The following is a 124,575-nucleotide window of genomic DNA, read 5'->3' on the forward strand; positions in this document are numbered from 1 at the left end:
CTGAATTGTCTTGTTATTGACAGAAAAGAAGTTCAAGATGTCTTGAGATGCCGGTACCGGATTCTCAGGCATCAGATCAGGGAGGAATGTGGGATGATACCCATAATTGGAAAAGAACGGGGATTGACCCGTGGCTGAGTGACTCGAGTTGTATGAGAATTCCACGGAAGGCAGCAACGACAGCCAGTCATCCTGAAGGTAGGATGTGTAGCACCGTAAGTACTGTTCCAGCGTCTGGTTTGTCCTCTCAGTTTGGCCGTTGGTCTGTGGATGGTAGGCGGATGAAAGCGACAGCTTGATTCCCAGCGATTTACATAAGGCGTTCCAGAACCTGGAGGTGAATTGGACCCCCCGATCTGACACTATATCTTCGGGAACACCATGAAGCCTAACCACTTCCTTGATGAAGATCCGTGCCGTTTCCGGTGCTGATGGGGTCTTCTCCAGGGGCACGAAATGTGCCATCTTTGAGAAGCGGTCGACGATCACCATTATTGCAGTGTAGCCCTGGGATGGTGGAAGTTCGACCACGAAATCCATGGCTATCATTTTCCAGGCCCGCTTGGGTATGGGTAATGGACGTAACAATCCCCATGCCCTGCTCCTGGAGGGCTTGTTCCTTTGACAGGTGGGACAAGTTCGGACGTAATGCTCACAATCCTTGATCATGTCTGGCCACCAGAACGAGCGCCGTAGTAGATCCAGAGTTTTCGTTACCCCGAAGTGGCCCGCCATTGGATGGTCGTGGCAGTGCCCTAGGACCAAGGTTCGCACTTCTTCTGGGACCATGATCCGGTCTTCCTTCCAAAATAGCCCACCATGGCTCTGGAGGGGTGACCCAGACGGAACTGGTAGTCCTACAGAAGCATCGAGAAGCCGGGAGCGAAGTTCCGTTTGTAGAGCGAGGAAACTCCCAGAAGGTAAGATGGTGTCAGGTACCACAGCGTCATCGGGGTCCTCAAACATGCGGGACAGAGCATCTGGTTTAGTGTTCTTAGTACCGGGTCGGTACGTTATATGGAATGAGAATCGAGAGAAGAAAAGAGCCCATCTCGCTTGGCGAGGTCTCAGTCGTTTTGCCGTTCTTAAATATTCAAGGTTTTTGTGATCTGTGAATATTAGGATTGGGTGTGTGGCTCCTTCCAGTAAATACCTCCATTCTTCAAGAGCAGTTTTAATGGCCAGGAGCTCCCGATCTCCAATGTCGTAGTTACGCTCCGCCGGTGTCAACTTCCTGGAGAAGAACGCCACAGGGTGCAGTAGTTCCTTGGTACCATTCCTTTGGGACAAAACCGCTCCTACCGCATTTTCGGAGGCGTCCACTTCCAAAACATATGGGAGAGAAGCGTCTGGATGGCAGAGAATGGGAGCAGAGGTGAACAATTCTTTGAGCTTTTCGAATGCTGTCTGCGCTTCGGGAGTCCACTTAAAGCGGACCCCTTGTTTCGTCAGTTGCGTGATCGGGGAGACCAGACCGGAGAAGTTCCTAATAAACTTCCTGTAAAAGTTGGAAAAACCGATGAAACGCTGTACCCCCTTTTTATCGGCGGGTATTGGCCAATCTAAGATCACCGTGACTTTCTGGGGATCCATCGCGACCCCCGCGGAAGAGAGAACCAGTCCCAAGAACGTGATTTCGTGCTGTTCGAAACAGCACTTTTCTGCCTTTGCGTATAGCCCGTGTTGACGCAACCGTTCTAATACCCGTATCACGTGACCCCGATGAACCTCCAGTGAGGGGGAAAAAATTAGGATGTCATCCAAATAAACCACCACGAAAATATCGAGAAAGTCACGAAAAACATCGTTGATAAAGTGCTGAAAGGTCGCCGGAGCATTACAGAGCCCGAACGACATCACCAAATACTCGTAGTGACCGAATCTCATACGGAACGCCGTCTTCCACTCATCCCCCTCCCTGATACGGACAAGGTTATAGGCCCCCCGCAGGTCTAATTTAGTAAATATCGTTGCCGATCTCAATCTCTGGAGGAGCTCGGGGACTAGGGGTAAGGGATAACGATTCTTTACCGTTATTTTATTCAGGTCACGGTAGTCTATGCAGGGCCGTAACGATTTGTCCTTCTTCTCTACGAAGAATAACCCGGCCCCGGCTGGGGATGTGGATGGACGAATAAATCCCTTCCGAAGGTTTTCGTCAATGTATTCCCTCAGTACTCCCGATTCTGTTTCGGACAAGGAAAAGATACGGCCGAATGAGATTTCAGATCCGGGTAGGAGGTCTATGGGGCAGTCGTAGGAACGGTGCGGAGGGAGAACATCAGCTCCTCGCTTACTAAAGACGTCTAAGAAGTCATGGTAGGCCGGAGGAATAACCTGGGATAGATCGGTGTCGCCATCCAAGCACAGGAGGAACCGGGGAACCACGGATCCTGTGACGTGGCAGTGACTCAAACAATAGGGTGAGCGAAATTGAATTGTTCCCTTTTCCCAGTCAATCTGGGGGTTATGGGCCCTCAGCCAAGGGAGCCCCAGAATGACTGGAAAAAGGGGGGATGCGATGGCATCCAAACGGAGGAACTCCTGGTGATGGTCTGCCATTGTGGTGAAAATGGGTGGTGTCTCCTGGTCCACCACCCCTGATTTTATACGGGACCCATCTGCCAAGAAGATGTTGAACCCCCTTTCTTTGGTCTGGAGAGGGATTTTTTACCGGTGGGCAAAAGTCAGATCGATGAAGCAACTACAGGCTCCTGAGTCAACGATTGCGGTCACCGACAATGTTCCTCCGGGGAGCTGTAATGACACAGGAATGGCCAGGTAACTCGACTGATCATCCCTTCCTGCAGGTAAAGTAAAAGAAACGGGCGTGGACTTACTCATTTTAGCAGGACAGGAGCGCACCTGATGACCAGCTTCCCCGCAGTACAGACATAGGTTCTGTGATAGTCTCCTCTGACGTTCCTCGACCGATAAGTGGGAACGGGCCAATCCCAGCTGCATGGGTTCCGGGTTGTCCCCTGTTTCCGTGCTTCGCGGATGGGGCTGGAGCTGTATCTCTGGATGGAATCCATGCCACCCTTTGACCCTGGCTGCTCCTTTCCAGCCGACGTTCCCTTAGTCTACGGTCAATTTGAATGGCCAACTCAATCAGTTTTTCCAGGGAGTCAGGTAGACCTACTCGTGCTAGTTCGTCTTTGAGAGACTCAGACAGCCCGATGCGGAACTGGTGACATAAGGCCGCATCGTTCCATCTGGTGTCTCCCATGCAACGCCTAAAATCGGACGCGTATTCTTCGGCTGTCCGGCGGCCCTGCCGCAGAGAGTATAGAGTAGCCTCTGCGGAAGCAGCCCGCTGAGGGTCGTCATACAAGACGGCCATGGCCCGAAAGAACTCGGTCACGGAGTCAAGATGGGGGTCGTGCTTCTCCATCAGACGGTGAGCCCAATCCTGGGGCTCATCCTGAAGGAGGGAGACTATAAACCCCACCTTGACGGTCTCGGTGGTGAACGTGCGGGGCTGTAAGTCAAAGTACAGGGTGCAAGCGTTCTGGAAGGCTCGGAAGCGGCTCCGGTCACCACGGAATCGTTCCGGCAGAGGAACGCGGGGTTCAGGAGCTCGGGGTGTGGCAACCGCTCCGGATACCGGGTTAGCGGGAGGTTCTGCAGGTGGAGGACTCTGAGCAGGGGGAGTCAGAGGAGCTAATGACTCCATGCGGTCCTCCAGTCGGGCGCAGCGACTGTGGAAGTTCTGGAAAGCCTGGGTCAAGGTTGCCAGGTGCTGACAAATATCCTCTAGGGACGCCGGTCCACTTCCTGGCTCTGTCATGGCCGCAAGGTACTGTTATGATCCGCCAGGTGGTGCCTCAGGCTGCCAACTGACAGACCTACTCAGAGCGTGGGGTCTAAGCCCGGGCTGTGCTTTCACCAGAGCCCCTGATGGTGGGGATGGACTTGAAACAGTCCCGGGCCAGGTCACGGCCTCCGAGCAGGCCCACCAGTGGCTGAGGAGACCTTTGGGGACAGGTACCGGGAGAGCCAGATATGAAGAGGATGGCGGCCCCAGCAGGGTAGTAACGGATCGTGGGCCCGTGAGGGTAAGCGGGGTACAGAATCGGTAGGCGAAGAGTAGTCGGGTCACACGCAGGGTCAGCAGGGAAGTCAATCCGTAGAATGGTCAGGGCAATCCGGGTCAAACGCAGGAGCAGGCAGAGTAGTCAGGACAATCCGGGTCAATCACAGGAGCAGGCAGAATAGTCAGGGCAATCCGGGTCAATCACAGGGGCAGGCAGCGTAGTCAGGGTCAATCAGGGTCACTAGACAGGTGCAGGAACTCGGGATCACAGGAAGACCTTGCGGCAATCTGTGACAGTGCAGGGCATCTTTAAATAGTGCGCCCTGCACTGTCATTGGCCGGCTAGGACGCGCCCCCGGCTGTCATTGGGCGCCTGAGGCGCGCCCCCGGCACCTACTGCGCATGCGCGGCGTCCTGTCAGCCACGGCTCGCCGGGACCTAGTGCCTGTGTCCCGGCGCGATCTGCCGCCAATGCGCATGCGCGGGGGACAGAGCCGCGATCGAGGAGCACGGAGCCGCGATCCCTGACAGGTGCTAAAATACCAGGACAGTACAAACACCCCCAAATGACCCCTTTTCATAAAGTAGACACCCTAAGCTATCTGCTGAGAGCCATATTGAGTCCATGGAAGATTTATTTTTTTTCTACAAGTTTCTGGAAAATGACAAAGCCTGAAATCCAATGACCACTTTGAAAGCCTGAAGGTGCGTAACTTCCCCATTTCACTTCCTCACTACCTATCACAGTTTTGAAGGCCCTGAAATGCCAGAATAGCACCAAACCCCCCAAAATGACCCCTTTTTGGAAAATAGACACCCCAAGGAATTTAAAAAGAGGCATAGTGAGTATTTTGCAGATCTCATTTTTTCTCACAAGGCTTTGAAATATAAAAAAAGAAAAGAAAAAATGTTTTTTTTTTCTTCATTTTCCAAAAACTTGGGGCAACAAATGAGATCTGCAAAATACTCACCATGCTTCTTATCCTTGGGATGCCTACTTTCCAAAAAGTGGTCATTTGGGGGGGTTTGGTGCTATCCTGGCATTTCAGGGCTTCCGAAACTGTGATAGGTAGTCAGGAAGTGTAATGAGGAAATAAAGCCCTTTAAAAGCCTGAAGGTGCTTATTGGATTTTGGGGTCCTGTACTTGGCTAGACTGCCAAAACATCTCTCACATGTGATACCCCCATACTCGTTAGAAGTAGCAGAATGTATTTTGGGGAGTAATTCCACATATACCCATGGCATGTGGGAGCAGTAAATCATTTAAGTGACAATTTTGTGTAAAAAAATAAAAAAACATTTTTTGTCATTTTCCAAAAGCTTGTGGTAAAAAAATAAATTCTTCTATTGATTCAACATGCCTCTCAGCAAATAGTTTGGGGTGTCTACTTTCCAAAAAGGGGTCATTTTGGGGGTGGGGGCATTTTCTGCCCAGCATTAGAAGTTTATGCCACACATCCAGGGGCGGACTGACAACTCATGGGGCCCCCGGGCAATAGGGGATCATGGGGCCCCTGTGTCCTTGCCCAAACTCAAAAAAGCCTATGAAAAAGGTACCAGGGGCATCTCATGGGGCCCCCTACTGACCCCGGGCCCTCGAGCAGTGCCCAAGTTTTCCAAATGGTCAGTCCGCCCCTGCACACATCATTCACTCTTCTGAACACCTGAATACTAAGCCTTTTCTGACACTTTTTGTTCACATGTAAAAAATCTGTATTTTTTGCTAGGAAATTAATTTAAACCCCAAACATTATATATATTTTTAAAGCAAACACCCTAGTGAATAAAATGGTGGGTGCTTCAATTTTTTGTCACATAGTACTCGCGCACGATTTTTCAAACGCAATTTTTAATTTAAAAAAAATACACTTTTTTTACTTTTAATGCACAAAAACACAATATGCAGTCAGGTCCATAAATATTGGGATATGGAACACAATTCTAACATTTTTGGCTCTATGCACCACCACAATGGATTTGAAATGAAACAAACAATATGTGCTTTAACTGCAGACTGTCAGCTTTAATTTGAGGGTATTTACATCCAAATCAGGTAAGCGGTGTAGGAATTACAACAGTTTGCATATGTGCCTCCCACTTGCTAAGGGACCAAAAGTAATGGGACAAAATAATAATCATAAATCAAACTTTCACTTTTTAATACTTGGTTGCAAATCCTTTGCAGTTAATTACAGCCTGAAGTCTGGAATGCATAGACATCACCAGACGTTGCGTTTCATCCTTGGTGATGCTCTGCCAGGCCTCTATTGCAACTGTCTTCAGTTCCTGCTAGTTCTTGGGTCATTTTCCCTTCAGTTTTGTCTTCAGCAAATGAAATGCATGTTCAATCGGATTCAGGTCAGGTGATTGACTTGGCCATTGCATAACATTCCACTTCTTTCCCTTAAAAAACTCTTTGGTTGCTTTTGCAGTATGCTTTGGGTCATTGTCCATCTGCACTGTGAAGCGGCGTCCAATCAGTTCTGAAGCATTTGGCTGAATATGAGCAGATAATATTGCCCGAAACACTTCAGAATTCATCCTGCTGCTTTTGTCAGTAGTCAAATCATCAATAAATACAAGAGAACCAGTTCCATTGGCAGCCATATATGCCCACGCCATGACCACCACCATGCTTCACTGATGAGGTGGTATGCTTAGGATCATGAGCAGTTCCTTTCCTTCTCCATACTCTTCTCTTCCCATCACTCTGGTACAAGTTGATCTTGGTCTCATCTGTCCATAGGATGTTGTTCCAGAACTGTGAAGGCTTTTTTAGATGTCGTTTGGCAAACTCTAATCTGGCCTTCCTGTTTTTGAGGCTCACCAATGGTTTACATCTTGTGGTGAACCCTCTGTATTTACTCTGGTGAAGTCTTCTCTTGATTGTTGACTTTGACACACATACACCTACCTCCTGGAGAGTGTTCTTGATCTGGCCAACTGTTGTGAAGGGTGTTTTCTTCACCAGGGAAAGAATTCTTCGGTCATCCACTACAGTTGTTTTCCGTGGTCTTCCGGGTCTTTTGGTGTTGCTGAGCTCACCGGTGCGTTCCTTCTTTTTAAGAATGTTCCAAACAGTTGTTTTGGCCACGCCTAATGTTTTTGCTATCTCTCTGATGGGTTTGTTTTGTTTTTTCAGCCTAATGATGGCTTGCTTCACTGATAGTGACAACTCTTTGGATCTCATCTTGAGAGTTGACAGCAACAGATTCCAAATGCAAATAGCACACTTGAAATGAACTCTGGACCTTTTATCTGCGCATTGTAATTGGGATAATGAGGGAATAACACACACCTGGCCATGGAACAGCTGAGAAGCCAATTGTCCCATTACTTTTGGTCCCTTAATAAGTGGGAGGCACATATGCAAACTGTTGTAATTCCTACACCGTTCACCTGATTTGGATGTAAATACCAATACTCAAATTATAGCTGACAGTCTGCAGTTAAAGCACATCTTGTTCGTTTCATTTCAAATCCATTGTGGTGGTGTATAGAGCCAAAAATGTTAGAATTGTGTCGATGTCCCAATATTTATAGACCTGACTGTATTGCTCAATTATTTGGTAAAGTATAAAAGATGATGGTATGCTGAGTAGATACCAAACATGACATGCTTTAAAACTGTGCATGCCCTGTGCAATGGCGACAAACTGCATACGTTTTTAATATCCATAGGCAATGTTTTAAAAGTCTTTACAAGCTACCATTTTAGAGTTACAGAGGAGGTCTAGTGTTAGAATTACTGCCCTTGATCTGACGTTCGTGGCAATACCTCACATGCATGGAGCAACTGCTGTTTCCATACTGGCACAGGGTCAAGGCTCACGAATGCAGGTGCACGCGTGGAGGGTATTTTGATTTTTTAAAATTATTATTACACTGTCCCTTTTATTTTTATTTATTTTTTTGATCACTTTTAATGCTATCACACGGAATGCAAATATCCCCTATAACTGCAATGGGCATTGTCATATATTCTTTTTCCAGAAATCTGGGTTATATCAGACTCAAGATATCTCCTCTGCCCTTACATTATCTAATAAAACCAAGATCGGTGTGATCAGATGCTTTCCCAATTTACAAATGGCGCTGTTTATATCCTGCAAAACTGAAGTGATGAAATGCTCGTAGTTTCTGATTTCTTAGGCAATAGAGATGATTAGCACCATTCTGGTCTCCAATCAGCTCTATGGTCAGCTGGCAGAAACTCCGGCTGCATTCTCAGGTTCCCTTGATGGCACGGGACTGCCTGAGAAGGCCGTGGAAGACAGCAGGTGAGGGGGAGCATTGTCTCCTGATGCTTGTAAAAGCAATCCTGCAACTAAATAGCCACTAGGATTGCTTTTACATGAAAGCCGATTGCCAGCTGAAAAAAATGACACCAGGATGATGCCTGCAGCTGTAGGCATCATCCTGGTATAACCATTCAAAGTCCAGTGATGTACCAGTACGTCACTGGTCCTTGTTGGGTATATATGCTATGTTCTATTTTTTTTTTTATGTATGCAGCATGTGGACTGAATGAAAAAAAGAGAAGAAATCTCTGCCAAAAAAAAAAGTGTGGTATGCCCACCATTAAAATAATCACCCTGCATCCTCCCACTTCTAATGGTGGGCACACATTAGGTCACACTTTGCCACATTCGCCAATTCCAAGATTGTACAAATGTCTAAATAGTGGCATGCTTCAATAAAAATTGTCCACATATAAGTGGTACCTCATATGGAAAAAGGATGACACCAAGTCCCAAACTATCTTGCCACTACTCCCCATGTAGTCTGGGCATCCGGGGGGCTCCATGTGACTATCTTTTCCCTCATAAATCCGAAACTTCTAAGCAGGGGCGGACTGACAATTCATGGGGCCCCCGGGCAATAGGGGATCATGTCCTCGCCCACACTCAAAAAAGGCCTATAAAAAAGGTACCAGGGGCATTTCATGGGGCCCCCTACGGACCCCGGGCCCTCGGGCACTGCCCGAGTGCTTGAATGGTCAGTCTGCCCCTGCTTCTAAGTATAGCCTGTTGTCCTCTCACAGGTCTTCTACATCTTGACCCCATATCTGGCATGCTTGCTGGGGAGAAATTGTTTGAATGCATAGTGGCCAGAAAAATTAATGATGGACTCATCAACGCAGATTTTTTACTGGGGAGTATAGACATCTGCAAATTTTTGGTTAAGTGATTTGCGAGGGGCTGAATTTTGTGGAGCCAGTCAAATTCAGGGTCACCCCGAGGCTGACAGAGTGTATTGTCGTTGAAATGCAGAAAACACATTATACTCCCATATCTATGCCTGGCGATGGCAGCAGAGAACACGGCATATGATGAATCGGGTCTGTGGACCAATACAACCGCAATTCATTTTTTTTTAGTAATGCCCATGTTGAGGGCTAGGCCCCAAAAAAATATAAATTCGAAAACCGTAATGGGTTTCCATGCGAATGGTCTGGCAAGGTTTGAATTTTGGTTGGCGGCGATACATTGTTGTGCATATAAAATGCTTTGATCCACAATCAATGCATACAGATCTTCCGTGAAAAACAGCTCCAAACAATCAAGGGGAGTAGTTAAATTTGCTATTTCCACCTGAATTCCGGGTTGGGCAGTGAATGGGGGAAGTACAAGTGCTGCAAAATTTGTGGGCTGCCAATCAGGATTTGCAAGCACATCCGGAAGGATACTAGGGGCTCTATGGGCCTGTGTGCGAACTCTTGGTGGTTGTGGGATAATACTTGTGCTCGCCACCGCACCAGCTTGTACTGCACTTATGGGACTCACCACGTCGCCAAATGATACTGCACTGCTGGTATTATTATTATTATACAGGATTTATATAGCGCCAACAGTTTGCGCAGCACTTTACAATATAACGGGAGACAATACAGCAACTATACAGTTCAATACAAGAGGGTTAGGAGGGCCCTGATCCTGGGAGCTTACAATCTAAGAGGTATGTGAAAGACCAGGATGTACTAGACCGCTGGTGCTCGCCAGTTCACCAAAAGGTAGTGCGGCACAAGTACTGGCACTCTGCTGCATATGAGAGTCATCAAAATTTACCAGCAAGTGTTAACAGAATCAGGCCTGATTCTGCGAACACTGCGGTTTTGTGTGCAATGTATCAAGTGACAGGGAATGGATTTGCTGGGGGAAAAGGGGGGGTAAGAGTAGGGGCTAAACACAGGTGCTGGCAGGTGCCTGGGCTGATCCCACTAACGCTGCCTTTTTGGGGACGCTATACTAATGTGAACGCTGGTATAGTGCTGATCTGATCAAACATATTGATCCGTTCAGACACTATACTAGCAATGGAGGTTTACTGTGTATAAGCATCTTCCTGGCAATCAAGGGGTTAAATGTGATGACTGGTGTACTGACAGGCAATCTGACGCTATCTGGGAGGGGCGTGAAAACCACAGGAGCACGAATCACGTGTATATATATGTGATATTGTGCACCTGTGCCGCCCTGTAGCAGTATTTCTGCTATAGATCGGTCAGGAAGCGGTTACAGAAGCAGTTTGTGTTATGGCGCTGCGTCACTTTAACTGGCAATTGGTCATGCAACGCTGCACCAAAATTAAATTTACATCCTTTTTTCCCCACGAATTGGGCTTTCTTTTGGTAGTATTTGATCACCTGTGCGGTTTTTATTTTTTTGCGCTATAAAAAAAAAAGGCCGACAATTTTGATTAAAAAAACAATATTTTGGACTTTTTGCTATAAAACATGTCCAGTAAAAGAATTTCATAAATTTCGCCCAAAATGTATTCTGCGACATGTCTTTGCTAAAAAATATCCCAATACATGTAAATTAATTGGTTTACGTGAATGTTATAGCGTTTATAAATGGCGGTATACATGCTGTGTTTTTAATTTTTTTTATACTAATAATAGTGGCGATCAGCGACTTATGGCGGGACTGCAGCGGACATTCTGACACTGGGGGGGAATTGACTTGGGGTCATTGACATCCCCAGTGACACCAATACAGTGATCAGTGCAAAAAAAAAAACACTGACACTGTAATAATAGTACTGGGGAAGAACGAGTTAACTTCTGGAGACAATCAAAGGGTTAACTGTGTGAGGGGAGTGTTTTACTAGGGGGCAGGGGTGTGTACCTCTCTGTTACACACTGTTCCTGGAGGCTGTGTCCCGGAACAGTGAATTGAAAGCTGACAGGGAGGAAAGCTCCATTGAAAACAATGCAGCCTTCCTCTCTGTCTGTGATTGCCGGCAATCGCCGGGCTTCGGAGGGTAATCACCTGTCGGGACCTGGTGATTGACACCTGCGGCCGCAATAGGTGCCGCGGGTACGGCGGTCACGCACTTCGTACACGCCCCCTACCCCGGAAAGCAGGATCACATTTATATATGTGATCCTGCACACAGGGGCCGCCTTGTAGCAGTATATGTACTGGGGGCGGTCCCCTAGTGGTTAAAGTGACAATAAACTCTGGTTAAGAAATATATACAGTCAGGTCCATAAATATTGGGACATCGACACAATTCTAACATTTTTGGCTCTATACACCACCACAATGGATTTGAATTAAAACGAACAAGATGTGCTTTAACTGCAGACTGTCAGCTTTAATTTGAGGGTATTTACAACCAAATCAGGTGAACGGTGTAGGAATTACAACAGTTTGCATATGTGCCTCCCACTTGTTAAGAGACCAAAAGTAATGGGACAGAATAATAATCATAAATCAAACTTTCACTTTTTAATACTTGGTTGCAAATCCTTTGAAGTCAATTACAGCCTGAAGTCTGGAACGCATAGACATCACCAGACGCTGGGTTTCATCCCTGGTGATGCTCTGCCAGGCCTCTACTGCAACTGTCTTCAGTTCCTGCTTGTACTTGGGGCATTTTCCCTTCAGTTTTGTCTTCAGCAAGTGAAATGCATGCTCAATCTGATTCAGGTCAGGTGATTGACTTGGCCATTGCATAACATTCCACTTCTTTCCCTTAAAAAACTATTTGGTTGCTTTTGCAGTATGCTTTGGGTCATTGTACATCTGCACTGTGAAGCGGCGTCCAATGAGTTCTGAAGCATTATGAGCTTATGAGCAGATAATATTGCCCGAAACACTTCAGAATTCATCTTACTGCTTTTGTCAGCAGTCACATCATCAATAAATACAAGAGAACCAGTTCCATTGGCAGCCATACATGACCACGCCATGACACTACCACCACCATGCTTCACTGATGAGGTGGTATGCTTAGGATCATGAGCAGTTCCTTTCCTTCTCCATACTCTTCTCTTCCCATCATTCTGGTACAAGTTGATCTTGGTCTCATCTGTCCATAGGATGTTGTTCCAGAACTGTGAAGGCCTTTTTAGATGTCGTTTGGCAAACTCTAATCTGGCCTTCCTGTTTTTGAGGCTCACCAATGGTTTCCATCTTGTGGTGAACCCTCTGTATTCACTCTGGTGAAGTCTTCTCTTGATTATTGACTTTGACACACATACACCTACCTCCTGGAGAGTGTTCTTGATCTGGCCAACTGTTGTGAAGGGTGTTTTCTTCACCAGGGAAAGAATTCTTCGGTCATCCACTACAGTTGTTTTCCGTGGTCTTCCGGGTCTTTTGGTGTTGCTGAGCTCACCGGTGCGTTCCTTCTTTTTAAGAATGTTCCAAACAGTTGTTTTGGCCACGCCTAATGTTTTTGCTATCTCTCTGATGGGTTTGTTTTGTTTTTTCAGCCTAATGATGGCTTGCTTCACTGATAGTGACAGCTCTTTGGATCTCATCTTGAGAGTTGACAGCAACAGATTCCAAATGCAAATAGCACACTTGAAATGAACTCTGGACCTTTTATTTGCTCATTGTAATTGGGATAATGAGGGAATAACACACACCTGGCCATGGAACAGCTGAGAAGCCAATTGTCCCATTACTTTTGGTCCCATAACAAGTGGGAGGCACATATGCAAACTGTTGTAATTCCTACACCGTTCACCTGATTTGGATGGAAATACCCTCAAATTAAAGCTGACAGTCTGCAGTTAAAGCACACTGTGTTCATTTAATTTCAAATCCATTGTGGTGGTGTATAGAGCCAAAAATGTTAGAATTGTGTCGATGTCCCAATATTTATGGACCTGACTGTATATATATATATATATATATATATATATATATATATTCCTTTTGCATGTGTATTCTTAACTCAAAAATGTCTCTCCTATTGCTCTCAGCCTCTTCCAAATCTCCAAATTTTTTTCCTTCCTGTTAGAGGGTGACTACATTCATTGTTCATGTTCCCACTGTATGTATCCTCTTGTTCCCAGGATGGACTACGGACTATGGGATTGGTCGTGCACATACCATACCTTCAACATGCACTGCTCGTTCCAAACAAATGGATGTGTGGATGTGAAGAGGGAAAAGGAGAGGTTCACGGAGGACGTTACAAGGAGGTAGAAAAACACAATAAAAATAATTTACTGAAAAATAGATTACAAGGCCATTAAATCACATGTTCACCCCCCCCCCCCCCCCAAGTTAATTGTTTGTATCTGGCCCCAGCCCCCTCCCTTTCCCACAATTTAGTATATATTTTTTTAATTCACATCCACTTTTCTCACCTAGGTGAGAATTATGTTGTGCTTGATCCACATGTGTGCAGATGTGGTGAAGGGCTCTGCCCAGCCTTCAGTACCCCAAGAATTGGACTGTGAACACACCCAACATAATTTCCTGTGCTTTCTTCAATTGATTATTACTACAGACAACTGGCTGCAACTCTGATCTGTGTATTCTGATGGCAGAAAAGTCTCCCCTCTGTTAGAATACAATAGTTCAGTGGGTAGGATTCCCCCATACATATCGAATGTGTGGATGGGGGAATTGGGGTCAGTTTTTTCCATTTAACTCAGTGACTGAATGTAAAACAATTGTCCCATGTATGGGCAGCTTATGATGGCAGCTTTCTTGTCTATAAAAGATAGGAAGGTACAGTTCTGCTTTATGTAGTGACTTTTGGGGGACTATTTATCAAAAACATAATTTCATTCCAACAGCAACAAGCCCAGCCGTCTGTTAAGGGTTAACCTTTCTTGGTGAGAAGTCAAGTGACCTTCTAGTGAAATCACACACACAATGAGTGGAAGGGACTCTTTCCAGAGACAATAGACTATTTGAATCTCTACAGGTGGTCCCAGGAGAGACAATCGTGAGAGCTGATGTTGGTGACTTTAAGACTAGCAAAGTATATTTTCTCAATAAATTGCCATTTGTCTCTTGGAGTTGAGGAGATTTCACCTACAAAAAGCTAATTAGAAAGTCAAATACAACGTTGGACTTCCAAACAGTGAGTCACCACACCTGACCAAATTACAAGAAGTAAGACCATACTTATAAGTCTGAGAAGATTAAACAAAACCTTGGAGAGAGTGATAAGCCAACAGACTTCTCAAACGAAGGCTACAAGGATAACTGGTTTTTTACCCTATTATCTTAACAATGGACAAGTAAACAGAGGGTTCCTGTGTCATTCCTAAGACCAAAAGGTGAAACTTAGAACTTATATTTCTACCCACAAAGACATTAAAGAAGAGACACATTATTCACACTCTTTTTCAAACAAAAATATATTCAGCAGAGTTGGGGATTGCATACCACTAAATTAAGTATGAAATGGTGAAAAGTATGATATTTTGTGAATTGGTATCAGTTGTATGTTTCCATCAGAAAGCAAATGTTTCACACAAGTTTGAACCTCAGGGAAATGAATAACTGAATACACATATATCTTCTATGGTTCCTATCCAGGACATTATAGGTAGAATCAAATATATTTGGATGAGACGTATATATAATATCTAAAATCACCTTGGTTTCCACCGGAGGTATGAGTCATCATAAATACTCAAATTGTTTTGTGATCCCTGACTGCCCCCCAGTGGACAGGTGAGAGATATCTTAGGTACATACACCTCTCGACCGGCCAATCAAAAAGCCTGTTGGGAGGGTCTTTTAGAAAAATGGTTTGGATGGTATAAAAAAGCCATGCACCTCATTTAAAAAAGACAAGCTAAAAAAAACAAGCTGAGAGAAAACAAGCTGAGAGAAAACAAGCTAAAAACAACACAGAAAAAACCCAAGGAAACCGACAAGCTGAAGAAATCTGACAAGGCTGAAATCTATCCTATCTGAAGAACTACTACGTAATCCTTTCAAACTTTTAAAAACTTTTACTAAACTTCTAAATCTCTGAACTTCTACCATCCTACATTTTTCCAACATTACCACCTATTGCACTATCTCTCACTTGCTCCCTGCGGCCATTCCTGAAGGCGTTTCAATTGCCAGGTGAATCCACTGGGGAGGCGTCATAATCCAGGTTCTGGGTGTGGTGAGACTGTTTAAAATTAATATTGCATTGTATATCTCCTCTCTTGCTTAGAGTGATAATAAGTGCATTGGGTGTTCATATATAGTAGAGAGATCCATATTATTACTGCTAAAAATTGTTTGGTGTCATATTGCATAAATAATTAATTTTTATTGGTTATAGTACAATTTATCAGGGAATATTTTCTCCCATTCCTATGGCCACGTTTTGGGAGAAAATGACCTCTGAAGTACTCTAAATTACCATTCATTACTAAATCTGATTTTAATCTTTATTATCATTATTAGAATTGTTTGGTGTATAGTATTGGTATATTATATTTTTGATCGTGTGTACCAGTATCCATTTATTACCAATCTTTTGCGTTTTGTGTTAATATATATATAATTTTTGTACATAAATAAATTTATCTATTTATTTATTATAAGACAATTTTTGTGTATATGGTAGGAAATCATACTGGCTAAAAGGACTCAAGGTATATTAATAAGTGGTGATCAAATTATTAAGGTGTCCAAATTATTGGTTTATTAAATATTTGCCGTATTTTAACGGCTGGAGGCACTGTAATATTTTATTTAAAGGAAAAGGACATCGCCCTTCATAAGTAGAATAAATTCTTACATAAATCACCACATTTAGGCTGGCCATACACTGATCATAATTTGGTCAGTTCAGAATTTCTATCATTGTGTGGCTGTCCCTACTCAACAGAATTTGACTTCCCTGGAAAGGACACGCTGGAAAATTTTGTTTGATCAGTGGCTGCAGCACCAGCTCAATATATTCTGACAGCTGCAGGTGTTGCTGTCAAAATATAATGTCCTAGCTAGGAAAGTGAGGGAATTCCTCCTGTCAGCCAGGAGCCCTCTGGCTGAATGGTAAAAAAAAAAAAAAAAAACTAAGGCTGGCCATACACTATACAATTTTCTTTAGAAAATTGGTTTAGATTTACCAAGAACCATATAATAGGAGGTCAAACCTAAACAACACTTTTAATTGTATCCAATTAGGTGGGCCCTTGCACTACACAGTTGAAGGTAAATCTAAAGAAAATTGGACAGAAAATTGTATGGTGTATGGCCAGCCTTATGCAGGCCATAGATGGGGAGAAAAACGGCAGATTTTCGGCCGATTAACGAACTATCGGTCGGTCTAAAAAACTTACCTGACCACCAATTATTACGAAAATCGGCCGATTAATGAGTAACCTATAACGGGAAATGATGTCATTTTGTGGCCTTTGTGATCCTTTTTCGGAAAACGATCATTCGTTTTTGACCATCAATGAGGATAAAGTCGGGCGTTTTTCGAACATTTCCAACATCACCGATAATCTGAAAGTCCAAAAACGGCCGACAAAATCGTCCACTAACGATAAGATAATCGGCCGGTTTTATTTTCGGACGAAAAATCGGCCGTTTTTCTCCCCATCTATGGCCTGCATTACTGTGCATGGCCAGCTTTATCCAGGGGAATCTCCTGTTGGGCTGCTGACTTGGGTCAGAAATGAGTGATCTGTTGCCATGATGTTGTCGGTTGCAGAGCTGAACATCATCCTAACTAGCAAGGTGCTGAACATACACGGAGGACGGAGTGTATGGTATGAGTTCCTGTGTGTTCCTGACAGGTACATGAATCTGTCACCAGGACTGACATTTGTTGTATGGAGGAATAACAGAATTCTACCATAAAGAGTGCCTATGGATGTCTTCTTCAATAGACTGGAAATACATCCTCTGTACTGAGATCATCAGAAGGTGGATTGTGTTCTAGTCAGCTTCTGTGTTTTATTGTAGAGTCAAACCTCCTTGTGGGTTCTGCTGAGTCAGCAGGTGATCATCATTGCATTAACAACTTCGGCCTTCTCGATGTACATTGCAATCGCATCGCGTTCATGCGATCTGGTGTGTGTGTCAATGATAAATTAATGACACCTGAAACAGATCGCAAAACGCAATGAGATTGCCAGAAATCGCATTGCATGTGTGTTCTCATCCATGCAATGCGATTCAGGTGCAGATTTAAAAAAAGTCCTGCATCTTTTTGGTGCAAAGTGTATGGCTTAAATCACACCTCACAGACATTTGTATGTAATTTACACAGGAATGCAGTGCAATTCCTGTGCGAATTACATGCAGTGTCCTGCCCCGCATAGTGTGAACTCCTTGCTTAAGGTTAGAGGAGAGATCTGGGGTCTAAAAGACCCCAGATCTCTTCATAAAGAGGACCTGTCACTGCCCATGCTATCGCAGTGGATGTTGTTTATCCCTGGTGATAACCATAAAAGTGATGAAAACATAATTAGACAGTGTAAAAATACAATCATTAAAAACAAAAGAAATGTAAAACTACCGCGTCCCACCGTGCTCACGCACAAAGGCGAACACACACATCTCATGCGCATACATAAATGACACGTGAGGTATCACCGCAAACATCGGATCGAGAGTAATACTTCTAGGACCAGACCTTCTGTGTAACTCTAAACTGGTAACCTGTAAAGGCTTTTAAAGCTTTGCTTATGGAGATTTTTAGGTACTGCAGTTTGTTGCCATTCCATGAGCATGCACATTTTTAAAGCATGACATGTTTGGTATCTATTTTCTCAGCGTAACATCATATGTTATATTTTACCGAACAATTGGGTATCATATTGTGTTTTTGCGCATTAAAATTCATTAGATTCTATTTTTCCCAAAAAATTGCGTTTAAAAATAGCTGCGCAGATATCGCGTGACATAAAAAATTGCAACACCCACCATTTTATTCTCTAGGGCCTCTACTAAAAAAACATAATGTTTGGGGGTTCTTCATAATTTTCTAGCAAAAAAAAAAAACAAAAACGCTGATTTTTACTTGTAGGAGAGGAATGTCAAAATAGGCCTGGGGCTGAAGAGGTTACACTTGAAACAGAACACTAAGTGGTGGTGTGGAAGTGTCAGTATACAGCGGTCATAGAATGTCAGTATACAGGGGTCATGGAGTGTCAGTATAGAAGTGTCAGTATACAGGTGGTCATTGAGTGTCAGCATAGAAGTGTCAGCATACGAGTGTCATTGAGTGTCAGTATAGAAGTGTCAGGATACAGGTGTCAGTACAGAAGTGTCAGTATACAGGTGTCATTGAGTGTCAGCATAGAAGTGTCAGCATACGAGTGTCAATGAGTGGCAGTGTGGAAGTGTCAGTGTACAAGTGTCATTGAGTGTCAAAATAGAAGTCTCAGTATACAGGTGTCATTGAGTGTCAATATAGGAGTGTCATTGAGTGTCAGTATAGAAGTGTCAGTATACAGATGTCATTGAGTGTCAGTATCAGGGGTGGACTGACAACTCATGGGACCCCCGGGCAATAGGGGATTATGGGGCCCCTGTGTCCTTGCCCAAACTCAAAAAAGCCTATGAAAAAGGTACCAGGGGCATCTCATGGGGCCCCCTACTGACCCCGGGCCCTCGGGCAGTGCCGAGTTTCCAAATGGTCAGTCCGCCCCTGGTCAGTATAGAAATGTCAGTATACAGGTGTCATTGATTGTCAGTATAGAAGTGTCAGTATACAGGCGGCCACAGCTGTCAGTATAGAAATGTCAGTATACAGGTGTCATTGAGCGTCAGTATACAGGTGTCATTGACTGTCAGTATAGAAGTGTCAGTATACAGGCGGCCACAGCTGTCAGTATAGAAATGTCAGTATACAGGTGTCATTGAGCGTCAGTATACAGGCGGTCACGGCTGTCAGTCACCGGGTCCTGGCCGGTGATTACCCGCTGGCACCGGTGATTACCCAGCATCTCCGACAGGGAGGAGGAATCGTTTGTTTACTAACAGTCCTCCTCCCTGTTGGCTTGGGCACACTGCTCTGGATGGCTGTGCATAGCCAACCACCCAGAGCAGTGTGTTTACAGTGAAGCACCAACACCCCCCCCCCTACTAAAACATAAAACACGCCCTGCACACAGTTAACCCTTTGATCGCCCCTCATGTTAACCCCTTCCTGCCCAGTGTCATTAGTACAGTGTCGGTGCTTTTTATTAGCACTGATCACTGTATTGGTGTCACTGGGGATGTCAGTGACACCAAGTCAGTTCCCCCCAGTGTCAGAATGTCCACTGCAGTACCGCTATAAGTCGCTGATCGCTGCCATTACTAGTAGAAAAAAAAATTCCAATATCTATACCGCCATTTCTAAACACTATAACTTTCACGTAAACCAATTAATTTACACGTATTGGAATTTTTTTTTTTTTTAGCAAAGACATGTAGCAGAATACATTTTGGTATAAATTTGACGAAATTTGATTTTTTATTTTTTTTTTACTGGACATGTTTAATAGCAAAATGTCCAAAATATTGTTTTTTTTCCTCAAAATTGTAACTTTTTTTTTTTTTTACAGCACTAAAAATTAAAAACTGCATAGGCGATCAAATACTACCAAAAGAAAGCTCAATTTGTAGGGAAAAAAAGGATGTAAATTTCATTTGGGTGCAGCGATGCATGACCGCGCAATTGTCAGTTAAAGTAATGCAGCGCCGTAACACAAAAAGTGGCCTGGTCAGGAAGGGGGGAAATCCTCTGGAGGGCAAGTGGTTAATGCAAAAGTATAAAAAACAAATAATTAAAAAAAATTAAAGCACCCCATCCCCCTGTTCTTCCGTACAAAGGTGAACACACGCAATGGTCCCGCACGCTCACAAACAGAAATTGTTCCACACATGTGAGTTATTGCTGTGAAAGTCAGATCATGGGCAGATCTAGCACCAGACCTCCTCTGTTAATCACTTGCCCTCCAGAGAATTTACCCCCCTTCCTGACCAGGCTATTTTTTTGCGTTACAGCGCTGCATTATTTTAACTGACAATTGCACAGTCATGCAACGCTGCACCCAAATGAAATTTGCGTCCTTTTTTCCCACAAAGAAAGCTTTTTTTCAGTGGTATTTGATTACCTGTGCAGTTTTTAATTTTCTACACTATAATCAAAAAAAGACAGACAATTTTGAGAAAAAAAACTATATTTTTGACTCTTTGCTATTAAACATATCCAATAAAAAATTAAAAAAATCAAATTTTGTCATAAATTTAGGCCAAAATGTATTCTGCTCCATGTCTTTGCTAAAAAAAATTCCAATACGTGTAAATTAATTGGTTTACGTGAAAGTTATAGTGTCTACAAATGGAGGTATATATATTAGAATTTTTGTTTTTTTGATTTTTACTAGAAATGGTGGCGATCAGCGACTTATTGCGGGACTGTGGAGGGCATTCTGACACTGAGGGGGAACTGACTTGGTGTCACTGACATCCCCAGTGACACCAATACAGTGATCAGTGCTAATAAAAAGCACCGACACTCTACTAATGACACTGAGCAGGAAGGGGTTAACATGAGTAGCGATCAAAGGGTGAAGTGTGTGCTGTTTCACATTATGTGCTGTGTGTGTGCTTCACTGTAAGCACACTGCTTTTGTATGGCTCTGCTATGCAGAGCCATACAAAGCAGTGTGCAGGAGCTGACGGGAGAGAACTGTATTGACAATATGATTGACAGCCGAGGCCGTGAACGGCGGCACAGGTAGGGCTCGCGCATGCCCCCTACCCGGAACTGCAAAATCACGTATGTATACGTGATTTTGCGCACCCTGCAGCAGTACTTCTGCTACAGTACAGTACAGTACTAGTAGCAGTACTTCTGCTACAGGGCAGACTAGAAGCGGTTAATCTAAAGTATTAACCTGTAAAGTGTCACCTATGAATAGTAAAATTTACGATGTTTGTTGCCATTGCACAGGCTTGCGCAATTTTGTAAGCATGACGTTTGGTATCTATTTACTCGGCCTAACACCGTATTTTATATTTTTACCAAACAATTGGGTATTATATTGTTTTTTGCATTAATCTTCCTTAAAGTGTATTTTTTCCCAAAAAGAATGCGTTTGAAAAACTGCTATGCAAACACCGTGTAACAAAAAATTACAATACCCACAATTTTACTCTTTAGGGACTCTGCTTAACCACTTTATTACCGTGCTATAGCTGAATGACAGGTACAGCGCAGTAGTCCAGTTCTGGGAGGGCATCATATGACCTCCTCCCAGAACATGCGCACCCGGCGCTGTCTATGATCGCTGTGTCCTTTGACCACCGGTGATCACATGACAAGGTAAAAGGCCAATCACAGTGGCCTTTTGCCACGTGATCAGCTGTGTCAAATCACAGCTGACCACTATGTAAATACACTTGCCAGTTATTGGCAGTACTTTCCTTACACTGTTACAGTGTGAAGAAAGTACTGCCGGTAATTGGCAACTGTCAAAGCAGATATCTGCACTGATAATCAAGGCACTGGTTATCAGTGCCCTGATGATCAGTGCAGCCTCAAACGTTCTGTTAGTCTGTGCCTATCAGTGCCGCCTATCAATGCAGCATTATCAGTGCAGCATCATCAGTGCTGCCTATCAGTGCAGCATCATCAGTGCCGCCTATCAGTTCAGTCTTATCAACGCATATCAGTGAAGGATAAAAACTACCTGTTTGCAAAATTTTATAATAGAAACAAAGAAAACCTTTTTTTTTTTCAAAATTTTCACTCTTTTTTCATTTATAGTGCAAACAATAAAACATCCAGTGGTAATTAAATACCACCAAAAGAAAGCGCTATTTGTGGGGAAAAATGATAAAAATTTCATATGGATACAATGTTGCATGACCGCGCAATTGTCATTCAAAGTGTGACAGTGCTGAAAGCTGAAATACACTGCTTGGGCATGAAGGGGGTATAAGTGCCCGGTTGGCAAGGGGTTAAAAAAAATACATAATGTTTGCGGGTTCTAAGTAATTTTCTAGCACAAAATGCTAATTTGTACTTGTACACTGCTCAAAAAAATTAAAGGAACACTTTTTAATCAGAGTATAGCATCAAGTCAATTAAACTCCTGGCATATTGATCTGGTCAGTTAAGTAGCAGAGGGGTTGTTAATCAGTTTCAGCTGCTTTGGTGTTAATGAAATTAACAACAGGTGCACTAGATGGGCAACAATGAGACAACCCCCAAAACAGGAATAGTTTTACAGCTGGAGGCCACTGACATTTTTTTCCCTACTCATCATTTCTGTTTTTCACTAGTTTTGCATTTGGCTAGGGTAACGTGCCATTGCCAGAAGGTTTGCTGTGTCTCCCAGCACAGTCTCAAGAGCATGGAGGAGATTCCAGGAGACAGGCAGATACTCTAGGAGATGTTGGACAGGGCCGTATAAGATCCTTAACCCATCAGCAGGACCGGTATTTGCTCCTTTGTGCAAGGTAGAACAGGATGAGCACTGCCAGAGCCCTACAAAATGACCTCCAAAAGGCCACTGGTGTGAATGTCTCTGACCAAAAAATCAGAAACAGACATTATGAGGGTGGCCTGAGGGCCCGAGGACCTCTAGTGGGCCCTGTGCTCACTGCCCGGCACCATAGAGCTCGATTAGCATTTGCCATTGAACACCAGAATTGTCAGGTCCACCACTGGTGCCCTGTGCGTTTCACAGATGAGAGCAGGTTCACCCTGAGCACATGTGACAGACCTGAAAGGGTCTGGAGAAGCTGTGAAGAACGTTATGCTACCTGTGACATTGTTCAGCATGACCGTTTTGGTGGTGGGTCAGTGATGGTCTGGGGAGGCATCTCTCCACACAGACCTCTACAGGCTAGACAATGGCACCCCGACTGCCATTAGGTATCGGGATGAAATCCTTGGACCCATTGTCAGACCCTACGCTGGTGCAACGGGTCCTGAGTTCCTCCTGGTGCACGACAATGCCCTCATGAGAGTATGCAGGCAGTTCCCGGAGCATGAAGGAATGATACCATTGAATGGCCCCCACGCTCGCCTGACCTAAATCCAATAGAACACCTCTGGGATATCATGTTTCGGTCTATCTGACGCCACCAGGTTGCACCTTAGACTGTCCAGGAGCTCAGAGATGCCCTGGTCCAGATCTGAGAAGAAATACCCCAGGACACCGTCTCATTAGGAGCATGCCCCGACGTTGTCAGGCATGCATACAAACACGTAGGGCCCATACAAACTACTGAGGACCATTTTGAGTTGCTGCAATGAAATTTTAGCAAAATGGACTAGCCTGCTGCATAATTTTTTCACTTTGATTTTCGGGATATCTTTGAATTCAGTCCTCTGTAGGTTGATAATTTTCATTTTCATCAAACGGTGGGGCATCCTTACATTCCTAACACATTACCCAGTCCATATCAGTATAGATATCCAGCAGGAGATTTTTCCCCATTGAGATCCGATGTGTTTATAAAGCGTTCCTTTAACCCCTTCACGCTGATGTAACACAAATATGCGGCCTGACAGAACTGGGCTTTTTTCCGTGGGGCCACATATTTGTGTACTTGTCTTTGTTGTGGGAGCACGGTGCACTCCCAGCACAAAGACCAGGGTGTCACTGAGAGCACTGGGCCCCGTTCTAACAATCGGGACCAGGGACTCTCCATTCCGGGTCACATGATTGCTCTGATAGCCTTTGATTGGCTATCACAGTGGTCAGTCACTGTAGAGGCGGCCCCCCCCCCCTTGTTTTTTTTTCTCTATGAATGGAGGAGAGAGATACATTGTATTTCTATCCTTGCATAGAGGGGGAAACCTGTTTGTTAAAAAAAAAAAGATAAATAAATATTACAAAGTAAAAGAAAAAATACCTAGATCAAGGTTTGATCTAGTTCAGTGTCAGGGTTAGTGATTGGGTCAAGGTCAAAGGTTAGGCTTTTATATTTTTTTTTTCATTGGTGTCAGTGTGTATTAGATAAAAAAAAAATTAAACATGTGCACTATTGTTTCTGGGCTGTACTATGGGTACAAACAAAAAGGAATATACACATATCACTGCGATTGTCAAGAGCTGGAAAATGTATTTTGGGTTGTTCTTTGGTGGTAAGTTACAGAAGTAACAAAAAACAGACGGCTAACTTTAAAAAGAATATTTTTTTTTTTACTTTTTTTGGGACAGTTTTCCTTTGATAATAAAAAAAATCAGGAGATATCCATTACCATTTACCACCAAATGAAAGCCCAATTTGTCCTGAAAATAAAACGCAGTATATTCCACCTGGATGTACAAAGTTGTTGTGATGATAGGTACAGTTTTACTAACACATGTCAGCGTTGCGAGATTGTGCTTAGGTCTTAAGATTTGTTTTACCCTTAAGCTCAAAGGGGTTAATGTGTAAGCAGCTTAGGAGAGGAATGCCAGAATAGGCCTGGGGCTGAAGTGGTTAAGTGACACTTGAAAGAGAACACTAAGTGGTGGTGTGGAAGTGTCAGTATACAGGAGTCATTGGGTGTCAGCATACAGGGGTCATTGGGTGTCAGTATACAGGGGTCATTGGGTGTCAGCATACAGGGGTCATTGAGCGTCAGTATACAGGGGTCATTGGGTGTCAGCATACAGGGGTCATTAAACGTCAGTATACAGGGGTCATTGAGCGACAGTATACAGGGGTCATTGAGCGACAGTATACAGGGGTCATTGTCAGTATACAGGGGTCAATGAGTGTCATTATATAGGGGTCAGTGTTGGTATACAGGGGTCATTGAGTGTCATTATATAGGGGTCAGTGTTGGTATACAGGGGTCATTGAGTGTCGGGATATAGGGGTCAGTGCCGGTATACAGGGATCATTGAGTGTCAGTATACAGGGGTCAGTGTCGGTATACAGGGGCCATTGAGTGTCAGTATACCGGGGTCAGTGTCGGTATATAGGGATCATTGAGTGTCAGTATACAGGGGTCAGTGCCAATATAAGGGGATCATTGAGTGTCAGTATACAGGGGTCAGTGAGTGTCGATATACAGGAGTCAGTGTCAGTATACAGGGGCCAGTATTGGTATACAGGGGTCATTGAGTGTCAGTAAACAGGGGCCAGTGTCAGTATACAGGGGTCATTGAGTGTCAGTATACAGGGGTCAGTGTCAGTATACAGGGGTCATTGAGTGTCAGCGTACAGGGGTCAGGACGTATGGAGGGTCAGTGTTGATATACAGGGATCATTGACTGTCAGTATACAAGGGTGAGTGTTGGTATACAGGGATCATTGAGTGTCAATATACAGGCATCATCGAGTGTCAGTATACAGGGGTCATTGAGTGTCGGTATACAGGGGTGAGTGTCGGTATACAAGGATCATTGAGTGTCAGTATACAGGGGTCATTGAGTGTCTGTATACCGGCGTGAGTGTCGGTATATAGGGGTGAGTGTCGGTATACAGGGGGTCATTGAGTGTCGGTATACAGGGGTCAGTGTTGGTATACAGGGATCATTGAGTGTCGGTATACAGGGGTCAGTGTTGGTATATAGGGGTGAGTGTCGGTATACAGGGGTCATTGTTGGTATACAGGGATCATTGAGTGTCTGTATACAGGGGTGAGTGTCGGTATATAGGGGTGAGTGTCGGTATATAGGTGTCAGTGTTGGTATACAGGGATCATTGAGTGTCAGTACACAGGGGTCAGTGTTGGTATACGGGGTCATTGAGTGTCGGTATACAGGGGTCAGTGTTGGTATACAGGGATCATTGAGTGTCGGTATACAGGGGTGAGTGTCGGTACACAGGGATCATTGAGTGTCGGTATACAGGGGTCAGTGTTGGTATACAGGGATCATTGAGTGTCGGTATACGGGGTACTTGAGTGTCAGTATACAGGGGTGAGTGTCGGTATACGGGGTCATTGAGTGTCAGTATACAGGGGTGAGTGTCGGTACACAGGGATCATTGAGTGTCGGTATACAGGGGTGAGTGTCGGTACACAGGGATCATTGAGTGTCGGTATACAGGGGTGAGTGTCGGTACACAGGGGTGAGTGTCGGTACACAGGGGTCATTGAGTGCCAGTACACAGGGGTCAGTATTGGTATACGGGGTCATTGAGTGTCAGTATACAGGAGTCAGTGTCGTTACACAAGGATCATTGAGTGTCGGTATACGGGGTCACTGAGTGTCGGTATACAGGGGTCAGTGTCGGTACACAGGGATCATTGAGTGTCGGTATACAGGGGTCATTGAGTGTCAGTACACAGGGGTCAGTGTTGGTATACGGTGTCATTGTCAGTATACAGGGTTCAGTGTCGGTACACAGGGGTCATTGAGTGTCGGTATACAGGGGTCAGTGTCGGTACACAGGGATCATTGAGTGTCGGTACACAGGGGTCAGTGTCGGTACACAGGGGTCAGTGTCGGTACACAGGGGTGAGTGTCGGTACACAGGGGTCAATGAGTGTCGGTACACAGGGGTGAGTGTCGGTACACAGGGGTCAGTGTCGGTACACAGGGGCCAATGAGTGTCAGTACACAGGGGTGAGTGTCAGTACACAGGGGTCATTGAGTGTCAGTACACAGGTGTCAGTGTCGGTACACAGGGGTCAGTGTCGGTACACAGGGGTCATTGAGTGTCAGTACACAGGGGTCAGTGTCGGTACACAGGGGTCAGTGTCGGTACACAGGGGTCATTGAGTGTCAGTACACAGGGGTCAGTCTTGGTACACAGGGGTCATTGAGTGTCAGTACACAGGAGTCAGTGTCGGTACACAGGGGTGAGTGTCGGTACACGGGGGTCATTGAGTGTCGGTACACGGGGGTCAATCTCGGTACACAAGGGTCATTGAGTGTCAATACACAGGGGTCAGTGTCGGTACACAGGGGTCAGTGTCGGTGCACAGGGGTCAGTGTCGGTGCACAGGGGTCATTGAGTGTCGGTACACAGGGGTCAGTCTTGGTACACAGGGGTCATTGAGTGTCAGTACACAGGAGTCAGTGTCGGTACACAGGGGTCAGTCTTGGTACACAGGGGTCATTGAGTGTCAGTACACAGGAGTCAGTGTCGGTACACAGGGGTGAGTGTCGGTACACGGGGGTCAGTGAGTGTCGGTACACAGGGGTCATTGAGTGTCGGTACACAGGGGTCAATCTCGGTACACAGGGGTCATTGAGTGTCAATACACAGGGGTCAGTGTCAATACACAGGGGTCAGTGTCGGTACACAGGGGTCATTGAGTGTCGGTACACAGGGGTCAGTCTCGGTACACAGGGGTCAGTGCCGGTACACAGGGGCAGTGTCGGTACACAGGGGTCATTGAGTGTCGGTATACAGGGGTGAGTGTTGGTATACAGGGGTCATTGAGTGTCAGTACACAGGGGTCAGTGTTGGTATACGGGGTCATTGTCAGTATACAGGGTTCAGTGTCGGTACACAGGGGTCATTGAGTGTCGGTATACAGGGGTCAGTGTCGGTACACAGGGATCATTGAGTGTCGGTACACAGGGGTCAATGAGTGTCAGTACACAGGGGTGAGTGTCGGTACACAGGGGTCATTGAGTGTCAGTACACAGGGGTCAGTGAGTGTCAGTACACAGGGGTCATTGAGTGTCAGTACACAGGGGTCAGTGTCGGTACACAGGGGTCAGTGTCGGTACACAGGGGTCATTGAGTGTCAGTACACAGGGGTCAGTCTTGGTACACAGGGGTCATTGAGTGTCAGTACACAGGAGTCAGTGTCGGTACACAGGGGTGAGTGTCGGTACACGGGGGTCAGTGTCGGTACACAGGAGTCATTGAGTGTCGGTACACAGGGGTCATTGAGTGTCGGTACACAGGGGTCAATCTCGGTACACAGGGGTCAGTGTCGGTACACAGGGGTCAGTGTCGGTACACAGGGGTCATTGAGTGTCAGTACACAGGGGTCAGTGTCAATACACAGGGGTCAGTGTCGGTACACAGGGGTCATTGAGTGTTGGTACACAGGGGTCATTGTCGGTACACAGGGGTCATTGTCGGTACACAGGGGTCAGTGTCGGTATACAGGGGTCAGTCTCGGTACACAGGGGTCATTGAGTGTCGGTACACAGGGATCATTGAGTGTCGGTACACAGGGGTCATTGAGTGTCGGTACACAGGGATCATTGAGTGTCGGTACACAGGGATCATTGAGTGTCGGTACACAGGGGTCATTGAGTGTCGGTACACAGGGGTCATTGAGTGTCAGTACACATGGGTCAGTCTCGGTACACAGGTGTCAGTGTCGGTACACAGGAGTCATTGAGTGTCAGTACACATGGGTCAGTGTCGGTACACAGGGGTCAGTGTCGGTACACAGGGGTCATTGAGTGTCGGTACACAGGGGTCAGTGTAGTAGTAATGTCAGGAGGGGTCAATTAACAGTGTGACCCTATCAGTTGGTCCTGAATGTGATGTCGGCACTCCTCCCCTCTCTGAGCACCGCCCACACAGGTTACCAGGACAAAGCTGCTATTACAATACCCCCCTTCATCATATGACACCTCCTCCATCTTCCTGACCAATCACAGAAGACCCGACTCCAGCAGCCATCAGCGCTGAGCACGGCTGTCACATCGCCCGGTAACAGCGTAGGTCAGAGTGTTAGTTTTCCTCTCCGTGTATTAACTCATAGGCCTGTCCGTCAACCCATCCGGCCAATCCGCCTCATTCACTGCTGAAACTTCCGCGTTGTCGGCTAATCAGTGGCGAGGTAATATGAGAGAGAAGGCGGGGCGGTGTTTGGCCAATGGCAGGAGGCGTGTGGTGGGCGGCGCCGGGCACGGAAGAAGAGAATAGTGCGGTGTGTTTGGGGTCCGGCTCGAGGCGGGAGGAGAGGTATGTGTGTGAGTGAGAGGAGAAGTCGGGGGGGGGGCGCTCTATTGTTTGTGTTACCCGGAGCACGTAGGCCGTGCGGTCCTGGGGGAGGTCAGCCATGGGTGATCCGGGGAACACAAATAAGGACTGTTCCTTTAAGTGTTTACATGTACACTATATTGTCAAACGTATTGACCTCCCCTCCAAATCATGTGATTCCGGTGTTCCAATCCCCTCCATGGCCTCAGGTGTATACAGTCAAGCCCCTAGGCATGCAGACTGCTTCTACAAACATTGGTGAATGGGTCGCTCTCAGGAGCTCAGTGACTCCAAGCGTGGTACCGTGATAGGTTGTCACCTGTGTAATATGTTGATCTGTGACATTTCCTGGCTACTAAATATTCCACGGTCAACTATTAGTGGGATTATAACAAAGTGGAAGCAGCTGGGAACAACAGCGACTCAGCCACCAAGTGGTAGGCCACGTCACATGACAGTGCACCGAAGTCACCAACTGTCTGCAGAGTCAATGGCTAAAGACCTCCAAACTTCATGTTGCCTTCAGATTATCACAACAGTGCATAGAGAGCTTCATGGAATGGGTTTCCATGGCCGAGCCTTACATCACCAAGTGCAATGCAAAGCGTCGGATGCAGTGGTGTAAAGCACGCCGCCACTGGACTCTAGAGCAGTGGAGACGTGTTCTCTGGAGTGACCGATCACGCTTTTCTGTCTGGCAATCCGATGGACATGTCTGGGTTTGGTGGTTGCCAGGAGAACGGTACTTGCCTGACTTCATTGTGCCCAGTGTAAAGTTTGGTGGAGCGGGATTATGGTGTGAGGTTGTTTTTCAGGGGTTGGGCTTGGCCCCCTAGTTCCAGTGAAGGGAACTCTTAAGGCTTCATCATACCAAGACAATTTCATGCTCCCAACTTTGTGGGAAGAGTTGTGGGAACAGTTTGGGGATGGCCCCTTCCTGTTCCAACATGACTGAGCACCAGTGCACAAAGCAGGTCCATAAAGACATGGATGAGCGAGTTTGGAGTGAAGGAACTTGACTGGCCTGCACAGAGTCCTGACCTCAACCCGATAGAACACCTTTGGGATGAATTAGAGCGGAGACTGCGAGCCAGGACTTCTCGTCTGACATCAGTGCCTGACCTCACAAATGTGCTTCTGGAAGAATGGTTAACCGCCTCCTGCCATGTAAGTAATGACGGGATCAAGGCGGTTCTCTTGTTCTGGGAGGATGTCATATGACGTCCTCCCACTCTAACCGCACATGCGCAGCTCCTGGGGCGCGTGGCGATTGGTGGTGCGCTGTGTCCCTCAGACACAACAGATCACCTATCAACGGAAAGAGCTGAAAATTTTGGCTCGGTCATGTGATCAGCTGTGTCCAATCGCAGCTGATCGCATGTAATTAGGGAAATGCCATTTATCTGCATTTCTCTCCTCACGAGCTGTCACGCTGCGAGCTCGTGAGAAGTGGAGAGCCGGTAATCAGCATTACTCAGAGGGAGCATCTACACTGATCATCAGGGCAGCCCCAGCAGTGCCACCTGTCAGTGCTTATCAATGCCACCTGCCAGTGCCCATCAGTACCACATCAATGCCACATATCAGTGCCTATCAATGCCACCTGCCAGTGCCCATCAGTACCACATCAATGCCACATATCAGTGCCTATCAATGCCACCTGCCAGTGCCCATCAGTACCACATCAATGCCACATATCAGTGCCCATCTGACCTACCTGTCAGTGTCACCTATTAGTGCTGCCAATCACTGCCACCTACCAATGCCCCCTCATCAGTGCAGCCTATCAATGCCCATCACTGCAGCCTAATTAGTGCACATCAGTGAAGGAGGAAAATCATTTGTTTACAAAATTTTATAACAAAAACAGAATTTTTTTTTCAAAATTTTCAGTTTTTTGTTTGTTTAGCAAAAAATAAAAAAACTCGGGTGATTAAATACCACCAAAATAAAGCTCTGTTTGTCTCAAAAAATGATAAAAATTTCATATGGGTACAGTGTTGCATGACTGCGCAATTGTCATTCAAAGTGTGACGGCGCTGAAAGCTGAAAATTGGCCTGGGTAGGAAGGGGGTGAAAGTGCCCTGTAGGCAAGGGGTTAAATCTTCCCATAGACACTCCTAAACCTTGTGGACAGCTTTCCCAGAAGAGTTGAAGCTGTTATAGCTGCAAAGGGCGGGGCCAACTCAATATTGAACCCTACAGACCAAGCCTGGGGGCCATTAAAGTTCATGTGCGTGTAAAGGCAGGAGTCCTATTACTATAGGCAATATAGTGTATATGTCCATCCTGTATACAACCACCTGCTGGGGACTGCAAGTCACATGATGTCATGCCACAGCTGGAGGATCACATGGTGTAAGATGACATATAATAACAAGGTCCTGTTTAGTACAAGCTCCTAGCTGGACTCTGGGGATGATGGAAGTTGTCCCCCTGTAGTGCCCATCCCCCCGCCTCCTGCACTGGGAGGGTTAAATGGTCCTCAGGTTTGGGTGTGCCGGGATCAGGAGTAATACTTTTTTCTAGTGGTGTGCTGAAACTGAAAATTCAGGATGCATTTGGCCAAAAACCAAAATGGATAATTTAAAAAAAAAACCAAAAAAAACAACATTTTTAATATACAATTGTATTATATTCAACTTTTTAATATGAATTTAAATTAATATGAATTAATTTTCTGCACCTTTTTGGCCAATAGGCTGCTTTCACACTGAGCAGTTTTTTCAGCACTTTTGCATTTAAGAAAAGCGCATCCCTTTAAATTCAATGTATGTCTTCACGTTGGTCTGTTGTGCCTCCCTTGTGGTGTTACAAATCCTGCTTGCCGCATTTTTGGTGCATTTTTGGTCAGCTAAAAAATAAAATGCACCTCCCCATCGAGGCCTGGCTCACACCAATGCGTGTTTTAGCGCTTTTGCAGAAATGCACTACAGTCCATTTATCATGGTTTCCTATGAATATGTTCACATCCATCCTTTTTTGAGGTGCTGCTTTTTTGGAAAGGGTCAGGGACTTTTTACTTTTTTGGTTCAGTAGACTTCAACAGAGATGCTGCAGGCAGCGCATATAGTGCAGTTTTGACTAGTTCTTCACACGTTTTTGATGCATTTTGTGTTTTTATTCTGCCCGGCAACAAGTTAACCCCAAAAAAAAAATTAAGAATGCAAAATTGGTCAAACGCACCACAGAACAGAAAGTGCAAACTGCATCGGTGTGAGTCAAGCCTTAAATGGTATGAAAATGCAGCAAAATCGTTTCAAATACGCACACGTGTTGCATTTTTTATTCTTTTTTTGTCACATAACCTTTGAAAAATGCACCGTAAATGTGTTAAAATTGCATTTTTCAGCTGCATTATCAGCACCTTTTTTACCTATCGGCAACTCCACCTCAATACCCCACTCCACCTCTCTGAGCTGTCATTGCTGTCCCCTCCTCTGTGTACATTGCAGGGTCCATAGCCTCGCACTGGATGTGATGACACCAAGGTGCCGCACAGAGCACTGTAGGTTGGAGCCGGGGTATGGTATGTTGTACTGTCTGTTATCTCCCCCAGACCTAAAGCGGAACCCAACCCATCACACCAACAGCAGTGTGGGAATGTGTGCAGAATCATATGTTTTCCCACACCATATGGAAACATGCTGCAGACGCAGGCAGGTGCCATTCATTTTTAACCACTTCCTGTCCGGACCATGTAGGTAAACAGCCGGACGGGAGCGCTGCCGAACTGTGATCACGTGAACAGTAGTAAACAAGATGTCACTTTCTGACATTATAGCTTACTACGTGTGAAATCTGTGAATGATCAGAGGTCACAGGGTACAAGGCTATTCACAACAACCTTGTACCATGTGACAAGCTGTGACCAATCACAGCTCTCACAGTATTTCTCAATGGCTGCAAGAATGCTGCCAGAGAGCAGAAACGATTGCTTTTACAGCCTTTATGGGTGTAAAAGCAATCAGTGTAAAAAAAGGGAAAAAAAATCTTCATCACCCCACACAAGTAGTACATTCACTATGGTGACTGTTCTACTAGGGTGACAGTATGTTAAAAAGAAAAAACACATAGATAATAAAATAAAATGTTGAAAAAAAGTTTGGGGTTTTTTTTTTTTTACTAAAAAGATAGCTGAATACATTTTGGTCAAAATTTATGAAGAAAGATTATTTATTTGCAAAATTTTATAAGAAAAACACTTTTTTTTCAAAATTTTTGGACTTTTTCATTTATATAGCGAAAAAATAAAAATCCCAGTGGTGAATAAATACCACCAAAACAAAGTTTTATGTCTAAAAAAAAATTCTAAACAAATTCATATGGGTACAGTGTTGCATAACCGCGCAATTGTTATTCAAAGTGTGATAGCACTGAAAACTGAAAATTGGTCTGGACAGGAAGGGGGTGAAAGTGTCCGGACTGGAAGTGGTTAATGGTGCCCCCACACATCTCAAAAATGCAGGTGCATTTGCAACCACCAAAATTTGCTACCATGTAGTTTGGTGCGGCGTAATTTTAATAGTCAAGTTTGCTGTACTTTTTTGGAACATTTTCATGTTTTTGGCAGCATAATAAAATTAATAGGCTTTCCAAAACGTACAAAGGCATGATTTATGGTGTGAACCGGCCCTTAAAGTGACAATGAATGATATCCTCCAAAAATAACCCAGACACACCTACTTCTTCATGGCCCTGTGATCTATTATTCATAAAATTGTTAAGCCCCTTTCACACTGCGGGTCTGATCTGGCCCACCTGTCGTTTTTTGGGGGTTTTTTTCTTGGCAGACCTGATTGAACCATGTATCCCTGGGTGTGTAAATAGACGTGTCCATTTACACCCACATAGGCCGTTTACACCCACCTACCTTCAATCTGACCCGGTTCACTAAAACGGAAGCAAATCCATCCCATTCTGTCTAGGCGTATCTGATCGGAGGGGAGTTGAGTGTAAACAGACTGCGGAGTCTGACCACCCATAGAGCAGAGTGGGCTCTATCCATGTCTGTTCTGCATGAACTGAGCGGACACAGATCTGTGAGCTGATCCCTCGCTGATCTTGGAACAGTCAGTCCCGTGTGAATGGGGCCTAAGGGCTCATGTACACTGCAGCTGCTAAACTCACGTTTAAGAGCTGTTCAGCGTTTTTTTTTCAGCAGCCCCTGAACTCACCCTAATGTTTTCCTATGTGTCCATGTACACATCTTCGTTTGCAGGCAGTTGAGTTTACAGTAGGTTTTTTGAACGCAACAAACTTGCATTCAGACGTTGATTTTATCTGCGTTTCAAACGCAAAAAGCCTGTAAACACGTCTAAACGCGGCAAATCACATTTATAAGTGTTTGCGCTTGAAATTTTTTGTTTAACTCTTCCAGGTCCCAATGCTGTCCAGAGCCTTTTTTCATCATTAAAAATGCATGCAAACAGTTTTCAAGGTGCTCAGATGGACAAAACACTAAGCTTGTCACACATTGTAATGACCGATTCACACCTCAGACCTCTCCCACCCTTGGAAACAAAAGATATGTTAATGCCCATTCACACCTCAAATTCCTCCTGAAGACCCTCTGCCAGGTGGCCTTAATGACTCCCTCCAGCAGACACCTTCCCACCCTTGGAAACCAAATAAATGTTAATGAGCAACTCACACCTAATTATCTCAACACATACTGCCGTCTCTGCTTCTACTCTCTGTATTTCTCTGAAACTGTTAATAATGTACCACTTTTCATTGCATTCTGGTCATTTGGGAGGTTCTCCTGTGCTTATCTTTAAAAAAAGCTTCTAAACGCAAACGCACATAAACGTGTTATGCAAATACGGCTGAACAGACATTTTTTAACCTATGTTTTCCAGCAGTCAGTTTCCATCGTTCAGAAGTGTCCCGTGTACTTGGGGCCTTATAGTATTTTTCTGCTGTCTTGTAATGTCCTCTGTGAGCTCCCAAACCTATCCTTTTCCCATTAACTTCTTGGTGTTTGCAACGAGCATGTTAGTTGTGGTCATATATACTGCTCTATGCGCACTACACATCCCATGGTCCATCCCAAGAGTGATCAAGAGAGAGTGACTACATTCCTACATATAGTGGGACCATGGAGAATTAATGTAGTCACCCTCTAAAAGGTGGTTGGATCACAGTTAAGAAAAAAAAAAGGAATTTGAAAATCTGGAGGAGGCTGAGTACAAGAGAAGGGACTTTACTGAGTTAAAAGAGAAGTAGGGCTTTTTTCTTACCTATTAATACTTGCCTACATGGATGCAGCATTTGTCTGATGCTGCATCTGTCCCCCACCAGCTCTAAGGGTGAGAACTCAGCAATCACATGACCACTGATCTCACCTCTCTACTCTGAAAAGAAAGAGGGACTGTCAATCACTGCTGTCTGCTTTTAAAAAATGAGTTACACCCAAGCACATACCACCCCCCCTCCAAAAAAACACTGGGGCCCCCCACATATATGCACGTACAAACGTAAAAGTGCATGCTGAGGCACCTACACATGAAAACGTCGATTGGGATACACATGTCACATATCGGCGCGCACGGCAGAATGAGAGCAATAATTCTAGCATCAGTCCTCCTCCGTAATGCTAAACTGATGGCCTATAAGGAGCTTTAAAAGTGTCACCTATAGAAAATATAGGGTACTGAAGTTCGTCACCATTTCACGAGCGGTCACAAATTTATGTTTTGACAAGTTGGATATCTGTTTAGTCGGTGCAACCTCATTTTTTATATTTTACAAAAAAATAGGGTAATTTATTGCTTTTTTGTGGCCAAAATTAACTCACTTGTATAATTTACTGAAATTTTGTAGTAATATCGTGCGACTTAAAAAACTGGAACTACCACTATTTTATTCTCTAGTCTCTGCTTTCAAAAAATGATTTTTTTAAACTTGTGCAAAAAAATGCAAAAACGGCTCTGGCAGCGAAAGGGATAAAGAATAAGCCCTGATCCACCCTTTCCTGACGAGCAGCCAATCGGTGCTCATTACTGCAAGGTCTCTGCCCTCCCTGCTAGTCCCCGGGTGCTGTACTGGAGATAGGGAGGGGAGGAGGAGATAAACAGAGCAATGTTAAAAATATCAAACGTTTAAATCGCCATAAAGCTTCTTTTTGTTTTTAAAATCCCCAGACATTCCTAATATCACTTCCAATTTAAATACAGTTTTGGTAAAATCTATTTATTTTCTATCTGGACAAGTAGATTATCATGAGGGACAAGTAGATTGGGACACCTATTTAGTCCCTGGACAAGTATTTTTTTTTTTTTTTTTCAAAAATTTCCACACCCCTGACATTCTTGTTGTTTTTTTGTTTTTATCCTACCAAAAGCTAATTTAAAAAAATGTTTAACAAAAAACACCCAAAATATACTGGCCCTTGACTCTGATCTTGACCCAAACACTAACCCTGGCATTGAGATAGATCTAGTGATTTTTTTTTCCATATATTTTTTTATTTTATTTTTTTTTTTACAAACTGTTGTTTACATCTTTCTCCCTGTGAGGAGAGAAAGATACAATGTCTTTTTCTCTTCAGAAGAGAAGGAAAACACAGGGGGCGGGCTGTACAGTGACTGCTAACTGTGATAGCCAGTCAGAAGCTATCACAGCGATCAGGTGACCAGGAATCGGGAGTCCCAGAACCCAATCGTTAGTATGTGGCCCCCCAGAAAAAAGACCTGTATATCCACTCTGAGCGGGAAGGAGTTTAAAGTTTACCAATCCCTGGTCTCCTTCTGCACACTGTGGTCCTATCAACCGGACCCTATGGTAATTGAGGACACTCAGATGGGGACCAGGTATCCAACACACTGTAATTGTGTCCAACACGACAAATACCTTTGCCTCTGTAGCCTGGTGAATAAAGCTGGTTGAACAGTTGGGAAAGATGGCAGTGCACAATAGTGCAAAGTCACTATTCTAGGAAAATTTGGGAGAACGGTTTTCTGTGACAGAAAAAAATCACGGTGCCCTCACTTGCTGCCTGCCTGGGTCATTTACATTGGGGTCTCTTTGCAAAATGGAGGGACTGTCCTGGGAAAGAGGTCACACATTTACTATAAATGGTGTGTTGTAGATCTGATTCCCCTGGATAATCAGTATTCAAAGTAGCCACACACCACTTCTGGTTTGCTGTGTCCACCTCAGGGGCGGACTGACCATTTGGAAACTCGGGCACTGCCCGAGGGCCGGGGGTCAGTAGGGGGCCCCATGAGATGCCCCTGGTACCTTTTTCATAGGCTTTTCTGAGTTTGGGCAAGGACACAGGGGCCCCATGATCCCCTATTGCCTGGGGGCCCCATGATTTGTCAGTCCACCCCTGGGCGCAGGTGCATGCTACCTCCAGGATTTGTCACTCTTTTACCACTTGCCCTCCAGAGGATTTACCCCCCTTCCTGATCAGGCCATTTCTTTCGATACAGCGCTGCGTTATTTTAATTGACAATTGTGTGGTCATGCAATGCTTTACATAAATGAAATTTGTCCTTTTTTCCCACAAATAGAGCTTTCTTTCGGTGGTATTTGATCACCTGTGCGTTTCTTATTTTTTCTGCTATAAACAAAAAAGACCAACAATTTTGGAAAAATAAAACAATATTTGACTTTTTGCTATTAAACATATCCAATAAAAAAAATGTAGAAAAGATTTATAGCGGAACTGCGGCGGACGTACTGACACTGGAAACTGACTAACTGCCATTGACATCCCCAGTGACACTAATTCAGTGATCAGTGCTAATAAAAAGCACTGACACTGTACTAATGACACTGGGCAGGAAGGGGTTAACATTTGGGCTATCAAAGGGTTAACCGTGTGCTGTTTTACTAGGGAGGCGTACTGTTTTTATCTCTCTGCTGTACCGGGTGCTTGCCGCTGGGGGTGCTCATCTATGTCTTTATGGACCCTGCTTTGTGCACTGGTGTGCAGTCATGTTAGAACAGGAAGGGGTCATCCCCAAACTCTTCCCACAAAGTTGGGAGCATGAAATTGTCCAAAATGTCTTGGTATGCCGCCACCTTAAGTGTTCCCTTCACTGGAACTAAGGGGCCAAGCCCAACCCCTCAACAACAACCCCACACCATAATCCCCCCTCCACCATACTTTACATTTGGCACAATGCAGTCAGGCAAGCACAGTTCTCCTGGCAACCATCAAACCCAGACACGTCCATCGAATTGCCAGACATAAAAAGCGTGATTGGCCGCTCCAGAGAACACGTCTGCACTGCTCCAGTCCAGTGGTGGCATGCTTTACACCACTGCATCCAGCTTGGTGATGTAAGGCTTGGATGCAGCTGCTCACCCATGGAAACCCATTCCATGAAGCTCTCTACGCACTGTTGTGATAATCTGAAGGCCACATGAAGTTTGGAGGGCTTTAGCTATTGACTCTGCAGACAGTTGGAGACTTCTGCGTACTGTGCGCATAGGCATGCGCTGACCCCACTTTGTCATTTGACTTGGCCTACCACTTCGTGACTGAGTTGCTGTTGATTCCACTTTGTTACCCCCAACACAGATAAACTTATTACACAGGTGACAACCTATCACGGTACCATGCTTGGAGTCACTGAGCTCCTGAGAGCGACCCATTCTTTCACAAATGTTTGTAGAGTAGTCTGCATGCCTAGGTGCTTGATTTTATATGTAGAGGAAGATGAAAGAAAGAGCGCACAAACCTTGCGCATTACCTCAATAAATAGTGACTAATTTTATTAATAAGGAAATATACTCACAAAATGATTGTATAACAGGCATAAGTAACCATAATCCAAACAGGGTTACAGATAAATCAAAAAAGGGGGGGTATGAAGGCTAACGCGTTTCGAAGGGTGCTCCCTTCATCAGAGCTGGGTTTGGCAGATAGAAACTTCAGTATGGCATGAGTTCCCATGGCAAGGAGAAATTCAGCCACTGAGTGTCAGTATTACAGCAGTTCAGGCTGGGCATAGAGATAAGTGAAGGAATGACGGCCTCAACTCATCTCTATGCTCTTGGAGGTCCAGAGCGACGTCTCTTCCGCTAATTATTTCTATCACAAGGAATGCATGTATTCCTTGTGAAAGGAATAAAACTGGTAACATTTTTTTATTAAAGGGACAGTGTAAATAAATAAATATATATATAAAAAAAAAAGTGCCCCTGTCCCCACTCGCATGTAGTGGTGAATGCATACGTAGGCCACGCCCACATATGTAAACGGTGTTCAAAACATACATGTGAGGTATCGCCACGAACGTCAGAGCAAGAACAACAATTCTAGCACTAGACCTCCTCTGTAACTTTACACTGGTAACCTGTAGAAATTTTTAAAGCGTCAGCTGTGGAGATTTTTAAATACCATAGTTTGACGCCATTCCACGAGCATGCGCAATTTAAATCATGACATGTTGGGTATCTATTTACTTGCCATAACATCATCTTTCATATTGTACAAAAAATTGGGGTATATATTGTGGGTTTTTAATGATAAAAGTGTATTTTTTCCCCAAAAAATATATATTAATTTTTAAAAATCGTCCGTTTCGGTTTTCAGCCAAATGCATCCGGAATTTTAGTTTTCGGCACCAGAATTTTCATTTCGGTGCACCGCTAGAAAGAATCTAAAACAGAAAACTAATGCAGTCACCACATTGAATGACTGGTAAGCTGCAATGTATTACATTTTTGGTTTTGGGTTTAATACCATTTTAATTAATCAATTACAAAAAAAAAAATAGGAAGAAAAATCTCTGCCTTCAATACCCCCCATCGTCAGACACTTGTATTATCGTTCTTTAGAGAGCTCACAAAGGTTCCTCATTATTGTATGAAATGTAAATTTCTCTGTTCATGGCCACACATCCAGGATGTTCACTCTCAGATGATGGGCCTCGTTGACACAGAAAGGAAATTAAATACATTCATAGGACATTTGTAAATGGAAATTAATATAATGATTTTAAATTGTATAGGGCATGCTGCGTTCATCTGCATTCAGTATAGCTTTGTTTAGGAAAAATAGAAGTCTGCGTTCAGGGGCAGATGCGTTACTCATTTAAATGCACACATTCATAACTACAGGAGAAATTGATTTTGGAAATCCAGCAATTTTTTGTTTCCCATCAATTACGCAAGTGAATGTGGTGTAATGTCGAATTATTGCAGGATCAAGGTATAATTATTTTTAATTTTCCCTCTTTTTATTTTTTAAGGTAAAAGAAATTATTCAGGAGAACTCACAATAAAATGGCCTCTGTGAGTAATTTTAATTCTGATATTGTTGATTTAATAATGGTACTCGTTTTGTTGATTTTAAAGAAAATGTGGTATAAATGGTATTTATAAGAAAATGTCATGATGTATTTTTTGTTCCACTGTTATGTGTTGGCAGCACATTTGAAAGGTTTTCTTCAGCTTACATAAGAGCACAGTGTGTACAGCAAGATTATGCAAAGCATTTTCAGAGCGTTTGGCAAGCTTTGTTAAAGCCTATAAAGTCAAGGTTCAATGTATGCATGTAATACCTTCCCTTGTTCCTTCCTCTGATCAACCTGCAGATTTACTTTGCCTTTGTCTCTGCACGCTGTCAGATCTTTTAAAGAGGAGCTCCAGGCCCCCCCCCTTTCAAAATTAAGTCAACAGCTACAAATCCTGTAGCTGCTGACTTTAATATAAGAACACTTTCCTCTCCAGGGATCCAGTGTGTCCTCACCCGAGCCGATTCTTCAGTCAGCTTCAGGTACAGGGGCCAGCATCTTAAGTAAGGGAAAGCAGCAGTGAAGCCTTGTGGCTTCACAGCCGGTTTCCCACTGTGCCATGTGCACTATGCTTTTGTGAATGGCACTACTGTTTTCTTAGACTTGTGAAGTGTCCCAGAAGGTTGCTGGGGTAAGGAGGGGGGTCCGAACTTCTAGATCAGAGCGTGTACCTGTTAAAACCAAATACCATTCTGATCCAGTTTGGAGGGGATAAACGGAGATCTTAATTGAAACAAGTGACAAGCAGACTTCAGCTCTACCTGAAGCTTATTGAAATCCTGTTTGAAGCCTGCTGGCATCTTGTTTGAAGTTAGTCAGCCCTTCCATTAAAAGAGAAGTTCCAAATTTAAAAAAAACAACAAACATACATACATATTCACCCACCTGGATGCAGCATCTGTCCCCCGCTGGCTCTAAAACTGAGAACTGAACGATTAAAGACCGCTGATCGCACAGTTCTCGGTCTTCAATGAGCAGTGACTCGTCAGTCACTGGCTCTCTGCTCTGCCCCTCCAGAGCTGGAGCACTGGGCTGTGGAGGGGTCCCTGCTGACTCAGACTCTCAGCAGTGCACTGAGCGGCTGAGCCAGCTGCTGGTCAAGAATCTGGGTGGATCTCGACTTTAAAGTTGGGATCCCTCCAGAGTCTGGATCAGCTGAGTGAAGTTGGCTCACTGTCGACTTTAGCCTGGTGTGGGCTGAGTACAGGTCACAGGAACTAAGTGCACTCCTGTGCCCCGCAGAAGTAGGGCCAAAAGAGCTTTGGCCCTACTTCTCATTTAAGACCTGTGTTATAAGTATAACTAAAGGCATTTTTTTTTTGTTTTTGGATAGAGTGGAGAGGGATTAGAATATCTGTTTTTACCCTTATCGACTGTAAAAGCAAATCAAAAATTTAGGGTTGTCCCCAGATTTGTAATAAAAAGGAAGTCTTCCAATGGGGATACTAGTTAAGACGACAACCAGGGGTTCATCCACTCTGCAGGGATTTCATCTCGCTTCCTGTATAGACTATGGGACAGTAAGTGAAGGGAAATTTCAATGGTACACAGATGGCAAGAAAAACCTGACAGGGGTTATAACCCATCCATACTCCATTCAAAATGGAAAAGAAAAGTTTTGCTTTTTGTTCTAATTTAAACTCCCCAAACTGAGGCAAGAGTTCTTTAATGGCTTTAACAAAACTGATCTTAGCTTGCAGAAAGCTTTGCAAAAGCACACTGTACACACTGCATTTATAGAAGCTGAAGCCTGTGTAAACATGGCCTAATTTAATGGGCTTCCTTAAAGCCCAACTCCATGAAAATGAAAACAATCCACTTGTTTTGCTCATCTAGTCTTGGGGCAGAGGATTAATGAGAAAATACTAACCTTACTCCTCACGCCAGGAAGCTCCCTTCAGCACGTCAGTCAGTCCCCCTGCAGCTTTTGAGTAATCTGCGACTGACTCCAGTTGCAGTCTTATTCCTTTGTGATGGTGACAGAATAGGTTGATGTGAAAGGTCCCTAAAGAAAATGTCACATTTGAACTTATGTTGAAGTAGGAATCTGTAAAAAAAGAAAAAAAAAAAAAAAAATCTGTGCAGGCTTTCTTATGAAAGCTTTATATTTTCTTTTTTTTTTCTGACCTTACAACCACCTTACTTTATGCATTACCACTCAGGAGGTACATATGTCTGGTTAAGCAGTTCACAGGCTAGGTGACCTCTCAGCGCTGGACACAAGTTGAAGAATTAGAAAGGGGTAATTAATGAAAGCTTATTAAAGAAGAATTGCAGGAATCCTATAAAAAATTCATACATCCTCGTCTTCCTACTGCAGCATAAGTCTGATCCTGCAGATGTCCCCCGCTGGCTCTAACCCAGAGAATTGAGTGATTACATGACTGCTTATTGCTCAGTTTTTGAGTCTGCTCTGAACACAGAGCGCTGACTCTGCCCTGCCCCTCCATTACTCACTGCAGCGCTGCGCTGGAGATGGGGTGAGAGCGGCTGGCTCGGGCTCTCAGCGGTGCACTGAGAGGCTGAGCCAGCTGCTGGTCAGGAGTCTGAGTGCATCCCAATATTGTTGGGTTCTATCCAGAGTGTGGAGCAGCACTGTGACATCAGCCAACATCGAACTTTAGCCCACTGTCTGCTGGTTCTGAGTCACAGTAGAGCAGAATTAAGCGCACTCCTGTGACCTTCATGAGAAGTGTGGCCAAATGAGGTTTGGCCATACTACTGTTTTAAAGGGCCAAATAGCAGTAGTCTTATAAAGAGAAATTCTAAGTATGGATATTTTTGCACAGTTACTATGGTCCACTTTGCATCAATGTAACTATGCATGTACCATACTTGTGAGATCCCTCTGGAAACAGGAAATCACTGTAGTAAATACCTCTTCTCCAGTGATCTCCACTTGCTTCTGGGTCCTGTGCCAAGCAGCTGCCCTGCTGTATTGTGAACACAGGAGGCGGTCTGCTCGACCTGGGCACCAGTCGGAGATCGCTTTGTAGTTTCTCAGCAGATGCAAAGCATTCTCTGATTGAACAAGGTTGAAAGGAGGGGCAGTGATGATCAGGTAAGCTGTCAAGTCCTGTATGGGCCCCATGCTGATGGTGTGTATGGGGTCTGGCGATCTAGTGTGACTGGCAGAACATGAGTTCTTCCACCCACAACTGCTCATCATTAGATTCCTGGCTTTCTGCTGCTTGGGCTACTGTAGCAATAGTTCCACCAGTGGTAATAGCCACCATGTGGAACCATCTCTTAGACAAGATTTGCACAATTTTGGCAGGTTCACTTTAAGCTGATCACTTCCAAATGTACAGTTTATCTATTAAAAATAGATTGCTATTTTTACTAGCACTTTTTAACACTAGGTTTATTTGGTGTATAAAATATACAATATTTATGTATTTGTGTTATATATATATATATATATATATATGAAATCTGAAAATAATGCCTTGTTGTTTTTCAGGCACTCTGCAGCAGAGCCAGGCTGGTCACCTTCCTCCCCGGGTTCTGTTCCCTCATGAGGAGGGTGAGGGGAACCCGTACTTTTTCTACTGCAGGATCCTCAGGCTCTGATGAACCTTATGTAGCTGCTACACCACCTGACTTGCGTAAGGGGGTTGCATTAAGCTCCTATAACAAGTGGTTGGGGAATGTGAGGTGTCTACTTTCAAGTCTCAATAGGGGAATGAGATATATACTTGTATTACACTAGCCTATGACTTAAACTATTCTCTAGACTGCCTTTATGATGGCTCCAAAGATTTGTATTTATCATAATCATTTTTATTATGATTATTATTGTTGTACAGGATTTATTTAGTGCCAACAGTTTGCGCAGCTCTTTACAAAATAAAGGGAGACAATACAGTTTGATACAAGAGGATTAGGAAGGTCCTGCTTGTGAGAGCTTACAATCTAAGGGGGGAGAGTGGTAAAAAAAAAAAAGGTAATAACTATGAGGGATGGGCTGGTGTTAATGGTAAAAATGCAGTTTGTAGGTGAAGGCTGGATAGGCTTTACTGACAAAATGAGGTTTTGGAGATCGCCTAAAGCTGAACAGATTGGAGTAAGGCGTTCCAGAATATGAAAGACGCTCTGGAGAAGTCATAAAGGCAAACATGGGAGGAGGTGACAAGGAAGCTAGAGAGTCTTGGTAGGGGCAAAGTGGACAGTCTGATATTTTGAGATGAGGCTGGTGGTGTAGATTGAGGTAGAGTTGTGGGTAGCTTTGTATATTGTTGTTGGTATTTTAAATTTTATCCTTTCGACGAGTCAAAGCCAGTGGAGGAATTGATTGAGGGGACTGTAGCTGCTGATCAGTTAGAAAGGTGGATAAACCTGGCATCCATTATGGACTGAAGGGGAGGTAGCCTGTGTAAAGGTAGGACAACAAAAAGAGGATTGCATTAGTTGAGTAGAGAGATAACCAGGAAGGGGATTAGTAGCTTTGTGGTGCCGTCAGTTAAGAAGGGGTTCATTTTGGAAATAATATGGAGATTAAGGCAGCAGGACTTAAATAACAGTTGGATGTGGGGCCTGAGGGAGAGGTCACAGTCTAGGATTACACCTAGCAACTTGGCATGAATGGAGAAAATGATAGTTGTCAGAGGTGGGAAATGGTGGGGGGAGGAAATATTATGAGCTTAGTTTTTGAAAGATTAAGTTTCAGGAAGTGGTGTGACATCCATATTGATGTCAGCCAGTAAATTAGTGATGTGTGAGGAGGTTTAAGGGGTGAGCTGAGAAGCAAAGAGATTGATTTGGGTGTCATCAGTGTAGAGATGGTACTGGAAATCAAGGGAGAAATTCTCTCTGCACATCTTCCCTGGGGCAGTTGATTAAGAGGGATCAAAGCTTTGGGGGACCCTACGGAAAGAGGGAGAGGAGAAGATGAGGTAGAGTTGTAGGTGACACACAAGGTGCACTTAGATAGGTAAGAGAACCAGGAAAGAGCAGAGTCACAGAGGCCAAGGTTGTGGAGTTTTATAAGGAGGAGCAGGTGGTCAACTTAAGGTTCAGTTGTTAGTGACTTTAGAAGGGTAGTTGTTATGGAACCAAGTCAGACTGTAAAAGGTCAAGAAGGTGAGGTTGGGTAGCAGCTCAGACAGACGAGACATTTAAGAAGTTTGGAGGCAAATGGGAGCATGGAGATTGATACTGCTTTGTAAAAACTGGCGGGGTTTAGTGAGAGCTCTTTTAAGTATAGAATTGACCAGTGCATGTTTGAGACGGGTAGGAAAAATGTTGGGAGAGATTTGAATATGAGATCGAAAGCAAAGAATAGAGCAGATAGGTGATGGAGTAGTTGTGTGAGAACCAGGTCTAGGGAGCAGGTGGCTAGGTTTGCCTCAGAGAAGTTTAGTGACCTCTTCAGTGGTAACTGGATCAAAACCCAGACATGGTATGTTGGTTGGTGGAGAGATATAAATATCAAGGAATATCTTATGGAGATCTCATCAGGAATTGCATTAATCTTGTCTCCTTTTTTTTTTTTTTTCTTCTTGATAGGTAATCTCCTGGGTAGTGAGTGAGTTAGTGGGTGAAGTAACTGGTTAAGAACAGAAAAGAGTTGATGAGGACTGGATCAGAGACTGACAGAGTAGGTTTGTTTAGCAGCATGGAGGCAAATTCATATAAAGCCATGGAGGAATTTAGTTTAGTGCCACAGTTGCTGAAGAACATGGCTGTGTCCTGAGACCTCTGATGCTGTCTCTTTGCCAGAGTTGTACTGGTTGAGGCCTGGTTTTCCTTTTTAGTGAGGAGAGCAAGTTATCCTGGGAGCATGAAAGTGAGCTTTTGTAGACAGAAGTGGGCAGGGAGAAGATTTTTTTTATTGAGGCAGAATAGAGAAGAAAAGAGTTAAAGTGGGAAAGTTTTCTGTGGATAATTGCTGGTTGGAGGAATAGAGAGTTGGAGACAGGTAGAGTGTGAAGCTGATAATGTTGTCATCAGAGAGAGGAAAATAAGTGTTGGAGAGGTGGCAGAGTGCAGAGGTGGGAGAATACAAGGTTGAGGGTGTTGTCCTCAGGGTGAGTAGCAGCCTGTGTCCTTTGCATTGGGTTAAGAGAAGAAGTTATGTTTAGTAGTTGAAATATAGCTGGGCTGTTAACTATAACCAGAATCTTATTCACTGAGGATGATAGTGGATTTTTCAGAGGAAGCAAAGCTGAGAGCGAATTCATCAAGGAAGTATGAAATTGGTCCAGGAGACTAATAAATCACTACAAACCTCAGGGAAACTGGTGAAAAAAAGACAAATACAGTGACTCAAAAGAGGAGAGGAAAGTGTAGTAAAAACTTGAAAGGTGCTTTTTTGAAAAAGTCCCACCCCACTTCCTTTTTGTCCATTAGGTCTGGGTGAGTAAAACCAGTGGAGGGCAGCTGGAGGGACAGAGTCCAATTCCTGAAGTCAGATTTTCAGCATCAGCAAGTAGATTGAAGGAACTGGAAATTAAAAAAAAAAAAAAAGTAATGAACAGGCATAGAAGCGTTTACTGCCAGTTGGGTTTTGTTCTGTAAGATGGGTGAAATATTTTAATTCCAACATTATCTTATGTAAAAATGTTCTTCTTTTAATATTTCCTGTATGAATATATATCACATAGGCATTAAAGCATTATGTTTTCACATGGAAAAAAACTTTACACATTGAAAGCCTTTTTTTCCAATAAAGTGTTATTTCAATAGTTTTTTTCATCAATTCAATCAGCGTCATTTTCTGTACCCTTCATTAGAAACCATTGCAATACAGCTTGCAGTATTTTAAAGTGAAGGTACATGGAAAAGCAATGTTTCACTTTATTCTTGCCTTCTCTTTACTCGCCATCTGCTTTTTTGGCCTTCAAAACTGATGTGGCATAACAGATGCTGTTGGAAATGTGGGAATAATTGGCTGACACCCAGTTCTGTCAGGTGCAGATAGGGAGAGCATCCTCAGCAGTTTGAATAAAAATTATAAATATCTGTGCTTGTGAGCTACTTTGGTGTATTAAATAAAATTATATACAGTCATGGCCGAAATTGTTGGCACCCTTGATATTTCTCCAGGAAATCATGTATTTCTCACGAAACGTATTGCATTAACACATGTTTTGCTATACACATGTTTATTCCCTTTGTGTGTATTGGGACAAAACAAAAAAAGGGAGGAAAGAAAGCAAATTCGACATAATGTCACACAAACCTCCAAAAATGGGCTGGACAAAAGTATTGGCACCCTTTCACAACTGCGGATAAATAAGAATGTTACAAGCATGTGATGCTCCTGTAAACTCACCTGGGGCAAGTAACAGGTGTGGGCAATATAGAAATCACACCTGAAAGCAGATAAAAAGGAGAGACGTTCACTTAACCTTTGCATTGTGTGTCTGTCTGTGCCACACTAAGCATGGACAACAGAAAGAGGAGACGAGAACTGTCTGAGGACCTGAGAACCAAAATTGTGGCAAAATATCAACAATCTCAAGGTTACAAGTCCATCTCCAGAGAACTAGATTTGCCTTTGTCCACAGTGCGCAACATTATCAAGAAGTTTGCAACCCATGGCACTGTAGCTAATCTCCCTGGTCGTGGACGGATGAGGAAAATTGATGAAAGATTGCAACGCAGAATAGTCCGGATGGTGGATAAGCAGCCCCAAACATGTTCCAAAGACATTCAAGCTGTCCTGCAGGCTCAGGGAGCATCAGTGTCAGCGCGAACTATCCGTCGACATTTAAATGAAATGAAACGCTATGGCAGGAGACCCAGGAGGACCCCACTGCTGACACAGAGACATAAAAAAGCAAGACTACAGTTTGCCAAAATGTACTTGAGTAAGCCAAAAGCCTTCTGGGAAAACGTCTTGTGGACAGATGAGACCAAGATAGAGCTTTTCGGTAAAGCACATCATTCTACTGTTTACCGAAAACGGAATGAGGCCTACAAAGAACAAAACACAGTACCTACGGTAAAATATGGTGGAGGTTCAATGATGTTTTGGGGTTGTTTTGCTGCCTCTGGCACTGGGTGCCTTGACTGTGTGCAAGGCATCATGAAATCTGAGGATTACCAAAGGATTTTGGGTCGCACTGTAGGGCCCAGTGTCAGAAAGCTGGGTTTGCGTCCAAGATCCTGGGTCTTCCAGCAGGACAATGACCCCAAACATACGTCAAAAAGCACTCAGAAATGGATGGCAAAGAAGCGCTGGAGAGTTCTGAAGTGGCCAGCAATGAGCCCAGATCTAAATCCCATTGAACACCTGTGGAGAGATCTTAAAATTGCTGTTGGGAAAAGGTGTCCTTCCAATAAGAGAGACCTGGAGCTGTTTGCAAAGGAAGAGTGGTCCAAAATTCCGGGTGAGAGGTGTCAGAAGCTTATTGATGGTTATAGGAAGCGACTGATTTCAGTTATGTTTTCCAAAGGGTGTGCAACCAAATATTAAGTTAAGGGTGCCAATACTTTTGTCCAGCCCATTTTTGGGGTTTTGTGTGACATTATGTCATATTTGCTTTTCTGCCTCTGTTTTATATTTGTTCCAATACATACAAAGGGAATAAACATGTGTATAGCAAAACATGTGTTAATGCAATACCTTTTTTGTGTGAAATACTTGATTTTCAGGAAAAATATCAAGGGTGCCAACAATTTCGGCCATGACTGTATTTACTAGTGCTGTGGTTCACTGACACATTTACACATACCCATAAGAATGTGCGATATCTAATATATAATAATACATTTGTGTCGCGCTCCACTGTGAATAAATTCAATTATTATTTTGAAAAAAATCATCATTTAAATACAAGTGAAATTTAATAAACCTTATTGTATTTTTAAAGTGCAATGTGTGCTCTTATAAAATATATTCTTATAAATAATCAATTTAAGATACTCAAAAAATATTTTTATATAGTGAAAAAATATCTGGATGAAAAATATAATAAAAAATATCAAAAAAATGTCCACTTCGTGATTGTAATCAGAAAATGAATGAATCTTTCTTAATTATGCGCTCACCTTAATTTTAGCCAAACCGTAAAGTTAGGCTAAAATAGCTTAGTGTCCTTATGTGGACAAGATAGTACTTTTCATGCTTTGACCATATTCCAAAACGATGGGTAGTTGGATGTAATATTTCACTTTTCCCACTGGGGGTCTCCTGGATTGCTGATCCCTGTTTGTGTTATGGATTGATTTTCTCCCTATGTCGTCTAGGGGTCTTTGCACTTCCTCCACCTCTCCTCTTTATTACTCCATATTGTGGGTTATCATGCAAAAGAATCAATATATAGTGCCTTATCCTTTTTAAAAATTATTTATTAGTGCTCCATGTACAGTGGGGCAAAAAAGTATTTAGTCAGCCACCAATTGTGCAAGTTCTCCCACTTAAAAAGATGAGAGAGGCCTGTAATTGGCATCATAGGTAGACCTCAACTATGAGAGACAAAATGAGAAAACAAAATCCAGGCAATCACATTGGCTGATTTGGAAAGAATTTATTTGCAAATTATGGTGGAAAATAAGTATTTGGTCAATATCAAAAGTTAATCTCCATACTTTGTTATATATCCTTTGTTGGCAATGACAGAAGTCAAATGTTTCCTGTAAGTCTTCACAAGGTTGGCACACACTGTTGCTGGTATGTTGGCCCATTCCTCCATGCAGATCTCTTCTAGAGCAGTGATGTTTTGGGGCTGTCGCTGGGCAATACGGACTTTCAACTCCCTCCAAAGGTTTTCTATGGGGTTGAGATCTGGAGACTGGCTAGGCCACTCCAGGACCTTGAAATGCTTCTTACGAAGCCACTCCTTCATTGCCCGGGCGGTATGTTTGGGATCATTGTCATGTTGGAAGACCCAGCCACGTTTCATCTTCAATGCCCTTGCTGATGGAAGGAGGTTTGCACTCAAAATCTCACGATACATGGCCCCATTCATTCAGTTCTGCACATGGATCAGGCATCTCTTTGCAGAGAAACAGCCCCAAAGCATGATGTTGCCACCCCCATGCTTCACAGTAGGTATGGTGTTCTTTGGATGCAACTCAGCATTCTCTCTCCTCCAAACACGATGAGTTGTGTTTCTACCAAACAGTTCTATTTTGGTTTCATCTGACCATATGACATTCTCCCAATCCTCTTCTGGATCATCCAAATGCTCTCTAGCAAACTTCAGATGGGCCCGGACATGTACTGGCTTAAGCAGGGGGACACGTCTGGCACTGCAGGATCTAAGACCCTGGCGGCGTAGTGTGTTACTGATGGTAGCCTTTGTGACGTTGGTCCCAGCTCTCTGCAGGTCATTCACTAGGTCCCCCCGTGTGGTCCTGGGATTTTTGCTCACCGTTCTTGTGATCATTGTGACCCCACAGGGTGAGATCTTGCGTGGAGCCCCAGATCGAGGGAGATTATCAGTGGTCCTGTATGTCTTCCATTTTCTAATTATTGCTCCCACAGTTGATTTGTTCACACCAAGCTGCTTGCCTATTGCAGATTCAGTCTTCCCAGCCTGGTGCAGGTCTACAATTTTGTTTCTGGTGTCCTTCGACAGCTCTTTGGTCTTCACCATAGTGGAGTTTGGAGTGTGACTGTTTGAGGTTGTGGACAGGTGTCTTTTATACTGATAACAAGTTCAAACAGGTGCCATTGATACAGGTAATGAGTGCAGGACAGAGGAGCCTCTTAAAGAAGAAGGTACAGGTCTGTGAGAGCCAGAAATCTTGCTTGTTTGTAGGTGACCAAATACTTATTTTCCACCATAATTTGCAAATAAATTCTTTCCAAATCAGCCAATGTGATTGTCTGGATTTTTTTCGCATTTTGTCTCTCATAGGTGAGGTCTACCTATGATGCCAATTACAGGCCTCTTTCATCTTTTTAAGTGGGAGAACTTGCACAATTGGTGGCTGACTAAATACTTTTTTGCCCCACTGTATATCCACTCGCATTATTTAAAGTTAATTACGCTTTTTGAAACAAGTTTTTCCTGTGTGTGTGTGTGTGTGTGCGCGCGCGCGCGCTCTGCACACTAACTGTACTCTCTGTGTGTGTGTTCTCTGAATGGCGTCGTGACATCAGAGCCCCTCCCCTACGCGTTACGCCACCGGGTCACGTGGCTTCATCAGGGTGATTATATAGATAGATATGGAGCATTAATAATAATTTTGAAAAAGGATAAGGCACTATATATTGATTCTTTTGCATGATAACCCACAATATGGAGGAATAAAGAGGAGAGGTGGAGGAAGTGCAAAGACCCCTGGAGGACAGAGGGAGAAAATCCATCCATCCATAACACAAACAGGGATCAGCAAGTACAGGAGACCCCCAGTTGGAAAAGTGCAATATTACATCCAACTACCCATCGTTTTGGAATATGGTCAAGGACACAAAGCTATTTTACCCTAACTTTACGGTTTGGCTAAAATTAAGGTGAGCACATAATTAAGAAAGATTAATTCATTTTCTGATTACTATCACAGGGTGGACATTTTTTTGATTTATTGATTTGGACACTATTATGTGAATTGAACACTTATTATTTAACACACTTAATTTATTTTTTATTTTTAATATTTTTATTTTTTTCTTTCATCCAGATATTATTTTTTCACTACATAAATATATGTCTCAAATATACTCAAGATGGCCACAGCTAGAAATGCTAGGGTGGTGTTTTTCAAAGTGATTTCTCAACAAAATAAAACATTGAGACATGGATAAGTGAATGGGGGAGGTTGCGTTGAATATGAAATATAAATTAACCTCTTCCATGCCGGGCACTTTTACCCCCTTCCTGCCCAGGCCATTTTTCAGGTTTCAGCGCTCTCACACTTTGAATGACAATTGCGCGGTCATGCAACATTGTACCCAAATTAAAATTTTATCATTTTCTTCACACAACTAGAGCTTTCTTTTGGTGGTATTTAATCACCACTGGGGTTTTTATTCTTTGCTAAATTAACAAAAAAAATACCGAAAATTTTGAAAAAAAACACGTTTTTCTTTATTTCTGTTATAAAAGTTTGCAAACAAATAATTGTTCTTCATAAATTTAGGCCAAGATGTATTCTACTACATGTCTTTGGTGAAAATAAACCAAATTAGGATGTATTATTTAGTTTGTTGGAAAGTTATAGAGTTCACAAACTATGGGATATATCTGAATATTGATCAATCCTGAAGTACTGACAGCCAATCTAATTTCTTGAGGTCCAAGAATGTCAGAACAGTACAGATATCCCCAAATGACCCCTTTTTTGCAGAGTAGACAGTCTGACGTACTTCATAAGAGGCATGGCGAGTTTTTTGAAGTTGTATTTGTTTTGTCATTTTTCGGAAAATTAAAAAAAGTTTCACTTTTTTTTTTTTTACATACTGTCACCAGTGCAGTACACCGTCATCATATAACTGGCATGATATATGAAGAGAGGAACGAGCGCTGGATATGATAGGATTCAAGCTGCTAGCATATAGGTAAACCTCGTATACCCCCTTCATCAAAAGTCAAATACAAAAAATTGCAGCGCTTGAGTGTATAATACAGGGAATTAACATGAATAGCAGATTTAAATGTTCATATTTCAACATGCACCAGATTCCACATTCTTAAATTGTTGTAAACAGTAATCAGATAAGTAATGAAGATCTATCCGACTAATCAAGGTGCATATAGTGATGGTGATGTTAAAATCATAAGTTCTGTGATGTATCCAAAAAAATCTGTGACTTCCGTGATAGGGGAATAACTGTATTATGCACTAACCAGATAGCGCAAGTACATGCGCATTGGAGTATAATGACCTACTCCTGGTCACAGCCAGATGGTCCTCAGCGTGAAGCCCTCAGGAACACCAGTGCACCACTCTTGCCGTCTCCTACCACCAGGGGGAGTGCGCCTCTTTACAGTAACACGAAATCACTTTATATCCTCTATCGCCAGGATTGGTGTACTTTCTTATCAGGAGATCATCTCAGGGGCTCAGCAATAAGACCCAAAAGAAAGAAATCTTGATAGTGTAGTATTTTATTCAAAGGTAAAAAGTAAGTAATACACTTACATGGTAATGTCCAAAAAGCTGATGCAAAGAATCCAAGAAGATGGCCGACAGTCAGATGCATGAAACAAGTGGATAATCAATGGTGTGAGAGGTGTCCTTATCCCTAACGCGTTTCGTGGTAATGGCACATTATCAAAGGCAACTGGCATGGCGGTGATCAGGGACACTGACTGGTGACAGAAAAAAATATATCATTTTTTTTTTATTTTATTTTTAATTTTTTAATACATTTTTTTCTTTTTTTTTAAGATTTTTTTTCATATTTCACTACGACCAAAGTAGTACAATGTTACCATAGTAACATTGTACTACTTTGGGGAAGTGAGCAGTATTTTTTTTTTTTTTTACACAATTTGCTTATAGTAAAGAATTATTTTGTTATAAGCAAGCATTTACCTGAATGACATCGATTCATTCAGGGTTTTTCTTTTTTTTTGTGCTTAGCTGTGATTTGGCCACGGCTAATCACATGACACAGCTGGGCTGTGATTGGCCCAGCTTGTGCATGTGATCGCTGTGACCATTCACAGGTAGACTCACTAGTATACAGTAAATTGCATGAATGAAGCCATCCATTGTATACAACTGTCATGTGACCTGCTGTGATTGGCTGGTGGGCAAGAGGTTAAATAGCTTTTTCAGTTTGTGGTGCTCAGATACAGTTCAGTTCTGCTTTAGCTGTACAGCTATTGCTTAAAGGGTAAATCCACTTTTGTGGGGGAAAAAAGAAAAAACAAATATAGCATATACAATTGCGACACAAGTTATTTTGTAATTGAATGGTAATAAAAATGACCTTTCCTTTTCAATCTGCAACACTGTAAAATGCAATATGACAATCTGGAGATGTTCTGTACACTGATGGTGTACAGAACACCTCCCCCTCAGAAATGTAATGTCCTGCTTGTGTGATTGGATTTCAGATTTTCGCAGTTGTCTGCACTAAGATACAAGTAAGATTTTGGCCATCCCCTGCAATAAAAAATGATTTTGATAAGCTACTCCCAAAAGGAAGTCACTTCTAAAGGGATGCAGACCCTGCCACTTTCCTCATTCAAGACCTGCAAGTGCAGCAGCTGATTATTAATTATAAAATCACTCACATTCATTTCACACATAGACAAACAGTAATTTATTCAGAATAACAAAAGGTAGGAATCTCCAACAAAGTTTGTTAACCAGGCCTTTTTTTTTTTTTTTTTTTTTGCCATTTGGAGCTGCACTATTTCAACTGGTAATTGCATGGTCATTTATACAAAATTTTATGTGCTTTTTTTCACACAAATAGAGCTTTCTTTCGGTGGTATTTGATCACCTGTGCGCTTTTTATTTTTTGCGCTATAAACAAAAAAGACCGAAAATTTTGAAAACAAAAACAATATTTTTTACTTTTGGCTATAAAAAAATAATATAGTAAACTCAGTTAGTCATAAATTTAGGCCAAAATGTATTCTGCTACATGTTTTTGGTTAAAAAAAAATCCCAGTAAGTGTATATTGATTGCTTTGTGTGATAGTTATAGCATCTACAAACTATGGTGTAGATAATGGAATTTACACAGCTTTTACTTTCTGACTGCTCATCACATTTCTTGATGTGCTAAAATACCAGGATAGTACAAACACCCCCAAATTACCCCTTTTCGGAAAGTAGACACGCTAAGCTATCTGCTGAGAGGCATATTAAGTCCATGGAAGATTTATTTTCTTTGCACAAGTTTTGGGAAAATTACAAATAATTTTTTTATTTACACAAAGTTGTAATTTAAATTATATGTTTCTCACACAAGCCATGGGTATATGTGGAATGACACCTCAAAATACATTCTGCTACTTCTACTGAGTATGGGGATACCACATGTGTGAGACTTTTTGGGAGCCTAGCCACATACAGGAGCCTTAAATCCAATGACCACTTTGAAAGCCTGAAGGTGCGTAACTTCCTCATTTCACTTCCTCACTACTTATCAGTTTCGGAGACCCTGAAATGCCAAGATAGCACCAACCCCCCCCCCCCCCCCCGCCCCCCATAACCCCTTTTTGGAAAGTAGACACCCCAAGCAATTTAAAAAGAGGCATGGTGAGTATTTTGCAGATCTCATTTTTTCTCACAAGGTTTTGAAATATAAAAAAAAGAAAAAATGTTTGTTTTCTTTCTTCATTTTCCAAAAACTTGTGGCAACGAACGAGATCTGCAAAATACTCACAATGCTTCTTATCAAATTCCTTGGGGTGTCTACTTTCCAAAAAGGGGTCCTTTGAAGGGGTTTGGTGCTACCCTGGCATTTCAGGGCCTCCGAACCTGTGATAGGTAGTCAGGAAGTGTAATGAGGAAATAAAGTCCTTTAAAAGTCTGAAGCTGCTTATTGGATTTTGGGGTCCTATACTTGGCTAGACTGCCAAACAGTCTCTCGCATGTGGTACCCCCATACTTGGGTGAAGTAGCAAAATGTATTTTAGGGAGTAATTCCACACATACCCATGGCATGTGTGAGCAATAAATCATTTAAGTGACAATTTTGTGTAAAAAAAAAAAAAAGTTTCCTTTTTTTTGTCATTTTCCAAAAACTTGTGGTTAAAAAAATAAATTCTTCTATTGACTCAGCATGCCTCTCAGCAAATAGTCTGGGGTGTCTACTTTCCAAAAAGGGGTCATTTTGGGGGATGGGATCATTTTATGCCCAGCATTAGAAGTTTAAGCCACAAATCACTCACTCTTCTAACCACCTGAAGACCAAGCCTTTTCTCACACGTTTTATTCACATGAAATAAAATCAGTATTTTTTGCTAGGAAAGTACTTTTGAACCCCCAAACAATATATATTTTTTAAAGCAGACACCCTAGTGAATAAAATGGTGGGTTCTGCAATGTTTTATGTCACATAGTACTCGCGCACCGATTTTTCAAATGCAAATATTTTTTAAAAATACACTTTTTATACTTTTAATGCACAAACACACAATATATTGACCAATTATTTGGTAAAATATAAAAGATGGTATGCCAAGTACAGAGATACCAAACATGACATGCTTTAAAACTGCGCATGCCGCATGCAATGGCGACAGACTGCATACATTTTTAATATCCATAGACAACGCTTAAAAAGCCTGTACAAGCTACCATTTTAGATTTACAGAGGAGGTCTAGTGCTAGAATTAGTGCCCTTGATCTAACGGTCGCAGTGATACCTCACATGCATGGTGCAACTGCTGTTTACATACTGGCATGGAGTCAACGCTTGCTCACGTGGGGAGGGTGCTTTTATTTTATTTTTTTAAGTTATTTTGATTTTTTTAATTATTCTTACATTGTCTCTTATTATTTTTTTTATCACTTTTAATGCTATAACAGGGAATGCAAATAGCCCCTATACCTTCAATGCACATTGTCATATATTCTTTTTTGAGAAATCTGGAGTCTATCAGACTCTAGGGGGTTTATTTACTAAAGCTGGAGAGTCCAAAATCAGACTCCCTTCTGCATAGAAACCAATCAGCTTCTAACCTCAGCTTGTTCAATGAAGCTTTGGCAATGAAACCTGGAAGGTGATTGGTTTCTATGCAGAAGGGAGTCTGATTTTGGACTCTCCAGCTTTAGTAAATAAACCCCTAGATGTCTCCTCTGCCCTTACATTATCTCATCTCACCAAGATCGGTGTGATCAGATGCTTTCCCAATTTACAAATGGTGCTGTTTATATCCTGCGAAACTGAAGTGATGAAATGCTTGTAGCTTCTGATTTCTTAGACTATAGAGATGATTGGTGCCATTTTGGTCTCCAATCAGCTGTATGGTCCGATGGCAGAAACTCCAGCTGCATTCTCTGGTTCCCTCCGATGGCACGGGACTGGCCAAGAAGGCCGTGGAAGGAAGTGGTGGAGGGGTTCATCTTCTCCCGCTGCTTCTAAAAGCAATCATGCAGCTAATTAGCCACTAGGATTGCTTTTACATAAAAGCCAATCCCTGGCTGAAAAAAACGATACCAGGATGATGCCTGCAGCTGTAGGCATCATCCTGGTAGAACCACAGAAAGTCCAGTGATGTACCAGTACGTCGCTGGTCCTTATTGGGTGTATATGCCATGTTCTTTTTTTCTTGTGTGGGCACACATGAAATGTGCCAAAAAATATTATAAAATATATATATATGCTGAAGCATAGGGGCCTTTTACCCACTGGCCACCCCAGGCCCCCATGCTTCAGCATATATGCTCTTTTTTTTAACTGCCGATCAAAAATCTCATCCAACAGCGTTGCCCACACTGAGTTATGTATATTCTGAGAGCACATTTCTGTTGCTGTCAGAATAAATAGGTTGGTGCTGCAGCTGAATGGCATTCCTGCAAAGAAAACAGCAATGGTTAACAATAAACCAGTAAAATTGTAACGGTAGAACAGTAACAACAAGAAAAACTATAACTATTTTTGGTAGTTAAAAATGTTTAATTTTGGGGGGGATTTGTACTTTTTTTTTTTTAACTTTGTAAAACCGATTGTAGGGTCTCTCCAAATGCGATAGCCAGTTTCCTGACTACCCAACATCGTTCGAAACCCTGTGAAAATATGTGCCCTTAACTGTGCCATGCTGTACCCTATACTAATACTCCACTAGTGTGTGGTAACAACGGAAGCAGTCCTTGAGGCAGAGACCAGGTTGGTCAGGACAGGAGGAACAAAAAAAGCATGTCTCACACCTAATTCCATGTCTGCTACAGACACAACATCTTTTTTGGGGTGTCCTTTGGGTTAGGGTACCATGAATGTAATCGGGAAAATGCCTCTCTTGCAGCCAGCTAACTGCATCTGGGTTGGGGGTTTGGGCCACAGCACCTTCTGCATACAAGGGCTGTGATGATCTATTCCTGGAATTTTAGGAAGGATCCACTTTGTCCAATTGCTTTGTAAAGCACAAAATATATAGAGCCAATTGAAATAGGTAAACTGACACTTTTTTGTACCAGCGTCTGGCTTTTCGGGAAGCTAAGTATGGCTTCATCATCTGGTCGTTGAAGTCCACCCCTCCCATGTCTAAGGTTATAGTCGTGGACACAGTGGGGCTTCTCAACAACACCAGCTGCTGTGGCAATTTGGATGGTCGTGTCTGCGTGAATGGAAGACAGGACAAAAACATCCCATTTGTCCTTCCACTTCACTGTGAGCAATTCCTCATTTCTCAAGCAAGCTTTTTTCCCCCTTTCTAAGATGGTTATTTGCAAGCCATTGGGGGAAGCCCCGGCAATTAGGTCGCATGGTGCCACATGCACCAATTCCAAGATTGTACAAATGTCTAAATAGTGGCAGGCTTGAATAAAAATTGTCCACGTATAAGTGGTACCCCATATGGAAAAAGGATGACACCAAGTCCAGTATAAACATCTGCAAATTTTTGGTTAAGGTGATTTACGAGGTGCCGAATTTTGTGGAGCCGGTCAAATTCAGGGTCACCCCAAGGACGACAGAGTGTGTTGTCATTTGAAATGCATAAAAACGCATTATACGCTCATATCTATGCCTGGCCATGGCAGCAGAGAACACGGCATATGATAAATCGGGTCTGTGGACCAATACAAACGCAATTCATTTTTTTTTAGTAATGCCATTGTTGAGGGTTAGGCCCAAAAACGTTAAATTCGGAAACCGTAATGGGTTTCCATGCGAATGGTCTGGCAAGGTTTGAATTTGGGTTGGCGGTGATAAACTGTTGTGCATATAAATTGCTTTGATCCACAATCAATGCATACAGATCATCTGTGAAAAGCAGCTACAAAAAATCAAGGAGAGTGTTTAAATTTGCTGTTTCCACTTGAATTCTGAGTTGGGCAGTGAATGGGGGAAGTACGGGTGCTGCAGAATTTGTGGGATGCCAATCGGGATTTGCAAGCACATCCGGAAGGATACTAGGAGCTCTACGGGCCTGTGTGCGAATTCTTGGTGGCTGCGGGTCACTACTTGTGCTCATCACCGCACCAGCTTGTACTGCACTTATGGGACTCGCCATGTCACCAAGTGATACTGCACTGCTGGTATGTATAAGACCAAGATGTACTAGGCCACTGGTGCTCGCCAGTTCACCAAAAGGTAGAGCGGCACTAGTACTGGCACTCTGCTGCATATGAGTCATCATGCGTTTGTAACATCTCAGCAACCTGGGAATGGGGTCGGGTACACCTGATCTTAGCAGGGACCTCTTCTCCATCGTCTGAGCTATCTGTCAGGGTGCCGCTGCTGTCTATAGGTTCATATTCTGAGGCTGATTGTGTCAGGGAGTCTTCCCTTTTCTCTATCTCCTGACATGCTCAGAATCCTGTAGGCGTCTTCACTATAGTACCTTTCCATTGACATTTTGGCCACTAAATTTATAGGTACCTAGTGCGACTCATAGGGAATAAAAGCACCTGGCTGTCAGGGACTGCTTGAAATGCTACAAAAAAATTTACTGGCAAGTGCTAACAGAGATCAGGCCTGATTCTGCAAACACTGCGGTTTTGTACGCATTGTATCAAGTGACCGTGACCTACTGACACTGCATTTGCTGGGGGAGGGGATAAGCATAGGCGCTAACCGCAGGTGCCGGGGCTGATCCCGCTAACACTGAAATTTTGGGGACACTATACTAATGTGAACTCTGGTATAGTTCTGATCTGATCCGATCAGACACTATACTAGCAATGGAGCTTTGTGTATGTGAGCGTGTTCCTGGCAATCAAGAGGTTAAATGTGATTTCTGGTATACTGACAGGCAATCGGACGCTATCTGGGAAGGGCGCTAACTGGCACGCTATCTGAAGTCGCTGGCAACACTAGTACAGTGATCAGCAAAAAATCTGTACACTGTACTAATGACACTGGTGACCGGTCAGTGAAGGGGTTAACTGGGGGAGGGGCAGTCAAGGGGTGAAATGTGTACTAGAGTGTTCTAACTGGAAAAGTGTAGTGCTTTTACTCACATGTGTCTTGATTTCTTCTCTCTCTGGGACGGAATGTGCCCAGAGAGAGAAGCTGTCTTCCTGTACCTGTGTAACTGTAAACTCAGGTACAGGAAGATCCCTGATGGGACAAGGATCGATTATCCGACTTAGGCCAGACATCACTGGCCTAAATCGAATGATTGATCCCTCGAACTGCGGTGCCGTGCCCCCTGGGCCTGCAGAAACTGCAGGAGCGTGAATCACGTGTATATATATGTAATTTTGCGCACCCGTGCCACCCTGTAGCAGTATTTCTTCTATAGGGCGGTGCAAAAGTGGTTAAAATCCGTGCAATGTGCTTGAATCATCCAGAGGGGAATTTTTTTTGCTTTTGTTTGTTTTTTGTTTTTTTCCAACAAAAATGAAGTTACTCTATAAAGTAGAACTATGGCCTCCCATGTAGCTTGCACTACAGCGGGAAAAGATATTGAGAAGTTGTTGCAGGGGATGTGGATACCATCATTGTCATTGCTGATTCTCAACCCTGTATCTGGCCGCACCAAGTCCCGCCCACTGCTTTTTGGATTGACAGCGCTGCCTTGGCTGTCTTCCATTGTGCATCACAAAGTAACTAAATTTGGGACTTGTTTAGTTGGTCATGCAATTGCCTTTTAGATGTACTTTAAAGCTGGACTGCAGGCAGTTATAAAATACACCAGTTGCATATAAAAGAACCTGTTAATAACTTATTAAATACTTGGCTGTGTTCATTTTTTGTATTTTCCTGAATTTCAGTTGCAATCCCCTCTGCTCAGACTGAGTAATTCAGCATTCAACATCAGTTGTGCTGACATAAATCAACACATGGAGGGTTAGGGGTGGGGGATGGGATGGGAGGGGGGATAAATGCCTGGGTGGTGTCGTCTTCCTGTCTGTACTGTGTAAATCTCAGTTCTGAATGGATGGAAATGTAAATCCTTAGGCGGGTAAAACAACTATGTTATATATGTTTCATCTCTGTATTGCAATGTTTGTTTGTCCACGTTTCCTTATAATGCACGTTTTGAATTGATTCTGTGATTGCATATGTCTTTTCTTGTGTTCTATTCCCAGTTCCCAGAACAGTGTGGCCAGATGAGGTTATGGGGCCTTTTGGTCCACAGGATCAGCGCTTTCAACTCCCTGGCAATGTTGGATTTGATGCTCATGTAAATGGAATGAACACAGAGAGCAAAGTCCAAGTTCCAAGAAACTTACCTGACCTCCTATCTGAGCCAGCTGCTAGTGAGAGACACGAGTTTGTCATGGCGCAGTTTGTCAATGAATTCCAGGTAGGACATGATATCCGGCAAACAATGTGTAGTGATCTATATGATAGGTAGTGTGTGTGTCTCTTATTGTTATATTTAGCTTGCGTGATTTGGCAGGACACATTTTTCCTTTCTCCTGTTGTCCTTTGAGAGCTGTGTTGTGATCAGCGGCCGACATCCATTGTTTAGGGCAAAGGAAAGTGATAGAATGTCCTGTTAAAGTTGGCTTTGGCAAAGCGATGATTTCCTTTAAGAGTATGTCAACTCTAATATTAAACTCCTCTTTTTTTTTAGTTTTCTTTTGGTCTGTTAAATGCACCATTTAAACTGTGTTGTGATTCAAAAAAAAGAATGTAAAAACCAATCCTGCCATAAAACTTGAGTTAATTTCCTTTTGCATATGCTAACTGTTAGGGCTCATGTACACAGGACGTTTGGAAACACTTCTGAAGGATGGAAACTGACTGCTGAAAAATGTAGGTTAAAAAATGTCAGTTTTAGCTGCGTTTGCATACTGCGTTTATGCGCGTTTGCGTTTAGAAGTGTTTTTAAAAGATAACCTCAGGAGACCTTCCAAAATGCCCAGAATGCACTGAAAAACAGTCAAAAATTTACTTTTTCAGACATTTTGAGAGAAATAGAGAGAGCAGTATGTGTTGAGATGACCTGTCTTTTCTGGTTGTATTCACTATGGATCCCATCATGAGCATAATGCGGCACGTTCTACCATTTTTTTCCTTCACGTAAAACCTGGAACTGACTGCACTGGTGTACCGGGTCCATTTGAATACATGGAAAACGCTTTGCATGCATTTCGGATGATGAAAAAAGGCTCCGGACAGCATTTGGATATGGAACAGTTAAAAAACGCTTCTAAACGCTACACGCGTTTGGTGTTTGAAACGCAGATAAAATCTCCTGAACGCAAGTTTGGTGCGTTAAAAAAAATGACTGTAAACTCAACTGCCTGTAAATGACACAGTGTACATGGACACATAGGAAAACATTAGGGAGAGGTCAGGGGCTGCTGAAAAAAATGCAGAAAAGCTCCTGAACGTCAGTTTATCAGCTGAAGTGTACATGAGCCCTTATGAGTTAGCATTCTTCCTTCTAGTTCTCTTTGTGGACTACAAGACACCTCCACAATAAGATATAAAGAGGAGAAAGTGTTCTTTAGCATTAACACTTCTTGGCTTAGGTTGACAACACTGCTTTATCAAAGATCCAGAATGGTAAGTAAGGCTGGCCATAGAATGATCCCTTCTTTTTCTTGTCCAATCTGTATAAGCCTCGTAGAAAGCCATGTTCACGTGCATGGGGATGCAGGCAGTTCTATTGATTTCTGTTAGAATGCAGTGGCTGCACACATACAGACGCTGCCCGTAATGTGACATTTGTGAGAGTTTGGGCATGGGTACACAGGTCCAAATGTACTCGGGGTGCATTCGGGGCTATGCACTCGCACATTTGTCAGATTGGTGTGTGTGTCCACTGCATCCTAATTGATATCAATGGAATTGCCTGCACGGAGATGAGCAGAACACCTGTGTATCCCCATGCAGGTAAATATTGTCCTCCACAAGTGTACACTTTTTTGTACATCCTGTGTGAATCAGACCTAACTGAATCTTACCACTAGTCCAGTTGCATCGACAACTCCAGGTCAGTCGTGTTTACTTGTCTTATCAGTCTCTAAAACTGATCCCCTTGTTGCTCCCTTTTGCAGCTCATCTGACTTTTCCTCTTCCCATCCCTGCAAGCCTTCAGCTGCTGCAGGTGGGATCTACAGGGGGATCAGTTCCAGTGATTGCCCCCAGCCACACCAATTGCTCTTCCTGTCCAGGATCTGACTCCCTTTCCCACAGCTCCAAACCCCCCTACATTAAAAAAAAAATTGCAATAACATTTTAAAAAATTTGCACCACACACCTGCCAAATTGGCTGTGTTCCTTCAGCTGCTGTGTCCACATAGCATAACGTAGACTGCCTGTACACAGCTCCAGCCACATAGACAAACTACTGATTTACACAGCACAGGCCACTGTGTCCACCTGAATGAGTCTCAAGACCTCACACAGAGCTTTATTTATTAAAGGATAATGCAGGCCGTAGACGGGTCGAAAACCGGCCGTTTAATTTAAAAAAAAAAAAAAACGGAAAATCAGTCGTTCAATAGGCCAACGTTACCACCAACTGTAAAAACAAATCAGCAGATTTTCGTCCCGTCTACGGCCGGCATTTAATTACTTCTGTCCCTTGCAGAGAGCTCCGCTATTATATTTGACATGAAAAAGCATAGCGGTTGCAACAATGTATCTATTTGTATGCATTTCGGACACGTTTTTATTTGGATACAAATGGATACATTGTTGCAACCACAAGACTTTTCATATAAAATATAATAGCGGACTGAAATTCTTCCTTTTCTTCTTTTTCTTTTTCTTCTTCTTACAGGTCACGGCTCATGCGCAGATTTTTTATTGGTAAAACGATCGGCCAATTTGCCCATCCTCGTCGGGAAAATTGGCCGATCGGCAAAATTGGCCAATTTTTTTTTCAACTTTACCGATAAAAAAAAATGTGCCAAAACCCTGCAAAAACGGCTGACCAATTAACCATTAGCGGTGCGAAAATCGGCCCATTTTGGTTTTTTGTGGGGCTTTTCTTGTTTTTTTTTTCCTGTCCGAAAATCGGCCGATTTTCGACCCGTCTATGGCCTGCATTACTTCACCTTTGGGAACATGTTCAGCCTCTTTTTAGAGTGGAATATGCAACATGTTTCCACTCCTGCGGCCACAGCCCACTCCGCTGCATCTAGTGACAGCTAGTGGAGGATCTTCCCCCGCTAGCTGGCACTATTTCAAAAAAATGGAAAAACCGTGGCTGTGTGGGGCTCCAGCCATGCCATTCATTCAGGGTTCTGTGAAAGGGGAATCTACAAGTCCTGACCGCCTTTGCAATCAAGCGATATATCTATAATGGAGAAAAGCCCCAGACATCCACATTGAAAACAAATGCCCAGCCTGAGAACGCACCTCAGACTCCCAAAAAACCTACCAGCAGGTGTTTCCTCACTTAGTGCCACGCAAATAGAAAGAGAATGTTCACCACATAAGACGTCTGCCTAGTCCCTAAGCACTTTATTGCTGATGGCATAAAATCTGAAAAGCTTATGAGTATAACGGAAGCGCAAAAATGCAGCTAGAACAACCAGACCTTTCTTTTGTTGTCTGACACTACAAGATTGATAGGTTGGACTTGTAATCTGTTCTCCCTTTTCCTTTAGGGAAGTGATGTTTCTCTGCAGCAGCAAGAAGTATGCAGTGCGGGATCATACTTTGAGAATGCAAAAGTAGAGTGTGCCATGCAGAGATGTCCAGAACTGCTGAGAAAAGGTACCACTAGGCTGAGAGGCGGCTGCTTTCACCCTGTCACAGAATGTTCTCTTCTTGTACAGATATCCAGATGTCCAAACAAAAAGGAAAAATTAGGCTCCATGCACACTGGCTTACAAAAACACCAGTGCTCTTGGCAGAAAAAAACACTAATTTTGAGCGGTTTTTTTTTTTTTTTTTGTACTAGCATTCAAGTGGTTAGCTTTTTTTTTCTGACAGAAAAACACTGTCAAAGCAAAACGGAAGGGTTTTTTTCTACTTCTAAATGCTGAGTTTAAAATATAAATCCAATATCCGCGCTTATGGACCAATACCTAAACTACAAAGTAGCCACCCAACACCTCTTTATATCCAACAAGACATAAATGTGAATACAATATATATGCCAAGCTAAGATTGGTTCCATTTGTGCACAGTAATTAGAGTTTGAATTTGGCACACAGTTGTAGTAAATTTGATGCAGAAACTGCTACAAATTGCCAATATGTCACAAATAGCAACATTTCACTTTCCGGCACAGCCGCAATATCTGCACATGTAGAATTGTGCAGCAGCATCATAGGTTACTGCCAGTCTGCCCACGTTTCCTGCACAGCGTTCTGGTGCAGATACAATGATAAATTCACCTCTGAATATTCAGATTCTTGCAAAAGTCCATTTGGTTTTGGTTCTCTTGATTTCTTGAGGTCCCTTAATCCGTTTCAGGGCTCGTTCACACCACTACCTTGTGCTAATGCACACATTACTGCAACACAAGAATCTGCACCAAGTCCCATGCATTGCAGTGATTTTTGAATGGTACCCTGATGCATCTATAGCCCAGATCTCTGTTGTAGTGCTCCTCAACAATGTATGTTGCAGTACAAAATAGGAGTAATTTCCTTTGAATCGGGACCAATTCAAAATGAACAGGATGCAGTAGTGCAGCATGTTGCAACACGTGTTAAAACAAGCTGCAGCGTGTGTTCCCGCAGGTCTACATGGTGTAAATGGACGCTCACTGGCTAGTATTTTTTATAAATTCTGAATGCTGGCCCAGTCCTGAGTATTTTTAGATGAAATAATTTTTAATTTAATTTATTGCAGATGTTGTATCCATGTTTCCTGAGATCCCTGATAACCACGTACTAGTACTAACTGTGACACAGAAAACTATGAATGATATGACCATGTGGAGCGAAGAGGTGGAGAGCGAGAGAGAAGTGCTGCTGGAGAAGGTTGGTGACTCTTTGTGGCCTAGCATCTAATTTTGGTGATAATCTGCAGAAGTCAGTCGTTGCTTTCTTATGCCAGTGGCACCATCCATTTGCTTGGGTTTTTACCACTTGGTTGGAAAGATTCCAACTCACTTCGTTTTGCATGGATTTAAAGCTCAATTCCAGACTACACTTATAAGCAGTTACTGTATATCAGTTCACATGTTCCTACTGCTGCAGCTGCGGCCCTCTCTCCCTATGACAGCAGCGTGGGGAGAAGTTTCCTATACCAGCTGTTTTTGAAAGCCGCACAGGCCTACGGGGCCGCGTCATTCATTCACAGAGTTCTGTGAAGGAATGATCTACAAGTACCAACTTTGCAGATGTTTGCTTGTAGTTTCCAATGAACCACCACTGCGCTATCGAGCGCTCTAGGTAGTTCATTGATTCTTCCTGTAAGAGTGTATCTGCTTGCCCATACGAGCACACAGATGCATTGAAAGTCTGTAGGAGACCTGCATGGCACCAGCTGCATCTGCTGATCGCTGGTGCAATGTTTTACAGGCTCCAAAAAAAATGGTAAATGCACTTTTTTTTTTTTTTCTATCTGCGAAAAAATGGGCATTTATTTATTTTTAAATGAACTTATCCTTTAAAGTGGTTGTAAACCTTAAGCATGAAAAATGAACAATGCATATCCTTCTATAGTGTGTACTTACCTCAATCCAGAGCACCGAATGACATTTTTCTCTGCTGTCTAGTTCCTCTGCTATCTTCATGACTCACCACTGAAAGTTATTTCTGACTCCCAATAGATGGAGAGGGGATGGGTAGGGGACCTCCAGCACACAGCCTGTGATTGCTAGCTGTAACTGCATGTTTTCCTGTGTGCTGTGTGGAGGAAAGTGTCTCCCCCTTTTCCCCCACAGAGGGGCTCTCCTCTCTGAACTGTGCAGCATGTGATGTCACACCCCCCAGCCTGCTGAAGCTCAAACAAGCTGTGTAAATGTTCTACTTTGAACTCATGTAGAGGAGAGTTCTTTAGATAAACAGGTACAACATATGTAGGAGGATTTGTAGCATCTCTGTGTATCACCTGAGGCTTGTCACTGAGTGTATACAGTCAGGTCCATAAATATTGGGACATCGACACAATTCTAACATTTTTGGCTCTATACACCACCACAATGGATTTGAAATGAAACAAACAAGATGTGCTTTAACTGCAGACTGTCAGCTTTAATTTGAGGGTATTTACATCCAAATCGGGTGAGCGTTGTAGGAATTACAACAGTTTGCGTATGTGCCTCCCACTTGTTAAGGGACCAAAAGTAATGGGACAGAATAATAATCATAAATCAAACTTTCACTTTTTAATACTTGGTTGCAAATCCTTTGCAGTCAATTACAGCCTGAAGTCTGGAACGCATAGACACCACCAGACGCTGGGTTTCATCCCTGGTGATGCTCTGCCAGGCCTCTAGTGCAACTGTCTTCTGTTCCTGCTTGTTCTTGGGGCATTTTCCCTTCAGTTTTGTCTTCAGCAAGTGAAATGCATGCTCAATCGGATTCAGGTCAGGTGATTGACTTGGCCACTGCATAACATTCCACTCCTTTCCCTTAAAAAACTCTTTGGTTGCTTTTGCAGTATGCTTTGGGTCATTGTCCATCTGCACTGTGAAGCGGCGTCCAATGAGTTCTGAAGCATTTGGCTGAATATGAGCAGATAATATTGCCGGAAACACTTCAGAATTCATCCTGCTGCTTTTGTCAGCAGTCACATCATCAATAAATACAAGAGAACCAGTTCCATTGGCAGCCATACATGCCCACGCCATGACACTACCACCACCATGCTTCACTGATGAGGTGGTATGCTTAGGATCATGAGCAGTTCCTTTCCTTCTCCATACTCTTCTCTTCCCATCACTCTGGTACAAGTTGATCTTGGTCTCATCTGTCCATAGGATGTTGTTCCAGAACTGTGAAGGCTTTTTTAGATGTCGTTTGGCAAACTATAATCTGGCCTTCCTGTTTTTGAGGCTCACCAATGGTTTCCATCTTGTGGTGAACCCTCTGTATTCAGTCTGGTGAAGTCTTCTCTTGATTGTTGACTTTGTCACACATACACCTACCTCCTGGAGAGTGTTCTTGATCTGGCCAACTGTTGTGAAGGGTGTTTTCTTCACCAGGGAAAGAATTCTTCGGTCATCCACCACAGTTGTTTTCCGTGGTCTTCCGGGTCTTTTGGTGTTGCTGAGCTCACCGGTGCATTCCTTCTTTTTAAGAATGTTCCAGTTGTTTTGGCCACGCCTAATGTTTTTGCTATCTCTCTGATGGGTTTGTTTTGTTTTTTCAGCCTAATGATGGCTTGCTTCACTGATAGTGACAGCTCTTTGGATCTCATCTTGAGAGTTGACAGCAACAGATTCCAAATGCAAATAGCACACTTGAAATGAACTCTGGACCTTTTATCTACTCATTGTAATTGGGATAATGGGGGAATAACACACACCTGGCCATGGAACAGCTGAGAAGCCAATTGTCCCATTACTTTTGGTCCCTTAACAAGTGGGAGGCACATATGCAAACTGTTGTAATTCCTACACCGTTCACCTGATTTGGATGTAAATACCCTCAAATTAAAGCTGACAGTCTGCAGTTAAAGCACATCTTGTTCGTTTCATTTCAAATCCATTGTGGTGGTGTATAGAGCCAAAAATGTTAGAATTGTGTCGATGTCCCAATATTTATGGACCTGACTGTATATAAGGGTTTACAATGGCTTTAAGGGTTTTTTCTTTTCTTTTAAGACTCTCTCCTAATTGCCCTTTAAGTGGGCTTTAATGCATAGGGGAACAACAAGGCTTCTGTATCATGTGGACCGCTGTGATTGGCTTTCAAAACGGTCACATGGTTGGCAACCCTCCCTGCTAGCTCCCAATGAAAAGCCTTGTTATCAGTCAATGTACTGTGAGCACATTTTTGGCACACAACCTCTATCTGCCTATATGCGGCATGTGGGCATTAAAGCCGATCTTTCTTGCCACCACATATATGCATTACATAGTTGGCAAGAGATTTTTTCTTCATTTTAATAAGGAAAGATAATGTCCAATACCTCAAGATGTCAGCTATTACTTTTTATTAGCTGGGTGAGCACATGCTGTGCCCCTCTCTGATTTAGTTTCCCTTTCTTACTGAGGTTTTGTTTTTGTTTGTTTTCTTTTTCTTTTGGTCTTCATGACTAGCTTCCATCAACTGATGTTCCACCGATCATCTGAATATTTATATAATGATTTTTTTTTATTATTTTTTTTAAGCAGAGTTTTGTGCAGCCTTTCTCAACCGTTTTACCCCAGAAAAACACTTGTAATAATTTTCAGGTCTCAGGAAACCCTTGCTAAAATTCATTAAATTATGGATCAGTGGGAAGATTGTCCCCTTCATTGATGGCCAGAGAACTCCCCCTCCCCCCCCCCCCCCCCTTTTTACTGTAGTGGCCAGAATGCCACCCTTACAGAAAGCTTTAAAGGTCATAGGTGTAATGCCACTGGCTGTACCAAGTGGTGTTTGATTAAAAATTGTGCATACACCATCACATAGGAGGTCAATCAGCCACAGCTGAAGGAACCCCTTGCAACCTCTGGGGCAGGTGTGGGCAACTGTGGCCCTCCAGCTGTTGTAGAACTATAAGTCCCATGAGGCATTGCAAAACTGACCGTTAAAAGCATCTCAAAGGCAGAGGCATGATGGGACTTGTAGTTCACCAACAGCTGGAGGGCCACAGTTGCCCGCCCCTGCCCTAGGGTTTCAGGGAACCCTGCTTGAGAATGGGTGGTTTAGTGTCACTTTTAAGTAAAATATAGAGTGGCATTCTTATTTTTCTCCACATGGTGTCACTGTTTTTCTGTAGAAAGACTACATCTGATTAGCAGTAATTTGTCCATGTGATATGAGTGTTTTGTTTGTATTTAAAAACTACTTTTCCTCAGCACTGCCCCCACCACCCCTACAATAGCCAATAAAAGGATGCTAGCCACACACCCTTGGTGTTTTTTTCCTTGGTCCTCGCTCCAGGACACACCAGTTAAATATTAAAAGGCCTTCCCTACCTTTTCCCACCAAGCTTCAGCTTCTACTGCCAGTGAAACAACCTTGTATTGAAGGTAAACCCTTCAGATCAAGGGAACCTATGCTGCCAGGTCTCTATAGCTATATGCTGAAACACAGAATACCTTAAGTTACTGCAGGTCTGTGGGAGTGCCGCCAGTGGGACTGATCTTCCTGCCACGTGAAAAATAAGGGGTCTTGTAAAAGTGTAGAAGGGACAGTCACTGTGAACTCACTTCCTATTGACTCCCTTCCTATTGACCTAGGCATGCCCTCAGAATTACCTAACCCAAGAGTTGTACTCGCCTTGGGGGACACCCATGTTGAGAGCCAGAAGGCATGGATTAATCAAGATTCAAATCCAATGCTGTATTAGAATTGCCAACACATAAGACAACACCCTCAAGTTTCAGTGCCAGTCTACAGAACATGTCTGGGGAAAAAAAAGGAAGAGTGACCATTGTTGGGGACTTAGTAGGAAATCAAAGTATACAAATGAGTACCTATATGGCCTTTCAGCAAAATGTAATGGCCCTCTCCCACCATATATCAAGTAGATCCATAGAGTGCAGGAGTCTGACTATAGTCGTACTGGCCTTGGGTGGGGGGGCCACCTAAGATTTGAGCCAGAAGGTTTAATACCCCCAGAGTCTTTTCCCTACACACAGTATGTGTGAGAAGACTCTCTGGAGTCAAGGCAACATCACTGTTTTTCTGAGAAAGAAATCAATCTATGCATGTGGGGAAGCAAAGAGTGGGCTGATGGATAGGCAGAGTGCTATACTCCAGCAGATAGGGTTGACATCACTGGCTGGGATTTCATTGCAGAAAAAGCACTACACTGTCAGCCCAAACAATGTTAGGACACTGGATTTCTGGGAGAGATGTAATACTCCATGGGTTTTTTGTTTTGTTTTTTACTGTGCCCTGACATACAATTCTACTAAGTTTTTTTTTAAAGTGTTAGCTCTTTTTATAATGGTCAGTACCAGTGGCATAATTTTCTGCTGCACTTGAAGCAGAAAAGCTGCTTTTGTTTCGAGCAGACTTGTCTCTACAGCTTGTTCTGGTCTGTTGCATTTTGCTCTTGTAATGTGGTCTAATTATACATTAATTGTTGGATTTCTCAGCTCATCACCTCCCTGTCAACTCCAATCTAGCAGCGGGGAGAGCGTCTGCCTATTAGATGTTAACCTTCAGAGAGGGCATTCCCAGAGTCGAGCTAAAAAACCATTCAGCGTTGGATGCTTTGCATTCGGAAGAGGTTTAATGGGTAATGAGGGATTATGGAAAAGTATCTCAAATGCATTCCAGTCAAGATGCATCTGAAGTGTCAACGTTGATTCCGTCTGTAAATGATGGCTTATTGCTAAGCATACATGGCTGATGATGCACATCTAACACCCAGCACTGTGTGCTTGGAAGTATTGTATGCATTTAGGACCAAATCAAACAGCGAATGCTGATGGATATAAAGTACAAGAACATACAGTTGCAAGAAAAAGTATGTGAACCCCTTGGGATTACGTGGAGTTTTGCATGAATTGGGCATAAAATGTGCTCTGAACGTCATCTAAGTCACAACAATAGACTAACACAGTCTGCTGAACATAATACTACACAAACATTAGATGTTGCCATGGTTTAATTGCACATAACATGTAAACATTCACAGTGCAGGGAGGAAAAAGTATGTGAACCTTTGGACTTAATAACTGGTTGACCCTCCTTTGGCAGCAATAACCTCAACCAAACGTTTCCTGTAGTTGCAGATCAGACCTGCACAACGATCTGGAGTAATTTTGGACCACTTCTCTTCACAAAACTGTTTCAGTGTAGCAATATTCTTGGGATGTCTGGTGTGAATCGCTCTCTTAAGGTCATGCCACAGCATTTCAATCGGCTTGAGGTCAGGACTCTGACTGGGCCACTCCAGAAGGCGTATTCTGTGCTGTTGCAGCCATTGTTTTGTTGAATTACTTGTATGCTTTGGGTCATTGTCCTGTTGTATCACCCATCCTCTGCGGAGCTTCAGTTAGCAGACAGATGGTCGTACGTTTTCCTGCAAAATGTCTTGATAAACTCTGGAATTCATTTTCCCATCAATGACAACAATCCGTCCAGGCCCTGAGGCAGCAAAGCAGCCCCAAACCATGATGCTCCCTCCGCCATGTTTTACAGTGGGGATGAGGTTTTGATGTTGGTGTGCTGTGCCTTTTTTTCCTCCACACATAGTGTTGTGTGTTCTTCCCAAACAACTCAATCTTGGTTTCATCTGTCCACAGTATATTTTGCCAGTAGTGCTGTGGAACATCCAGGTGCTCTTTTGCAAACTTCAAACGTGCTGCAATATTCTTTTTGGACAGCAATGGCTTCCTCCGTGGTGTCCTCCCATGTACTCCATTCTTGTTTAATGTTTTCCTTATTGTAGATGTGTCAACAAAAATGTTAGCATGTGCCAGAGATTTCTGTAGGTCTTTAGCTGACACTCTGGGATTCTTCTTTACCTCATGCAGCATTCTGCGCTGTGCTCTTGCAGTCATTTTTACAGGACAACCACGCCTAGGGAGAGTAGCAACAGTGCTAAACTTTCTCCATTTGTAGACAGTCTGTCTTACCGTGGACACATGAACATCAAGGCTTTTGGAGATACTTTTGTAACCCTTTCCAGCTTCATGCAAGTCAACAATTCTTGATCGTAGGTCTTCTGAGAGCTCTTTTCTGCGAAGCATGGTTCACATCAGACAGTGCTTCTTGAAACCAGTAAACCCAAAACAGGTGTGTGTTTTTTAAGGGCAGGACAGCTGTCAGCAACACATCCAATATCATGACACTGATTGGAGTCAAGGTTGGCTCACTCCTGGCTCCAATTAGCTCTGGGAGAAGTCATTAAGCTAGGGCCTCACATACTTTTTCCTCCCTGCACTGTGAATGTTTACATGTTATGTGCAATTAAACCATGGCAACATCTAATGTTTGTGTAGTATTATGTTCAGCAGACTGTCTTCTTCTATGGTTGTGACTTAGATGACGTTCAGAGCACATTTTATGCCCAATTCATGCAAAACTCCACGTAATCCCAAGGGGTTCACATACTTTTTCTTGCAACTGTAAAGGTGCCTGCACAAACTTGCAGCTGATTTCCAAACCCCTTCTCATCCCAATTCTCATATTGCTCTGATCAGGCTCAATTTTGGCATAGCTTAGTGGTGTTCAATCCTATATGCCAATCCCAGAAATTCCTGTTGGCCGGTCGTTACTTATCTTGCACACTCACAGTATGCCCACAGTCTTCCAGGATGAATAATGCTGGGCATCCTTCAACCTGGAAACCTGAGGACATGTTGTGGCTGAGAAGAGGTACTTCACAGCTTAGCTTGTATAATAGCATCATGTACAGCAGATTTTGATAAAGCCTTTATTGCACCATTCAGGACTAGTTTGGGAAGGTTAAGGGCTAAGTTTACTTTTCTAGCAAAAAATAATAAATGCACAAATTGTGCAGAAAGAAAATGTGCTATTATTATTTTTTCCTGCAGGAGCCTGGAAAGCATTGCACCTGTGATCCATGGATCAGGGGTGCAATGTTTGGCTTTTGCAGAAAAGCTCTTCAGCTTTCAGCCCATACCTCCTATATGGGTTGACGGTTTACAAGTCGGCTTGTGAATGAACTAGAGTGCTCATCCGTGCCCTTGCAGTCCATTCAGAACAAGCTATTAGCCGGGGTAGCTGCCAGTAGTTGTAGTCTATCCATTCACAGGAAGCAGTGATTAAATGAAGTTGGTGGCTGCGGGGAGAAGATCCCCCGCCTGCTGTCACAGGGAGAGGGGGATTGGATGAACTGGTGACATGAGCTAGAACTTGTTTCATGTTCCACCCTTAAAAAGGTGACCTTCTCCTTTAGGTACGAGTCTTTTTAAAAGTGATGACTGTTGGCAAGCTTTGGCAGGACTCAATATTAATTGAAGATTGTTGATGGCATGCTAACAGCTTGAATAAGGTGACAGTCAGCCCTCCAATCCAAATTCTAAGTTTGACATCCCATACTTTAATGATTTTTTTTTTTTTTTTTAATTTCAAAATGCTGCTTGAAGCTTATCAAAATCTTTAACAAATGCATGCTGTGCACACGGCTCATTTACCTGCTGAAACGCATGTGAGCAAGGAATAGGTCAGCTAATGTTCCTGAATGAGATATCATTAGTAAGCTTTCATAATATCAGTTAATGTGTGTTGTCAGTTACTTTTTTTTTTTAGAGTGAATTGCAGCACCAATTGTTAAAATAAATAAATAAAAAGTTTCCAGCAGGTGGGAACAAGTTACTAATCCAGGGAAGTCTGTTGTAATGGAAGTGCTTTTTTTTTTCTGGATGTCATCAAAGACTTTTCCACTTACAGTTCAGAACTTCTCCAATATTTTTCTTTTCCCTCTAACACTGTTCAACAAATTTTTATTTTTTGCCAGTTTTGGAAACAAAAGGATCCATTTCTTAATGAATTTCACATTCTGAGTTCAAATATAACAATGAAATTTGTCAATTGGCTCTAGTTTTTCTGTAAACGGAAAGTTTTCTACTATAGGCGTAATGACTACATAATGCACAATAATTATATAGATAGATGTCTTTTCACAAATATAAAGCAAGTGATATTGACTACATAACAAAGCCTAAATGGCATAATATATTGCATAGGATTACCAAGAAAAATTATAGCCATAAGCTAAGTTGAATCATTTTAATACTTAGGATTCTCACTAGTTTTGTCTTCAGTTTGTGTCGGTTTTGCTTCTCTTGGCTTTTCTCTTGTATTCGAGGAAAGGGCTATCTCTTACAACTGCACGTGACTACACTTGACTCAACCACGAAGGATTCTGGTGCTTTAGGAATTGGTAGCCCCTCTCCATGAGGAACTGGACGTATTGCCGATGGAATATTTGGATAGTGCACAGATAACTTTTTCTTCTTATTTAGCCCTTTTACAATTGGAGGCACCATACAAAAGTAACAATTACTAACATGATCTGTTGGCTCTCTCCAAATCATTGGCACAGCGAAAGGCATAGATGCCTTTTTTCCATTCAACCATTGCTCCAGTGCCGTCCCACAAGAATTGCAGCATATATGTGGTGCCCAGCTCTTGTCCTGGTCTCCTATCTTGCAGCCAAAATACAAGTTGTAGGCTTTCTCAATCATTCCTGTTATCCTCCTTTTTTTGTGAGATAAAAGTTATTTCACCGCAGATATAGCAGAAATTATCTGCTTTATTCACACAAGTTCGAGGCATTACTGAGTAGCCTATATAAGCATAAAACGAAATGTAAAGACGCTGTCGAACTACAATCAGCTACAGATACTGCAGCTTTTATGCAGTGAAGTGATGCAATTAAAGGCTAATATTGCATCATCTCAGTATACATGCAATTTTCTATTGGTCACCAGTATCAATTGAGCAATATGCAGCTGAAGTTGCATCATAATTTTGAATGGCTTACGTCATTAGATGGGTGAATATATCATGGAAACTAGAGCCAATCAACATTTTTTAGGGTCATTTTCATTTTCAGCACCCCAAAATTATGTAAGATTAGCTAATTTTATGCCCAAAACTTTTTACCTGTTGAACAGTGTAATCATTGCTGCAAAATCAGAAGTCAGACACATGTAAATGTTTACTTTGCACGCTTGTTACTGAATTCTGCATTTTGTGCCCATATTCTGCTCATTGAATCACACCAGTTGATGTGATAGGAACTCGTGGAAGTAATCCGCAGCTCGCTTTTGAATGTTTATTGTGGCTTCTCATTTCAGTTTGCTGCCAGTAAAACCACAATCTGGGAGCATTTCCAGTGGTAGGGTTTAACTACAGATTTTAATGTTGATTATCATGTCAGTGGCTCTTTTGGGAAACTTCTTAGTTTCTTTTTAGGTCAGCTTGCAACTGCTATACGTTTAGCACTGTGCGCAGTATATGGTATAGGGATTATACCTGGATGCAGTATACTCAGAGGCAAAACTGGCCATGAAGAAACCTTCCTGATCATTGCAGCATTGTAGGAGCACTCAGTGAAAATGTTTGGTTTTCTGTCACCAGTTAATTCAAAACTGATGGTAAGGGTAGTTGTTGAGTGGTCACCTAATGGGTTCTTAGGTGGGAGGAGAGGTGCTGACGCATGCTACATGTTACACTAAATATGGGTATAACGTGTAACATGCTACAGAAGGTGAACGTATCCTATAAAACAGGCCATAGATGTTGTTTGTGTTCATTTTTTGTTTAGCCAGCAAGCTGAACAAAAAAAAAACTGATTCATCCACCCTCTCAAATGAGGTGGATGAAGGAATCTCCCTCACTAAGACGTACTCCGACAGCAGGACTTTCTGATATCAGGACACACTGAACAGCAGCTGCAGCCCCTGATCAACAAAAGTTTTCCAACATTCCCATTCGACAAAAGTCCATCTAACAATTGATTTCAATCAAACAGAGAGGCCTACACATGGATCGAAATTTGGCCATTCCTTGCGGAATCAGACAAATTTCGATTCATCTATGGCCAGCTTAAGAGCATGTACCTGTGAAAATTCAGGACAGATGTTCTCAGATTCTGAACACCGTCTCTGTACTTCTCAGAGGGAAGGTTGCACAGAATCATGTAACAGGTGCTTGTAGTACCACACAGATATTCTGCAAAAGTCCTGCAGAATCGAATGTTTTTTATATTTGCTAAAGGTACACATGCTGAACAGTCTGACTTCAGCAGTGTTGCTGGATAGAATTAGCAGATGTTTGTTGATGTTCCTCTTTACCAATTTATGGATAAACTAAAGAAGAGCCATACATGATACTTTTTTTTTTCCATTCAACCAGCAGGATGAACACATCAAATTTGTGGATGGGGGAATCACAACCGCTGAGAGATTGTATTCTGCAGGCAGGGTGCCTTCCCTGTCGGCAGAATACAATGATCATTATTGCCGGCTGTAGCCGACCGCACTGATTGTTTGGGAAAAACCTGACAGACTGTATGCAAGTCGATTGATTGATTGACTTGTGTGCAACCTGGTAGCCCATACATGAATCGAAATTCGGCCAGTCCATGCTGAACTGGATAGATTTCGATCCATGTATGGCCGTATTAAAGTGGGTGTAAATCCTCAGTGATTCTAAAGATTTAAAAAAAAAAAAAAACATACTTACCTGCTCTGTGCCCCGATCCTCCTTATTGTTGAGTCCCCCGCCGGCAGTCCTGGCTCCTCTTCCCTGCCGAGTGCCCCCATTAGCAAGCCTCTTGTTATGGGGGCACTAGAGCAGGCTCGCTTTTGAGCCATGCTCCTGTGAATGGATATTATCACTCTTATGCTTACTTGAGCCCCATTGCAATCCAGCACTGTGCATAAAGGTAGCGGCTCTGTCCCTCCTCATAGAGCAGATCAGTATCAGTGAGAGCCATTGGCTCCTGCTGTTGTCAGTCAAACTCGGTGATGTAGGAGCAGGTGGCCGGGCTGTGCCCAGCTGTCTGTTTCTATGGACGCAGGCAGTGGGGCTCTGCAGCGAGCCTGCACAAGTGCACCCATAGGAAGCTGCTTTCTATGGGGGCAGTGGATTTAGAAGAGCTAGAAGCACCAGAGGGGGGACTCCAGAAGAGGAGGATCGGGGCTGCTCTGTGCAAAACCATTGCACAGAGCAGGTAAATATATGACATGTTTATTATTTTAGTTTATTTTAAAAAAACACATACGCACAAAGCTTTACAAACACTTTAAGACACAAGTTAAATATAAATTGGTGAATTTCATATTTGTAAAATCCCGACTGACAAATTCTTTGGGTGTCAGTAATGTATATAGTTCTTTAGCCAGAATGGGTTGATATATAACCGATTTTAGTTTACTTGTATTTCTTTCTTTTTTTTCAGTTCATTAATGGTGCTAAAGAAATATGCTATGCCCTCAGGTCAGAAGGCTACTGGGCTGACTTCATAGACCCATCTTCAGGACTGGCAGTAAGTGACTCGTACATCATTTAAAATACAAGTTAAGTAGTGTTCCACTAGGAATGTACTGGCCTAAAGATGGCCTGCCATAATCTCTAAGGACTTGGCTCTTAGCATTTGTCCTTCCAGGCCATACAGAAAATAGAGATTGTTTACTAAATATTGCAGGCATGAGCTGCTGTGTTCACGAAGTACTTGACAGATTATCTGGTTTTGGCTTTAAGTATGTGCATTTTTTATACGTTTCTTTCTTTTATCCTCTTAAAGGCGCAGCATTGGGGGTAAAGCGGACTTTGCAACATAATGCAAGGTTCACATACCCTTTAGATCACCCCCTAATCCCCTATGTAAAGAGTGGAATTAAGCATTAAAATCACACATTATATAAAAAAAATAGTTACTGCTGAACTTCAGACACAAAAACATTCATTTTAAATGTATGATTGCCCTTTTAACAAACACTACATTCGAGTTGTGTGGTACACTGCTGTTCATTGTAACATGTTGTGCAGTGCGTAAACGTTAAGACATGCTGCATTTTTATGCAACACAGCTGTATGGTGTGAACAGGGCACATAGAATACAATTGTTTTTTGTGTGCCCTTGCGTTGAGGCGGCATTGATCAATGCAGATGAATGCAGCTTAATGCACTTGGTTGTGATGAGCCCTTAGGAGGCGTCTGAGTCGATGTTAACTCCTCTTCACATCCAGGTTCCTAAAAAGCAGTTTTAGAATGATCCTGATGCTGCTGTATTTGAGTTGTATCACTTTTAGACATGCAAACATGACCCCCTGTGAACTGACTGTTGGTGGAGAATCTCACAAACCTTCACGGTCCCATCTGCTATAGACACCACTGAATGGGCATTCTTTCTCATCATGTAGGACGCCTAAGTCAAAGTGACATACTGACAAAATAATGGTGACCAGATTACTTGTCAGATACAAGTTTTGAGTTGTTTCATATATATTTTACTGTGCTTTAAATGGCAGATTTGTTTTTTTTTTTCCACAGATAATTAGATTTTCACATGTTTTACCTGTAACATACATGCTATCTATTTTAATTGGATTTCTCTGGCCCTCTGCACAGTACCTTGCTGTGCTGCGTCCATATGGCCCCTGACACTTTATCAGAATTTCACTGGAGACTTGAGTTTTATGCATACCGAATGGCCATAGATGGAGTGAATCTCGGCCAGTTCTGCAGGGATGGCCAAGATTCCATCCATCTATGGGCAGACTGGCTATACCAAAGTCGATCCATCGACCAACTTGGGTACCACCAGCATGTCGGATTTTTAGCATGCGATTATTGCCAGCAGCTATAGCCACTAACGGTAATCACTGTCACGGACTGTGTTGATGAAGGGGAATCGAGCAATTTGCACATTAATATGACCTGCCTAAGCCTGTGAGTAGCTACTAGCCATGCACTTTACTGCTGTACTAGAGCTCACTGCAGCTTCAGGAATGAAGGAAAATAAATGAAAGGAACATTGCTGCAAACTGTTTCCCTTTAAGTTTAAATGCAAAGTGTGAGGCTAACTTCTCACTTGCAAAAAATTCAAATTTGAACCTACGTTTATCATTTGTTTAGGGCACATTAACCACTTCAAGTCCGGACACTTTCACCCCCTTCCTGTCCAGGCCAATTTTCAGCTTTCAGTGCTATCACACTTTGAATGACAATTATTATTATTATACAGTATTTATAAAGTGCCAACAGTTCGCTCAGCGCTGTACATTACAATGGGAGACACAACATGCAACAGTACAATAACAATACAATGCAATACACGAGGGGTTCGAGGGCCCTGCTCCTTGGAGCTTACAATCTAGAAGGGAGGGGATAGTGGTACAGAAGGAAATGGCTGTGGGGGATGGAGTGGTAGGAAGAGTGGAGGAGGTCGGGAATTAGCAGGGGGTGGGGTAGTCTTCCCTGAAGAGGTGGGGTTTCAGGATGTGCCTAAAGGAGAGGAGAGTAGGTGATAGTCTGATGGATTGGGGTAGGGAGTTCCAGAGTATGAGTGACGCCCTGGAGAAGTCCTGGAGGCAGCCATGGGAGGAGGAGACTAGGGAACTAGAGAGAAGGAGGTCTTGCGAGGAGCGGAGAGTGCGTGTAGGGTGGTACTTGGATATTAGGTCAGTGATGTAGTTTGGGGCAGAATGACAATTGCGCGGTCATGCAACAATTAATTTTTTAGCTTTTTTTTTTTAGACAGATAAAACTTTATTTTGGTGGTATTTATTCAACACTGGGATTTTTTTTGCTATATAAATGAAAGTCCAAAAATTGTGAAGAAGTGTTTTTCATATAATATTTTACAAATAATCTTTCTTCCTAAATCTTGACCAAAATGTATTCAGTTGTCTTTTTAGTAAAAAAAAAAAAAAAAATAACCCAAATTAGTTTATAACCAAAAATTATAATTTTTCCAAACACATTTTTACTTTTTTTTTTTTATATTTTTTTTTTTTTTTTTAACATACTGTCACCCTAGCAATAGTGTCACCATAGTGACACTGCACTACTTGTGGGGGGTGATGGAGATTTTTTTTTTTTTTACACTAATTGCTTTTACACCCATAAAGGCTGTAAAAGCAATCATTTCTCCTTCTCTCTGGCAGAATTCTTGCAGCCATTGAGAAATACTGTGTGAGCTGTGATTGGTCACAGCTTGTCACATGGTACAAGGCTGTTGTGAATAGCCTTGTACCATGTGACCTCTGTGATCATTCACAGATATCACTAGTAGTAAGCAATGATATCAGCAAGTGACATCTTGCTTACTACTATTCAGGTGATCACTGATTGGCCAATCAGTGATCACATGATCAGGACCTCACCTCTGGACAAAGCGGGCACCGGATCGTGGTGCCGCGCGCACAGGCTGTAAATTTGGGTGCCGTTTATGAACGGCAACCCGCTCCTGCACTGCTCCAGTCCAGCCATTTATGTACATGGGCCAGACAGGAAGTGGTTAAAAAACACACCACAGATACCCTCCAAGTGGTTTTTTTGTTTTTGTTTTTTATATTGCACCTCATTGATATTTGGTAAACGTCACTGTAATTGCGCTGTAATCATTGCATTTACAGTGCGCTACCATAGACTTGGATGAAAGGCATCGACGACTCCTGTCACTAGACACATAGCTTTGTTTTTGCCACACAGCAATACGAAGCGATGCAAATGCTATGCGTTTTTCAAGTGTTAACAGCGCTGTCCATGTTCATTGTAGGCTGCTTTGCTTGGCATTCGGGGGGTGGCTAAAATGCTCCCCAAACACCTTTTTATTGGCAGTGCGAACAGAGCCTTAGAGGCAGATTTAGTGCAGCAGAGGCAGTATGTTCCCTCTAAACAGGAAGTTGGCTCCCTGGATTACAGCTGTCCACAATAATGTATGACTGTGCTTATGCTGAAGCTTTAGATTGTAAGCTCCTTTGGAGCAAGGACTGATTGGACCAGTTGTCCCTCACCCCCACCTCTTGTTGCAGTTGTAACAGAATCTACTCTTCTGAGGAAACTTTCTACAAGATTTTGGAGTGTATCTGTAGGATTTTGTGCCCATGTAGCCATTTGAGGTTAGGTACTGATTTTGGATGGGAAGACCTAGCTCACATTAACAGATCCAGTTCATCTCAAGGTAATCAGTAGGGTTGAGGTCAAGACTCTGTGCAGGCCGTGTGTGTGTGATGCAAAATATTTATTGTATATTAATTTTTTTTGTTATTTTGTTTTTAACAGTTTTTTGGTCCATACACAAATAACACTCTTTATGAAACGGATGAACGCTATCGGCACCTTGGATTCCGGGTGGAGGATCTCGGCTGCTGTAAAGTCATTCGCCATAATGTCTGGGGAACGCACGTTGTAGTAGGAAGTATTTTCACTAATGCACCTCAGGACAGTGCCATCATGAGGAAGTTGGGAGAACACTAGCAGCCTTTGTGGAAGTTCTTTGTCCTGTCATTACCTCTTTACTGATTGGTTATCCTCTTGGCTGGTGATGATGGAAGCCTTAATTTGGACAATAAACTGTGCAGTTATATTTACATTTTATTTATGAAAAGGACCATCCATGCAATCATAACCTGTGTAAATGATGTAACAGGTGACAGTTCTCTTTGTAAAACAATGAAATGTTTCACAATGTCCATTGTGAAGGGTTTTAGGGAAATCCGATCAAATAAATGTTTTACAAAGTGCTTAGTAGTTTTATAATTTTTGTTGTTACATTTAACATTATGGACCTACAGCACTGCTTCCAGCAGCCAAGTCCTTATGCCGTACGGATCTACATTCCTCACTTCAGTGACCATGAACTTATAGCTTCAGCTGCATTTTTGCTGACAAATGTGCTGCAACCGCGTGCATTGCACGCAGTTACAGGGCTTTTGTGGCACTTCCTCAGACTTGAATGTATAGCGCTAAGAAGGTGGCATCACTATAAAGTCAGGTCAGCTGAGCAAAGCATCACATCCACATTTAACCACTTGCGGCACAATCACATGCCCGGTACATCATTGTACCTTTTAAGTGGTTGTGGGCACCTGCGGGCATCACCCCAGTACCGCTTTTTAGAGCTGACGGTCGTCTCTCCTGTAATAGCAAACAGAGCGGCTAATTAGCTGCTTGATTGCTATTACAAGCAGCAGAAAGGAACGCCACGCCCGCTGCCTTCATTGGCTTGCTCGGTGTCTCCCATCCCACCGGGAGACACAAGCAAACAGTTGGCGCATCCCCCGGCCGCCCAGGGTCCCGAACAAAGCTTGGATCGGCTTTGATCGGGTCTCCATAATGGTAACCCGGAAGTAATGACCTGACATCACTTCCGGTTTACCATTTTCAAACAAACAAAAGCATTTAACCACTTCATGCTTCAAGTCTGGACACTTTTACCCCCTTCCTGTCCAGGCCAATTTTCAGCTTTCAGCGCTGTTGCACTTTGAATGATAATTGCGCGGTCATGCAACACTGTACCCATATGAATTTAACATTTTTTTTTTAGACAGATAAAACTTTATTTTGGTGGTATTTATTCACCACTTGGATTTTTATTTTTTTTGCTATATAAATGAAAATGTCCAAAAATTTTGAAAGTGTTTTTCTTACAAAAATTGTGCAAATAATCTTTCTTCATAAATCTTGGCCAAAATGTATTCAGTTATCTTTTTAGTAAAAAAATAACCCAAATTAGTTTATACCCAAAATTATAATTCTCCTTCTCTCTGGCTGCATTCTTGCAGCCATTGAGAAATAATGTGTGAGCTGTGATTGGTCACAGCTTGTCACATGGTACAAGGCTGTTGTGAATAGCCCTGTACCATGTGATCTCTGTGATCATTCACAGATTTCACACGTAGTAAGCAATGATGTCAGAAGTGACATCTTACTTACTACTGTTCATGTGATCACTGATTGGTCAATCAGTGATCACATGATCAGGACCTCACACAAAGGTCCCGTACAGCGATCAGGGAGCGCACACAATCCAAAATGGTGAGCGCTGTTTATGAACGGCAACCCGCCCCTGCACTGCCACCGTTCGGCCGTTTATATACAGCGGCCGGACGGCAAGTGGTTAAACCATCAATCTTGGTGTTTTGATTGCTTCTGATGGCAGAGGAGGGATTTGGTCTTATAGACCCCAGAGTCCTCCATAAAGAATACCTGTCACGTGCCTATTGCTGTCACAAGGGATGTTTACATTCCTTGTGATAGTAATAAAAGTGATCAAAGAAAAAAACATTGAAAGCAACAGTGTAAAAATAAAAACAATAAAATAAATTAATAATTAAAAAAGTGCCCCATACATGTGATGCATCAACATGAGCGTCAGTAATTCTAGCACTAGACCTCCTCTATAAATCTAAAGTTCTGACCAGTAAAGGCTTTTAAAGCGCCGCCTATGAATAGTAAGATTTATGTCGTTTGTTGCCGTTGCATGGCATGCTTAACTTTAAAGCGTGACATGTTTGGTATCTATTTACTCAGCATGAAATAATCTTTTATATTTTGCAAAAAATTTAAATTTAAAAAAGTTTTTTTTACAAAAATTGCATTTAAAAAACTGCTGCGTAAATACTGTGTGACAAAACAATTTGCATAACCCACCAATTTATTCTCTAGGGCCTCCGCTTTAAAAAAAAATATGTAAAAGTTTGGGGGTTCTAAGTAGTTTTCTAGCAAAAAAAATGATTGGTACATGCAAACAAAAAAATGGTCTTCAAACCCCCCCCCCACTGCCTATTGCAACTTACGGGGGGTGGTTGGTGGGCGGCAGAAATCGGGTCAATCCCCCTTCCCCCCTTCCCCCCCCCCCCCCCCCTCATATGTAATCAAGGCCTAAGGCTTCATTCACGTGGGTCAGTGAGGCAGTGTTTAGCTGCACAGGGGTGCGTAGCTGTTCTGTGCATCTCCATTCAGGCCATCTCACTGATGTCAATTGGGACACAGCAGCTGAACGGGAATGCACCGGTGTTCCGTAAGGAAGTAGAAGAAGATGCTTCTAACTGCAGTAAATCCAATAACTACCATTGCCTAGTCACCAAGGCTTGTTCACCCTTTAGCACCACTGTATTCCCGGCCCCTTTCCTTATTTAACTGGCTCAACTTAGTCATGGAGGAGTGTCCCGCACTTGCTCCGAAACGCATCACAGCCCATTTTGACATCACTTCCGGGTTCGTGCTCCATGTGGTGAGTGTGAGTTCCAGTGGTCCTGGATGAGCAGCGGCCATCTTTACAGCTCCCCCTGCAGCTGCTGGCTGGCATAATGGGTTGTTTCATAGTAACAGAAGCCCCGCCACGATGACATAATGATGAGCCTGTACTCTTACCGTTGCTGTAAGTGTTTTTAACTGTTTCTATTAAAGTTATTGGATTTACTGCGCTTAGAAGCGCCTTCTTCTATATCCTTTCCACTACAGAGTTGGCTTCACACTCTTAGAAGTGCTGCACAGTGCACAGTCCAGTTTTGGAGTATATCTGTTGTCATCTCTCAGAAGTGCCCTATTAACTCTCCTTTCGCACAGGTGTTCCGTTCATCTCTGTGCAGGAAGTCCCATCCATATCAATTGGGATGCAGCAGCTGGATGGACACAGGCACTGTTCCCAACTTGACATCCATGTGGGTGCATGTCCCTAAGCTCACACTGTTTGCATTTGAAAGCCATGCACCTACACTTAGTTTAGCGTATGTTGGCATTTCACCACTTTGCAAAAAGGCGCAACTTAAAACTTACAAATATTTATGAACTCAACACATTTTAAACTTTTATATTTAGTAGGCATTTAGCAGGAATTTTGCTACATTTACTGTGTTTATATCTGCTAATAATGATTTAATGTATTTTTAGCAAAAATATTGATTTGATAAACATTTGCGCAAATATCGCGGGGCCTCTGTAGCACCTTCTTTTTATTCGACAGGTCATGTGCTTTCAGAAAATATGATTGGGGGGGGGTCTTTTACAAACTCTGAAAGCTGTAAGTGAACAATGAAAACCTCCAAGTTTTTAGAGAAATTTGGATATTTACATTTTTGCAAAAAAGCGCAAATTAAAATGTACAAATATTTATTAACTCAATACAGGTTAAGTGTTTATATTTAGCAGGAATGTTCTGTGTTTGTATCGGCTAATTATTTTTGTGTATTTCAGCACAAATATTGCTTTGATAAACATTTGTGCATATATCATGGGGCCTTAAAAATCAATATCACCTTATTTTTAGTCTACTGGCCATGTGCTTTTACAAACTCTGAAAGCTGTAAAGGAAAAATAAAAAAGCAATGGAAAAATTGCAAAAATGGTTCGGCCAGCTGGGTTTAAAAGTGGAGCGCAGGGCCTGGCAGCAAAAGGTTAAAAACAAAGAATCCTGAGGAAGCCTTTGAATTCCAGCGTTCCTGTATCGAAAGCCAGCTTGGACCTCACAGCTTCACAAGCAGTGCCTAAAGTTTATCTGAAAGATTTACATTAGACTTTGGAGTTGATTTACTAAAGGCAAATAGACTGTGCACTCTGCAAAGTGACGCTGCTCCAGAGTTTATTAGATGAGGTAAGGCTTTTTTTTTTACAAAGAATATCTAATAACGTGCAAAAAAAAAAGCATTTTTGCATGCACATGATTAGATGATGGAAGTCAGTAGAGATTCTGCTCATTTACTGAACTCTGAAGCAAGTGTACTTGCAGCGCTGCACAGTCTATTTGCCTTTAGTAAATCAACTCCTCTGTTGGCAGACTGTTCATTTCAACAACTCTTCCCATATATTCACTAAAGGTGAAGTTGTCATGTACTGCGTTTACTTACACTGTCCTTCAGTTCTGAGTTACTGGCCCAAAACAAGTTTGCACATCAGGAGTTCTGACTTTACCCTGACCCCATATTATTGCGTTCTTGCCACATCTATGATTTTAAAGTGTGGAGGCCGAAGGTAGCCAGGCAGCCAGCATTTTCAGGAGGTTACCAATGACAGGACACAATTCTATCACTCTAAGATTCCTCTAATGTAGATTTCAGGTTAGGTTCACACTTGTGCGGGACTGCATGTAAATTTCATGTTTTCCCGCACCCGCAGCAAAACCGCGCTGCTGTTAACTGAGGCACTGGGTGCGAGGTTTCTCGTGCTGGGAACTGCATAGCACTATGTGGTTTCCCTGTGGCTGTGATTTTGAAACCGGTTTGCAGGGCCATTATCTGCTTTTTCTGTAGGTACAGGAAACACGGCCTGCAGGAAAATTGGAGTAGTGAGAACTTATCTTTAATAAATGTTTCTAGAGGTATTTAAAGTGATATTACAGGCAATTTTTGTTTTTTTTGTTTTCCTTTACTTGTCATACTTACCTGCTGTGTGTAGTGGTTTTGCACAGAGCAGCCCCGATCCTCCTCTTCTCAGGTCCCCTGCCGGCACTCCTGGCCCCTTCCTCCTTCCAGGCACTCAAGCAGGCTCACTCTTGAACTGCTGCTCTGCGTATCCATTCACACTTAGAGCCACAGCTATCCCCACCCATGCTCTCCCTCTTTGGCTCAATTGCTTTTATTGACAGCTCCCACTGTTGTCTCAGCCACTGAGGAGTGAGAGTCCTTGGAGAGCCAAGGTTCCCGTACACATTGCTGGATCGAGAGATCAAGATGGGGCTCAGGTAAGTATCGGGGGGGGGGGGGGGGGGGAGGGGCAGCACACATAAGGTATTTTACCTTCATGCATAGAATGCATAAAGAAAGAAACCTTGAGCCTTCAGAACCACTTTAACATTTGTGGACATCAGCGGATGTCCCCTAAGCTTTTTTTTTTTTGTTTTTTTCTTGCCTGTTTTTAAAGTTTTTCTGGATTGTGTTATATAGCTGGAGGTGTCTGGCTCTGCTAATGTGAATGTATTGGGAAAAAAAATAATCTTACCTGTAGGTCTGAACTTCCCTAACATCTATTGCTTGCTTTAGGTCCCTTTGCTCACTGGTGTCATAATTTACTGATGTTTACTAAGGAACATGTTGACAGAGTCCCTGGTTAAAAATTCTGTGTGTAAAGACTTGAGTAATGTTGAGTAAAGGCCCGTAAGCATATAGACAAGTAAAATTCTTCTCCATTGCCAGTATTGTAATATACAATACTCATTTTTACTTACATAAACATGTTTAGAGACGAGTAAAAATGTATATATGAGTAAATTGCTGCACTAAAATGTAGTTTTCTATTTTTGTTTTATGGCTCTGTACTCAAGGTTGTATTAGTGATCTTTACTCAGCTGTGTGCAGTGTCCCATAGACAACAATGCATCTCATTTCAGATCAGTAAAAAAAACTCAGCATTTTTTACTCCCCTGTGCAAGAGGCCTATTCTGCTAGTAACAATTTTATTATTGCCTTTGTGTACTCTTCCCCCTCTGCATATTACTGCTAAGGAAACTACTCAGCTCATATACAACACAGGATAGATTGTGATGGGCTGAGTGTATTTATTTAGTTCAGGTACTTACCGTATCATATGCTATACATTAACATCAGTCCCTGCCCTCAAGGGGTGTACAATCTAAGGTCCCTAACTCACAATCATACATACACATACTAGGGCCAATTTAGACAGGAGCCAATTAACTTACCAGCATTTCTTTGGAGTTTGGGAGGAAACTGGAGTTCCGGGAGGAAAACCCGCACAGGGAGAACATGCAAACTCCATGCAGTTAGTGCTATGGTTGGGATCCAAACAGACTACCCTAGCGCTGCTAAACAGAAGTGCTAACCACTCAGCCATTGTGAGGCTTTTTTTGCTGACCTGTGTGCAGATGCCTTCATTGTATTTAAAACCTAATGGGCGAGGACTACATTTATGGTTCGTGGAAATTCCAGCTAGTCCTAATTGCTGAAAGGATGTATACAGGCACACATGGGAGCTATATGAAAAGGGCAATTTAATTCCTAGTTTTCTTGTGCAAAAAAGCATAATGGTGGGGGAAATATATATATATATTACACAGTATTTGTATTTTTTTTTCCATTTGTTTATTTTGGACCGTTCTTAATTCATTTTCATGTATTACATTTACACAAACGTTTTTTTTTTTTTAACCTCTTGGCGCCAGCTGAACGCAAATGTGCGGCCGCCTGGGCCTAGAGGCCGAGCGGCTGCACATTTGCGTTCTATTAAAAAATATATATATATATGCTGAGAACGCACGCGCCCTGCGCGCTCCCAGCACACACGTTCGATACTCATGGAAAGGTCCCAATCTCCTCTTTCGATCGGGCCCTTTCCCGATCATGTGACAGCAAATCATGGCGGTCACATGACCCTAAAACCCCACCCCGGCTTCTGGATCCATTAAAGGGCTGGGAGGCGCCGGTGCCAATGGGTTAAACTATTTTTATGCTTTTCAAACCAATTTCTCCTGTGTGCATTAATAAGCATTCAGAAAATCTAATCTGCTCATGGACTCATTTTTATTTTCTCTAAATGCAGCTAAGCTAAACACGTTAGCTCAGTTAAAGTGGTTGTAAAGGCTGAAGGTTTTTTGCCGTTGTGCATTCTATGCATGAAAGTAAAAAACCTTCAGTGTTGAGCTCCTCCCACAGCCCCCCTAATACTTATTCGAGCCTAATCTCAATCCATCAATGTGCGTGAGAGCAGAGGCTCTCCTGGCTCTCTTTTCCCCCCTGGCCCCTGTTGCTGTCAATCACAGCCTGTGAGGAGGGTGCAGGGGGGACTGAGACACGCTCTGTGTGTCCCATAAAGACACCGGCCACCTGGGAGTTGAGCATGCACAAGTGCCCCCAGAGCAAGCAGGTTGCTCTTGGGGCACTTGGCAAGGGCGAGGGGACAGACAAGAGGAGTATTGGGCTGGTACAATGTGTTTTATTATTTTAAAGAGGGAAAAAAAATCAAGCCTTTACAACCACTTAAGGACAGCCCGCCCACAGGCAAAGCAATGTACTGGTATGTTGCTGCCTGCTTCTGGGTTTAGGGAGCACACATACACGCCCCTTCACCAACACCCACTGTGATTGTACACAGTCTGAGTCTGTCAGCAAGTCCCAGCCTATCATCCATGGCCAGGACATGCTGATCGACTCTGTACAATCACAGCCCATAGCCCTGTGCTTACAATCAACACAGGGCTCTGTACAGAGGGAATGATCTCTGTTATTCCTTTAAAGCAGGAATAAGAAACAAAGAGATCTGTTAGTAAAAGTAGCACACATTACACACTGTTAGGCACACATTTAACACCTTGATCACCCTGGATGTTACTCCCTTCCCAGCCAGTGTCATTAGTACTGGAAATAGAAATTCATTTGGAAAAAAAAAAAAATTCCAACAAGCTCCCTTGTGATAGCTTTGGGCAGAAGACAGGTAGTCTTATTATATAGCATAATAATAACACTCTTCATGGAGACATTAGGAGTCTACTGGACCCCTGATGTCTCCTCTGCCCTCCAAAGCAACTGATCAAATACACATTGTGTTTAACACCTTCCCACCCAGCCTATAGCAGATTGACAGTGGGCGGGACACTCCTCCTTCTGAGTGGGTGTCTTATGACGTCCTGTCAGAAAGTGCCACTCACGGGGCCATGCAGTGGCGCAATCTGTCACTTGGCCGGTGTAGTGATCTGATGACAGCCTGTTGCCAGTGTCATGTGACTGCTGTAGCCAATCACAGCAGACCACATGACAATTGTATACAATGGATGGCTTCCTTTCATCCCATCCATTGTATACAATTGTATTGTTAGCTGTGATTGATCAAAACAGTCACATGGTACAGACAGGGCCAATCACAGCCCATCTGTATCATGTGATGAGCTTTGCCCAATCACAGCTAATCACAACAAAAGACTGGATGAATTAGTTTCATTCAGTAACAAGTGTTGCAAATATCAAATACATTGGTATTAGCAATCATGTGTAAAAAGTAGTAGTTCCATGTTACTATAGTTTTGCTCTGGTCCCAATGTGTTGAAAACAAAATAGTAGAAAAAAAAATTGAAAAATTTGAAAAAAATAAATAATGTTTCATTTTTTTTTTTAACATACTGTTGCCAGTCACTATCCCTGATCACTGCCACACTAGTTATATAATAATGCTGTATTTAACTGGTAACAATGTTAAAAAAAAAAAAAAAAATTACAACTTCAAAAAACTCACCATGCCTCTTACTAAATACCTTGGGCTGTCTATTTTCCAAAAAATGGGTCATTTCGGGGGGTACTTGTACTATCCTGGCATGTTCAGGCCTCAAGAAATTATATTAATTATGTATATCAGTACATTGATCGATTGTCAGATAAATATACACACCATGGTTTGTGGACTCTAACTTTCCTACAAACTAAATAATATACACTAATTTGGAGTATTTTCACCAAAGAATGTAGCACAATATATTTTGACCTAAATTTATGAAGAAAGGTTATTTATTTGCTAAATTTTAATAATAACAAAGATAAATGCATTTTTTTCAAAAGTTTCAGGGTTTTTTTGTTTAGCAAAAAAAAAAAACTCAATACCACCAAAAGAAAGTTCTATTTGTGTGAAAAAAAGCTAAAAAAAATTTATTGGTATAGTGTTGCATGACTGCACAATTGTCATTCAAAGTGTGAGAGTACTGAAAGCTGAAAATTGGCCTGGACAGGAAGGGGGGGGTAAAAGTGCCAGATGTTGAAGTGGTTAATCAGCTGCTTCCCTGGATGTAACAGCCAAGGAAAGCTATCTCCTTCATCAGAGGCAATCAGGGAATAGATGCTCCTCTATCTCTGCATGAAGCCACTCCAACCACTTACAGCAGTCTTGAGCTTCCTGAAGGATCAGGAGAACTAATGAACCATAATGGGGGAGGGTCATTTCAAGCGTTGAAAAAGTGATTGCATGGCTTTACAGATCATTTTTATCTGATGGCCGATCACTGAAGAAACAGGACCAGGATCGAGTATGAATCTATTTCTGCCAGGACACTTTAATAAATACGTTGGACGAGAAGTGTTTAAAAGCAAACAGAGATTTCTTAGTACTCTCAAGTGACATTTGTCAAGTCATCACCTGTGCTGAGAGTTTTTCTATGAATGTTCCAGCTTAAGCCTGGTCATAAATGAAACAAAATATGGCTATTCAGGATGCACCAGCAGAATATTGATCCATGTGTGGTCATTCCTCTTTGGGAAAAGTCGGTTCTTGGATCAAATTTTGCTGAACGAAAATGTGTGAAAACTATCGATCAGCAGCTGCAGCCACTGATCAGTGTATTCTGACAGCAGAGTCTCTCAGTCACAATACAATGTCCCCCTGGCAGGAGAGGGGATGGAATTCTTCATTCACCTTGCTTGTGTGGATGGAGGAATCTATTCCTTTTTTTTCCATTTTTTTTTTTTTATTCAGGCAGCAGGCCAATTTAAAAAAAAACAAACAAATAATTCTCTATGTCCAACTTATTTGCTAAACCCCACACCCTGCATTCACTATATCTGGTCTCCCACAGTACACGGAAATGCAGTTATTTTAGTAAATATAAACTGCTAAATACCTTTTCTCATCAGCAGTTAGAGCTGTCTTGGGACTTCTATCAGTGTCCAGCTGAACACTGGTTATTCTTGAAGGATGAGTTTTCATTCTGCTCTGACTGTCCTATGAGGCTGCATGACCCCTGACCCTCTGCCTGGATAGTGCTGATTGGCCCTGTGCTGATTACATGTACCCTCCCAAAGAAAAAAATAACACACCAAACTGAGCATGTGCAGAGCACCTCCTAGGGCTTTGTACTATCAGCAGATGGATAGGGAACAGAAGAAGGGGAGGATCAAAGAAGACCAGATCAAACAGCCTTTTTACACAATGCAGAGGATTAACCCCTTACTTTCTAACAAGCACTCTGCATATACAGACTGAGTTTATGATTGTGGGTTTAGTAACACTTTAAGTTTCATCAGGTTACACAGGAGATATAATCCTTACCACTATCCAGTGAGCAGAAAGCTGACCCAGAGAGCTTTAAGGGCCCTTTTTTTTTATCTTTGTGTCGTGGTAACGTGGCAAGATATTCTGTTTGCTACAGTGGATTCATTTTGAATGGCAGCCCAACACACTAAGGCAATGCACATTCATTCCAGCATGTCACAACCCATCATAGTGTATTGTGCTACAAATTTTGTGACAGGTTTGATTTTTGGGCTGTTCCGGAGCTGCCTTTAACTACTTCCTGCCTGGCCTATAGTAATATGACAGCCAGGTGAACCTCTCGTCCCTTCGGGAGGGTGTCATATGACATTGTGCGTGCCTGCAGGGCTGCGCTATGGCGAGATCTGTCACCGGCTGTGTACCTCGGACACGGCCAATGACAGATCTGTGTACCGGACCTGTTGCCAGTACCATGTGACCTGCTGTGACCAATCACAGCAGGTCACATGCCAGTTGTATACAATAGATGGCTTCCTTTCATGCCATCCATTGTATACTAGTGTATCTAGCTGTGAATGGTCACAGTGATCACATGCACAGGCTGGGCCAATCACAGCCCATCTGTGTCATGTGATTAGCCGTGACCAATCACAGCTCATCACAACAAAAAAACCTGAATGAATCAATTTCATTCAGTTAAATGATTGCTTATAGCAAATTCTTTGCTATAAGCAATCAAATTGTGTAAAAAAAACAAATCACTTTCCCAAAGTAGTACAATGGTAACATTATACTATTTTGGTCATAGTGTAATATGAAAAAAAAATATTTAAAAAATGTAATGAAAAAAAATTATCCATTTTTTTTTCGTACTGTCACCATTCAGTGTCCCTGATCACTATCACACCAGTTATATGATGACGCTGCACTGCACTGGTGACAGTATGTAAAAAAAAATTGTGACAATTTTAATTTCTTCCTTTTCTAAAAAATTACAACTTCAAAAAACTCGCCATGCCTCTTATGAAATACATCAGACTGTCTACTTTGCAAAAAGGGGTCATTTGGGGGATATCTGTACTGTTCTGACATTTTTGGGCCTCAAGAAATTAGATTGGTTGTCAGTACTTCAGGATTGATCAATATTCAGATCTATGCCATAGTTTGTGAACTCTATAACTTTCCTACAGACTACATAATAAACACTGATTTGGGTTACCGTATTTGCCGGCGTATAAGACGACTTTTTACCCCTTGAAAATCTTCTCAAAAGTCGGGGGTCGTCTTATACACTGGTATACGGCATACTGACACTTTTTAGGGGGGTGGTGCGGTGCCGCCGCCGCCCCCCCCTTCCAACGGAAGGGACACTAAGTACAGGGGTGGGCAGGGGCTGCTGTTTCTTACCTGGCTCCGGTCCCACGACGATCCGGTCCAGGAAGCGCGGCTGCTCCTTCAGTTCGGCCACTGGATGTTCGCGCGGCTGCTCGGCTCCGCCTCCTCACCGGTGATTGGCCGCCAGAACTGTAGCTCAGGAAAGGCACACAGGCGGCCAATCACCGGTGAGGGGGCGGAGCCGAGCGGCCCCACGAAAATCGAGTGCAGGAACAGCAGGTAAGTGTTCAGTGTAGAGGTGCTCCTGCAACCACATATGCTGGCTGCAGCAGCACCATACTAGAACATCGGTCAGCAAGTGTCAGTGGGAGGAATAGTGCCCCATCATTGGTGTCACTGATACTAATGATAGGGCATTATTCCTCCCACTGACACCAACGATGGGGCACTATTCCTCCCCCCCACTGACACCAATGATGGAGCACTATTCCTCCCACTGACGCCAATGATGGGGCACTATTCCTCCCACTGACACCAACGATGGGGCACTATTCCTCCCCCCCCCCACTGACACCAATGATGGGGCACTATTCCCCCCACTGATACTAATGATGGGGCACTATTCCTACCACTGGTGTGCATTGGAAGAGGGGTAGTCTTATACGGCGAGTATAGCCCAAACACTACATTTTAGCAGGAAAAGTAGGGGGTCGTCTTATACGCCGGCAAATATGGTATTTTCACCAAAGAAATGTAGCAGAATACATCTTGTTAATTTAGCAAAAAATAAAAACCCCAGTGTCATTCCAAGTGTGAGAGCGCTGAAACCTGAAAATTGGCCTGGGCAGGAAGGGGGTAAAGATGCCCGGTATTGAAGTGGTTAAAATGTTGCGTTTTGGTCCAATAAGACTTCAATGAAGAAGATGCATGTAGTGCGTTTTGATGCATTATTTATGAGTTTTGCTTTTTAATCAGCCCAGCAACAAGTTGGAAAAAAACACATAATGCATCAAAAACATGTCAAAAATGCACCACAAAAAGCACTGCAGAAACAGATCAAATGCAAACTGCATAGGTGTGAACCTAGCCTTAACCTCCCTGGCGGTATTCCTGAGCGTAGCTCGGGGTAAAGTTTCAGCACCACAAGCGGTAACCCTGAGCTACACTCGGGATTACCTTGCAGCGTTGCTCCGGGATCTCTTCTTCACTACCTTGTCCTGCGCTCCCGCGATATGCCCCCTGCAGTGTCCCTGGCAATGTCCTCCGGCCGATGTTGGCATCTGTCTTCTGGGTTCCGTTCCCTGTGACGTCGGGACGTACGGGGGACAGAACGGCGGGAAATTTAAAAATGTGAAAAAGTGACATTCACTAAATACACTAAAATCACATAGTAAAACATTACTGTACCAAACCATTTCACATACATTTTGTCCCGAGTGCTCTGTCCTGTGCCCTGCCTGCATTTTGACTGTTCTTTCTGCCGGGATACTGAGAAATGTCCATGGCGTCCAAAAAGCATCCCTTTAGGTCAAAAGCGGTTTTAGACCAGCTAGAGAACAGCGATAGTAAATCAGAACCACTTGCAGAATTGAGTGGTAATGATTTGTGGGGAAATTTGTCATCAAACACTGAAAATTATTTTGCGACTTTGCTCAGTGATGTGCGAACTTGGCGCTATATTTCAAATTTCAGCGTTTTTGGTTTGATTATATTATTGAATTAAATTTATTATTTTATTATTTTGTATGATTATTTATTAAATTATAATTTATGATTTCGCTTTTCAAATTTTAACATACCCGGGATGTTTACTAGACTCTTGTTCGGACAGATTTCAGTGAGTTATTCCTAAAAATTACAGGCCTACAATAAAAAAAATACATATTTCCATGCACAAAAATGTACCGCTTTGAGTACAGAAATATGGACATCAGACCGCTGGGGAGGCTACTGTGTTTCCAAAGTCATTTTCAATATTTGTTTAAATCTTTAAATTAATACCTGGTGGTCCTGCCATAAAGGTCCTTGTTCAGGCACTTCCTGTTATAGGGTGACAACACCCTGTTCCAATTTCATAATTGTGTTCCTGTGTTGTCTCCCTGTTGCACAGGATTCCCATGGTGACAAGTAGTTGTGTGAAGACCTATTACACTGGCATGGTCGGCTGTTGTAGCCATCAGAAAACTATCATTGAGGAATGCAACGCAGTCATTGCTGAGTGAATGTTGACAGGAAGTTGTAGGAGATCAGGTGGTATGGTTAAAAAAAATGGCACTTGTTTGTATCATACAGTGCTTTAGCAAACTAAATTTAATTCGTTTAAATTGGTTTACACACATTTTAAAATGAGACTATATTTTAGGTCTATATGTCAATGTGGCAGAGATTAAAAAAAGCTGTTGAAATGAATACGTTTTTGTCGTTCTGTCCAGCTAGTCTTGTGATTCATGCCCCTTTGCAATACTGCATACCCATATGAAATTTTTATCATTGTTTTCACACAAATAGAGCTTTCCATTGGTGGTATTTAATGGCCACTGGGTGTTTTCTTTTTTGCGCTATAAACAAAAAAAGAGCAAAAAAAAAGTTTTTATTTGTTTCTATTATAAAATTTTGCAAACAGGTAATTTTTCTCCTTCACTGATGTGCGTTGATGAGGCTGCACTGATAGGCAGCACTGCTAGGCACAGGTGGGCGGCACTGATCATCAGTGGCCTGATTATCAGTGCCGATCTCTTCTCTGACAATTGCCAGTTATTGGCAGTACTTTCCTCACGCTGTAACAGTATGAGGAAAATGCAGCCGATAACACTGTTCAACAGGTAAAAAGTTTTGGGCATAAAATTAGCTAATCTTACATAATTTTGGGGTGCTGAAAATGAAAATGACCCTAAAAAATGTTGATTGGCTCTAGTTTCCATGATATATTCACCCATCTAATGACGTAAGCCATTCAAAATTATGATGCAACTTCAGCTGCATATTGCGCAATTGATACTGGTGACCAATAGAAAATTGCATGTATACTGAGATGATGCAATATTAGCCTTTAATTGCATCACTTCACTGCATAAAAGTTGCAGTATCTGTAGCTGATTGTAGTTCGACAGCGTCTTTACATTTCGTTTTATGCTTATATAGGCTACTCAGTAATGCCTCGAACTTGTGTGAATAAAGCAGATAATTTCTGCTATATCTGCGGTGAAATAACTTTTATCTCACAAAAAAGGAGGATAACAGGAATGATTAAGAAAGCCTACAACTTGTATTTTGGCTGCAAGATAGGAGACCAGGACAAGAGCTGGGCACCACATATATGCTGCAATTCTTGTGGGACGGCACTGGAGCAATGGTTGAATGGAAAAAAGGCATCTATGCCTTTCGCTGTGCCAATGATTTGGAGAGAGCCAACAGATCATGTTAGTAATTGTTACTTTTGTATGGTGCCTCCAACAAAAGGGCTAAATAAGAAGAAAAAGTTATCTGTGCACTATCCAAATATTCCATCGGCAATACGTCCAGTTCCTCATGGAGAGGGGCTACCAATTCCTAAAGCACCAGAATCCTTCGTGGTTGAGTCAAGTGAGGAAGATCCTGAAGCGTGTAGTCACGTGCAGTTGTAAGAGATAGCCCTTTCCTCGAATACAAGAGAAAAGCCAAGAGAAGCAAAACCGACACAAACTGAAGACAAAACTAGTGAGAATCCTAAGTATTAAAATGATTCAACTTAGCTTATGGCTATAATTTTTCTTGGTAATCCTATGCAATATATTATGCCATTTAGGCTTTGTTATGTAGTCAATATCACTTGCTTTATATTTGTGGAAAGACATCTATCTATATAATTATTGTGCATTATGTAGTCATTACGCCTATAGTAGAAAACTTTCCGTTTACAGAAAAACTAGAGCCAATTGACAAATTTCATTGTTATATTTGAACTCAGAATGTGAAATTCATTAAGAAATGGATCCTTTTGTTTCCAAAACTGGCAAAAAATAAAAATTTGTTGAACAGTGTAACCGGCAATTATATTTACCTGGTGATCTACTGTGTCATTGGACACAGCTGATCACGTGGTAAATGTTGGAGATACAACAGCATGTACTATATAGTATTGTGTGTTAATATCACTTGACCAGTAGATGGCACTGTGCACTAAGGTTACTAGTTGTGCATATGTGTAAAACTTGTTGGTTCTCTCTCTTCCTATTCTTCTCTTCCTCTCTTCAAAAACGAAGATGTCTGCTGAAATGTGTTGTATGTTTGCAATTTAAGCCACACAAGTAAAACATTGTTCTGCCTCATCACAAGCTACCAGTGTCTTCTCTAACACATAACCAACAGTAAAAGGCTGCTGACACAGCAATCTCCGGTGGCGCGGGGTGTGCGCAGGGGGCGTGTTCTGGGAGGACGTCCATGGACATCCTCCCAGAACTAGACAACCGCGCTGTAGCCGTCTTTCTGCTACAGCGCAGTTGGTAAGAGGTTAAAAAAAAGTCCCTGTCCCTTTCCAAAAATTGCACCAGGTGAAACCGCAGAGATGTGAATGTGTCCCATAGGAAATCATGTTAAATGGACTGTAGTGCATTTCTGCAAAATGCGAAACACACCGCAAAACGCTTAGATGTGAACCTATACTAAGCCTTGCTTCACACTGATGTGGTGCAGAATTCACACCGGTTTCTGTGCAAATTCTGCACCGCATCATAATCGCACCCCGTTCATACGAACCACTGCGGGTGTATATTTTAAGTTAACGGCACCCCGAAATCAGTTCACAAAACGCGGTGCGATGTGCAGTATCAGATCGCATAGGTGTGAATACCCATGCGATCCGATTCTGGCGTGGACAAAAAAAGTGTCCTGCACTTTTTTGGTGCGGATGCATTGCGAGTTGAGCCATTCAAAATGCATGGCTTGAATTACACCGCACAGAAATCGCATGTGATTTGCACGGGAATGCGGTGCGGTTCCTATTCGATGTGCCGCACAGCATCAGTGTGAACCCGGGCTGAAGCTTATGAGATTTTTGTGAAATTTTGCAAGTTTTTTAAATGTAAAATGCCCCTTCAGGGCATGCTATACAAAATGTAACTTTTTCTCCTCATTTATATTCTACTTGTTACATAAACGAGCTTAACCTCCTCAGGAAGGTATTTATCAGTCGCATCTTGCACGCATCCCCGAGTCAGACCTATTCATAGAGTTCAATGAGATAAGAACACAGCCATGGAGCAGGCGTCATTCAGGGCTCTCTGAGCTGTAAAGGAGCCATTATCTTCCCTGCGCCTCTATAGTCTGGAATAAAAAGGAATTTTATAAAATCAGGTCAAAGGTCCATCTCCGTAGAGAGTGCGTCCTTTCTTGTCTACCATCTTGATTTCCAGCTCCTTTTATTTTTTTTCCCCTTCATAATTGAGGTGTCATTCAACACAAGGTGCTCCGGCCGTAATGCTGTAGAATGCGCGCTTGTAACTTAAGAAGAAGTGACCCTCGACAGGTGAGGTCTAACAGAAGAGGCTGCTGTGGCTGCGTCTTCTATGCGGGCGAGTCTGTCATCAACTTTAATACACCTCCAATGTTACACATCAACTTGGATTTGTCCAAACTTCATTTTTCTGATTGCTTCAGGGCTCAGGTACACAGGGCATTTTTACAGCCATTTTTCAGGCATTTTTTTTTTTTACTGCTTCCAAACAGCCCTCCTTGTTATCCTATGTGGCCATGCACACATAGACTTTTAGAAGCTTACTGCAGGCCGTACATGGTTCGAATTCCGAATGATTTTTCGTCTGAAAATCGAACCCGCCATTCGGTAATCTGATGGTGCCATCAATGATTTTGAAAATTGGCAGACCAAGTCATAAAGTTCACACCATATAACAGGCAAAACTTCTGTTTCTTCCAGGTCATGGCTCATGTGCATATTCTTTTTGGAAAAATGATCGTACGATTTGACCATCATTGAGTAAAAATCGGTCATTTTTCACAAATTTTCCAACATGCCCGATGACAGAAAAGGGGAGGAACCACATTTAAACTTAATTGGGTCTTGGGTTCCTCCTGGTGCACGACAATGCCGGCCTCATGTGGTGAGAGTATGCAGGCAGTTCCTGGAGGATGAAGGAATTGATACCATTGAATGGCCCCCACGCTCACCTGACCTAAATCCAATAGAACACCTCTGGGATATCATGTTTCAGTCCAACTGATGCCACCAGGTTGCACCTCAGACTGTCCAGGAGCTCAGAGATGATCTGGGAGGAAATACCCCAGGACACCATCCGTCATCTCATTAGCAGCATGCCCTGACGTTGTACCATTTTGATTTTCTGCAATGAAATTTCAGCAAAGTAATTTTTTCACTTTGATTTTCAGGAAGACTTTGTATTCAGTCTTCTGTAGGTTGATAATTTTCATTTCCATCAAACAATGGAGCATCCTTACGTTCCTAACACATTACCCAGTCCATATCAGTATAGATATCCAGCAGGAGATTTTTCCCTATTGAAATCTGAAGTGTTTTCAGAGTGTTCCTTTCATTTGTTTGAGCCGTGTACATTTCATCTTTGCATTTAGAGTTAAAGTAGAAGTTAAAGTGTTACTGAACCCACAACAGTAAAATCAGTCTGTATATGCAGTAAAACATGCCTGTTATACTCACTGTGGAACCTAAAGGGGTTAATCCTCTGCATTGTGTAAAAAGGCTGTTTTACTCTGTCTTTTCTGATCCTCCCCTTCTTCTACTGTCGCCAATCAATCTTCTGATAGTGCAGAGCCTTGTGGGTAAACTGCACATGCTCAGTTTGGTGTGTATTGCTAGAGAGTTTTTTTTTCTTGGGGGAGTGCATGTGATCACCACAGGGCCAATCAGCACTGTCCAGACAGAAGGTCAGGGGTCCTGCAGCCTCATAGGACAATCAGGGGAGAATGAAAACCCCTCCTACAAGCTTTAACCAGTGCTCTTCTGGACACTGATAGAAGTCACAAGACTGCTATATACTGCTGATGAGAAAAGGTATTTAGCAGTTTATATTTCCTACAATAATTGCATTTCCATGTTCTGTGTACTGTGCGATATAGTGAATGCAGGGTCCTGGGTTTAGTATTGCTTTAAGGCAAAACAGTTTTTTAAGGGAGAGTTATAACTCTTTTCAGGTTTTTTTGCCATTTGTGTCCCATTGGGGAGATTTTCCTTCATTTCCTGTTCTGTTTTAATTTGCAGTTCTGTAATTTTCTGTAAAATGCAATATGGCATCCTGGAGGTATTCTGTACACAGTGCACAGAACACTCCCCCCCCCCCCCCCCCAAAAAAAACAAAACAATGTCATTACCTGCTTGTGTGATTGGCTTACTGCTTTTCCCAGAAGTCTGCATCAAGATACTAATTAAATTTTGGGCATCCCCTGCAACAAAAATGTAATTTTTGGTGAGATATTCCAAAAGGAAATAATGTCTAAAGAGATGCAGACCCTGCCACTTTCCTAGAACCCTGCTGGTGCATTAGCTGATTGATAATTATAAAACCACTCCCATACAGATTCACTCTGCACATGGACACAGACAAACAAACAAACAGTTATTTCTTCAGAATAACAAAAGGTAGGAATCTGCAACAAAGTTTGTTAAAATCCTTCAATGTACATAGATCACCCAGAGGGGAAGGTTTTTCTATCACCAAAAGTGGGGTTACTTTTTCAGGGTAGATTGAGAGAGACGTGCACCTAAATCTCCCTTGCTGCTGAAGTCTTGGAATGCGTTCCAGAGAACCCTAATTTTGCTGGCAATTGTGCCACGACCGTGCGCTTTGCACGCAGTTGCAGGACGTTTGTGGTGCTTCCCCATTGACTTGAATGTGTAGCGTTCGGCAGGTTTGGCGCCTGCCAATCACTACATATCAGGTCAACTTTGGTGAGCATCACAGAGTCATCTTTTCTAAATTCATTCAAATCAAATCTAAAAACTTATTTTCTTTCATTTAATTCTTTTTTTTTTCCCCCTTTGTTTTATACTCTGTATTTCTTGTATTTTCTTTGTGAAGCGCTTTGAGAAGATACCTTTCAAGGCGCTATTTACAATAAAGTTTATTATTATCAACCGCTTCACGACTGCCCTATAGCAGAACTACTGCTACAGGATGGCAGGGCTGCACAAAATCATGTATATAGACGTGATTTTGTATTTCCACCATTGGTGGCTACAGCTGTCGATCACCGGGTCCCGGCCGGAGATTTCCCACAGGCACCCAGTGATCACCGAGGAACACTGACAGAGGAGAGGTCTGTATGTAAACAGTACAGATCTCTCCCCTGTCAGCACCAGCAAGCTGCCTTGAAAGCAGCATGCTTACACAGTAAAACAGACACAGACCACAGTTAACCTTTTGATTGCCCCAGACTTCCTGCCCAGTGTTAGTAGTACAGTGTCAGTGCTTTTTATTAGCACTGATCATTGTATTAGTGTGACTGGGGATGTCAGTGGCAGTTAGTTAGTTACAAAAACAGCGAAAGCAACCTGGTAGCAAATAAATGGATAATAGTGCGGGTTTCAACTGACAAGGAAAGACCCAAAGTAAGGTCAAAAAGGGCAATCGTCACAAAAACAGCCATCTGGTGATCCTTCTACATATCAGAGCTATCCAGATACATTTTTGAATTGGGGACATCCTGAGTTGTGATCTTTTGATGATCTTAATGATCCTTGCTGTTGATTTTGTTATTTTTTCTACTAGGCCCTCCATGATATGTCAGTCATTTTCACCATCTACAATCATGACACTATGACCTTTTTGGTATTATGCTATTCCGTTTTGGCATTTCTGCTTAGTGTATGGTGATTGTATGTGCTCGTGTGGTCTGATCGGGGCGGTACGGGTGTTTTAATCTCACGGCAACGTTGTCATTATTTTTACAAGTATCAGGTGGAGGGTGCTCTAACTGTGCGTCATTTGTTATTACAATGTATAAACATGATGTTTTAAGCTGCAGACTGTTCTCCTGAGGACTTCTTTTCCAGGAGGGCTCTACCCACTGGCATTTTCCCTTACTGTTCTCATGATCATTGACACTCCATGAGGTGAGATCTTGCATGGTGCACCAGACCTAGGGAGACTGACAGTTGTTTTGTGTTTCTTCCATTTGCGAATTATTGCACCAACTGTTGTCACCTTCTCACCAAGCTGCTTGGCGATAGTTTGGTAGCCCAGTCCAGCCTTGTGTAGGTCTACAATCTTGTCCCTGACATCCTTGGACAGCTCTTTGGTCTTTGCCATGGTGGAGAGTTTGGAATCTGATTGTTTGGTTGCTCCTATGGACAGGTGTCTTTTATACAGGTCACAAAATGAGATTAGCAGCACTCCCTTTAATAGACTGCTTCTAATCTCAGCTTGTTACCTGTATGAAAGACACCTGGTAGCCAGAAATCCTGCTGAATGATAGGGGATCAAATACTTATTTCCCTCATGAACATACAAATCAGTGCATCATTTGTTAGACATGAATTTCTTTTGAATTTGTTGTTGCTATTCTGTCTCTCAGTGTTGCAATACACCTACCATTCGATTTGTAGATTGATCGTTTCTTTGTGAGGGCAAACATTCAAAATCAGCAGGGGATCAAATACTTATTTCCTTCACTATACAGTGGGGCAAAAAAGTATTTAGTCAGCCACCAATTGTGCAAGTTCTCCCACTTAAAAAGATGAGAGAGGTCTGTAATTAGCATTATAGCTAGACCTCAACTATGAGAGACAAAATGAGAAAACAAATCCAGACAATCACATTGGCTGATTTGGAAAGAATTTATTTGCAAATTATGGTGGAAAATAAGTATTTGGTCACCTACAAACAAGCACGATTTCTGGCTCTCACAGACCTGTACCTTCTGCTTTAAGAGGCTCCTCTGTCCTGCACTCATTACCTGTATCAATGGCACCTGTTTGAACTTTTTATTAGTATAAAAGACACCTGTCCACAATCTCAAACAGTCACACTCCAAACTCCACTATGGTGAAGACCAAAAAGCTGTCGAAGGACACCAGAAACAAAATTGTAGACCTGCACCAGGCTGGGAAGACTGAATCTGCAATAGGCAAGCAGCTTGGTGTGAACAAATCAACTGTGGGAGCAATAATTAGAAAATGGAAGACATACAAGACCACTGATAATCTCCCTCGATCTGGGGCTCCACGCAAGATCTCACCCCGTGGGGTCAAAATGATCACAAGAACGGTGAGCAAAAATCCCAGGACCACATGGGGGGACCTAGTGAATGACCTGCAGAGAGCTGGGACCAACGTAACAAAGGCTACCATCAGTAACACACTACACCACCAGGGACTCAGATCCTGCAGTGCCAGACGTGTCCCCCTGCTTAAGCCAGTACATGTCTGGGCCCGTCTGAAGTTTGCTAGAGAGCATTTGGATGATCCAGAAGAGGATTGGGAGAATGTCATATGGTCAGATAAAACAAAAATAGAACTGTTTGGTAGAAACACAACTCGTTGTGTTTGGAGGAGAGAGAATGCTGAGTTGCATCCAAAGAACACCATACCTACTGTGAAGCATGGGGGTAGCAACATCATGCTTTGGGGATGTTTCCTCGTAAAAAGGGACCAGGACGACTGATCCATGTACAGGACAGAATGAATGGGGCCGTGTATCGTGAGATTTTGAGTGCAAACCTCCTTCCATCAGCAAGGGCATTGAAGATGAAACGTGGCTGGGTCTTCCAACATGACAATGATCCCAAACATACCACCCGGGCAACGAAGGAGTGGCTTCGTAAGAAGCATTTCAAGGTCTTGGAGTGGCCTAGCCAGTCTCCAGATCTCAACCCCATAGAAAACCTTTGGAGGGAGTTGAAAGTCCGTGTTGCCCAGCGACAGCCCCAAAACATCACTGCTCTAGAGGAGATCTGCATGGAGGAATGGGCCAACATACCAGCAACAGTGTGTGCCAACCTTGTGAAGACTTACAGGAAACGTTTGACCTCTGTCATTGCCAACAAAGGATATATAACAAAGTATTGAGATGAACTTTTGATATTGACCAAATACTTATTTTCCACCATAATTTGCAAATAAATTCTTTCCAAATCAGCCAATGTGATTAAATTTTTTTTCTTATTTTGTCTCTCATAGTTGAGGTCTACCTATGATGCCAATTACAGGCCTCTCTCATATTTTTAAGTGGGAGAACTTGCACAATTGGTGGCCGACTAAATACTTTTTTGCCCCACTGTATATATATATTCCAGAATCTATACTGCCATTTGTAGACACTATAACTTTCACATAAACTAATTAAATTACACATATTTTGATTTTTTTTTTTAGCAAACACATGTAGCAGAATACATTTTGGCCGAAATTTATGACGAAATTAGATTTTTTTATTTTTTTACTGGACATGTTTAATAGAAAAAAGTCAAAAATATTGTTTGTTTGTTTTTTAAATTGTGGGTCTTTTTTTGATTATAGCACAAAAAAATAAAAAACGCAGAGGCATTCAAATACCACGGAAAGAAAGCTCTATTTGTGGGGGGAAAAGTACATACATATCATTTGGGTGCAGCGTTGCATGACCACGCAATTGACAGCTAAAATAACGCAGTGTTGTATCGCAAAAATGGCCTGGTTAGGGAGGGGGGTAAATCCTCTGGAGGGCAAGTGGTTGCGAAGCAAAGCATTGCTATTGTGGTGTGTAAAAATCCCCCTCTACTGCCTATTGCAGTATAAGGGGAGGACGGGCGGTTGGCGGTGTGCAAAAATGCCACTCAACCGTGCATGTTTGTCGCCCCCCCACCACAAGCCTAAAGAAGGCCCAACCCTTGCAATGCAGGGGCAGCCCCCCCTGCTTTGGAGTGTTTTTACTTTTCCTGGAATTGAGCTTTAGCACAACGCATGTTAACACCGGCCATAACGCATGTGCACTCCAGATCACTTTGATGTAAATGGCCCCTAAAACGTGCTGTAGAAAGTAGTAAACATAATAAAGATATGATATAAATGCGAGCGCTCAAAGTAAAGTATATAAGCATCTGTGCACAAAATATATAGAAAGTGCAGCGCTATAAAAAGATAAATAAACACAAATTGTAAATGTAATGATTAAAAGTTCATATAGTGATAAATAGGTGACAGTGAGGTCCTGGTGGCACGGATCGGTGATTGTGCTCTCGTGAACAGAAGAAATGCCCACTCACCAGATGCACAGTAATAATGTGCGTTTGTCAAATATATCCAGATGTCAGCAGATAAGGTCATCAGGGCCAGGCAGGAAATGGCTCCCTCTTAAGATGAACGGATACAAAGGGCCTTATGGGGTGATCCAGGGGCGTCCAGAGCTCCCCTTAAGGGATGGATGGGTGCAGGTCTCAGGGGTTTAGCAGGCTCCCTCTCTGGAGGCCTAGGGCTGGGCGTCTGGAAAATTAGTACTCCGCAAAGGAGTGGAGATAAAACATGCCCATAGTGTAGTAACTTGCAAGACTCTTTATTAGGAGTAAACAGGAGTATAGATGCATCCAGAAACAATCAGTATTGTAAACAGAACCGGACTAAGCGTCCATGAGAAAAAATGGCCTCCGGAGCTCCACGTTGCTCCGACGGCTTGACGTCACGGCGTAATTGGCTCCTTCTTACGCATTTCGTGCACCAGCATGTCTTCAGATTGGCAATCCCCTTTTCCAGACGCCCAGCCCTAAGCCTCCAGAGAGGGAACCTGCTAAACCCGAGACCTGCACCCATCCATCCCTTAAGGGGAGCTCTGGACGCCCCTGGATCACCCCATAAGGCCCTTTGGATCTGTTCATCTTAAGAGGGAGCCATTTCCTGCCTGGCCCTGATGACCTTATCTGATGACATCTGGATATATTTGACAAATGCACAGTATTACTGTGCATCTGGTGAGTGGGCATTTCTTCTGTTCACAAGAGCACAATCACCGATCCGAGCCACCAGGACCTCACTGTCACCTATTTATCACTATATGAACTTTTAATCATTACATTTACGATTTGTAGTAAACATAATAAAGTTTGGAATGGTGGGGGATCTGAGATAAGTACTTTCCCGATGAATCTTCTTGGGAGGGTGTCTATGCAGAGAGTGGAGGGCGGCAGATTACCCGGGAACAGATTTCAGCTGATAAGTTATTTTAGCTTTTCCTCGGAGCTCTTATTGGATTTAAAGCTTCCAACAAAACTGCAATTATCAAAGGCTGGCGGCTGCAGGAAATTTAAGCCTCTGGTAAAAGGCTGGAGAGGGAGAGCGGGCAGGAATCCTTTTCAGAATTGTCTCCTGTGACAGCCGGGGTAGAACAGCCTGTCCTGTGTTCAGGGGATATCCTTATATTCGAATCAGACTGACAAGCCAGTGTAATCAGATTTTCCGCTCACATTATCGATCTTCTTTTCTTAATGCTAAAAGTCCATTCACACAGGTGGCTTTTGGTCCTCTGAGGTTTATTGTTAGTACCGGTTGGTCTCCTCTACCTTCAGAGCTATAGGACACCAAAGCTGCTTATACCCACCTTGGTGGGACTGTTATAATGAATTCACAACACAATCATTCTATCTTTTAAAATGGTATTAAACCCAAAAGCAAACATTTAATATATCGCACCTTCCCAATTGTTAGATGTGGTGGCTGCATTTATTTTATTTTTGTTTTAGATTTTCTTTCTTCTATTTTCATCTAGTGATCCGGCCTGTAAGTCTAATGTTTTTCAAAAGTACAAGCTCTCAAGCTGAATGTATCAGTTACAAAGACAGAGACAAATCATTTCATATTAGCATGGGTGCTTATAATGATCTGTTTTTATTCATTTGTTTAAACCTTTATCCCAAGAGAAAAAAAACTGTTTGTTGTAATTGCTTATAAAGTATGAGCTGGAATTTGGCTTCAGTTTGTTAGTCTATCTAAATCTGCTAGTACATCTAACACTCCCCTCCCCCCCCCCCCCCCCAGACTGACAACCTTGCAATCCAAAGGTGCCCCCTGTGCTTCTTCATCCAGCACTCTAATACAGGAGGTGTGTTATTGGGCAGATCCCCAGGTGAAAACAGGGAGAAAAGACTTTAAAAAGCTAATTTATTTTAGGATTTCTTTCTTCTATTTTCAACTGGAGATCCAGCCAGTAAGTCTGTTGTCTTTGAACAGAACACATTCTGTTCCAGATGTATCAGTTACAGAGATGAGATAAACCATTTACCACTGACAGGGGTGCTTACAATGATCAGCTTTTATTCATTTATGTAAAACCTCAAAAGAAAAAAAAACTGCTGTAATGGCTTATAAAGTATGAACTGGAGTTTGGCTTCACTTTGTTAGTGTATCTAAATCTGCTAGTAGATCTAACACTCCTTTCCCCCTCTCCCTTCCAAAGTAACAATGCTGCTGTGCTTCTTCATCCAGAGCGGGGGCACTCTAATACAGGAGGTGTGTTACTGGCCAGATCACCAGGGGAAAATAAAGGGGAAAAAGCCTAAAAAAATGAATGCAGCCACCACATCTAATGAATGTTAAGCTGTTGTATATTACATTTTTGGCTTTGGGTTTTATACTGCTTTAAATCGAAAACCTTTATCCCAAAAGGAAAAAAATCTGTTTGCTGTAACTGCTTATAAAGTGTTCGCTGCAATTTGTTAGTATATTTAAAATCTGCTAGTACATCTAACACTCCCCTCCCCCCAGACTGATAATGCTGCTGTCCAAAGGTGCCCCCTGTGCTCCTTCATCCAGAGTGGGGGCGCTCTAATACAGGAGGTGTGTTACTGGCTGGGTCTCCAGGTGAAAAAAGCCTAAGAACAGAAAACTAATGCAACCACCACATCTTATGATTGGTAAACTGAAATATATTTAATTTTTGGTTTTGGATTTAATACAGCTTGAAGTCTTGTTCTCTGCTTCTCTGAAAAACAATCCATGGTGGATCACTTTTCAGAAGGCATTTGACAGTCACAGGAGATGACATATCACTCTTAAAATGGCATGCAACCGCTGGGTGCAGGGTGGCTGCAGCTTGGCCCCATTCACTGTACCACCAGCTGAAAGCAATATGCCATTTCATTTTTGCTGCATGCCCTTGTTCAGATGAGCAGACGGTGGGGGGGTTCAAACTCCTGACTTTATCAGCCCTGGCTGCTCCTGTGCAGGAGCCCTTAGGTCATATTTCTGTACTGCAGCTTTGCTAATCTACAGTGGATATAAAAAGTCTACACACCCCTGTTAAAATTCTGTGATGTAAAAAAAATTAGACAAAGATAAATAATTTCAGAACTTTTTCCACCTTTTAATGTGACCTTGAAACTGTACAACTCAGCTGTAAAACTAACTAAAATCTTTTAGGGGGGGTGTAAACATAAAAAACAAAATAATGTGGTTGCATAAATGTGCACACCCTCTTATAACTGGGGATGTAGCTGTGTTCAGAATTAAGCAATCACATTCCAAATCATGTTAAATAGGAGTCAGTACACACCTGCCATCATTTAGCTGCTTCCTGTCTGCCCTATAGCAGAAATACTGCTACAGGGCGGCCCGGGTGCGCAAAATCATATATATATATATATATATACTTGATTTTGCATTTCCGGGTAGGGGCACACATGGTGCCCTACCAGCGCCACCGTTTGCAGCTCTCAATCACCGGGCCCCGGCCAGTAATTATTCGCCGGCGCTCGGTGATTTCCGATTATCACCAACAGAAAGGAGGACTGTTTTGTTTACTAACAGTCCTCCTCCCTGTCAGCTTGAGCACACTGCTCTGGATGGCTGTGCACAGCACAAGCATCCAGAGCAGTGTGCTTACAGTGAAACACACACACACCGCCCCCTAGTAAAACACTCCCAGCACACTGTAAACCCTTTGATCGCCCCTCATGTTAACCCCTTCCTGCCCAGTGCCATTAGTGCTTTTTTTTTAGCACTGATCACTGTATTGGTGTCACTGGGGATGTCAGTGACACCAAGTCAGTCCCCCCCCAGTGTCAGAATGTCCGCCGCAGTACCGCTATAAGTTGCTGATCACCGCCATTACTGGTAAAAATGAAAAAAGAAATCCCAGTATATATACCGCCATTTGTAAACGCTATAACTTTCACCTAAACCAATTAATTTACATATGTTGGGATTTTTTTTAGCAGACATGTAGCAGAATACATTTTGGCCTAAATTTATGGCGACATTTGATTTTTTAAATTTTTTTAACTGGACATGTTTAATAGCAAAAAGTCAAAAATATTGTTTTTTTTCTCAAAATTGTCAGTCATTTTTTTTATAGCGCAAAAAATAAAAACCGCACAGGTGATCAAATACCACCGGAAAAAAGCTCAATTTGTGGAGAAAAAAGGATAGAAATTTCATTCTGGTGCAGCATTGCATGACCGCGCAATTATCAGTTAAAGTAACGCAGCGCCGTAACGCAAAATACTGAATGAGAACTCTGGAGGGAAGAGCTATTTGCACTTTCATTATGGTCCTCATCATTTAATGAGAAGGTCACCTTTGTAAAAATAAATAAATGCACATCTTTTTGCAGTTAACTTACTGTTTACTTACGAGGAGCCTGCTAAGCATTGCACCCGCATTTAGCAGATCGCTGGTGCAATGCAGGGCTCTTGCAGACCTGTCGGTGTAGCTGTCTGCTCATACCTTGTACAGGAAGGCACTTACACAATGACAGGAAGACGCAATGAACTACCTACAGCGTTTAATAGTGCCCTGGTAGTTCATCGAGAACTACAAGCCAGCAGACATTTGTAGTTCTCCCATTCACAGAACTGTGCGGAGCCCCACACTTCTTTTGTTAAAAACTGTGACAGTACGGCAGCGGGTCATGGAGATGGTAATATGTTAAAAAAGTTGAACGTATTCTTTATTTCCATTAAATATTTTATAATGTCTTTAATGCACCTCTGGCATGCAAGGATGTGTTTTGTAGCATTTGGAAAATAATATTTCTTCTAACAATATTTGCAAATTGCAGCTTTGTTGTCAGCAGAAATTGCACTGTAAATTTTATAGATGTTGGTCTCACCATTTTACTGAGAGGAGGAAAAGAACGACACGAAAACTAAACTGGAGCATTTCCCCTGCAGTGCCCCCTATGGCAGAAATGCAGACTTCTCCTGTTTGAGAACTGCATTGTGAAGTACAGTGTTACTTGAATTGTATTCCAGGATTTGCTAGTCTTCTGCTGAAAAAACTTGAAACACTTTAGGACTACATAAGTCTCATAAATGTTTCATTCATGTCTTTATGTTTAATAGTTTGAATACCATGTCATAGCTATATTATTTATCATTGTGAAAGACTAAATTCCAGTCTTTTTTTTTATTTTTCCAGAAAAAAAGACTGGAAAAAAGGGGGAAAAACTTTTTTTCCCCAATCTTTCCATTTTTTTAAGGCCTTCTCATCTCTAGGTGTGCCTGTGGGAATTTGTTCCCATTCAGCAAAAATAACATTTGTGAGTTTAGGTGCTAACATAGGATAAAGCTTCCTGGCTGGCAATTGGCATTCCAATTCATCCCAAAGCTGTTCAGTAGGATTGAGGTCAGGACTCTTGAGTTCCTCCACACCAAACCCATCAAACCATGTCTGTATGGAGTTGGGTTTGTACACAGGGATACAGTCATGCTGGAACACAAAATGGCTTTCCCCAAACTGTTACCACAGGGTTGAGAGTCCACAATTTTTAAAACAGCTTTTCTCAACTTTTTTAGTTGCAGCACCCTTTAAAAGTATGCAGAATCTCAAAGTACCCCGTCTAAGATGTAAAATATGGAATTGTGCCTTTTTCATGGGAAACCTGAGCCTTTGACAATGCACACCCACCTTGATGAAATTAACGCCACATCAGAAGCCCCCTTTCCCATCAGAGGTTCCCCCATCACATCAGAGATTCTCCCATCACATCAGAGTGTACCTTTACATCAGAGGCCCCCCCTTCACATCAAAGGTCACCTCGGCACATCAGAGTAATTTCTCAAATCAGAGGCCCTCCATCACGCCAGAGTCTTCCTATGCATCACATCAGAGTACCCAATCACTACAGAATCCCCCCCCCCCATCTCAGAGTCCACTCATTAAGGGCAAACTGGGTCTCGTGCTCATGGCACCCCAGGGCAACCCAAATGGCATCCTGGTCGAGAAAGAAAAATCTAACATGACTTTGTATGCTGTAGCTATGACAGTACCCTTCACTGGAGACACCTGAATTCCTTCATCTACAGGGTAGTTCACATATTTTGCCCATAGAGTAGGTGTGATGGTCAGTTGCCCCCAATGGTTGCCCAAATAGTGTATTTCATCTTCTGAGGAACATTTCCTTCACTTGTTAATGAATGTTTTTGCCTGGGTTAGCCCGGTCACAGCTGAGTGGATGGTTGTTATTCACCAAACACAAATCTGTTTCATGTCCAGAGGAAATGCTGAGAGGATTATGAAGCTGGAATTACAGACGGCTCCCAGCTAATCTGGTCACTTTATAACTTTCTACAAATTGCCTCTCTGTAAAAGTTTACCAGACTTACATTATGTGAAATGGAGAGAAGAGACAAGAAGGGAAAACATTCAATCACCAACAAACAGCTATCACTATACGGGTCAATAATGTATGGACTGGTTACCGAGGATTAGAGAGGTAGAAAGCCAAAATACCGAAGGATAACTAGTCATGGCTGGCCTTATGAAGGAATCCAAGTATTCAATCTTAAAGAATATATTTAAAGGCAACACTTTTTTTTAAGGGAGATTTGCTCTCTCTAATTGTCTTGACCACCAATCGAGAGAACAAGAAAAAGAAGGAAAATTACAAATGGGCAGCACAGTGGCTAAATGGTTAGCACTTCCGCCTGGCAGTACTGGGATTGTTGGTTTGAATCCCAACCACGGCACCACCTGCCTGGAGTTTTCATGTTCTCCCTGTGCCTGTGTGGGTTTCCTCCGGGTACTCTGGTTTCCTCCCACACTCCAAAGACATGCTGGTAGATGAATTGGATCCTGTCTAAATTGGCCCTAGTATGTGTATGTATGAATGTGAGTTAGGGACCTTAGATTGTATGCCCCTTGAGGGTTAGGGACTGATGTGAATGTACAATATATATATATATATATATATATATATAAATAAAGCACTGCGTAAATTGATGGCGCTATATAAGTACCTGAAATAAATAAATAAATGCTTTTTTTTTTTTTGTTCTCTTGATTTATTGGGATGTGGCACCATACGTCTACTCCCTGAGATGTGGCAATTTTTTTTATGTCTTGACTGCCAATGTCAGCAGAAATACAAGTTAGGGTAATTCCAATATTTTGACTTTCCACCATAGAGGACAAATCTTCCAAAGGGGACACTTGTTTCTGTGGAAACTGTCTAAGAGAGGATTTCCCTCATATTGGAAAGATATCTTTTTGCTTCCCGTTGAGTCTACAGGACAGGAAATTAAAGGAAATCTCCCTAAGTGAACTGAAATGGCAAAAAAAAAGCTGACATTGGTTTTAATCCTTCCCTACTCTATCCAAATGAGAAAAAAAGTTTTTCCTTAGATATAGTTTAAAATGTATGTAAAGGCAAAACTTTTTTAAAGTTTTGGATAGGGTGGCTGAGGATCAGCAAGTTTTTATGGTCTGTGCCCCCACATAGGCTATTCACCCCTCTATTTGTCCTGGTAACCATTGTATCAAAGACAGAGAGTAAGGAGAAATCTCAAATGTTTGCAGAGTCATGAGAGCAAGGGACAAGGAGAAATCTTCCAATGGGGATTAAATGTTATGGTGAAAAGTAAGTTGGGAATTCCCTTCACTTTGGGGAGATTTCACCTAACTTGCTGTTGTGTCTCCATGACACAAAGTTAAAGGAAATCTCAGTATCAGGACACAGACTGCGAAAAATATGTAACAGGGGTTTTAACCCTTCCCTTCTTCCCCTACATTTTGGCTATGTACCGTATAAACTTTAAATATAAGTTTTCAAACAATTGCACCTGCTTCCATTTTGTTTTACTTAAAGGGGTTTTAAAAGCAGAAGGTTTTATACATTAATGCTTTCTCTGCATTAAGGTAAAAAAAAACCTTCAGTGCTCAGCTCACCCCCAGCCCCTTTATACTTACCTGAGCCGGATCTCGATCCAGCGATGCACATGAGAGCAGCAGCTCTCTCTGCTCTCTCCCTGCTCAGTGGCTCAGAAACAGCTACGATAGCCATTGGCTCCTGCTGCTATCAATTACAGCCAAGCGAGAAGGGACACACAGAGCCGGCTAGGGAACAAGCAAGCACAAGTGTCCCCATAGTGATCAGCTTGCTATGGGAACACTCAGCGGGGGGAGGAGCCAGGAGCATCAGCAAGGGACCTGAAAAGAAGGGGATCGGGGTTGCTCTGTGTAAAACCATTTTATAGAACAAGTAAATATATGTTTGTTATTAAAAAAAAAGGTTTACAATAACTTTAAGCTGGCCATAATGACTTGAATTTCAGCTGGCTGCCATTGAATCACCCGAAATGTGAGCCATGGCCTTGTTGGTACCTCCCAGTTCAAAAACAATTGTTCTAATACTTTTATAGTTAATATTTTATCTCATCTTATAATATTTCCTCTCTATACTTAACTTATACTTCTTAATATTATTACTGTAGAAAGATAGATAGATGTGCCCCTGAGAGTATCTTCTCAATATCAAGAGCCCTAAAAACTGTTGGTGCCCCAGTATAGTATAGATCACCGAAGCAGTGTATGGGAGGTTACTATGTCCTTCTATCCTCTCATCAAAAAGTGGAGAAAATTGGTCAGGTTGTTCAAATAATTTGCAGCAAGATAGTGAATATTGGCATGAAAGACCACTTACTATATAAAAAGCAATTGTTCTATCCGCAAGGTTTACCCATGGAGGCTCTAGTCTTTTCCTGGTCATTCTAATGGTTGTCTAATGGTGGAGGAATCAAACCATTCATGCACATTGTAGCAGATTTGCAGAAGGTTGTCCAAACACCTTTATCATCTACTGACTTTACATAGTGTAACTCCTGCTCTTTCTCCATGGTGCTGCCATTTTGATCCTGAACCAATAATTCAGCATACAGACACACTAAGTAAATGGTATCTTATATTTAGGGTTGCCTATAAATGTACTCAGTATGTGAACATTTCCTTGCAAGGACATCTGTTTATCTGTCTGAAATTTCTTAACATCCTGTACGGAGCTGACAACTCCACCTCTGCTGCACTGAAATCCTGAGCAGTGCTGTCAGCTCTGTCTGATTTCTCTCATGCTGGTCTACAAAACATCCACCCCCATGGTATTTCAATAGTAGAAAAAAAAACACGTACCAAGAGACAAGTTGATTTCTTGGTTTGCACGAAAAACTGACCAATGCGTTTTGGAGGCCAGAAAAATGTACCTCCTTCATCAAGGCTTCAGTTAAAGTAAGAAACTTTATTGGACTCAAAAAAGGGTTTCCCTAATCTATCTAAGGAAATTATTTGCTGGATCCTTTCATAGATTTACACAGGAAAGCCTGATTTTGAGTGCAACCAGGTTTCTTACTGTACCTGAAGCTTTGATGAAGGGGGAGTGTTTTATGGCCCCCAAAACGCGTTGGTCAATTTTTAGTACAAACCAATAAATCAGTTTGGTATTTGATAAGGCGCTCCTTCCATTGGTGCATGTTTTTTTTCTAATAACCTGCCTGGGTACCCACTGGACGGTAGCCCTTTCTGTTGCCAACAGCCTTACCTGAGCCAGTAAGCTCTTAGAATAATTTATTTCTTTTCACTACCTATGAACTAAGATTAAAGTCCCAGTACCTATTGGATTGGATTTTCTTTGTGGGATATCAACGCAGCAACAGAGGGTGGGAGCTCACTGTTTTGTTTGTCAGTTCAGCAGGTACTTTTGTGTACGTATAGTGATTTTAGAGTGATAAAACATGAAATATATATATACAGATCAGTCACACTCACAATAATATGACCACACGCCTAAGATTGAGTAGGTCCCCCTTTTGCAGCCAAAACAGCCCTGACCTGTCAAAACATGTACTCTGTCTGAAGGTTTGCTGAGGTATCTGCCACCAAGCCATCAGTAGAAGATCCTTTAAGTCCTATAAGATGAGAGGTGAGGCCTCCATGGAACAAATTTGTTTTTCCAGCACATCCCAAAGATAATCAATTGGATTGAGATCTGGAGAATTTGTAGGTCAAGTCAACACTTTGAAGATACCTTCTTCCATTGCTCTGTGGTCCAGTTCTGATGCTCATGTGCCCATTGTGGGCACTTTTGTATGTGGACACAGGTCAGCATGGGCACCCTGACTGTTCTGAGACTACACAGCCCTATACGCAACAAACTGCAATACTCTGTGTGTTCTGACACCTTTCTATTAGAACCAGCATTGACTTTTTCAGTATTTTGAGCTACAGTAGCTCTTCTGTTGGATCAGACTTAACGGACTAGCTTTTGCTCCCAACCTGCATAAATGAGCCTTGGCCACCTATTATACTGTCGCCAGTTCTCCAGTGTCCCTGTCTTGGACCACTTTTGGTCGGTCCTGACCACTGCAGACCGGGAACATCCCACAGGAGCTGCAGTTATGGAGTTGCTCTGGCCCAGTGGTCTAACCTTTACAAATTTGCCCTTGTCAAAGTCGCTCAGATTTTACAAGGTGATGGTTCACATACACTACATTGCCAAAGTTATTGGGATGCCTGCCATTACACGCACATGAACTTTAATGGCATCCCAGTCTTAGTCCGGGTTCAATGCTGAGTTGGCCGCCTTTTGCAGCTATAACAGCTTCAACTCTTCTGGGAAGGCAGTCCACAAGATTTAGGAGTGTGTCTATGGGAATGTTTGACCATTCTTCAAGAAGCGCATTTGTGAGGTTAGGCACTGATGTGAGATGAGAAGCCCTGGCTCGCAGTCTCTGCTCTAATTCATCCCAAAGTTGTTCTGTTGGGTTAAGGTGCAGGCCAGTCAAGTTCCTCCACCCCAAACTTGCTCATTCATGTCCTAAAGGACCTTGCTTTGTGCACTGGTGCGCAGTCATGTTGGAACAGGAAGGGGCCATCCCCAAACTGTTCCCACAAAGTTGGGAGCATGAAATTGTCCAAAGTGTCTCGGTATGCTGATGCCTTAAGAGTTTCCTTCACTGGAACTAAGGGGCCATGCCCAACCCGTGAAAAACGACCCCACTCCATAATCCCCCCGCCACCAAACTTTACACTTGGCACAATGCAGTCAGGCAAGTATCATTCTCCTGGCAACCACCAAACCCAGACACATCCATTGGATTGCTAGACAGAGAAGCGTGATTGGTCACTCCAGAGAACACGTCTCCACTGCTCTAGAGTCCAGTGGCAGCGTGCTTTAGGCCACTGCATCTGACGGTTTGCATTGCACTTGGGGATGTAAGGCTTGGATGCAGCTGCTCAGCCATGGAAACCCATTCCATGAAGCTCTCTACACACTGTTATGTTAATCTGAAGACCACATGAAGTTTGGAGGTCTTTAGCTATTGTCTCTGCAGACAGTTGGTGACCTCTGTGCACTGTGTGCTTCAGCATGCGCTGTTGTTTTACGTGGCCTATCACTTCGTGGCTGACTTTCTGTTGTTCCCAGTTGCTTTAATTTTGTTATAATCCCACTAACAGTTGACCGTGGAATATTTAGTAGCCAGGAAATGTCACGGATGGACTTATTGCACAGGTGGCAACCTATCATGATACCACGGTTGAATTTCCTGAGCTCCTGAGAGCAACCCATTCTTTCATAGATGTTTGTAGAAGCAGTCTGCATGCCTAGGTGCTTGATTTTATACACCTGTGGCCATGGAGGTGAGTGGAGCACCCAAATCCAATGATTTGGATGGCTGGCCCAATACTTTTGGCAATATAGTGTATACAGTATATAAATTGCAGAGCTGTAAATAAATATATATATATATATATATATATATATATACATATTTAGTCATGGCCAAAAATATTGGCACCCCTGCATTTCTGATAATGCACCACTTCACCCAGAAAAGTGTTGCAATTACAAATTTTTAGGCATTCTCATGTTTATTTCTTTTGTTTGTATTGGTATGACACAAAAAAGTGGAGAAGCAAAAAGCCAAATTTGACACATTCCACGCAAAACCCCAAAAATGGACTGGATACAATTTTGGCACCCTCAATTTAATATTTGATAGCACACCCCTTGAAAAAAATTACTGAAACCAGTTGCTTCCTGTAACCATCAATGAGTTTCTTACACTCTTCTTTCGACAACTGGGCCACTCTTCTTTCGACAACTGATCCAGGTCTCTCAGATTGGAAGTGTTTATTTCCCAACTGCTGATCTGAGATCTTCCACAGGTGCTCTATGGGATTGAGATCTGGACTCATTGCTGGCCAGTCCAGTACTTTCCAGCGCTTTGTCTGAAGCCATTTCTGGGTGCTTTATGACGTGTGGTTTGGGTCCTTGTTCTGCTGTAAGACCCATGACCTCTGACGGAGACCCAACTTTCTGAAAGTGGGCCCTACATTGCACTCCCTGAATTCTTTGGTTATCTTTAGATTTCATAATGCCATGCACACGGTCAAGACTTCCAGTGCCTTAAGCAGCAAAGCAACTCCAAAACATCAGTGAACCTCCACCATGTTTGACTGTAGGGACTCTATTCTTTTCTTTAAAGACCTCATTTCTTTTTCTGAAAACAGTAGAGTGATGGGCTTTACCAAAAAGCTGTAATTTTGTTTTCTCTGTCCACAGCACATTCTTCCAAAGGGATTTTGGCTTCTTCAGGTAAGTTTTGGCAAACTCCAATCTGGCTTTTTTATGTTTCTGTTTCAGCAGTGGGGTTCTCTTGGGTCTCCTACCATAGTGTTACTTTTCATTCAGATGGCAACGTATAGTGCGAGCTGACAGTTGTACTCTGTACCTGATGGTCAGCTTGAATTTGTCTGGAGGTTGATCGAGGTTCTTTATCCACCATTCGAACAATCCTTTGTTGCAATTTTTGATAAATTTTTCTCTTTCGTCCACGTCCAAGGAGATTAAGTACAGTGTCATGGACAGTAAACTTCTTGACTGTGTTGCGCCCAGTGGACACAGAAACATTGAGATCTGTTAACTGATACAGGTGAGCTTAATTACAAATTACAGGAGCATCACAAACTCGGGATGAAATTGTTTCTTACAATTTTGAGACGGTGCCAATAATTATGTACAGTCCATTTTTGGAGTTTTGCTTGGAGAGTGTCAGATTTGGCTTTTTGTTTCTCCACTTTTTTGTGTCATACCAAAACAAACAAAAGAAATAAACATGAGAATGCCTAATCATTTGTAATTGCAACAATTTTCTAGGCAAAGTGGTGCATTATCTGACAGAACTGCAGGGGTGCCAATATTTTGGCCATGACTGTATATGATATTTTTCCAGATGTATCATGGAAAACTATACAACTGTTCCGCTCTTTAATAGTCCTTTAGCAGAACTTAGCAATGTGGCGTTAAGCAAACATCTAAGAGTGGAGAATTACTCCATATTGTCCTGCGTGAAGCTGACACTTCATTGGGTTTAAAGAGTCACATTAAAAAGCTAATATTTATCTAACTCATTTTCTCCTGATAATCACACAAAAGTTCACGACTTCCAACACGCCTTGAAAAAATAACGTTTTCTTGTAAATTTCTGACTGCCTAAGACTACCCATGTTTGAAAAGCAAAAAGCAAGACAAATACAACCCTGCAAAACCAATATACAACATTACAAAGAAATTCAGTTGCACGCTTGTAGACCTTTGTCTTCCATTATCTCACAATCAGTTATGTTTTGTGAATACCTTAGGTCTATTTCTGTGGTGATTGGTGAAGAGACCCAACTCCCACCATACTTGGGTTTACTGGTTAGTACTTCTGTTGAAGAATTGGGTTCCTTGGTTGAAATCCCAGCCAGAAAACTATCTGCATGGGGTTTGCATAATATTCCTGTGCTGATGTAAGAGTACTTTGGTATACCCCAAAGACATGCTGGTAGGTTGATCATCTCTGGTTTGTCCATGTATGCATGAGAGATAGGGACCTTAGACTGTAAGCTTTTTGAGGGCAGGGACTGATGCGAATGTATAATATGTAAAGCCCTGTTTATATTGTCAGAGCCATATAAATACCTATGATGAAAATAAAGTTACCATCAAATGTAGTCATTGAGATAATAAACAAATAAAAGCAAATGTGCAAAAGTCAGAAGCTGGAGTCAAAAAATATGAACGATATGGTGCTACAATTTTGCACTAGACTCCTGAGTATGATTCCCAAGGATAATGCTTTATAGACCAGTTACTGCTTCAGCAGCTAGGTTCAAACTTCCCAGGCAGGGCTGAATCTGATTGGTGACTTGAAGGAACTTCTTTGTACTGACTGTTATTTGTATACTATATATATGGCAGCAAGCGACTGGCAGTGGGTGTGTTTGGGAACTAACATGCATGCTTTGCAGGCAGGTACGCAAAATTGGTTCCCACATCGCAAGAGTTCCAATACTTGAACAGAAGGGTTGTGTTTATACAATTACCCTGTAAAAGTCATCTCCCCCCCCCAATGTTATACCGTGTCCTTGCTCCTTCAAGATCTTTGCTGTGCTGCCCTCCAGAAGCTACACAGTTGCTGCTTCAGAAGTCTTCCTGGCAGTGTCGGGACAAGGTCATCCAGTGCCTGGGGCAAAGATTCCAAACTGTGCCCCCACCCCCCATTCATAATGTGCAAACTTAGGGGATCCTACGCCCACCAGTCACTCTCTTGTCAAAATCACTGCCACCATCGCTACTCCTATCCCTTGTAACAGAAGGAAGGCACCCCCATCCCTACAGCAAACCCCCATCCCAGGGCAGCCGCCCCTTCTGCCCACCCCTTGTCCCAGCCTTGCTTCCCTGCATTACTTCTGCACATGTAATCTTAATTTATTCCTATGGAGAGGTTATGCCCTCTTGCCCATGTGCTAATCTTCATTGATAGCAAGTTAAATGAAAGCCTCGACAAGTGACAAGAAACTGTGTTGTCTGTATGTAAGCATTAAAAAAAAAAACATTTGTGCCATTTTTTAAAAAATATAAGAAGGTCCCTCACTTTTGTTGATCAGTTTCCTTTAAAAAATGCAGAAAAAAATATCCAAGAGGTTTCCAGTCTTTGTCTGCTCCATGCAATTCTCCACTTTGTAAAAAAACAAAAACCTATCAAGGGTTAAATCTTGAAGAGCAAAATTCCTCCATCTTTACAATTGGGGCTTCCAGCACTACTATCACTGAATTCTAATCAGAAGGAACTGGACCGTGGAATTATGTAAATGCATTTAAATCTGAGTAATTAACTGTATGTTTGTCACCATTTAATTGAGAAATCCTAGTGTTCTGGACCAGTTAATGTTTCTTCCCTTTATTATATTGGAATTACATCATTTGGCACCCGTGGGGTACTCCTAGTGATTTCCATATGTGTATCACACCTGTCAACCTAGTGTTCTTTTTTTCTATTGTACAGTCAGTTGTTGGTAAGTGTGCACACATCTGACAGTTATTGAATTAATGCATTAAGTGACTTAACTTCACTTTTGTGGGAAAATATAACAAATAAAAAAATATTAGAGCATATACAATCGCTAGATAAGCCAAGTTGTAATTTAATATCAATAAAATTACCTTTTCTTTTCAATCTGCAGCACTGTAATTTTCTGTTAGATTCAATGCAATATGCAACCTGGAGGCATTCAGTACACCACTGGTGTACAGAACCTCCCCAGAAACTTCCTGCAGTAAGCCTTTTCTCAGAATTATGAGCAAACAACAGTTTTCTTGTCCTGAAACATACATGGCTTTTCTTACAGCTACTGCTCATGCGCAATATATCCAGCCAACTCTGCCAGCCTTTTCATGTCAAGGGCGCACAAAAAGGGTGGCTACATGTGACCCTGCAAGGGAACAGAGCCACACACCACCAGGAAGGTGGGGGCAGTGATCAAGGGAAGGACCAAAGACGAAAAAAAGAAAATATTTAATAGGTAGACAATCATCATGCAATGTACATGAGTCAATGGTGCTGCAGATGAGTAGTTAAAAGGAGAAAAACAGGGAAAAGAGCAATGAGAGAGAACCTTCTAAGAGTAGAATTCAGTTGTACATACAGCCCTGGCCAAGAGTTTTGAGAATGACAAAAATGTTAACTTACAAGGAAACATTTGCAGTTATCATTGCTTTGCACAAAAAGGGATTCGCAGGAAAGGGATATTGCTGCTACTAAGATTGCACCTAAATCAACCATATATATCGGATTATCAAGAACTTCAAGTAGAGAGGTTCAATTGTTGTAAAGAAGGCTTCAGGGCCCCCAAGAAAGTACAGCAAGTGGCAGGACCATCTTTGAAAGTTGATTCAGCTACGGGATTGGGGCACCACCAGTACAGAGCTTGCTCAGGAACGGCAGCAGGAAGGTGTGAGTGCATCTACACGCACAGTGAGGCGAAGACTTTTGGAGGATGTCCTGGTGTCAAGAATAGCAGCAAAGAAGCCACTTCTCTCCAGGAAAAACACCATCAGGGACAGACTGATATTCTGCAAAAGGTACAGGGATTGGACTGCTGAGGACTGGGTTAAAGCCATTTTGTCTGATGAATTTCCCTTTCCAATTGTTTGGGGTATCCGGAGAAGAAAAAATGAGTGCTACCATCAGTCCTGTGTCATGCCAACAGTAAAGTATCCTGAGACCATTCGTGTGTGGGGTTGCTTCTCAGCCAAGGGGGGCTCACTCGCAATTTTGCCTTAAGAACATAACTATGAATAACGAATGGTACAAAAACATCCTCCGAGAGCAACTTCCCCCGACCACCCAAGAACAGTTTGATGACAAACAATGCCTTCTCCAGCATTATGGAGCACCTTGTCATAAAGCAAAATGATAACTAAGTGGCTTGGGGAACAAAACATCAACATTTTGGGTCCATGGCCAGGAAACTCCCCAGACCTTAATCCCATTGAGAACCTGTGGTCAATCCTCAAGAGGTGGGTGAACAAAAAAACCCACAAATTCTGACAAACTCCAAGCATTGATTATGCAAGAATGGGCTGCCACCAGTCAGGATGTGGCCATGAAGATTGACATCATGCCAGGGCGAATCGCAGAGGTCTTGAAAAAAAAGGGTCAACACTGCAAAAATTGACTCTTTGCATAAACTTAATGTAATTGTCAATAAAAGCCTTCGACAATTATGAAGTTCTTGTAATTATACTTCAGTATACCATATTAACATCTGACAAAAAGATCTAAACACACTGAAGCAGCAGACTTTGTAAAAAGTAATATTTGTGTCATGCTCAAAACTGTTGGCCAGGGCTATCCATTATATGGAAAGTATAGCAGAAGGTGTAGTTAGCGTGTACTCACATTCTTATGGTTGCTGGACACTCATCTTAGGGTCAAGCAACCTAATTTACCATATGTGGAGAATATGACAGTCTCCACCCAGAGTGATGGCATTTGATATGCGGTTGTGATCAGATCTGGTGAACAATGGTAAAGAGGGTGAGGCCCCAAGTTAGAATCGATATTCCACTACAACAACATTTATTTTTTTTTACTGCTCCCCCCTCCCTCTTAGACAAAAGCAAAACAAATGTATCATATGTTTATCTTTTTATATGTTTTTTTTGTACTGCAAAGTAGAACTTCCAGGTCTTTGGCCTACGCTGGGCCCCACTGCTTCCTGGGATAGCTATGTCATAGCTATAGCTCAAATATGTGGTGTATGTGCGCATGTGCACAAACACCACCAGAGGTATACTGGCAATCTGCAAGAAGATGCCAGCATTTGTGTACAATGCAAAAATCTTAGTTCACTTGCACAAATGCGCCACCAGGCACTGCCCGGTCCTAGATACCTGGAAGACATCATCTGTGCATATGCGCATGCAGCAGAAATTTAAAGATGGTGGTACAGAAAAGGGGCAAGGAGAGGCGGTTCAGCGGTTTAGTCTCACTTTAACCTGTTCTTATGGTCTGCTGATTATTGTCCTTTCTGAAGACTACACTTGGAATCATCTTTTTATTTAATGTCAACCTCTGCTGACCACTCATTGGTTCCATTCGGTACCTCATCCCCTTTACCATCATGAAAAACAGGGCTAAGAAAAAAAAAAAAAAAAAAAAGACAAATTATTATCACTTTAAAGCGGTATTAAACCCCAAACCAAAAATGTCATATATTGCAGCTTACCAGTCGTTAGGTGAAGTGGCTGCATTAGTTTTCTTTTATAGGCTTTTTAGCCTCCGATTTCACCTGTAATTTGACCGGTAACACACCTCCTGTGCCTCTGCTCTGGATGAAGGAGCACAGGGGGCACCTTTGGACAGCAGCATGGTCAGTCTGGGGGTCAGTTTAAATGTACTAGAATATTTGCATACACTAACAAATTGAAGCCAAACTCCAGCTCATACTTTATATTCAGTTAATCAGTTACAGCAAACAGTTTTTGTCCTTTTGGGATAAAGGTTTTACAT

The 124,575-nt window shown here is 42.6% G+C and overlaps 1 protein-coding gene across 1 annotated transcript; it reads left to right on the forward strand.

Moving 5' to 3' along the window:
- Positions 1 to 28,966: 28,966 nt before the first annotated feature.
- MMADHC (metabolism of cobalamin associated D) lies at positions 28,967 to 82,523 on the forward strand. The gene is made up of 8 exons (XM_089689367.1): positions 28,967 to 29,080; positions 40,309 to 40,351; positions 43,817 to 43,961; positions 61,414 to 61,631; positions 64,897 to 65,005; positions 66,092 to 66,222; positions 78,233 to 78,319; positions 82,063 to 82,523. The coding sequence occupies exons 2-8, from the start codon at positions 40,343 to 40,345 to the stop codon at positions 82,255 to 82,257; spliced, it is 894 nt and encodes a 297-aa protein (XP_089545493.1). The 5' UTR covers positions 28,967 to 29,080; positions 40,309 to 40,342; the 3' UTR covers positions 82,258 to 82,523.
- Positions 82,524 to 124,575: the final 42,052 nt, after the last annotated feature.

This window comes from Staurois parvus, unplaced genomic scaffold (assembly GCF_062004578.1).
Source record: "Staurois parvus isolate SC_StPar_1 unplaced genomic scaffold, SC_StPar_1.0 ptg000471l, whole genome shotgun sequence".
Lineage (NCBI taxonomy): Eukaryota > Metazoa > Chordata > Amphibia > Anura > Ranidae > Staurois > Staurois parvus.

Excerpts from the sequence above, each read along its gene's own strand:
- MMADHC (XM_089689367.1), top strand. Across the intron at positions 43,962-61,413 it reads TGCTACACCACCTGACTTGC|TTCCCAGAACAGTGTGGCCA; the intron begins GTAAGGGGGTTG and ends TTCTATTCCCAG. Across the intron at positions 65,006-66,091 it reads TCCAGAACTGCTGAGAAAAG|ATGTTGTATCCATGTTTCCT; the intron begins GTACCACTAGGC and ends AATTTATTGCAG.